The 144,179-nt window shown below is 42.0% G+C and overlaps 1 protein-coding gene across 1 annotated transcript; it reads right to left on the bottom strand.

Moving 5' to 3' along the window:
• Positions 1–86,074: 86,074 nt before the first annotated feature.
• On the bottom strand, positions 86,075–128,342 carry ORC6 (origin recognition complex subunit 6). The gene is made up of 7 exons (XM_053701872.1): positions 128,244–128,342; positions 125,172–125,301; positions 105,347–105,510; positions 105,166–105,255; positions 97,649–97,761; positions 96,116–96,184; positions 86,075–86,276 (listed from the first exon to the last, which is right to left on the bottom strand). Exons 1-7 carry the CDS (start codon positions 128,306–128,308, stop codon positions 86,152–86,154), a joined length of 756 nt encoding a protein of 251 aa, XP_053557847.1. The 5' UTR covers positions 128,309–128,342; the 3' UTR covers positions 86,075–86,151.
• Between the last annotated feature and the right edge of the window lie 15,837 nt (positions 128,343–144,179).

Below are 144,179 nucleotides of genomic sequence, written 5' to 3'. Positions count from 1 at the left end.
CAAAGTAATCAACACTTCTTTTAATAAAGAACACATATACTCTATTTTAAATAAATAAGTAGATTTGTTAGTGTCAATATCTGAGGAAGGATCTTCTGTATCAGATAGATCCTCATCAGAGGATAAATTATTATGTTGTCGGTCATTTGAAATTTCATCAACTGAATGAGAAGTTTTAAAAGACCTTTTACATTTATTAGAAGGTGGGAATGCAGACAAAGCCTTCTGAATAGAATCAGTAACAAATTCTTTAAAATTCATAGGTATATCATGTACATTAGAAGTTGAAGGAACTGTAACTGGCAATGTACTATTACTGATGGACACACTATCTGCATGTAAAAGTTTATCATGACAACTATTACAAATGACATTCGGAGATATAATTTCCACAATCTTACAACAAATGCACTTAGCTTTGGTAGAACCGATGTCAGGCAGCAAAGTTCCAACAGATACTTCTGAGGCAGGATCAGATAGAGACATCTTGCAAAATCTAAAAGAAAAAACAACATATAAAACAAAATGATCAATTTCCTTATATGACAGTTTCAGGAATGGGAAAAAATGCAAATAGCATAGCCCTCTGACATAGAAAAAGGCAAGAGGCAAACTTCAATGGGGTATTAAATTAATGAAAATATTTGGCGCCAAGTATGACACACAACGTAACTCAATTTTTTATGGCACCAACAATAACCGGAAATGACACACTCGCGTCACTAACGACGCAACCGTGTGTAAGGCTTAGGCGTCAAGTACGACATCGGAAATGACGAAATTGCATCACAGACGTACTTTTCGCACCAAAAATGACGCAATAAAGTCTAGCATTTGGCGCACCAGCCCGCAATTTGCAAGAAAAAAGTAGTCAATTAGAAAAAAGACTAAACCCCAGGTAAGAAAAAAATGTCTTAAAATGTTTATTTTCCCCAAATATGAAACGGACAGTCTGCAGAAGGAAATACATGAACCTGACTCATGGCAAATATAAGTACAATACATATATTTAGAACTTTATATAAATGCATAAAGTGCCAAACCATAGCTGGGATGTCTTAAGTAATAAAAAAACATACTTACCGAAAGACACCCATCCACATATAGCAGATAGCCAAACCAGTACTGAAACAGTTATCAGTAGAGGTAATGGTATATGAGAGTATATCGTCGATCAAAAAAGGGAGGTAGGAGATGAATCTCTACGACCGATAACAGAGAACCTATGAAATAGACCCCCGTTAGGGAAGTCATTGCATTCAATAGGTGATACTCCCTTCACATCCCTCTGACATTCGCTGTACTCTGAGAGGAATTGGGCTTCAACATTGCTGAGAAGCGCATGTCAACGTAGAAATCTTAGCACAAACTTACTTTACCACCTCCATAGGAGGCAAAGTTTGTAAAACTGAATTGTGGGTGTGGTGAGGGGTGTATTTATAGGCATTTTGAGGTTTGGGAAACTTTGCCCCTCCTGGTAGGATTGTATATCCCATATGTCACTAGCTCATGGACTCTTGCCATTTACATGAAAGAAAACTAATCTTACCTTTAAAAAATTTTTAAAAATTACATTACAGAAAATAAAAAAAACTAACATTAGAAAAATAAAAAGTCTAAGATTACAGAAAATAAAATAACTAACATTACAGAAAATAAAAAAAAGCAATTACCAAAAAAAAAATATTTACTCCTATTCTAATACCCTCAAAAAACACCCTGACATTAATTAATTAATAGCCCTTAAAAGGGCATTGCCCTAAAGCGATGCACTCTTTTTCTAAAAAAAACACTAACCCCTCTAACATTACAAACCCCTACAAAGCCCTCACTAAAGACCTTTTGTTCAGGAAAGCTTATCACCCGACTCAGTGACAAATGATTTTCACTTACCTAACAGTTGCCCTCCTCTATCTCCTCACTAATATCATTCTCACCTTTGCAGTCCCCACCTCCTGTTTCCCATCCTCCTACCCATCTAGATTGTAAGTTCCCTCGGGAATAGGGCCCTCAATTTCCCCTGTATTTGTCTGTAAAATTTTGTCTTTTATTGTATTGTTTCTCCATTGTACTTTTATCCTTGTACCTATGGGCAGGGCTGCGGAATCTGTTGGTGCTTTATAAATAAATTAAAAGAATTAGCATGATTAAGGGTGAATAACCCAAAACGTTGCTGGTTGCTGTTTTTTGCCATGATGCTGGAATAAAAGACAAAAGGCTAGATTAAGAGTTTTGCGTTATGGCTGCTCGCTAATGACTTCCATTTATAACGTAGGTATTACGAGTCTGAAAACAACCTCGTAATGCGTTGCGGTAACACGACTACCGCGTTTATTTAATAAGCGTAATTACGAGTGCTTTAAACATTCTCCCATAGAGATCAATGCTAAATGAACTAAGCACAGATTTTTCATCTAACACTCGATATCGCAAGAAATACACACTGCTCTGTCATATTACGTATACGGAATAATGCACAACAAAAACACAGATCAAATGTAAAAACAACAATCGCTCACGCAACATAGCACATACGCATTACACATTTACAATCAGAAACAAAAAATAATGTACAACATTTACACTATACAAGGAATCCATAAATACGTTCAGATCTTGCAACACGGAACAAAACAACATGAAAAAAGAATTGCACACTGATACACAAACAAAAAATTACGTAACATTAGTAGAAATAAACATTTACTCCACTTGACAAATACGAGACCATTACAAATCAGCATTTACATTTACAGATACTACTTTTGGACAATGTTATGCAAAACGATCACTATGACATCATCGCATTATACACATTACACAAATAAAAAGTCAATATGAGCATGCGCAAATTCAAACAACTAATACACATTGCACACATAATAAATACTAAGAAAGCACACCTGAACCTCCTTTACTTTGCAAACCGGTACATCATTAAACATTTACATAGGGTATATAAGCACGCTCGAAGCATGGCTTCTTTGACAGTATTGCTTTTTTGAGTTAGATGTAGGTCTAGGCGTTGGAGGGTTTGGTGAGATTTGAGAGATTTGAGAGTAGAGAGATTTAGTGTGAGTTAGTGTGAGTTAGTGAGAGTTAGTGAGAGTTAGTGTGAGTTAGTGATCAAGAGTTTGTTTGGGAGAGTGTGCAAGTGTTTTGTTCATACATTTATTATATAAACACATTTACACGCAAACACATTTAATACATACATACACTTATTACTAACACTACATACACTCCATACCCCATTCCCTCTCATACTACACTCCATACCCCATTCCCTTTAAGCCCATACAACATTCCCTTTAAGCCCTTAGCTTTTTGTTTTATTAAACTTGTTGTTTACATATCCTCAATTTAGTCTTTTTAATATCCTTTACCCTCCTTTATTTATATCCCATTCTCACTTTCAGCACTTTTTTACTTTTTGTTCATTATTTTGACCCCCTTTTATTTGGGCACCTTCACATTTTGTTTGAGTATGTCGGGAGAGGGGGATAGAGGGCAGATTAGCCCGCAGCTATTAGAGCTCATTAGGCAGGAGGCTAGGGCTGAGTTCAGGGATGAGCTTGTAGAGGAGGCAAGGCAGGAGGTTAGGCTGGAGAAAGGGAGGGGGAGAAGAAGAGGAAGGGGAGAGGAACGGGACAGGAAGGGGGAGAGGAAGGGGTGGGTGGACCCAGCCACATTGTTGAAGATGAACAAGTGGCTGGGCCCAGTGGTGTGCAGCGTAGACAGGGAGCTTCCCAGTCCGGGGAACAGAGGCTCACATCGCAAGGGAAGCCCAGGCAGAGGGAGGAGAGATATGGAAGCTTATATGGAAAAGGCTAGGAGGCTGCAGGCACAGAAGGCCACCCCTAAATATAAGAGGAAGTGGTGGAACGAGATCAGGGATGCCGTAAATGCAGTGGGGGTTTATAACAGGGATGTGAAGTCTATTTAGCATCGTTACTGGGACTGCAGAGCTGAATTGAAAAGAAAGCTCACAAGGGAGAGGGAATACCTATCTGGGACCGGTGGCGGTCCGGAAATAATCTTTAAATATTCCCGCTGGGAGGAAATGCTGCGTCCCAACATCTCCGAGGTGGCCATAGTCGGTATTGGAGGAGTTGATACCGGGAACCTGCCCTTCTCATCTGCTGGTAAGCTCATTTACTAATCTCTTTACACCAACCTCATAACCCATTCACACACAAAAATTCTTTAAGGATAAGACTAATGCAATTACGCTTTTTTATAAATTACGTAAACGCATTCACAATTACCTTGCGAAAGTTGCATTTCAAGAAAGATATCACATTAGTATCTAGTCTACAGGTTAGGTGTGCATTAAAAATGATTTAAGACAAATGGAAAAAGACATTCAGATTGACCATATACAGTAGATATCAGAAAGACGGGTTTGCAAATGCTGAAATCGTATTGATTGCTTTTGCTTACAATAGAATTATGAAGGCAGACTCATTAATACATTTTTAAATAGAACATTTACATCTTGATTTGTAACTGTGCTAATATCTCGATTTCTTTATTTTTACAATATACAGAGTCTAAACCCGGGGAGGAGGCAGCACAGCACCCACAGGCTTCTCCTTCACCCAGGCATGAGAGTGGTGCAGATGACTCGCCACCTCGGGGAGACATGGAAGACATCCCTTTACCATCATCCCCTGAAGAAGCCCCCAATGCAGAAGAAGTCCCCGCTGCAGAAGAGATCCCTGCAGCAGCCCCTCGTGCACCAGCAGCCCCTCGTGCACCAGCTCCTCAGGAGAACATACCCCCAGAGATAGCAGAGGTGCAGATCTTGACTGATTTCCTCGAGGAGATGCATGCCTCCCAGGTGGGAACAGGCGGAAAGCAGAGTGTACCTGACGAGAGTACTGAATGATATTCGCGAAGACCAAAGAGAGATTTTGAATACTCTTAAGGATATGTTGCAGGTCCTCCGGGAGGCGCAAAACGCACCATCTGCTCCTGGGCCATCTACTCCTGGGCCTCCTCCATCTTCTCCTCTGCCTCAATCTCCTCATCAGCCTGGTGATCCCTTAACCACTCACAGTACTCCTCCACCCCCTCTTCCCCAAACATCTCCAATGAGAACTCGTCGGAGGGGGCAGTTGCCCCCCCAGAGCCTCAGTCTCGTGGAAAGAGGGGAAGGAAGAGGAAGTAATTATTTTATATATGTTTATTTATTTAATGTGTAAAGGATAGGTATGTGATGATGTGGTCTTCTTACACTTGTGGAGCACACTCTGTATTTAATAGGCTTCTATGGGACCGGGTCCATGGAGGCATATTGTTTGCAGAGTGTGTTTTACAAGTGTGTGGAGACCACATCATCACATACTGTCCTTGTTGATTACATTGGTTGGTTTTTGCAATGTGATGTCCAAACTGTTCTCCTAATCTCAAACAAAATGACCATTACAATTATACATTATGGCATATCACTGTTTTGATGCCAACAACACGGCTTAAAGGGACAGTCATAACATGAATTATTGTTGGTTACAAAAAAAACACTTTATTACGCAATATCAAGTTTGGAATAACAAGACAGATAGAAATACAATAGTGGTAAGGAGCAATAGTTATTTTAACTATTGTATTCAAAAGTTAAAATAAAGGGTTACAATACCCTAGGTAAAACCTCTATAACAAGAGGCAAAAATTAGAATAATGGCTGACATTTTTCGGCTCTTGGCTGTACTCGTAGCCCCTGTGTAAAAATTTCACACACATACCTTTAAAAACATTTGCTGCCTTCTGATAAGGGTAGAGGTACATACCTTTTAACAGAAACCTCTATCAGGTCATCCCGTATAACGAAAGTCCTCTCCCCCATTAGCCCTACGTAGTTGGATAGCACTTGTATGCACACGCCTCCTCCCCATGCTCCAGCATCGCTGTCACAGAGTTAATAATAATTCCAGTAATAACTTCTAATTGACAGGAGGGATGCGTGAGCATACAGTTCCACAAGTCCTATTATAGCTCCCCCCATCCTATCTGGGGACATGCAATTTGTCCCATGTTGGGTTATCACTATTTTTATAACCATAACCATAGGGTATAGAACCTATTAAAAGCTGGTCACCATAAGGGTGTGCATACTGCAGTACTTAAATACAAGGGAAACTATTACACTAGTTATAAACAGCATAAAAGCTCTTATCTAAAACATAGAAAAATTAACTCCCTTCACATCTAAATGTAGCTAATGCACTAATGTACTGGAATCTATGAGCATTGCTACCATGTACACTATTAGTATCTTTGGACCTAACAATTCCTAACTTAAGATGAACTCCACCCAAGAACAAGAATAGTCCACTAGAGGGCATTAACCCAGCCACCCCATCCTGAAAGCAGGAAGGAGTGCCTTTGTTGAAATGGTCCAATATAAACTGGCCAAATCTGCAACCCACTGTCTGGTGCAGACTTGGCCAGTAATTTCAAGCTATATGAGCTAAATTACTCTATATGCTTTTAGGTGAGAACCCTCACTATGAACATCTAATATTACCAAAAGTTTATGAGGTCATATTCAGAGTTCAGGCCCTCTGGAATTTTAGTTCTCAATTTGAATATCCAGAAGGCCTCCCTTTCTGCCAATTTCCTTGATCTACTGACACCTGACTTCACCTTGAGGACCCTTTCAATAAGGTTCCACTTGAAGCAAGTCACATCCTTTTCGTGGAACCTAGCAAAATGATTCACAAGTGGAGTGGTGAGGGTACCTGCTCTGATATCCACTAGGTGCTCCTTAATCCTAACCCATGCTTCTCGGGTGGATAGAACCACATATTGAAGGCCACACTGAATACAGGAGATAACATATACAATGAAAGTGGAGCGGCAATTGAGGCAGGTTTTGATATGGAATATTTCCCCTATAACCAATTATTTAAAACTGCTGCCAATAAGTGCCTTTCCACAGGCTACACAGGTCATATTGTTACAGCGGTACATTCCATTCATTCTGAGTCAGGATTAACTATCCTCAACAGTATCCTTAAGCCTCGTGGGTGCCACAATATTTCCAATGGTCAAACCCTTTCTATAGGCGAATCTGACTCCACCTGCTGCTGCCCCCTGTAGACCATCATCCGCTGCAATCAAAGGAAAGTGCTTCCTCACAATTCCACAAATCTGGGAATATTGTCGGGAATATTCTGTAATAAACAAAACCTTACTGTTAGACCTGTCTGTTTCATTGCTTTGCTTTCATTTGGACCTATTGAGGAGGGTATCTCTGTCTAATGTATTGACTAATCTCCTCGCCTTCTGAATGGAAGAGTGCTTATACCCTCTCTCCTTTAGTCTTACTGCTAAGTCATTAACCTGTCTCTCATACTCTGCATTATCTGTACAATTCCTTTTGGGCGTATGATTTGGCCTTTTGCCACTCCATCAAATACTCTCCGGGGTTGACAACTTGAGGCGTGAAGGAGGGAATTACCCGATATTGGTTTGCGATAGACCTTGGTCTCTATACCCCTGTCCAGAGTCCCTATGAGAGAGAGATCAAGAAAGTTGGTAGGTAAGAAAATCATGCATACCAGGCTAGGGTTTTTTTTATTTTGGGGGGGCTTTTTTATTTTGATAGGGCTCTTAGATTAGGTGTAATTTGTTTAAAGATCTTGTAATTTGTTTTTTATTTTCTGTAATTTAGTGGGGGGGGGGTTTTGTAATTTAGCTAATTGTATTTAATTTATTTAATTGTATTTAATTTATGTAAGTTATTTAATTGAAGTGTAGTGTTAGGTGTTAGTGTAACTTAGGTTAGGTTTTATTTTACACTTAAATGTGTATTTATTTTAGCTAGGTAGTTATTAAATAGTTAATAACTATTTAGTAACTATTCTACCTAGTTAAAATAAATACAAACTTGCCTGTGAAATAATAATAAACCCTAAGCTAGCTTCAATGTAACTATTAGTTATATTGTAGCTATCTTAGGGTTTATTTTATAGGTAAGTATTTAGTTTTAAATAGGAATAATTTAGGTAATGATAGTAATTTTATTTAGATTTATTTAAATTATATTTAAGTTAGGGGGTGTTAGGGTTAGGGTTAGACTTAGGTTTAGGGGTTAATACATTAAGAATAGTGGCAGCGACATTGGGGACGGCAGATTAGGGGTTAATAAATATAATGTAGGTGTCGGCAATGTTGGGGGCAGCAGATTAGGGGTTCATAAGTATAATGTAGGTGGCGGCGATGTCCGGAGCGGCAGATTAGGGGTTAAAAAGTATAATGTAGGTGGCGTCGATGTTAGGGGCGGCAGATTAGGGGTTAATAATATTTAACTAGTGTTTGCGAGGCGGGAGTGCAGCAGTTCGGGGGTTAATATGTTTATTTTAGTGGCAGCGATGTCCGGAGCTGCAGATTAGGGGTTAATAATTTAATTTTAGTGTTTGCGATGCGGGAGGGCCTCGGTTTAGGGGTTAATAGGTAGCTTATGGGTGTAAGTGTACTTTTTAGCACTTTAGTTATGAGTTTTATGCTACAGCTTTGTAGCGTAAAACTCATAACTACTGACTTTAAAATGCGTTACGAATCTTGGCGGTAGAGGGTGTACCGCTCACTTTTTGGCCTCCCAGGACAAACTCGTAATACCGGTGCTATGGAAGTCCCATAGAAAAAAGCCTTTACGAAATTGGTTGGTTTGCGGTAAGGCCAAAAAAGTGTGCGGTACACCTATACCTGCAAGACTCGTAATAGCAGCGGGCGTAAAAAAGCAGCATTAGGACCTGATAACGCTGCTTTTTTACCTTAGCGCATAACTCGTAATCTAGCCATTTATTTTCTTTGTACACGGGACAAGCCTCATTATTAATCTCATAGTTTCCCCTTAGGCATAGAGGACATTTGGGGCAGCGTTGCAGCAGGCACTGGGGCTTATCGGGCAGTGTTACAGCAAACACTGGGGCTTAATTTTTTAATATCGTGGTTCCACATCTCCCGGCGGGTTTGTAACTTTAGAGCCGACCGGGAGATTTACTTAGCCACGCCCACGATGGGCGTAGAGTAATTACGCGCCCTTTTCACTCCGTTTCAGGGTATCTTGCTTCTATGTATGCGCATATCATTGCTGCGCATATTCTACTAGAGAGACTTACTGCGTAGCTACCCCGGAGATCGTCTGTGCAAAGAATCAAAGTTTCACTCAATTCCTGCTCAGAGGACATAGGCACCTCAGCAGAAGTGCTGCTGAAGTGTAGGAGTGTTTATACGTTCATTTCTAAGCCTATTATTACCTATAATACTCAGACGTTTTTCACAGTAAAAAAGTTAGTTTTATTATTTAAAGAGACTAACGTTTTTAATTTTTTTTCTGCATTTCTAATAAAAAATTATCTTTGGATGATTAAATTGTTTCAGTTTAATGTTAGATAAGGTCTTAGAGGTCTTACAAGTGTCTCTTGCTCAATATGATTTTATACCAATGTGGAACCACCTATTCTTTATGTTCCTCATGTATTGAGGGAATTTTAAGCTACAGGAATAAGTTTTGTTCAGAGCCAGCATTTTCATTAGTATCTAATTGAAATGCTCAATATATAATGCAGCTTTGTTCCTAAACATCTCAGAGTTTACCGCCCTTACATGCAGTGCCCTGAGATTCCTCTCTAGCTCCCGCTGGAGTTACTTTAAAAGAGATTGCTTCTCTCATGTCTTCTGCAGTTCAGATACGTTGTCTACTTTCTCAATGTTGCAGGGAAAACGTAAGAGGAAAAATCAGACATTCAGTAAGTGAGGTTTTTGACGCAGTTGTTGCTATTTCAGATGTCCCCTCACAGAAGCCTGAGGAGGAGGATAACGTAGTAGCATCTGAAGGTGAAATTTCAGATTCCAACAGTGTAATTCCTCTTGCTGATACTGAAGTTGTATCCTTCAGGTTTAAGCTAGAACACCTCCATCTGTCACTTAAGGAGGTTTTAGCTACTCTTGACAACAGCAACTCCACGGTCGTTGTTAACCCCAAGAAATCCAGTAAACTGAACAAATATTTTGAGGTACCTTCCTCGATAGAGGTTTTTCCGGTACCAGACCGAGCTTCTGAGATCATCGCTAAGGAGTGGGAGAGACCGGGTATACTTTTTTCTCCATCTCCTATATTTAAGAAGATGTTTCCCATAGCCGACTCGGTTAAGGAGGCTTGGCAAACAGTTCCCAAGGTGGAAGGAGCTGTTTTCACCTTAGCTAAGAGAACTATACCCATCGAGGATAGTTGTGCTTTTATGATCCTAGGGATAAAAAATTAGAGGGGTTACTTAAACAGATGTATGTACACCAGGGCTTACAATGGCAGCCAGCTGTTTGCATTGCTACCGTCTCTAGTGCGGCGGCATATTGGTTTGATGCGTTGTCTGATGTTATCAGGACAAAAAGTTCCCTGGATGAAATCCAGGAGAGGATAAAGCTATTAAATTAGTTAATTCCTTTATTACGGATGCTACCCTTCAACCTTCAAGTTATCAAACTGGGAGCAAGGATTTCAGGTTTCTCTATTCTAGCTTGCAGAACATTAGGGTTAAAACCTTGGTCTGCGGATGTGTCCTCTAGGTCTATGCTTTTAGCCATTCTTTACAAGGGAAGACCTTGTTTGAACCTGGCTTGACTGAGATTATCTCTGATTTCACAGGAGGTAAGGGTCATCTTCTCCCTCAGGATAAGAGAAACAAACAAAAAGGACGACAGAGTATTTTCATTCCTTTCAAGTTTTCAAGGGAAATTCTTCCTCTTCCGCCTCCAAGCAGGAACAGTCTATACCTTTTTGGAGACCCAATCAGTCTTGGAATAAGGGAAAACAATCCAAGAAGTCTGCTATTGAACCAAAGACAGCATGGAGGGCCTGCCCCCGATCCGGGATCGGATCTTGCAGGGGGCAGACTTTTCTTCTTCGCTCAGGCTTGGGGTCGAGATGTTCATTATCCCCGGGCAGTAGAAATAGTGTCCCAGGGATACAATCTAGAGAAGCATTCTTACACTGTGTAGGAGAACTCTCCGACCTGGGAGTGATGTTTCCTGTTGTTTTACAGGAACAGGGTCTGGATTTTATTCAAATCTATTCATGGTTCCCAAAAAAAGAGGAAACTTTCAGGCCAATTTTAGATCTTAAGAGTCTAAACAAATTTCTTAAAGTACCGTCCTTCATGATGGAGACTTTTCGTTCCATTCTCCCTTTGATCCAAGAGGGTTAGTTTATGACAACAGTGGACTTAAAGGACACGTACCTAAATGTTCCCATTTACAGGGATCATCACTAGTTTCTAAGGTTTGCCTTTCTAGTCAAACACTTCCAATTTGTGGCTCTTCCTTTCGGTCTTGCCACAGCTCATAGGATTTTCACAAAGGTTCTGGGATCGCTGTTAGCGGTGCTTCGGTTACGGGACATTGCAGTGGCGCCCTATCTGGACGACATCCAGTCCAGGCACCATCCTTACAAAAAAATAGATCCACACATGGACATTATGTTATCCTTCCTGCGATCTCACGGGTGGAAGGTAAAATTGGAAAAGAGTTCCTTTGTCCCTAATACAATGAGAATTTTTCTGACAGAAGTCAGGAAATCAAAGATTATCGATACTTGTCTAGCACTTCAGTCCATTACTCAGCCATCGGTGGCCCAGTGCAATGGATTGGAGATTATGCAGATTTGTCTCCTCGAATACTACTGGAGCAGGAGACAAGGGATTCTCTTTAATGGTGGTTGTCTCTGGATCATTTTTCCCAAGAAACCTGGTTTCGAGACCATCTTGGGTGATTGTGACAACAGACGCCAGCCTTCTAGGGTGGGGAGCAGTCTGGGGTTCCCTAAAGGCTCAGGGAGTTTGGACTCACTCAGAGTCTGTTCTTCCTATAAACATCCTGGAGCTGAGAGCGATCTTCAACGCTCTTCCGGTCTGGCCTCAGTTAGCTTCTCCATCCGGAAGTGTTCTCCAGCCTGAGTTTCAAGTGAGGTCAGCCGGAATCAGATCTCATGGCATCTCGACAGAATGCCAAGCTCCCGTGATACGGGTCAAGGTCCATGGACCCCCAGGCGGATCCGATGGATTCTCTGGCAGTTCCTTGGACCTTCAGTCTAGCATACTTCTTTCCTTTGTTTTCTCTTTTTCTTCTTCGGGTTATTGCTCGAATCAAGAAAGGGCATCAGTGACCCTCATTGCACCTGCTTGGCCTTGCAGGAATTGGTATGCAGATCTGGTGGACATGTTATCACTGCCACTTTGGAGACTTCCATTAGGAAAGGACCTTCTAATTCAAGAGCCCTTCCTTCACCCAAATCTAATTTCTCTGAAGCTGACTGCTCGGAGATTGAATGCTTAATTTTATACAAGCGGGGTTTTTCTGACTCGGTCATAGAGTCCATGATTCAGGCTCTTAAATCTGTAACTAGAAGGATTTACCATAAGATAGGGTGTAAATACCTCTATTTGTGTGAATCCAAAGGCTACTCATGGAGTAGTGTTGGGATTCTTAGAATTTTCTTTTTTCTCCAAGTCGGTTTGGAGAAAGGGTTTATCGACACTAAAGGGTCAAATCTCGGCATTATCTTTTTTCTTACACAAACGTCTGGTGGCTGTCCCAGATGTACAATCATTTTGTCAGGCCTTGGTCAGGATCAGGCCTGTGTTCAAACCAGTTACTCTTCCTTGGAGTCTGAATTTAGTTCTTCAAGGGGCTTCATTTCAGCCTATGCATTCCTTAGATATTAAGTTGTTATCTTGGAAAGTTTTATTTTTTGTTACTGTTTCTTCTGCTCATAGAGTGTCAAAGCTCTTGGCATTCTAGTATGAGTCTCCTTACCTTATTTTCCATTCAGATAAGGTAGTTTTACGTACTAAATTAGGATTTCTTCCTAAGATTATTTCCGATCGGAACATTAATCAGGAGATTGTTGTTCTTTCCTTGTGTCCTAATCCTTCTTTTCAGAAGGAACGAATTCTGCACAATTTGGACGTAGTCCTTGTTTTAATGTTTTCTTGCAGGCGACTAAGGAGAGTTACGACTCATTCCACGAGGGCTATTGCTTCCATTCAAGAATGAAGCTTCTGTGGAACAGATTTGCAAGGCTGCAACTTGGTCCTCTCTTCACACTTTTTTCAAAGTTCTACAAGTTTGACACTTTTGTCTCGGCTGAGGCCGTTTTTTGGGAGAAAGGTTCTTCAAGCAGTGGTGCCTTCCGTTTAGGTTCCCTGTCTTGTCCCTCCCGTATCATCTGTGTACTCTAGCTTGGGTATTAAATCCCATTAGTAATTAAGATGATCCGTGGACTCATCGTGTCATAAAAAATAAAATAAAATGTATGCTTACCTGATAAATGTATTTCTTTTTTGACACGATGAGTCCACGGCCCGCCCTGTTCTTGTAAGATAGGTTTTGGGTTATTGTAAACTACAGACACCTCTGCACCTTGGCTTTTCCTTTCTTTCCTTAACTTCGGTCGAATGACTGGAGTGGGAGGGAAGGGAGGAGCTATTTAACAGCTCTGCTGTGGTTAGTGCGCTTGCTGCTGATTAGTGGTCGCACAAGCCTCTTGTCATTGTCTCACCTTGTGTGCTCAGCTAGCTCCCAGTAGTGCATTGCTGCTGCTTCAATGAAGGATACCAAAAGAATGAAGCACATTTCATAATAGAAGTAAATTGGAAAATGTGTATGATTGTATTTTATTTGGGTTCCTTGTCCCTTTAAGGTGAAACCAAATTTACAGGACACTGTCCCTTTACGTCTGTGATCATGTCACATAAACAGCAGCAGCTGAAGGTGCAGAATACACTTACTAAGGTCTTTACTAACAACAAGAATCAGTCACAGATCAGTGGGATAAACGTTCTGATGATAAACAGGTGCAGCTAATAGAATAAAGAAATGTATTATAAAATAACCTCATTAGAAATAAAATAATATGCAGATCACAAGATATTTATGATTAGATCAGTATATGTGATGAGACTGATACAACAGGACCATAAGCTGAGTGATATTTATTACTGAAGCAAATAGCAGCTTCAAAATCATTTTAACCCCTTAATGGCCACAGCATACACTGTATGTCACTGGTCGTTAAGAGATTGTCTGCCTGTAATAGTGTGTGCCACGTGCTGCAAGACCACGCTATTAATCCCTCCCTTCCACCTGCACTCTTGCTAAAATAGTGCAGTTTTCCTACTGGTGGAGAGACCACGCTATTAAGAACCCACCTCATATATAATTCATAGATAACAATATAGCACATGCTAGTTTTTAAAATATAAATACGTTTCTTATTGACATGCAAAGCTGTAAAATGTGTCCTTTGATTGGATGACGTTTTTATGCTATCTCGGATGCGCCTTTGATTGGATGACGTTTTTACGCAAACTCGGATGCGCCATGTTGCTTAAGACGTCACATGCAAATATGTAAAATGCGTCCTTTGATTGGATGACGTTTTTACGCGATCTCGGATGCGCCTTTGATTGGATGATGTTTTTATGCGATCTCGGATGCGCCATGTTGCTTAAGACGTGATAAGCAAATCTGTAAAATGCGTCCTTTGATTGGATGACGTTTTTACGTGATCTCGGATGCGCTTTTGATTGGATTATGTTTTTACGCGATCTCAGATGCGCCATGTTGCTTAAGATGTCACATGCAAATCTGTAAAATGCGTCTTTTGATTGGATGACGTTTTTATGAGATCTCGGATGCGCCTTTGATTGGATGACGTTTTTACGCAATCTTGGATGCGCCATGTTGCTTAAGACATCACATGCCAAGGTGTTAAATCTGTCTGATTGGATTACGTTCTCCCGCAATATTTGATTTTCAACGTAACCCACGTTTGCGAATGAGAACACAAGTTTAAAACCATGACTGTCTTGGATTATGGATTCTGTCAATCATGTACATTGTTGAACCATAGCTGATAAAGAACACAAAAATATCTTTTGATGGGTGTCTCATTGAAGAAACGAATGAAGGCAATATGTTTTTCATGCAGAATACATTTTGAGGCAAGTGCAAATCCATGAATATACTCCATCTTGTTTAATATGTTTGTCAACAATATTTTCATTTTACAATTAAGGCCTTGAGGGTGGCTAATTCTTTTATTTGTGATGCAAATATGCAGAATATTCGCCTGAATGTTAAGATGTCAGGTTTTTCAGTGCTAGCACGTAGGGCACTCTGGCTGAAGTCTTGGTCTGCGGACACGACTTCAAAATCTAGACTTTCTTCCCTGCCATTTAAGGGGAAGATTATTTATGGTCCAGGCCTGGATTCAATCATATCCACATTCACTGGAGGCAAGGGTGCCTTTTTACTGCCAGATTAGAAGAACAAACCTAAGGGACAAGGTCCTAATTTTTGTCCCTTTTGCTCGGATAAATCCCAATGGCAGCAGCTCTCCGCAAAGCCTAATCAGCCCAAGGGAACTTGGAAACCGACTTAGTCCTGGAATAGATCCAAGCAGAACAAGAAGCCCGCCGAGTCAAAGTCGGCATCATGGGGCGGCCCCGATCTGTCCCTGGATTGTGTGGGGGCAGACTATCTCTCTTTTTGGAGGCTTGGCTGGAGAATGTGCAAGACCCTTGGGTCCTGAGGTCATCGCTCAGGGGTACAGGAAAGGTTTCAGATCTCATCCACCCAGAGGCAGATTCCTGTTTTCAAACCTGTCTTCAAGGCCAGAAAAATGAGAGGCCTTTCTAGGGTGCGTGAGGGATCTCTCCGCCCTGGGAGTAATTGTACCTGTACCTCTAGCAGAAAGAGGTCTGGGATACTATTCAAACCTTTTTTTAGTCCCAAAGAAGGAGGGAACTTTCCGCCCGATTCTGGACCTAAAGGGCTTAAACAAGTTCCTGTCGGTCCCATCGTTCAAGATGGAGATGATAAGTTCCATTCTGCCCTTAGTCCAGGAAGGACAGTTCATGACTATGATAGAATTGAAGGATGCTTACCTTCACGTTCCAATTCACAAGGAACACTTCAAGTCCCTGAGATTCGCATTCCTGGACCAGCACTTCCAGTTTGTTGCACTTCCATTTGGTATAGCTACTGCCCCAAGAGTCTTTACAAAGCTTCTGGGGGCTCTGTTCACAGTGGTGAGAACCAGAGGGATAGCAGTGGCGCCATACTTAGATGACATCCTGGTTCAGGCACCATCCTGTCAGCTGGCAGAGGACCATTCAAAAGCTCTCCTATTTCTCCTTCGATCTCATGGATGGAAGATAAACTTAGAAAAGAGTTCTCTTGCTCCCAATACCAGGGTGGAATTCCTGGGTACGATAATAGACTCCATATCCATGAGGATATTTCTTACAGACCAGACATGTTACAAGCTAACTTCCAATTGTCTTGCCCTACAGACTTCCTTAAGGCCCTCTGTGGCCCAGTGTATGGAGGTAATAAGGCTCATGGTGTCCAGCATAGACATCATTCCATTCGCCAGATTCCATCTCAGGCCTCGGCAGCTGTGCATGCTGAGTCAGTGGAATGGCGACCACTCGGATCTGTCACAACAGATTTCTCTGGACAACCGGTCGATAGAATCGCTCTCCTGGTGGCTCTGTCCAGATCACCTGTCCCAAGGAACATCCTTTTTGAGACCATCCTGGGAGATCGTGACTATGGACGCAAGTCTATTAGGATGGGGAGCTGTTTGGGGTGCCAGGAAGGCACAGGGCCTGTGGACTCGAGAGGAATTTCTCCTTCCAATCAACATTTTTGGGCTTCGAGCGATCTTCAATGCTCTGAAGGCTTGGCCTGCCTCTTCTGGGTTCGTCCCAGTTTATCAGATTTCAATCAGACAACAAAACCTTGGTGGCTTACATCAACCATGATGGGGGAACAAGGAGCTCCCTAGCAATGAGGGAAGTATCTCAGATTCTGGAATGGGCGGAGGCCCACAACTGCTCGCTGTCAGCGATCCACATTCCGGGTGTGGACAACTGGGAGGCGGATTTCTTTAGCAGACAATCCTTTCATCTGGGGGAATAGTCTCTCCATCCCGATGTGTTTGCAGAGATTTGCAACAGATGGGGGACGCCAGAGATAGATCTCATGGCGTCCTGACTCAATACCAAGCTACCCAGATAGAGTCACGGTCCAGGGATTCTCAGGCAGAGCTGATAGATGCATTAGCAGTGCCTTGGAGGTTCAGTCTAGTTTACATTTTTCCACCGTTACCACTTCTCCCTCGTGTAGTGGCCTGCATCAAGCAGGAGCAAGCTTCGGCAATACCAATTGCTCCATCGTGGCTGCGAAGGATGTGGTTTGCGGACCTGGTGGGGATGTCTTCATCTCCTCCATGGAGGTTACCTTGTTGCAGGGATCTGCTGGAACAGGGTCTTTTTGTTCATTAAGATCAAGATTCTCTGAGGCTGACTGCATGGAGATTGAATGCTTAGTCCTAGCCAAGAGAGGTTTTTCTGAGAGAGTGATTGATACTCTCATTTAAGCTCAAACGCCGGTCACTCATCGCATCTATCATAGGTGTAGAGGACCTACTTATTCTGGTGTGAAGAGCGTGGATTCCCCTGGCATAAGGTCAAGGTTTCCAGGATTCTTTCCTTTCTCCAGGATTGTATGGAGAAGGGCCTTTCTGCTAGTTCCCTAAAGGGACAGATTTCGGCTCTATCTGTGCTTTTGAGCTCGCTGAGCTTCCTGATGTTCAGTCTTTTGTTCACGCTCTGTCCAGAATCAGGCCTGTGTTTAGACCTGCTGCTCCTCCTTGGAGTTTAAATCTAGTTCTTAAAGTTTTGTAGAGGGCTTCGTTTGAGCCTATGCATTCGGTTGACATTAAATTACTGTCTTGGAAGGTTCTTTTTCTACTGGCTATTGTTTCGGCGTGCAAAGTCTCTGAGATGGCGGCCTTGCAATGTGAGCCTCCTTACCTAGTTTTTCATTCTGATTGTAACGCTCGTGGGATACTCCTCTATCGGCCAGTAGTCTTGTTATCCCTGCGTTGAGCCGGAATGATAGGGAATATCCCAGAGCAGAGAAAGTTAGTGAGATGAGGAAGGTGGCACTCGCCACAGGCAGGACAGTCCCAAGCGGCAACAGCAGAGCAATCCAAGGATGAACCACTAGAATGGTCAGGCAGGCAGGGTTTGGCAACAGTAAAGCACTCCAAGGGCACACCACTAGAATGGTCAGGCAGGCAGGGTTTCGCAACAGTAGAGCAGTCAAGCATTTTAAGGGTTAAGGCAGGTAGAGAAGTCAGAAAGGCAGGTTCAGCAACAGTGATCAATCAAGCAGTTTAAGGGTTAAGGCAGGTAGAGTAGTCAGACAGGCAGGTTCAGCAACAGTGATCAATCCAGCAGTTTAAGGGTTAAGGCAGGTAGAGTAGTCAGGCAGGCAGGTTCAGCAACAATATCAGGCACAAGAAAGAACGATCTGTCACACCCAGGAGCACACAAAGTAGCACCTATACTTGGGCAGTGACAGATCATTCTAAACACATTAAAATAGGCGCAGATTCACGCCACTGAGCTCCGACCGGTATCCGGAGCATGCGGCGATGGCGTCAGCGCTACATGCATCCGGAGCCGACACTTCCCCTGACAATGAGCAGGGAAGGAGACGCCGCGCCTATAGCAACGGCTAGAGTGGCGCGGTGTGACATAGCCTCCCTCTCAAGGGTTCCCTTCAGGAACCAGAGTCAGCCTCAAAGGATAAGCAGCATGGAATCTGGAGACCAGAGATAGAGCATGCACATCACGGGCAGAAACCCAGGAATGATCTGCCAAGGAGTAACCTTTCCAATGTATCAGATACTGCAGTTGTCTGCGCCTGTATCTGGAGTCCAGAATTTTAGCTACTTCATATTTAGGGTCACCACGAACCAAGAGCAGAGGAGGAGGGACTCGGAGCCGGGTATATCTATTCTTGATGTAAGGTTTAAGTAGTGAGATGTGGAAGACTGGAAGTATGCGTAGGGTTTTTGGCAAGGCTACTTTGTAGGCAACAGGAGACAATCTTTTCAGGACCTTGTAAGGGCTGATAAACCTAGGCCCCAATTTGTGACAGGGTTGACGTAAACGAATGTGTCGAGTAGAGATCCAAACACATTTACCCACTGGGATGGCATGTACAGAAGCCCTATGACGATCAGCAAACTTCTTATATCTAGAGACAGCTGAACACAGCTGAACGCAGCGGATACGTTGCCAATGAGTGGTGAGTTTAGTGACGTGTTGGTCTGTGGCAGGGACCCCAGTGTACTGTGCTGAAAGAGGGAAGACACAAGGTTGATACCCTGCTGCAGCTTGAAATGGAGAACATCGAAGAGAAGAGTGCCAATGAGTGTTTCTTGCCAGCTCAGCTAGGGGTCACCAGGCTGAGGAGGAGATTGAGGCAGAGGAGGAGATTGAGGCAGAGGAGGCCCAGGATCAGATGGTCCAGGAGCAGATGGTGCGTTTTGCGCCTCCCTGAGGACCTGCAACATATCCTTAAGAGTATTCAAAATCTCTCTTTGGCCATCGTGAATATCATTCAGTACTCCTATCAGGTACACTTTGCTTTCCGCCTGTTCCCTCCGGGAGGCACGCATCTCCTCGAGGAAATCAGTCAAGATCTGCACCTCTGCTATCTCTGGGGGTATGTTCTCCTGAGGATCTGCTGCATGAGGCTGCCTTTGTAATTCTATTGTAAGCAAAAGCAATCAATACGATTTCCGCATTTACAAACCCGTCTTTCTGATATCTAGATGGTCAATCTGAATGTCTTTTTATGTTTGTCTTAAATCTGTTTAAATGCACACCTAATCTGTAGACTAGATACTAATGTGATGGCTTTTCTTGAAATGCAACTTTCGCAAGGTAATTGTGAATGCGTTAACGTAATGTATAAAAAAGCGTAATTGCGTTAGTCATATCCTTAAATCATTTTTGTGAATGGGTTATGAGGTGGATGTAAAGAGATTAGTAAATGAGCTTACTGGCAGATGAGAGGGGCAGGTTCCCGGTATCAACTCCTCCGATACCGACTATGGCTACCTCAGAGATGTTGGGATGCAGCATTTCCTCCCAGCGGGAATATTCAGAGATGATTTCCGGACCGCCATCGGTCCCAGCTAGGTATTCCCTCTCCCTTGAGAGCTTTCTTTTCAGTTCAGCTCTGCAGTCCCGGTAACGATGCTGGATAGACTTCACATCCCTGTTATAGACCCCCACTGCATTTACGGCATCCCTGATCTCCATCCACAGCTTCCTCTTATCCTTAGGGGTGGCCTTCGGTGCCTGCAGCCTCCTAGCCCTCTCCGTATAAGCCTCTATAAGGACCTCCTCCTCATCCATGGTATATCTCTCCTCCCTCTGCCTGAGCTTCCCATGCAATGTGAGCCTCTGTTCCCCGGACTGGGAAGCTCCCTGTCTACACTGCACACCACTGGGCCCAGAGACTTGTTCATCTTCAACAATGTGGCTGGGTCCACCCACCCCTTCCTCTCCCCCTTCCTGTCCATTCCTCTCCCCCTTCCTCTCCCCCTTCCTCTCCCCCTTCCTCTCTCCTGCCTAACCTCCTGCCTAACCTTCTCTACAAGCTCATCCCTGAACTCAGCCCTAGCCTCCTGCCTAATAAGCTCTAATAGCTCTGGGCTAATCTGCTCCCTATCCCCCTCTCCCGACATACTCAAACAAAATGCGAAGGTGCCCAAATGAAAGGGGTCAAAATAATGAACAAAAAGTTAAAAAAAAAGTGCTGAAAGTGTGATTGTGATATAAATAAAAGAGGGTAAGGGGTATTAAACAGACAAACAAATATGTGGAAAAGGCAAAAATGACGATATGTAAACAATAAGTTTAAGAAAACAAAAACCTATGGGATGAAAGGGAATGGGTATGGGCTTAAAGGGAATGGGGTATGGAGTGTAGTATGAGAGGGAATGGGGTATGGAGTGTATGTAGTGTTAGTGATAAGTGTATGAATGTATTGAATGTGTTTGCATGTAAATGTGTTTATATAATGAATGTAAGAACAAAACACTCGCACACTCACCCACACAAACTCTCACTCACTAACTCACACTAACTCACACTAATAGGTACAAATGATAGTTCCCAGTCAATGCATATCATCTGCTAAAACGGATGTTGTTAAAACTCATGTCTGCAATTCAAAGGTTCAAAAACCAAGAGCCCACTCAGTCCACAGGAATAACGAATGACAGCCATGAAATGTTGAAAAAGCATCTACAATCAACCTCACACAGGGACCCCAATATAGTGTTGTAAAGTTCGGCATCCACTTATAGCGGAATAAGGAGTATAAAACTTACCCTTCTTCCGAGAGCAACAGCCGTAGTTCCACTTCCCCTGTTACAAGTATTCCTAGGAGGTAAGTAGCTGTGGCGTGTGAGATATTCAAATGAAAACAACCAACTCACATAAACCGCCGTTCCATCTCCAATGCTTGTTTTCCGGGTCTGAAGCGTGACGTCAGTGGGGGGGGGGGAAGACGAGTGCCAATTGGCCAACCGGCCTCATCGATCCTTCGAGCACTGCTTCTCTCAGCTGTATTCACGGACTTGGGCTGCAGCGATAATAGAGTGTAGGGGCACACAAGAGGAAAATCTTTAGCTAAAGGGACTCCTTGTAGTCCCAAAAGTACAAAAAAAAGCAAAAAGAGGTGCAAAGATCATCAATAGGTTAAAAAATCCACAAACTTTATTCAATAAAGGATAAAATCCATAGCAACAAAATACAAAACAGATAAAACCGAATGGCTAACTCACACTAACTCACACTAACTCACACTAAATCACTCTCACTAACTAACTCTCACTAACTCACACTAAATCTCTCTACTCTCAAATCTCTCTACTCTCTCAAATCTCACCAAACCCTCCAACGCCTAGACCTGCACCTAACTCGAAAAAGCAATACAGTCAAAGAAGCCATGCTTCGAGCGTGCTTATATACCCTATGTAAATGTTTAATGATGTACCGGTTTCCAAAGTAAAGGAGGTTCAGGTATGCTTTCTTAGTAACCCCTTAATGACCACAATGTACCCTGTATGTCGCTGGTTGTTAAGGTTTTTTTCAGGACATAATAGCACAAGTCTAGCAAGTACACGCTATTAATGCCCTCCCTCCAGCAGGCTTTGTGGAATAGAGCAGTCTCAACGCTGGTGGCAAGACCGCGCTATAAAATAATCAAGTCCCAAAAAAAGGCCAGCGACATACAGGGTACGTCGCTGGTCCTTAAGGGGGTAATTATTATGTGTGCAATGTGTATTAGTTGTTTGAATTTGCGCATGCTCATATTGATTTTGTATTTGTGTAATGTGTATAATGCGATGATGTCATAGTGATTGTTTTGCATAACATTGTCTAAAAGTAGTATCTGTAAATGTAAATGCTGATTTGTGATGGTCTCGAATTTGTCAAGTGGTGTAAACGTTTATTTAGACTAATGTTACGTAATCGGCAATGCAAATGTTTTATTTGTGTATCGGTGTGCAATTCTTTTTCATGTTGTTTTGTTCCGTGTTGCAAGATTGAAACGTATTTATTGATTCCTCGTTTAGTGTAAATGTTGTGCATTATTTTTTTGTTTACGATTGTAAATGTTGAATGCGTATGTGCTATGTTGCATGAGTGATTGTTGTTTGTACATTTGAGCTGTGTTTTTGTTGTGCATTATTCTGTATACGTAATATGACAGAGCAGTGTGTATTTCTCGCGAGATCGAATGTTAGATGAAAAATCCGTGCTTAGTTCATTTAGCATTGATCTCTATGGGACCATCTTTATTGCACCCGTGATTACACTTAATAAATAAACCCGGTAGTCGTGTTACCACAACGCATTACGAGGTTGTTTTCAGACTCGTAATACCTACGTTATAAAAAGATATGCAATGGAAAGAACGTACAAGTCATTAGCGAGCAGCCATAACGCAAAACTCGGAATCTGGCCGTTTGTAATTTGCGCTAAGACTTTGGACCCCTCATTCTAGCGGTGGGCGAAGGTTACATCATTCATCATCATCAATCAATTCCTTAACAGCACCAAGAGTTTACTTGATAGACAACTTAAATTATACACGCTAAGAGCAACTATTTTTAAAGATGGGGAAACAACAGTAGAATATGTCTTAGAAACTGTCGCTAAGACTTTAGGTCCCTTACCATGGTGTTGGGTGAAGAATATCATTTTGGGTAACACGCAGAGCCTGTTGAACTCAAGGTGTGGAAGGCAGCATTTTTTGAAGAGGTAGAGCAGCAGCAGGAGCTTAAAGTCTCAGTAAGAGATCCTTCATCCTGGCAGTGGATATCATATGTTGGCAGGGCCGCCATCAGGGGTTGACAGGGGTGACTCCTGTCAGGGGCCCAATGGGCCAGGGGGTCCCATGAGGCAAGAACTAAAAAAATATATATTTTTTTAAATTTGGCAGCCACCAGTGGGTACTACAGCAGAGTGCTAATTGAGCATGGGAAATGTTATTACAAGGAGTAAAGTATTAGCATTTGAGAGGATTTCTGAGTGTGCACTAAACCACTATGCACAGTGTGAGACAGACTTGGCACTTAGTTTGTACAGTGTGTGCCTGAGTCAGACGGCAGATCACTTTCATTTGCAGAGGAGGTAGGACTTACTTAGCAAATGCATTTTATTTCTTTGTGCAATTTCGGATTGTAACTTCAGTGTGGTAGTTGTTGTATGGTGGGGCCAGGGGTCCATAAAAACACATTTTTTTAGCAGCAGTGTATTTATGATTATTTAACAATGCTGTAGAAATTCTATATTTAAAACCATACAGAAATGTTTCCTCCTCAATACACAAATGGTAGGTGCCCTTTTGGCAGATATGCATTATATATATATATATATATATATATATATATATATATATATATATATATATATATTACATTCCAGTTTACTGCCCCTTTATGCAAGGACTTTCCAGATGCAAGGAGGCATTTTATCTAAGATTTTTACATCTGCATAAAATGTTATACTCTCAGACTAAGATTGTTCAGACAGGTTAACTTAACACTGTTCAGTTTACACTACAGCTGACTTAATTTTGAAATACATACCAACAAGCCGAAATCCTGCATTTAACCTGATCTAATGGTATGAGTACCACAGCTTATGGTTCCACCAAGACCATATAGAGTACAGCATTTTCAAACTCCAATAGTACAGCTGACAGATGGGAACATTTGTACACTATATTTGAAGTGGTGCTCTTGGTTGGGGAAAAAAATGGGGAAAAAAATGGGGAAAAAATAAACAAACATATGTCAACCTTTTAAAAGTACTTTTCTTCATCTAGCCATCTACTCAGATCATTAATGTACAATTTTGAATTCACAGAATTATTTTTGTTTGCACATTTACAAATATGATTCTTTAAAAAGTGATCTCTTGGGGGGGCGGAGCTAGCTCTGAGTCTGGAGGGGCGCACAACACTACAGGGAGTGCAGAATTATTAGGCAAGTTGTATTTTTGAGGATTAATTTTATTATTGAACAACAACCATGTTCTCAATGAACCCAAAAAACTCATTAATATCAAAGCTGAATAGTTTTGGAAGTAGTTTTTAGTTTGTTTTTAGTTATAGCTATTTTAGGGGGATATCTGTGTGTGCAGGTGACTATTACTGTGCATAATTATTAGGCAACTTAACAAAAAACAAATATATACCCATTTCAATTATTTATTTTTACCAGTGAAACCAATATAACATCTCAACATTCACAAATATACATTTCTGACATTCAAAAACAAAACAAAAACAAATCAGTGACCAATATAGCCACCTTTCTTTGCAAGGACACTCAAAAGCCTGCTATCCATGGATTCTGTCAGTGTTTTGATCTGTTCACCATCAACATTGCGTGCAGCAGCAACCACAGCCTCCCAGACACTGTTCAGAGAGGTGTACTGTTTTCCCTCCTTGTAAATCTCACATTTGATGATGGACCACAGGTTCTCAATGGGGTTCAGATCAGGTGAACAAGTTAGATTTTCTTCTTTTATACCCTTTCTTGCCAGCCACGCTGTGGAGTACTTGGACGCGTGTGATGGAGCATTGTCCTGCATGAAAATCATGTTTTTCTTGAAGGATGCAGACTTCTTCCTGTACCACTGCTTGAAGAAGGTGTCTTCCAGAAACTGGCAGTAGGACTGGGAGTTGAGCTTGACTCCATCCTCAACCCGAAAAGGCCCCACAAGCTCATCTTTGATGATACCAGCCCAAACCAGTACTCCACCTCCACCTTGCTGGCGTCTGAGTCGGACTGGAGCTCTCTGCCCTTTACCAATCCAGCCACGGCCCATCCATCTGGCCCATCAAGACTCACTCTCATTTCATCAGTCCATAAAACCTTAGAAAAATCAGTCTTGAGATATTTCTTGGCCCAGTCTTGACGTTTCAGCTTGTGTGTCTTGTTCAGTGGTGGTCGTCTTTCAGCCTTTCTTACCTTGGCCATGTCTCTGAGTATTGCACACCTTGTGCTTTTGGGCACTCCAGTGATGTTGCAGCTCTGAAATATGGCCAAACTGGTGGCAAGTGGCATCTTGGCAGCTGCACGCTTGACTTTTCTCAGTTCATGGGCAGTTATTTTGTGCCTTGGTTTTTCCACACGCTTCTTGCGACCCTGTTGACTATTTTGAATGAAAAACTTGATTATTCGATGATCACGCTTCAGAAGCTTTGCAATTTTAAGAGTGCTGCATCCCTCTGCAAGATATCTCACTATTTTTGACTTTTCTGAGCCTGTCAAGTCCTTCTTTTGACCCATTTTGCCAAAGGAAAGGAAGTTGCCTAATAATTATGCACACCTGATATAGGGTGTTGATGTCATTAGACCACACCCCTTCTCATTACAGAGATGCACATCACCTAATATGCTTAATTGGTAGTAGGCTTTCGAGCCTATACAGCTTGGAGTAAGACAACATGCATAAAGAGGATGATGTGGTCAAAATACTCATTTGCCTAATAATTCTGTACTCCCTGTATAGCTCCGGCTACACTACCACAAATAAATATATTTTTAGCCGTCCAGCTCAGCTGATTTTATTATCACAGGGTCTCTAACTCTGCGCTACACTCCATGGTGAAGTTTGAAGATTGTGGGACAATGCGGAACGACAATAAGCCATGAGATTTTCTGACGATCTTAGCTAGGGCCTATGTGAGCAGCCATTTTACAACCCCGCAAGGGGACTCTCGCAAAAGACACATGAAGAGATCTTCAGAGAGATTATATGCTACTTGTGGTGACAGGGAGTTTTTGCGCTTGGTAATCCGGTACGGCAGATATGTTAACACCTGGCTCCATAAGGATTAAGCCCTTACAATGCTCCTGTTGAACAGCCATACTGGCGCATAGTGAGAGAACGGTAGTTCAACTTCATACAAACTCACAGCTCCCCAGTTAGGGGCCATCAATCCCACAGTCAACCCGACATAGCAGCAAGCTATCCTAATACCGGATACATCGACTTCTATCGAATACCTACTAGAGGGGCAATACCCACAGCCTAAACATGATGACTCCTAGTGAACGCACTTATATGGATTTGAAGGTATGTTTAAAGATACTTGCCGAAGAGGTGCAGGCTTATTTTACCCCTGTATGCGTCTCTCATGGGGCCTTGGATTCAGCGCTCTTAAGCCAGCAGGTTCAGGAGATAGTGTCACCTCCCCAGACGGGCAGACCTGAGCCCCTAAAGACTGAACCTTGCTACTCTCATAGCAATCTCTACGTGGTCTCTTCTAACCTGCCTGTTGAGACCCGTGACATACTCCCGCCCTGGGTTTCTGCTCACTCCACAGATCTAACCGGAGCTAATTCCCCTCATATTTACAGCCTCCGGCGATACCCCGGAACATACCCGACCACTAAGGCGCCTCAGAGGACTTGGACACTTACAGGGTCAATATCGAGTTGGAAAATTGCTTGACCGGGAAGGAGGCGATCAGGCTCACTCACCAACAGTAACACTAATCATCTTTTCTGCAGCCTTCAGCCTCAGCATTAGACCGACAGGACAATCCTATCATAGAAAGCTTACACTTCCTCTCTTTACGCTGAGAACAGGCATTGGCTAGCAAGTTCGCAAACTATCTCCACAGATTCCTGTGTCTGTGCATTATTGTTATATACAAGGCTCCTTTTCTCCTATTACACCGTAGTCCCTTAGTTCTTATGCCAAATGTTATCCTCCACATGTTTGATTGCTACATTTTAGTGTATTACAAGTCTCAGTTTGGCGAATATACATAATTTTAGCTAAGTAACAATAACTGCCAGAATATGTGTTATACCCCTAACAGTCCCACCCTTATCCTGGTTCATATCTCTCAACATGTGAATATTTTGGTGTCTATTGCTTTGTAACCCTTATGTTTTAATAGTATGAGGTAGATTATACTAACAGTTTTATCAGTATGTCCCTTGCTTGGGTAGAATGTAAGTTACCTGATCATTACTATAGATTGTTTATTAGTTCTACAGCTTATGCACACTGAGGCACTATTAACTGAGGGCTATTTACACACCGTTAAAAATAAATCTCATAGTCAGTCTCACCATATCCACATATAAGGTTCCAGAGGGGCAATGGAGGGCTTTATGTCCCGAAGTGCCCACAAACATAGCTTTAGATGTGGGAATTGTAGAGTCTGTGAGCCCCACCTTCCTCTATACTGTACCTCCCCATAACTAAGGTTAACCTACAATGCTATATCTATGCAGCCCCTCCTCCTATAGTTACTTTATTATGATGCCCCTGCTGGTACAGCTCTCCTCCCCCCCCCCCCTTCTCCTCACCCTTTCTCTCTTTTATTTCTCTTTTCTTCTTCTTTCCCCTATACACTGAGCGGCTCTTGCCCGCTGCATTTTCTCTCTCTTCTTTACATAGTCTGGCCTAGTTGTAGCCAGTACAGTATCTAACTCCCCACTTCTAGTTACTATTTATATAGAAAGTTACTGAGTATCCTTCTCATAGGTGTGGGGATCATCCTCTGCTTACTATAAAATAAAATGAAGTTCCGCTCTATATAGCCCCAGCATTGCAGTCCTATCTAACCAGGACATGATGTATCGTCTCCTAATCGTATATTAAGATTTTATGTTCTTGTTTTTACCGATAGGATATCCTTCCAAACATGAGAGTAATGTATATCGTGTCATGTTGTACCTGATCTTAATGGGCGAATCCTGTATGTTATGTTACCTTGAAACTTCAATAAAAATTGTTTTAAAAAAAAAAGTGATCTCTTAATTTCTGCAATTTTTTATCATGCACGTCACACACTGTTGATTTAGGGGATGCAATGCAGAAATGTTACCTCCTGAGTTTCTGTGGGTGTCTGTGTTTATGGCTTTGTGCTTTAGTTTGTGTCTCTATGAGTGTGTATGTCTCTCTGTGAGGGTGGGTGTGTATGTCTTTGTGCATTTTCTGTGGATGTCTGTGAGGGTGTGTGCATATGTCTGAGATTTTTCTATGGGTGTCTCTGTGAGGGTGTGTGTATGTTTGTCTTTGTGTATTTTCTCTGGATGCCTCTGTGAGGGTGGGTGTGTATATCTGTGTTTTCTGTGGATGTCTCTGTGAGGGTGTGTGTATGCATGTTTGTCTGTGTTTTCTGTGGATGTCTCTGTAAGGGTGTGTGTATGTCTTTGTGTGTTTTCTGTGGATGTCTCAGTGAGAGTGTGTGTATGTATGTCTTTCTTTGTTTTATGTGGTTGTCTCTCTGTGTGTGTATGTCTGTGTGTTTTCTGTGGGTGTCTGTGTTTGTCTTTGTGTGTTTTCTGAGTCTGTCTCTGTTGGTGTTTCCTTGGGTGTATGTGCAAGTTTGAGTTTGAGTTTGTGTGTGTGTGTGTGTGTGTGTGTGTGTGTGTCCATTGTCTGTTCCTTTTTTAGGACATTTTGACCTTACTACTGATTATTCACATCTTTCTACAGACTTTGAGACTAACAAGACCTTTCCGGAAGTCACCAATCCACCATTTAACCTTTAAATTATTGTTTAGGCAGTTCAGGGCCCTTCTTTTCAGCCACTGCATGCTGTTGTCATCATTTAGTTGGCATCTTCCTTTACAAAAAGATAATCAGAAATCCATATTTTGTTTTCTAAATCTACTTTTTTTTTTTTACAAAACTATAGTTTACCTCATTACTTGTCAGGTCAATGTAAACAAGTGCTGAGTGTCTGTTTTGGTGTCTGTTTCTGAGTGTGTTTCTTTGTGTGTCTGCTAGAGTGTCTATATGTGAATCCTTATGTGTGAGTGTGTGTTTCAGTGTATGAGTGTGTGTGTGTGTTTCAGTGTATGAGTTTGTCTGTGTATGTTACTACCTTTACAACATTTCCAAGTTTAAATAGACACTTAAGAATAAAGTGCATATATACGTTTTAGTCACTTGGTTAAAAATTGCACATGTTAAAGGAGGGGGGGCTGATCAATGGTTAAGTCAGGGGCCCCAAAATTTCTAGTGGCGGCCCTGTATTTTGGAAACACCAAGAGTGTAGCTGGTTGAATTCAAGGTGTTAGACCAAAAATCCAACACTAAATGATAGATGTTGTTACTGGTGCCTCGTGCAAAGGATATTCAGCCTGGTACAACTGCAACATTGATCCCATGGTGTGTCTGTCCCGTGGACACAGCCGTGTGCTGTTCCCTAAGAATTCACATTGTCAGATTATAAAAGATGGGTTTTTTTTAGAGGAGAAATGCTGCGACCATTCTCCATCAAGCTGTAAGGCAGGGTATACCAGCTCAGGAATGTTAAAAAATTAAAAAGGCCATCATCTCCAAAAGGTGTGGGGGAGAGAAAAGATCTTTGAGGGTTTAGAATGTTGTTCATGACTGAAAATACCCATTCACTTTGGATGTTAGTGGGTGGGCAGGACACAAGCTCCTGGGCAACAACTTAGGGCAGGCCAAATACTCTGATTCCAGCAAATTAAGGGATTAGTATTTGGACCCAGTGTAGGGGGGTCAGACAGATGGTCTTCAACCATTTCAAAAGCAACAATTCTGCCTTTTCCTTGTGGAAAATGTGCTCTCTATTAACCCCAGGTCTGCAGTCCAATATGATGACGCTCGGCGAGCACCATGTCCCATCATCAGCAAACAACCAATCACCGGGTACAGTCTCATGGTGAGTGAGGAATACATTTTGTTCATGTGGTAATTGAAAAGTTCTACCTTGTGAAAACACCCTGTATTAGGTTGTGTTCAGTAGGCCATGCATTTCTTGCTGCTCCCTCAGCGCTTGTATAGCTTTCATGCTACGGTGGAAATGGCCAGCTATCTTTCGGCTACGCTCCAGCAGATTGGAAAGCTGGTTCCCAAAAGTAGTGCTGCCTTATCACCAGGTAAATATAAATCCCCATCTCGCACTGCCTTAAAGGGACACTGTACCCAAAAATTTTCTTTCATGATTCAGATAGAGCATGCAATTTTAAGCAACTTTCTAATTTACTCCTATCATCAAATCTTCTTTATTCTCTTGGTATCTTTATTTGAAATGCAAGAATGTAAGTTTAGATGCCGGCCCATTTTTGGTGAACAACCTAGGTTGTCCTTGCTGATTGTGGTGGACAATTTCATCCACCAATCAAAAACTGCTGTCCAGAGTGCTGAACCAAGAAAAAAGCTTAGATGCCTTCTTTTTCATATAAAGATAGCAAGAGAACAAAGAAAAATTGATAATAGGAGTAAATTAGAAAGTTGCTTAAAATTGCATGCTCTATCTGAATCACAAAATAATTTTTTTGGGTACAGTGTCCCTTTAAACATACTTGCTGCACCATCCATTGCAAGAAACCCCATTGCTAAGGGAGTTCAAGGGGATAACTAAAGGAGGAGACTAAGATAGGAAAATGTTAATGTGACAGACACCGGCTACCCCGACTGGGCAGCTCCGCCAAGAGGGTCCTTCCGATACCTGGAACTTGTAGCTATAGAGTGGAGAGGTGATTATTGCTAGAGCCCATCCAAATAACCAGACAAAACCAGTATTCAGGTGACACATGAACATGCTTTATTGTAAAAAAACACACACTTATATACACCCAGCTCATCATGATAAGGGTCTTATCTGACCCCCAGATCTCCCGCCATTCCCGCCCCTCCAGACTGGTGCCCCTCATAGCATCCATAGTCCCATACAGTCTTCATAACACAGACACTGTGGTTTTCGGGGTGATCCAGAGGGAGTGGCAGTCATCCCCAGGTACCAATGGAGAGCTTCGGCCCCAAGGTGTTCCAGTCCAAAAAGCATACTGATCCGTTGCTGGGGGCCGGAGCAGCAGTTGATCAAATGTACACCAGGTAAGCCAGGGGGAGTAGGGTTGTAGAGGGTGGTCTGAACCCCCAAGTTCCCAGGGGAGATCACCCCACCTCTTGCCCATCCTAGGGGGTACCAATCCCCAAAAGAGCGACGCTCTGGGGCAAAGGGCCGCTGGAGCGACCTAGGGTAAACGACAGTGGGCGTCTTGGATAATCCGGCCGGCCAGTAGTTCTAGGAGCACAGCCGGCTGGTAAGGTATCAGGCGGTAAGTGACCAGCTCTTCCATGAGGAGGTACAAACAGCAAAACAAGAAACAGAAAGAGTTTAGGAGATCCCATAAGCCTTGAAAGGACCAAAACTGATGTAAAAAACAGTGAGCCAGGGAGTAGGGGGGTGGGGGCAGTCTGGTATCCGTGATATAGGCTACGGATTGCTCACGGCCCTCCTAGTCCACCTTGCTTAGTACTGCTCCCAAACCGAACATAGAGGAATCTGTGTGGACACAAAAACGTTTGGATGGGTTAGAAGTGGCCAGGATAGGGGCAGAAGTTAGAGCTTTTTTGAGGCTTTGGAAGGCGGCCTCACATTCGTGGGACCACGGAACTTGTCGGGGTCGCTGTTTTCGGGTCAGGTCGGTCAAGGATTTGGCCAGGGCACTGTAGTTGGGGACAAACTTGCGGGAGTACCCTGCTGTCCCTAGGAAAGTGAAGACCTGGGTTTTGGTATTGGGGGTTGGCCAGTTCACGACTGCCTCAATCTTGGCCGGCTCCAGCCTCTGCTTCCCGCAGCCTACCCGGTGCCCAAGATACTGGACCTCTGAGCGCCCTACCATACACTTATCTGGCTTGAGTGTCCGACCTACGGCCTTGATGCAGTCCAGAATGGTACCTACATGGACTATGTGGTCCTCCCAGGTACCGCTGTAGACTGCGATGTTGTCCAGGTAGACATCAAGGAGGCGATCTACAATTCTCTGGAAAAGCATTCTTCATCCAAAACGGCATGACCTTAAACTGGTATAAGCCGAATGGGGTGATGAATGCCGACTTCGGAATAGATTCCGGTTCCAGGGGGATCTGCCAGTATCCTTTGCAGAGGTCTAGAGTGGTCAGGAAGTTGCCGCGGGTGATGCGGTTTAAGAGGTCATCCACCCGGGGCATGAGGTAGGCATTGTTCGTGGTTCTGTCGTTGAGCCTAAGGTAGTCTACACAAAATCGGGTGGTCCCGTCCCGCTTGGTTACCAGTACAACCGGGGATGCCCAGGGACTGTTGGACGACCCAATAACGCCTGTATCCAGCATCTCCCTGAGCTCGCTACACATAATTTCCCTCATTGAGTCAGGGACCCGGTAAACCGGCTGCCTCAGGGGTGCCTGTTCCGGGGTCTTCACTCGGTGCACCATTACCGTGGTGTACCCAGGGTCAGTGGAGAACATGTCTCGCCGGCTGACACCTGCCTGACTATCTCCCTCTGCACCTAACTGAATGTCCCTTATGCCTGTGGGTGCCCTGCTCCGCTGGGGTAGGTCCAGGATGGGGAGATTCTTGGTGTCCTCCATGGCAGGAGCGCATATGGCGGCTACATCCTCCGGCCTCTGCTGGTAGGCCTTCAGCATGTTCACATGAATGGTCCGGCGGACCAGTTCATCTGAACATTTGGCTACCAGGTAAGTCATATCGCAAAGCTGCTCTACCAGTTGATAGGGTCCCTGCCAGGAACCCTGTAACTTGTCTGTCTTGACAGGCTTCAGGGCCTGGATCTTTTGCCCTACATCTAAGGTTACAAACATTCCGGGTCCTACCACCGCTTCTGCCTACCTTGGGCGATCTGAAGGTTTACCCGTTCTCTAGTGGCAAGGTCCTTCAGTCAGTCCCTGAACTCCAGGACGTACCCCACAATGGAGTGTCCTTCCTCCCCAACTGACCCTTCCCAGTGGGCTCTAAGTAAGTCTAGGGGCCCCCTCACCCTCCGGCTATACACTAATTCAAAGGGAGAGAACTCCCTGTAAGCAAACAGGAGGTGCAGCAGGTATCTTTCCCAATCCTTGTGAGAGGCTGAGAACGTCCTAAGCAGCTGCTTCAGGGTCCCGTTAAACCTCTCACACAACCCGTTGGTCTGGGGGTGGTATGGAGAGCTCGGCAGGGGTCTTATCCCATAAAGCCTCCATAGCTGCTGGGTGAGCTTAGCAGGGACCCACAATGTCAACAGCTACTCTGCTGAAGGGTTCGTCGATAATGGGGAGGGGGTGTAGGGAAGCTTTGGAGTGGTCCCCTGTCTTGCCTACTCTCTGGCAAATGTCACAGGTCCTACAATACTGCCTAACATCCCCTGTGATCCCTGGCCAGAAGAAGCTGACGGGTCCTAGTAATCCCTAGATGTCCTGCCATGGGAATGTCGTGCCCTATGCGCAGCAGGTTGTACCAATAATTTTGTGGTACCACCAGATGGCACTTGGGCATCTGCCTGCCTCCCCCTCTCTGTAACCCTGTATAGGTGCTCTCTGTCTCACTAAAACCGGTCCCCTCCTAGCCCCCCTAGGTTGGTCCCTGCCCTGGCATGGTAGGGAGCTAATGTCGTGTCCCTCAAGGTCTCCTGTACGAAGTTGGGGGACACCCAGGTGGTCGGGTCAGCTGTCGATGTAAGAGTCAGGGAGCAGTGGCTTACCTGGGTCCCCAGATCGTGTGCAGTGGTCTGACGTCCAGCTTGCTGCCGGTGGTAACTGGGTAAGTGCCAGTGGGGCTATCCAATACAATGGAGGAGGCAAGGTGCCCCAAGTCGTTTACCAGTAAGACCTCTGCGGGTAAATGATTCATGACCCCTACTTCCATAGCACGGGAGCTGGCATCCAATCCAGGTGAACCTGTGCTGTAGGGATCCGGAGCACCTTACCCCCAGCCACACAAACTGTAATGAACTTCCGTGTTCGGTCCGAATTGGTGACCATGTGTGGCTGGACAAGGGTAAAAGTTGCTCCACTGTCCTGCAGTCCCTGTGCCTGCTGTTGATCCAGGCGACCTGGCAGTGGTGCAGGCAGTTGTCGCCTGTTGCTGCTTGTATGGGGTCCACCTCACATAGGACCCCAAACTCTTCCTCTGTCCAAGCTGCATGATCAGTGGGGCTCTCCACCTCCAAGCAATGAGCAGAAAGCCCTGGAACCCACAGCGGGTGCTATTATCCATTGGCCCGGGGGTGGATTGCTTGTTCTTTCCACCACCAGACAGTTGGCTCGGACATGTCCCATCTGATTGCATTCGTAGCACCGGATTCCCGTCTTCCAGGGAGGACTGGGCCCAGAGGAGTGGGGTTGTGCTGGCTGGGCTGAGGGCTACCGGGGAGACACTGGTGGGCGAGCCAGAGCTGCAGACTGTCTCAGGCTTCCGATCCCGGACCCACTCTCGTATCGCCGGCGGGGAGTGATCGTAGAAGTGTTAGAGAAGAATGAGCTAGGAGACTTCGGCCAGGGTAGTTACCTGGCAGCCTGAGAACCAGTACTCCAGGGAGTGGGTGAACTGGTGCGCCCAACTCTGTGAAAGGCTGCGACTCTTGCTTCCTTAGTCTTCAAAACTTCAGCTGGTGAGCCTTCGGTATGATGGCATATCGGCCTTGGATGCACTCCGTCACCTGGTCATAGTTGCTCATCCACTGAGGGGATAGCTTTGAAGGCATCCAAAGCTCTCCCTGATTCCCAATCAGGAAGGTGACTTGGTCGGCACTGGCCTGTATTTTACATTGTGTCTCAAACACTTGGAGGTACCTGTCTATCTCCTCATCTCTGTCTTTAAAGGCACAGAAAGCCTCATGAGGTAGCTTGTTCGGAGGAGTAGGGGGTCCCAGAGTGACCGGCACAGCTCCACCCAGACTTTTGGGCCTCCAATATCCTGAGGGGGTAGCGTCAGCTATTATCGGAGTGATAATCTCCTGTGATGGGGTGGTCTTATAGAGGACCAGTCACCACTGGACCTCCCCCTTGATCTCTGACATTTCATTCCCCCTGTCGATGCCTCGCTAGGCCGGTCACTGCCCCAACTGCTGCTGGGCTCACCAGCTCTATCGCCTTCCATTAGCTCGGTGATGATTGTTGCCTTCGACTTGTTGCCGGCCACTTGCCCACGAGCTTCCAGCATGTCTTTAATAGTACTCTTTCTGAGCTCCAAGTACAGCTGCTCCATCCGAAGAGGGCTTAGTTGGTGGTTTGGATGTCCCAGGTAGAAGGAAGCATCCCACTACTGCCAACCAGTTGTGATGGACACTGGCTACCACCGACTGGGTAGCTACGCCAAGAGGGTCCTTCCGATACCTGGAACTTGTAACTATAGAGTGGAGAGAAGTGATTATAGCTATAGCCCACCCAAATAACCAGACAAAACCAGTATGCAGGTGAAACACGAACAGGCTTTATTGTAAAACACACACACACTTATATACACCCAGCTCATCATGATAAGGGTCTTATCTGACCCCCAGATCTCCCGCCATTCCCACCCCTTCAGACCGGCTGGTGCCCCCCATAGCATCCATAGTCCCATACAGTCTCAACAACAAAGAGGCAGTGGTTTTCGGGGTAATCCCGATGGAGCAGGGTTGTAGAGGGGAGTACGAAACCCAGGGAAGCTCCCTTCAAGCAATCACCCCACCTCTTGCCCTTCCTAGGGGTACCAATCCCCAAAAGAGCGGAGCTCTGGGGCAAAGGGCCGCTGGAGGGACCTGAGGTAAAGGTCAGCGGGCGTCCAGGATAATCCGGCCAGCCAGTAGTTCCAGGAGCCCGGCCGGCCAGAAAGGTATCAGGCAGTAAGCGACCAGCTTTTCCATGAGAAGGTACAAACAGCAAAACAAGAAATAGGAAGAGTTTGTGAGATCCTGTAAGCCTTGAAAGGGACAAAATGATGTAAAAAACAGTGAGCCAGGGAGTAGGGGTAGCCTTGGCAGCCTGGTATCAGTGACAGTTAGTGTATATTATATGCATCCCTAAACAGTAGAGAGTCTTTAAGGAGCGCTTGAAAATTTGAAAACTAGGGTCAGAGTCGTGTAGAGGGGGGGGGGCTGGGAGACAGGGTTATTGGGCTGCTTCTGTCCTTGTTCATTTCTATTTATTTTATTTTGTATATAAAGGAAAAAGCTTACTGCAAGTGTATAAAACTACTTTTTGTTGCATCAAAGTGTATTGTTTATTGTGCAATACTTTGATGAAATATACTAATACAAGAACAAATTGTTTTACTACTTGTATTAAGGACAGTCAGGTAAAGTATAACTGCACTACAAGTTTTCTTATGAAAAATAAATTAAAGCTATGGAGTTCTAGGCCTAAAATAAAACTCCATGAACACGGTCTTGCAGCTCAGTGTATTTAAAGGTGTGTTTTAGAAATACGAATAATTTTTTTAAATAATACTTAGCTGCTGCTAGGTAATAATTTGAAAATAAACTTGCAAATGCAAAATATGATGGCCCTTGAAGATAACTTGCCTTTAATTTAAACTGCTGCCTTCTTCCTTACTTACTTACTGCAGCAGATGCAATTTATCTTTACTTTTAAATTAAATACAATTCAAAAGAACACACTTTAGCTGTCTGTCTCATCTTGACCTTTTATGTCGTCAAGTTATGGCCCTTACACACAAAAACACATGAATACTATTTTGCAAATAACCCAAACCCATAAATAAAGATATCAGACTTAGCGTTGGTGCAAATTGGCCGCAGCTCCTTTATTCAATAAATAACTTTTAGAAAAAACTTTAATAACTCAATAAATAACAGTGCGAATAATTGTAATCACATTACACATAAAACAGCGGTGCTAGTCCACCCTAATTGCTTTGTATATCTGGCCGTCACTCCATCCACTGAACCCAACCGTACAAGTAATTTAGCCCGTCAGCGATAATCAACATAAGTCTCTAAGGAATCCCTTGCCCTTAGAGACCCCCATTTTGAATTCCCCCCATGGGAATGCAAAATACCATCACACTAACAATTGGCCATAATCTCCTGTAATTGTAAGGGCTAGCACACCCGCCACAGACTGGCCTGAAACCTCAGCCCAGTCCCGCCAACCCAGCAACTGCACACACCGCCTAAAGTCGAGGATAAACAACTGCAGCCCAAAGTCATTTAAATGCAACCCATCCAGGAAATAAAATTCACCCTGTCCCATCTCCGCTAAGTCCGGATGATGGACCACTGAACCACCAAGCCTCCTGACAAATGACCCCATAAGCTTATTAACCTTTCGCCTGCTTTTGTCTAAACCACCCTCCAAACTATCCTGGGCAAAATGTCAGACCATACAATCCTCAGTGTAGGGAATAAATCTACCAACCTCCCAATGTCCCTTTTCATGCTTCTCACCAACTCCCTCTGGGGCATAAAACCAAGATCATTGCCCCCAGCGTGGATCAACAACACAGTCGGGGGCTGAAAACATCTGCAGTAATCCACCACCAGCGGCAACAACCTGTCCCAACGAAGCCCCCTGACACTGAACCATTTAATATCACATCGGGAATTGGGGATACCCAACTGTAATCCATCCACTTTCACCGAAGCCGCTCTCCAAGCCCAATAAATAGAAGAGTGGCCGACCAACCACAAATGCTCCACACCTAGAACACAGAAAATAAAATAACAACACCACCACATTATACACCCAACTCCGGACGGACATACAGGCCGAACCGATCAATGCCTTTAACCACCGAATCAGACAAACCCCTCACTGAAGCCTCAGTTGCCGCCCCTATGCGGAAGGAATGGGACCCAAAATCTCCGGTACTGAAACCCAAATGACTCAACGACTTGTTAAGAACTGCCCTAAACTGGAACTGCGACAAAGGCCATCTCAGTGGACCAACAACGAACCCCCCATCACAGGGCGAACACCCAAATAATCCCAAAAACAAAAGGCAAGGACAAAACTCTGAACCACTGGAAAAAATGACAACCATCTTACCCTTTCCAACCTGATCCGTTTTATTCCTCCTCAAAAATATTTTAACCTTGGAATCTGACAAGGACACATCCGAGAAAACCAAACCACCCATGGAAGCTAAATTTTTACTGACCAGCTCCAAAATTCGAAATGCCCCGAAAAAGGATAAAACAAAAGCCAAACGGAACAAACAAACCTCAAAGTCTGACAAGTATACTACCTCTAAAACCCTATACATATTTTGCAGCAGCGAGAAAGTAATAGGGCTCCTATGATCAGGAGGGGACCCAACCGAACCCCTCTTCAAGCCTTTTAAAACTTGCCGAACACAAAAGCCTTTTGTAATATCTCGCAAACTCAATAGCTTAAAACAGAAAGCTAACGCCACCAAACGCCTATCCATTGCGGAAGGTGACAAGTGTGCGGTCCCACATCCATTCCAACAACAAACCCGTACGGTCAGATTCCCCCTCATGAACCTCTTTGGAATACAACCTGTATTCCCACTCCCACCATACCCGAGAGTAAGCTGCCCAGGTACCTGGCGCCAGTGAAATTTTTACCAGTCCAGCCAGTCCTCCACTCCAAGCTGCCACAAATAATTTGGGCACGGGCAACCTTCCACGTCTGCGTGAGGGGCCAATTCCCGGAACAGCTGCCACTGAAAGCGAGAGAGGGAGTCTGCTATAGAATTACAAACACCAGGAATATGTTTGGCCTTAATGCAAACATTCTTCCGCAAACATTTCAGTACAAGCAAACGCAACAATCTCAACACAGCAAAGACGTAGCCGTCTATGTATTCAAGGCATACACGACTCCCATATTATCCGTAGAAAATACCACTGACTGATTACACAAATCAACCTCCCAGACAAACAGGGCCACCTTAATCGGAAACAACTCCAAGAACACCAGGTTCTTAACCAAACTAAAAGTAGACCATTCAGCCGGCCACTCAGCAGCACACCATCGGCCCATGAAATATGCCCCGAAACCACAACCACCTGCCGAATCAGTCACAAGCGCCAGTTCCTCATTAGACACCCACACAGCCTGAATCAACGTTGAGCCATTAAAGCCCAACAAAAACCGCCTCCAAACCCTCAAATCATCTTTTAGCTCCTTGGAGAGCCGTACAAAATGGTGCGGCTTTACAATCCCAGCAGTAGCCAACGATAACCTCCTGCAAAAAACCCTCCCAATCGGGATGATTCTGCACGTAAAATTAAACTTGCCCACCAAGGATTGTAGCTCCCGTAGCGTAACCTTCTTTGCCAACAAGGAGCGATTGATAACCTCCAAGAGATCAGAGACCTTGTCACTGGGAAGTCTACATTCCATGTTAACCGAATCGATTGTAATGCCCAAGAAATCGAGCGACGTAACTGGTCTCTCAGATTTATCAAGTGCAATGGGCACAACAAAATCAGCCGCCACCTGATAGCAAATATCCTTCAAAAGCTTGCAAGCCCCCGAACCAGCCAAACCCACAAACAAAAAATCGTCAAGGTAATGGACCAATGACGAAAGACCAAACCGTTCCACGACCACCCATTCAAGAAATGTGCTAAAATGTTCAAAAAGCAAACATGAGATGGAACATCCCATGAGCAAGCACAGTCCAACATAGCCATCGACACAACAACCCAACAGATGTTGCGACGTCGGGTGCACTGCTAACAGTCTAAAAGCCGCCTCAATGTCAATTTTTGCTAGCAAAGCCGCAGGACCAGCCTCCCTCACTAAACTAACCGCCTGATCAAAAGACACATATTTGACGGACGACAACTCCTGAGGAATACCATCATTAACCGATCCCCCTTTAGGAAACGATAAATGATGTATTAGCCTGAACTTTCCAGGCTCCCTTTTTGGAACCACCCCAAGTGGTGAGATCCTCAAATCCGCAATGGGAGGACAATCAAATGGGCCAGCCATTCGCCCCAAAGACACCTCCTTCTGTAGCTTGTCAAAGACCACCCCCGGCCACAAGCCAGCCGACTTTAAATTAATTCAAAAAACCCTGCAACCCCCTTGGGACGGGATCACGAAACCAAACTGAAAACCATAAAATAATAAAGCCGCCTTCTTAAAACAACCCCAACGCCTAGCGTAAAGGGCGAGCCCCCTTTGTCAGGCACATCACCGACTCTGCCCGGTTTGCGTGTTTAAACTTGCACACTGCTCCCTACTTACAAAATTTTTCGTTATATGCAAAGCAGTACCCTTTCTTAACCGATGCCGTCGACCCACTCCATGAGGAGCCCCTCGGCACCCGACCGAAAGGACTGGGAAGCTCTCAAAGGTGTCATTATTTTGAGCCACAACCCCATATCACTGTCACCCCACTTCATATATGGTTTAACCGACAGCCGCTGCCTAAACTGCTCATCGTATGACCACCAGGCCATGCCCCCATACGTCCGCTGAGCAGCTGCAACCTCATCCAGGTAACAAAACAATGCCCCACCCTGTTCCGGAAACCTACTGGTAAACACACTCGCATATATTACAAAGGCCTGGAACCAATTGGTAAATGTTTTGGGCAACTTTCTATATAGTTTTTTCCGCTCTTCTTCCTCCTTCTTGGCTACGTCCTTCTTAGAGTCCTCAGCGATCTCAAAAGACTGCTCAAACAGAAGAAGGGAGAACAATTCAATAAATTCCCTCTTATATATTTTGTCCCTCACCTCCAAATTCAAATGCATCCCCAAAGGCCCGATGGAGCAGAGGCAGGACCGAGACATTGCTGTGTCAGCCACCATTAATGCAGCCCCCTCACCCTGCTTTGGGCTGCCACTAGGAGGCACCCCTGATGGCCCCGAGTTCTGGACCACAACAGGGACACCACCTTCCTTGACTACGCGGACCGCATCACTGCGGACTTCAACCCTCCCCAATACTAGAACGCCCGTCGCCCCGACAACCGGAACCCACGCCCTCTCCACAGATGCTCCTGGAGCGGGCACGACTCCTTCCAACTTTGAGAGTAACTCCCTCAAACCAGCCACTACTCTACCAGTCACAGAATCACTTTCAACCCCCTAACACAACTATCTACTAGATCCCTCCCCCGCACATTTAACATCCCTATCTCACCTGCTGAAGTTTACTCCGAACGCTGACCACCTGCGGAACCGTCGAACGCCACCTGGAGCCCGCCTATGCGTTGCTCAGTACTCTTTTGGGCACCTTCCTGCATCGTGGCAGCCATCCGTCCATGCTGATCCGGCTGCCGTGATTGTTCCTGAAAAACAGTAGCACGTGAACACATATCCAGGGGAAGAAAAACTCTGCCTCCCTGTCCCCCCCTACACAGGCTAGTACCCCTAGCCGTAAAAACTCCCCTCCCCCTCTTGGGAGCACCACCCCCATCACCTCCGGACCAGGCAGCTTCCGTCACCAGCCGTCGACTAGATCTACCACTAGTCACACCCACGTATCCACCAGGCCTACCCGGATCGTTCCAGCCCCACTAACTAAAGATGATTGAGTAGGGGCCCACACACCCTCCCCCTCACTACCACTATCATCAACCACCCCCCAAAGGAAAAAGGAGGCCCACCAGGACTATCATAAATACCCTGCCCTGAAGACCCCTCCGGACCATGAGCCACCTTACCCCTACCTCCTTCTGACGTGGTGGATGGGCCAGCAAAGGCCCTCTGCTCTGGATCCCTGCCACTCCCCCTAACTGATGACGTCACCGCTGCGGGTCTTGCAGGAGCTGAAGAAACCTCCACCACCTCCAGATCTGCTCTCCTCCTACTGGCACCCGAACCGGACTTTCTTCCTCCAACAGACCGCCGGCTCACCTCAGGGCCTAGCCTTGATGGAGGCCTAAAACGCCTCGTGGACTTCTTCCTGGCGACCGACTGCGCCTCCACCAGATCCGACATGGGAGCCCCCAGCAAAGATTGTACCTGCACCTCCAACCAGATAGGTCCTTTTTCTTTTGCAGCCTCATGGAGCCTTTTCAGGAGCTCCTCAACGGCAGCCATGACACAGGCTGAACAGGAAAGCCACGCAGCTAGAGATGCTTCTACAATTTTTTTGTAAACAACTGCTGGCTTTCCCGCTCAGTCCCCATGATAAATAACCTCCCCCATTCCTCCTATCCTCTCCCAGGTCTCTTCCTCCGCGGTCAAAGCTCCCTCCAGCTAGGCTTTGCACCGCCTACAGGAATCACTTTTTCAGCACTTGTTACAGCTGTAATAATGCACACACAAAACAAAAAAAGAAAATTTAGGAAATAAAATTAAGCATTTACCTTCAGCAACAAGTCACAGCCATCAAAGTTTTTAAAATTAAAATACTTTTAAAAGAAAATTATTTTTAGATCTTCAGCAATAATAGTGCAGCTGCCACTACTTTTGCACAGCTTGAAAGAAAAAAAACTGAATAGAAACAAGTTTTTAAAAATATAAAGTTAAGGAAATAAAGGAAATCAGTGGGGAGAATATGAAAGGCTGCAATATTCTCCCTTGAAGAATAATATATTCTTTCTGCAACTCCTCTGTAACTCAGTGTATGCAACAGCAAGATCTGTTTTTCTCACTGACACAGAGCTAGAATCAGTTGCTATATGCTAGCATTATTTATTCATTCCATAGTCCACCAAACAAGAACTCAGGATTGGTAAAAAAAAAAAAACAACAAATCACAGGCTGACAGTGACATCAACCAAAATCACTAACTTCATGATCTCTTTCTATTGGCTTTCAAAAGAACAAATTAAAGAAATTATTATTTTATAAATTTATGAATATTATTCGTTAATTTATTAAAGGGAAAGTTTGTTATTTGTATTAGTTTAACTTTTTCATTAAAAATAGCATCCGTTTAATAACTTATATACAAGTCTATTGAACACAAAGCACTTAAATCAATTTTTTAATGTAATTTTTATTAAAAAAAAATAATTTTTTAAAAATATCCACAAACATATTGCAATAGAATCTTAAAGGAACAGTAAAGTCATAGACATTCAGGATTCAGATAGAACATACAATTTATAACTTTCCAATTTACTTCTATTTAATTTATTTATTAAATGTATTTAATTTGCTTCCTCTTGTTATCCTTTGGTGAAAGGTTTATCTAGGCAGGGCATATGAATAGACCGGTCCGGTTGCCAATGGCGAGTAAAAATTCTTGCGGGCAAGGAAAATTTTTAATTTACCAGCCCGGCTGGCGATCTCACCATGGTAGCTTTGCATCATTTTTGGGGGCATAATATTGTGTCCTAGCTTTTCTTTGCAAGCTTAATACTGCAGCCACACTATTTTTTTACAGCGGCCCCTTAAAGAAACACTGAACCCAATTTTTTTTCCTTTCATGATTCAGATAGAGCATGCAATTTTAAGCAACTTTCTAATTTACTCCTATTATCAAATTTTCTTCATTCTCTTGGTATCTTTAATTGAGAAGCAAGAATGTAAGTTTAGATGTTGGCCCATTTTTGGTGAACAACCTGGGTTGTTCTTGCCGATTGGTGGATAAATTCACCCACCAATAAACCAGTCCAGTGTATCAAAATTTGTCTGGCTCCTTAGCTTAGATGCCTTCTTTTTCAAATAAAGACAGCAAGAAAACGAAGAAAATTGATGATAGGAGTAAATCAGAAAGTTGCTTAAAATTGCATGCTCTACCTGAATCATGAAAGAAAAAATTTGGGTTCAGTGTCCCTTTAATACTAGCTTGTGGTCCGGTTTTAGTGATGTCACGGCAAGGCGCACTATATTTTTTGGGAGCATACACACTTTTATTTGGGAGCATTGATACAAGCTTGTATTCCAGGTCGGATTGATGTCACAGCAACGACCCTCGTTAATGGCAGACGCTTTATGTTTTGTGGGGCACAATACTAAGTACATTGTTAGCAATGTTGCAGCTGATGCACAATTTTGTATAGACTACAATACAAGCAGAAATAATGAAAGAAAGTGCTGTTCAGGCTTGCATTACTCTATATTTTTCTGACATACCAACCATGCTTCTGGAAGTTACCTTAGCGATGTCACAGCATACGCACCAATTTTTTGGGAGCAGACACTGCTGCTAAGGTTTACATAAAAGGGACACTGAACCCAAATTTTTTCTTTGATGATTCAGATCGAGCATGCAATTTTAAGCAACTTTCTAATTTACTCCTATTATGACATTTTCTTCATTCTCTTGGTATCTTTATTTGAAAATCAAGAATATAAGTTTAGAAGCCGGCCCATTTTTGTTGAACAACCTGGGTTGTTCTTGCTGATTGGTGGATAAATTCACCCAATAAACAAGTGCTGTCCAGAGTCTGACCCAAAAATTGGCTGGCTCCTTAGCTTAGATGCCTTCCTTTTCAAATAAAGATAGCAAGAGAACAAAGACAAATTGATATTAAAATTGCATGCCCTGTCTGAATCACGAAACGAAAAATTTGGGTTCAGTATTCCTTTAATCTATATTTTGCAGACTTACTGATAATTTCTGTTCAATTTCAAAGTGATGGTTATATGATGTGGCGCTATCTTAATAATTTCAGTGAACCGTCAAAGAAGAAGTTAGATGATGCAGAAAAGAGAGAAAGGGGCAGACAATATGAAAAGGAAAAGAGAGAGACACTTCAAAGACAGCTGGATGATTAATGATAAGGGGGAAAAGAGAGAGTGGCTTGTGTACAACAGCTCAAAACAGGTTATGCTATGTAGTGTATGCCAGGCATTTTCAAACAAACGGAATGCATTTGTTGAAGGTACCAGCACAATGAAACTTGAAAGTATTCGATTACACGAGCTTTCATCAGGGCATCTGTGGAGTGTCCAGTGTGAGACAAACCAGAAATTAAAGCAGACTGAAAGACCTTGTGGACAGGCAATCGCTACCATGACAAAGGCACAGAGAGAGAAACTTAAACTACTGTTTCGCAACGCTCATCTCCTTGCCATTAAATCAAGACCTTTCTCTGACTTTCCAGATTTGTGCAAGTAAATGTATGCTTTTATTGTATAAAGTGTATTTGGCTTTTCCCTGTCTGCTTAGTTTATAATACTTTCTGTCCAAAAACAGAATTTATGCTTACCTGATAAATTACTTTCTCTTGCGGTGTATCCAGTCCACGGATTCATCCTTTACTTGTGGGATACTCTCCTTCCCTACATGAAGTGGCAAAGAGAGCACACAGCAGAGCTGTCCATATAGCTCCCCCTCTAGCTCCACCCCCCAGTCATTCGACCAAAGGTTAGGAAGAAAAAGGAGAAAAAAAAAAGGAGAAACCATAGGGTGCAGTGGTGACTGTAGTTTAAACAAAAATTTTTACCCGACTTAAATGCCAGGGCGGGCCGTGGACTGGATACACCGCAAGAGAAAGTAATTTTTCAGGTAAGCATAAATTCTGTTTTCTCTTGCAAGGTGTATCCAGTCCACGGATTCATCCTTTACTTGTGGGATACCAATACCAAAGTTTTAGGACACGGATGAAGGGAGGGAACAAGACAGGTACCTTAAATGGAAGGCACCACTGCTTGCAAAACCTTTCTCCCAAAAAATAGCCTCCGAAGAAGCAAAAGTATCGAATTTGTAAAATTTGGAAAAAGTATGCAGTGAAGACCAAGTCGCTGCCTTACAAATCTGTTCAACAGAAGCCTCATTTTTGAAAGCCCATGTGGAAGCCACTGCTCTAGTAGAATGAGCAGTAATTGTTTCAGGAGGCTGCTGGCCAGCAGTCTCATATGCCAAACGGATGATGCTTTTCAGCCAAAAGGAGAGGTAGCAGTCGCTTTCTGACCTCTCCTCTTACCAGAATAGATGACAAACAAGGAGGATTTTTGTCTGAAATCCTTAGTTGCTTGTAAATAGAACTTTAAAGCACGAACTACATCCAGATTGTGTAACAGACGTTCCTTCTTCGAAGAAGGATTAGGACACAGAGAAGGAACAACTATTTCCTGGTTAATATTATTGTTAGAAACAACTTTAGGAAGAAAACCAGGCTTGGTACGCAAAACTACCTTATCTGCGTGGAACACTAGGTAAGGTGAATCACACTGTAAGGCAGATAATTCTGAAACTCTTTGAGCAGAAGAGATAGCTACCAAAAACAAAACTTTCCAAGATAACAACTTAATATCTATGGAATGTAAAGGTTCAAACGGAACCCCTTGAAGAACTGAAAGAATTAGATTTAGACTCCATGGCGGAGCCACAGGTTTATAGACAGGCTTGATTCTGACTAAAGCCTGAACAAACGCTTGAACATCTGGTACCTCTGCCAGACGCTTGTGTAAAAGGATAGACAGAGCAGATATCTGTCCCTTTAAGGAACTAGCTGACAATCCTTTCTCCAATCCTTCTTGGAGGAAAGACAATATCCTGGGAATCCTAATCTTACTCCATGAGTAACCCTTGGATTCACACCAACCCAGATATTTCCGCCATATCGTATGGTAGATTTTCCTGGTGACAGGCTTTCTAGCCTGAATCAGAGTATCTATAACCGACTCAGAGAAACCACGCTTTGATAGTGTTACGGTTACCCTTAGTCTCGCTGAGAGATGGACCGCTTAGTAGCCTGGATCCCTATTGCTAAAGAGGGGAGAAGCTGCTTTCCATAGTATTCTATATGAGTCTCGCAAATATAGAATAATCTCCCTTAGCTGCAGTACAGCTAGGATACCCTTCTGCCCACAAAAACGAGTCAACGCTGCGATTGAGGGTCAAACAAGAACTCAGGACTGGGATGCCCAGCCTGCTTTTTATTAAGGTTACATGCACACAGGGCACTCCCAGGGGGAGAGGGGGGGGAAGCACAAAATCCCCCATCAGACATTTAGATAGAGAGCACTGTCCTTTGACAGGCCACAATTGGATTACAGTACTTAAGATAACAAGTTTACAAGTTCATCTTATCAATTAGCAGTCTGGCTCCAGAGGTGATTAGACAATGGGATTGGTTATCACTAAACTTAGAGCTGAGGCCAGCAAACGTGCATTTAGGCAATAGTTTCTAAAAGCTAAAAAAAAAGTTAACTCTTTATGAAATGATACTTGTTACGGTTTTCTTGGAGCCCTTCTTAGGCACTGGCTTGCTGGTTCAGGCATTGCTGCTGGGAAATAAGCTCTTCACAACAAAATAACTAATGCTTCTGTAACAGTGCTCCCTTTCTGTGGAACACTCTGGCAGACACGGTCTGACCCCTTTTCGGGGCAGACTAAGGCTGTCCAGACCGCTGGTTATGCGGGGCTGAGGTCGGTTTGTCTGGACAACCCGTCGGCGTTGCCATTCTGTTTCCCAGGTCTGTAAGTAATGGTGAAATTGAAGGGTTGCAACGATAAGCTCCAACGTAATAGCCTGCCGTTATCTCCAGAGACCCGGTTCAGCCACACCAACGGGTTATGGTCGGTGACCAGAGTGAACTCCTGACCATATAAATAGGGAGTCAATTTCTTTAATGCCCACACCAAAGCCAAACACTCCTTTTCGACCGCTGCATAGCTGACTTTGCGGGGCAGGAGCTTCCGGCTGATGTAGGCAACTGGATGCTCCCCTCCATCTTCGCCTACTTGGCTGAGGACGGCTCCCAGCCCGAACATGGAAGCATCTGTATGGACGATAAAACGTTTGTTAAGGGCTGGGGTCGCCAAGACAGGAGCGTTAATTAGAGAATTTTTGAGAGCCTGGAAAGCCGTTTCACAGTGGGGAGACCACAGGACCTGTCGAGGTAAGTTCTTCTTGGTCAAGTCAGTCAGGGGTTTGGCAAGTGTGCTGTAGTCTGGTACGAACCGTCTATTGTACCCTGCCGTGCCCAGGAAGGCTAGGACCTGAGTCTTAGTGATGGGGGTGGGCCAATTGGCGACAGCTTCTATTTTGGCCGGCTCTGGTCGCTGCTTTCCACACCCCACCCGGTGACCTAGGTACTGTACCTCGGCCATCCCAAAGTGGCATTTTTCTGGCTTCAGAGTCAGGCCAGCAGCCCGGATCTGATCCAGAACCATTCCCACATGAGCTAAGTGGTCCTCCCAGGACTCACTGTGGATCGCTATGTCGTCCAGGTAGGCGCAAGCAAAACTCTGGAAGCCATCCAGGAGCCTATCCACCAAGCGCTGGAATGTAGCTGGGGCATTCTTCATCCCAAACGGCATTACCCTAAACTGATATAAGCCGAATGGGGTGACGAATGCCGACTTGGGGATAGCCTCCGGGGCCAGGGGAATCTGCCAGTAACCTTTGCAGAGGTCAATAGTGGTCAGGTAATTTCCCCTGGCTATACGATCGAGTAGCTCGTCTACCCTGGGCATAGGGTAAGCGTCCGTCACGGTATTTTCATTGAGCCTCCGATAGTCTACGCAGAACCGGGTGGTCCCATCTTTCTTGGGCACCAAGACAACTGGGGAGGCCCAGGGACTATCGGAGGGCTCAATTACCCTGAGCTGGAGCATCTCATCAATCTCCTTCTTCATTCCTGTCCTAACTGCTTCGGGGATTCGGTACGGAGCCTGGCGCAAGGGAGCTTGTCCCGGAGTATCTACCTGGTGGGTGGTTAAAGTAGTGTACCCTGGCTTCGGGGAGAAGGTGAGGTGTTTGGACTGGAGGAGTTGGTTGAGCTGCTCCCTTTCAGTGGGGCTAAGTCGGTCCCCTATCTGAACCTGCGCCACTATACCTGTGGGGAGACTCTTTTCTAATAGGTCTGGAATGGGTAAACTGTCGGGGTCTTCCTGAGGGGAACAACATATGGCCGTCACGTTCTCTGGTCGCTCAAAATATTCCTTGAGCATGTTTACATGGAATGTCTTTCTAAGATTGTTGTCATGGCAGCTAGCTATCACATAAGTGGTGTCTCCCCTTTTCTCTACGATCTGGTAGGGACCCTGCCAGGACGCCTGCAATTTGTCTGTCTTCACCGGCTTAAGTACTAACACCTTTTGTCCTATGGTGAAGATTTTCTTTCGGGCCCCCCGATCGTACCATACTTTCTGTCTTCTCTGGGCCAACTGGAGATTAGCCCGCACGGATTTGGCTAATTGCTCCATTCGGTCCCTGAGTTCCAGCACGTATGGCACAATGGGGACACCGTCAGCCTCCATCTCTCCCTCCCAGTGCTCCCGGATCAGGTTTAGGGGTCCCCGTACCTTTCTTCCGTAGAGCAACTCGAAGGGAGAGAACCCTGTCGTTTCCTGGGGCACCTCCCGATAAGCAAATAGGAGGTGCGGCAGGAAGCGTTCCCAGTCTCGGTATTCCTGAGTGAACGTCTTGAGCATTTGCTTGAGGGTCCCATTGAACCTCTCACACAGCCCGTTCGTCTGGGGGTGGTATGGGGAGCTCAGGAGGGACTTAATTTTGCAAACCTGCCAGAGTTGTTGGGTCAATTCAGCCGTAAATTGGGTGCCTCGGTCGGATAGGATTTCTTTTGGAAATCCTACCCGGGAGAACACCTGTACTAGTGCATTCGCTACCGTATCCGCTTGTATGTTGGATAGGGCGACAGCCTCTGGGTACCTGGTAGCGTAGTCCACTACGGTAAGAATGTATCGCTTACCGGAGGGACTAGGGGTAGCCAGTGGTCCCACTAGGTCAATAGCAACCCGGCTGAAGGGTTCCTCTACAATGGGCATATTTACTAGCTGGGCTTTAGGGTGATCGCCTCGCCTTCCTACTCGTTGACACACATCGCAGGTGTTACAGTAAGTTCTAACGTCAGCGTGCACCCCTGGCCAAAAGAACGTGTGAGTAATGCGGTGTAGGGTACGGGTTACGGCTAGGTGGCCTGCTAAGGGGATGTCGTGGCCTATTTTGAGGATTTCTTGACGGTATTTGTGGGGCACTACCAGCTGTCGCCTACGCTGTCCCCTTTTCTCTGTCCAGCGGTATAGTTTCCCTTTTTCCCATAAGAATGTTTCGTTATCTGCCCAGCCCCCTCCGGTCTCTGCTCGTTCCCGGTACTTTTGTAAGGTCGGGTCAGTCTTAGACTCTGCCTCGAAAGCATCTGGGGTGTCCCAGGGTATGGGGCCTAACCTGTCAGGCAAGGTCGGGGTAGGTCTTACCTGTGTCTCCCGCACTGGTGAGAGCTCTCGCTCCGTCCGGGCTTGGGCCCGTGTAGTCACTGGGTCCGCCTCGTTGTTGCATACTGGAGCATAGGCAGAAGTCATGGGGCCCAAATCGTTGCTTTACTTCGGCAGGTAAATTATCCATTAGGCCCACGTTCACAGCCCCCTTTCCCGCTCCCCAATCAAGATGCACTTTAGCTGTTGGAATTTTGTACACATCCCCCCCCGCCACTCTAACGGCCACAGTCTGTCCGGATCGCTTGTGCTCTGGCACCAAATGACTCTGTACCAGCGTGATAGTAGCCCCTGTGTCTCGCAATCCCTCGGTAGATCGCCCCTCGAGCCATACCCTCTGCCAATGGTGCTGGCGGTTATCTGAGGCAGCATATACAGGGTCTGCCTCGTGAAGCGGCCCCACATATCCCTCCATAGGGGCCTCTTGGTTAACACAGAGGGCCCGGGCCGGACGATAGGACCCAGAGGGGTAATTGTAATTCCTGGGTGTCTGGTGCGTATTAAGGGGGCAGCTAGCCATGAAATGCCCTGGTTGCTTGCATCGGTGGCAAGTCGGTCTGGGACGCTCAGAGCTGTTATTGGGTGGTCCTGAGTGTCGGACGGGCCCTGTGGGCACCGGGGCTCGGAATTCAGCACGAGGGGGTGCACGGTAAACCTCTCTGGGTTCGACCCGTGCTGGAGCTCGGTAGTTCATGGGTTCGTGAAGACGGGAGTCATAATGTTCATCGGCCAATTTGGCTGCTTCTTCTAAGGTAGAAGGCCGCCTGTCTCGCAGCCATTCCTTCCCTTGCTGTTCCATGCCATTATAAAAATGTTCTAAGAGAAACAATTGTAAAATTTCCTCCCCAGTCACCGCTTTACTTCCGCTAAGCCAGTGATTTGCCGCTCTCCGCATTCGGTGTGCCCATTCCATATGGGTATCGTTAGGCTTCTTTTCCGTGCCCAGAAACTGTCGGCGATACGTGTCCGGAGTTACAGCGTACCGTCGCAACAGTGTCTCCTTAACTAGCTCATACTGTGTCACTTCCTCAGCACCCAGAGTACGAAAGGCTTCCAGGGCTCGCCCGGATAGTTTCCCAGACAATATCGTGGGCCACTCTCTGTTGGGAATCTGGTGCAGGGCACATTGCCTTTCGAAGTCCGCCAAATATTCATCAATCCCTGTCTCGCTCTCTAGGAAGGGTCGAAATGCCGCATAGGGTACCTTGGGCCTCCCAGCATTTTCGACAGGGATGATTACCTGCGGGGCTTCAGCATTGCGGTGTGCGTTCGCTAGGTTGAGTTCGTGGGCTCGAGTCTCTCGTATATCCTCGTCCGCCTCCGCCATCAACTGCTGTACCAATTCCATGGAGGGGTTCGGCCCGTATAATGAGAGCCTTTCCCGAACAATCCTGGTTTTTTCGTCACTAATCGTGGTCGGTGTTTCCGCCATTGTGAAGCTCTGATCCAGTTCGGTCAATTCTGCGATCAGCTCTCTCCTCGTAAGCGCTCTCCATCCGTTCTGTACCTCTCCTAGGAAATCCAGGAAAATCCCGCCGCTGCCGCCAAATGTTACGGTTACCCTTAGTCTCGCTGAGAGATGGACCGCTTAGTAGCCTGGATCCCTATTGCTAAAGAGGGGAGAAGCTGCTTTCCATAGTATTCTATATGAGTCTCGCAAATATAGAATAATCTCCCTTAGCTGCAGTACAGCTAGGATACCCTTCTGCCCACAAAAACGAGTCAACGCTGCGATTGAGGGTCAAACAAGAACTCAGGACTGGGATGCCCAGCCTGCTTTTTATTAAGGTTACATGCACACAGGGCACTCCCAGGGGGAGAGGGGGGGGAAGCACAAAATCCCCCATCACACATTTAGATAGAGAGCACTGTCCTTTGACAGGCCACAATAGGATTACAGTACTTAAGATAACAAGTTCATCTTATCAATTAGCAGTCTGGCTCCAGAGGTGATTAGACAATGGGATTGGTTATCACTAAACTTAGAGCTGAGGCCAGCAAACGTGCATTTAGGCAATAGTTTCTAAAAGCTGAAAAAAAAAGTTAACTCTTTATGAAATGATACTTGTTACGGTTTTCTTGGAGCCCTTCTTAGGCACTGGCTTGCTGGTTCAGGCATTGCTGCTGGGAAATAAGCTCTTCACAACAAAATAACTAATGCTTCTGTAACAGATAGAATTAAGCGTTCAATCTCCAAGCAGTCAGACGTAGAGAAACTAAATTTGGATGCTTGAACGGACCCTGTATTAGAAGATCCTGCCTCATTGGCAGTGTCCATGGTGGGACAGATGACATGTCCACTAGGTCTACATACCAAGTCCTGCGTGGCCACGCAGGTGCTATCAGAATCACTGAAGCCTTCTCCTGCTTGATTCTGGCGACCAGACGAGGGAGAAGGGGAAACGGTGGAAAAACATAAGCCAGATTGAAGGACCAAGGCGCTGCTAGAGCATCTATCAATAACACCTTGGGGTTCCGGGACCTGGACCCGTAGAGAGGAATTTTGGTGTTCTGACGGGATGCCATCAGAGCCAACTCTGGAGTGCCCCATAGCTGAGTCAGCTGGGCAAACACCTCCGGGTGGAGTTCCCACTCCCCCGGGTGAAAAGTCTGACGACTTAGGAAATACGCCTCCCAGTTGTCTACTCCTGGGATGTGAAATGCTGAGAGCTGGCAGGAGTGATCCTCCGCCCACCTTATTATTTTGGTTACTTCCGTCATCGCTAGGGAACTCTTTGTTCCCCCCTGATGATTGACGTAAGCTACAGTCGTGATGTTGTCCGACTGAAATCTGATTAATTTGGCCGCAACTAGTTGAGGCCCTGCCTGAAGAGCGTTGAATATCGCCCTCAGTTCCAGAAAGTTTATCGGGAGAAGCTTTTCTTCCCGAGACCATAAGCCCTGAGCTTTCAGGGAGTCCCAGACCGCACCCCAGCCTAACAGACTGGCGTCGGTCGTTACAATGATCCACTCTGGTCTGCGGAAACATATTTCCTGAGACAACCACCAGAGAAGAGAATCTCTGGTCTCCTGGTCCAACTGAATTTGAGGAGACAAATCTGCATAATCCCCATTCCACTGTTTGAGCATGCATAGTTGCAGTGGTCTGAGGTGTATCCGAGCAAAAGGGACTATATGTCCATTGCCGCTACCATTAATCCGATTGTCTCCATGCACTGAGCCACAGATGGCCGGGGAATGGAATGAAGAACTCAGCAAGTAGTTAAGAGTTTTAATTTTCTGACCTCCGTCAGAAATATTTTCATTTCTACCGAGTCTATTAGAGTTCCTAGGAAGGGAAAACTTGTGAGAGGCGAAAGAGAACTCTTTTTGATGTTCACCTTCCACCCGTGAGACCTCAGAAAGGTCAATACCTTGGAGGAAAACCCTTGAATTCTAGAAGATATCCCTGGGATACAATATCTAACGCCCAAGGATCGTGTACATCTCTTGCCCAGGCCTGAGCGAAGAGAGAGAGTCTGCCCCCTACTAGATCCGGTCCCAGATCGGGGGCTACCCTTCATGCTGTCTTGGTGGCAGCTGCAGGCTTTTTGGCCTGTTTCCCCTTATTCCAGCCCTGGTAAGGTTTCCAGGTTGCCTTGGGCTGTGAAGCGTTACCCTCTCTAGTGCTTAGAGCTGGCAGAGAATGACTGGGGGGTGGAGCTAGAGGGGGAGCTATATGGACAGCTCTGCTGTGTGCTCTCTTTGCCACTTCCTGTAGGGTAGGAGAATATCCCACAAGTAAAGGATGAATCCGTGGACTGGATACACCTTGCAAGAGAAATAGTAATTTTTATCTCTTTTTTTTTTTCTTTTACAGACTTGACAAAATGAAGGGTTTGGATGTGGGAGATACCTATCTTAATGCCATATCAGCGCGGTCATTTGTACACTTTATTGCACAGGAAGAAAGAAAACATACACAAACAAAATATGGAGCTGCAAAGTTGCTTGCAGTCTTGTGTGTTCAGTTGATAGTGCAGTGGTGGAGGAAGAAATTATTTATGCCAGATTTGCAGTAGAAGGCAAGGTACACACAAGATTTGTGGCTTTGCAGTCAGTTGAAAAGGCTGATGCTGAAACAATTTCTCAGGCAGTAAATGCAGCAGTTACACAACACCTTGACCAGTCGTGGAAGGAGAAACTAGTTGCAATAGGCACTGATGGAGCAGCAGGGATGCTGGGGAAAAATGGAGGAGTTGTGCAACAATTTAAAGGACAGAGAAAGCATGTAGTTGCAACTCACTGCATGAGTCCCCGCTTGGAGCTCAGTGTCAGGGACACAGCAGCCAATAATGAGAGGCATGAGAAGTTAAAGGATCTTCTAGGGTTTTTATTTTATCACAAGTTGGCACTCAACCGTGCAAATCTTAAGAACAGCTATGCTTCTTTGAAAATGAAGACACTATTGCCTACAAGAGCAGATGGGACACGAGGAGTAGGCCACTTCTGGCATGCACTTGACCATTTTCTCAAAGGTTACAAAGCAATCAAACAACATCTTGATTAGGTGTGTAGACCTCTGCCCCCTCTCGCCAGCCTTCCCTTTCTCCCCATGTCTCTCAAGCCCCTTTTCTCTCCCTCCATTTCACCCTCCCCACTCCTGTTCCTCCCTCTCTGTCCCTTTCCCCCTAACTCCTTTTATCTCTCCCACCCTCTCTCTCTCAAAATTGAGAAAACAAAATATCCCAGAGAGAAAGAATAAAAAAAGGAGATAAGCAGGGCAATTATGTATACTTTGTTTATTTCTAGGTCCAATCTCCTGCTGCAAAAGGTGTGAGAGGGGAACAGCAAGCAAAGGCCAGATGCTTTTACAGAGCTGCTACAAGTCTGTCAATGGTCCAGTATGCTTGCTTCATGTATAATGTGCTTTTATAGCTATGCAACTTGTCCAACACTCTTCAGAACCAAAATGCAAGTGTTGCAGATGTCCACAACAGTTTCGAAGAGACAAAAACAAATATACTGATCGCTCTGAAAGAGAGGTATGTACTTTTTTTGTGTGTTTTATAAGAGGTTTTGATCTTATGTCCATAAATGGTCCAGGCCTGTACCTGGGTCACTTCTTCATTCTATTCAGTATGACAAAGGCACAGCTATGTTTGAAGGAGTTGAGTTGAAAGGAAAGAATGATGCCTTCAAGAGTAAAAAAAAAAAAAAAGGTTCTGGAAGCAATACAGTCCAGCTTTTAAGAAAGATTTCTTTAGGCAACATCGGTGACATCCTTCAAAACATGGTCTGCTAAAGAAAACTCAGAAGGTATTTCTACATTTAAAATTTAATTAGAGATTTTCTCAAAATGTAAAATACTATTAGGACATATTAAACAAAAACATTATTGGATTACATATTTTGTTTAATATGTCATAATTAGTATAGTTTTAGCAGAACAAAAAAAATATATACATCAAACGTGTTTGCAATGAATGTTTTCTTTCTTCCAGACTTTGATCAGAGTTCCAATGTCTTCATTGCCAGTCAGTTTCAACCAGTACTAGAGGCACAGGGTGATAATTGTAGGAAAATAGAATATGAATGGACAGTTCTTAAGACTAGTTTATATAACAAGAATGACTGGACGAAGCTGAAAACTGTCACCTGGCCTGAATTCAGGGATAAATGTGGCCATCTTCTGAGTTTGATGGACTTGATCCTAACTTTGCCAGTCCACACATCAAAATGTGAAAGAGGCTTTACCAAAATGAAGCTGATCAAAAGTGACTAGAGCTCCTCCATCATAACTTTAACTTTGTCAGATTTAATGATTGTAAACCTTCATTCTGCACCAGTAGATCAATTTGATCCAAGCAACACAGTAAGGCATTAGGCAACAGCGTGGCCACGAAAGAGAAATGTCCCATACAAAAGGTCTACAAATGAAACCTCAAATTTATTAATTGCTGAGGTTGCAGAGGCTCCAATCCCTTTTGATCATCTTGAAAATGATGAGGAGCAAGCAGAAGAGTTTGAGGTATCAAGACTTAATGACTCAGAGGGACAGCTGTTAACACTTTCAACAATGTTTCATGTGCAGAATAGATCAAGTACTTTCTGTATTGACTTCAATACAATGACTAAGGCTCAGTTACTAATTTTATTTTCAATATTTCCTTAAAATATATCAATACTAGTTCACTAAACTCTAATTTTGCACTATTCCATCGTTCAATGATTGTAGTATTGGACCAGTCAGGAATGTATATAAAAAAAAAAAGGTATGCTTACCTGATAAATTTATTTCTTCCAGATATAGTGAGTCCACAGATTCATCTAATTACTGTTGGGAATACCACTCCTGGCCAGCAGGAGGAGGCAAAGAGCCCCACAGTAAAACTTAAGTATCACTCCCTTACCCAAAACCCCATCATTCAACCATAAGGAAATGGAGAAAAAGGAGTAACACAAGTTGCGGAGATGTCTGAGATTTAGTCAAAACTGTCTTTAAAACCAAAGGGCGGGTGGACTCACCATATCTGGAAGAAATAAATTTATCAGGTAATCATAAATTTTGTTTTCTTCCTAAGATACGGTGAGCCTACGGGTTAATCTAATTACTGTTTGGAACCAATACCCAAGTTAGAGGACACAGATGAGTAGGGAGGGACAAGAGAAGCAGGCCTAAACAGAAGGCACCACCGCTTGAAGAACCATTTTCCCAAATGCAGCATCAGCTAAAATATAACATTTGGAAAAAGTATGCAAAGACCACCAAGTTGCAGTCTTGCAAATTTGTTCCATGGAAGCTTAATTTTTAAAGGCCCAAGAAGAGGCCTCTCTGGTGAAATGAGCCGTAATTCTCTCAGGATGTTGCTTACCAGCAGTCTCATAAGCGAGACGAATAATACGCCACCACAAGGAAACAGTAAAAGCAGTAGCTTTCTGACCTTTACATTTTCCAGAGAAACAGACAAAAAGAGCAGAAGATTAGCGAAAATCCTTAGTTACCTAAGCACGCACCACATCCAAATTGTGCAAGACGTTCTTTGTAAGAAGAAGGCTTAAGACAGAGATGGAACAACAATCTGCTGATTAATACTTAGAAACAACCTTAGGAAGAAAACCTAACTTCGTACGAAGAACCGCCTTATCAACATGAAAAATAAGATAAGGCGAATCATACTGCAAAGCTGAGAGCTCAGAGACTCTCAGAGCAGAAGAAATATCCAAAAGAAATAAAACCTTACAAGATTACATCTTAATATCTAAGGAATGTAGTGGTTCAAACGGAGACTGTTGAAGAACCCTAAGAACAAGATTAAGGCTCAAAAGGAGGAGCAACAGGCTTAAAAACAGACCTGATTCTGACCAATGCCTGACAAAAGGATTAGACGTCTGGCACATCCGCCAAACGCTTATGTAACAAAACAGATAAGGCATAAAATTGACCCTTCAGGGTACCAACTGATAAACCTCTCTCTAGAACTTCCTGAAGAAAAAATAAAAAAACAATCCTAGGAATCTTAACACTACTCCAAGAGAAACCCTTACGCCATATCTTATATTAAATCTTCCTAGTAACAGGCTTGCGAGCCTGAACCACGGTTTCCACGACCGACTCACAAAACCCATGCTTAGATAGAATCAAGTGTTCAATCTCCAAGAGAAACGAAATTTGGATGAAGGAAGAGACCATGAATCAGAAGATCCTCCCTTAGAGGAAGCCTCCAAGGTGGGAGAGATGACATATCCACCAGATACGCGTACCAGATCCTGCGAGGCCATGCAGGAGCTATTAGAAACACTGACGCTTTCTCCTGTTTTATACAAGCAATGACTCGTGGAAGCAGAGCAAACTGAGGAAACAGGTAAGCTAGCCTGAAATCCCAAGGAACCGCTAGAGCATCTATCAAAGCGGCCTGAGAATCTCTTGACCTTGTACTGTACCTTGGAAGCTTGGTGTTTTGACAAGACCATCAGATCTAACTCCAGCGTCCCCCCAACGGAGGTTTAAGCTGGAGAAAAACTTCCATATGAAGTTCCCACTCCCCTGGATGGAATGTTTGTCTGCTCAGGAAATCCGCTTCCCAGTTGTCCACTCCTGGAATGTGGATGGCAGGTAGAAAACAATTGTGAGCTTCCTCTTTCATGGCTAAGGAACTCAGAGTTCCTCCCTGGTGATTGATGCAAGTCACAGAGGTTATGTCGTCTGACAGGAATCTGACAAACTGAGCAAAAGACAGCTGAGGCCAAGCCATAAGAGCATTGCAAAATCGCTCTCAACTCTAAGATGTTGATGCGGAGAACAGACTCCTCCCGAGTCCAAAGTCCATGTGCCTTTAACGAGTCCTAGACTGCTCCCCAGCACAGAAGGTTGGCATCCGTTGTCACAATCACCCAGGAAGGTCTCCAGAAGCAAGTGCCCCGAGACAGATGCTCCTGAGAGATCCACCACAGAAGAGTCATCTACTGATCTAGATCTATCCTCTCAGACAGATCTGCATAATCCCTGTTCCATTGTCTGGGAATGACAAAGGGCTGATTGTCTGAAACGTTGCTGCTGTTTTTTGGACCCTGTATGCACAAATAAAGGTTACTGTTTGTACTTTGATTCTACTGGGTCTGGTTAACCCTCTTCCATCCGTGAGAACGAAGAAAAAAAACAGCGCCTGAACCAAGATGTTGTCCAGATAGGGAGCCACAGCAATTCCCGAAGACCGGATCACTGCCAAGAGAGCCCCCAGAACCTTTGAAATTATTCTGGGAGGGCCACAAACTGAAAATGTTTGCCTAGGAATGCAAATCTCAGAAATTTGTGATGGTCCCTGTGAATGGAAACGTGAAAGGTACGCATCCTTTAGATCTATGGTCGTCATGAATTGACCCTCTTGCAGTAAAGGAAGAATAGAATGAATAGTCTCCATCTTGAAGGATGGAACTCAGAAATTTGTTTAGACATTTCAGATCTAGAATGGGATGAAAAAGTTCCTTCCTTTGTGGGAACCACAAATAAGTTGGAATAAAATCCTAGACACTGTTCCAGTATTAGAACTGGAACGATTACTCCCAGAGGAGAGAGATCTTGTACACATTTCAAGAATGCCTCTTTATCTGGTCTGCAGATAATCTTGACAGGTGGAACCTGCCCCTGGGTGGAAAGGACTTTAATTCCAACTTGTAACCCTGGAATACTATGTCCACAGCCCAGGGATCTAGGACATCTTATCCAAGCCCGAGAAAACGGAGAAAGTCTGCCCCCACTTGATCCAGATCGGTGGCAAACCCGTCACGCTGATTTAGAGTCAGTCGCAGGCTTCTTAGACGGTTTTCCCTTTCTCCAAGACTGATTTGGCTTCTAGGAAGGCTTGGAATGGTCCTGCTTAGACGAAGAAGAGGCAGGCTTTCCTCTGAAGTTTCAAAAGGAATAAATATTATTACTTTGACGTCCCTTAGGCCTGGTCTTATCTTGAGGCAGAAAAGACCCTTTTCCACCTGTAATCAGAAATGATCTCAGCCAAACCGGGTCCAAACAAGGTCTTCCCTTGTAAGGAAGCGCTAAAAGCTTGACCTTAGAGGAAACATCTGCTGACCAAGACTACAGCCATAATGCCCTTCTGGCTAGGACTGCAAAACTAAAAGCCTTAGCTCCCAGTCTAAGCACCTGCAGAACAGCATCCGCTTTAACGGAATTGGCGAGCTTAAGAGCCTTAATCCTATCCTGAATCTCGTCTAAAGGAGTTTCTACCTGAAGGGAGTCAGACAATGCTTTGAACCAATAGGATGCTGCACTAGTCACCATGGCAATAAACAAACATATATATATAGATATATTGCTGCTATTATTTTGCTGTTGATATATATTTTTCCTGTTTTTATCTACATGATCATATATACAGTGTGTATATATATATATATATATATATATATATATATATATATATATATATATATATATATATCTCTTTTGAGATTTAATCTAAGTGTCAGCTGAAAAGCGCCTTTTTCATTTTTATTTATCCAATTCTCAACTTTATGCTTGTGAGGAGCTTATTGGAAAAGAGGCTAGACACCCCCTGCGCTCTCCCTACCCCCTAATTACCGTGGCAATACACACCACTGGTTGCCATTGGAGACCTAAATGTACATAAATCTTTTTCAAATAAGCCTCCATCTTTTTGTCCATTGGATCCTTGAAAGATCAACTATCCTCAATAGGAATAGTGGTTCTCTTAGCCAGAGTAGAAATAGCCCCTTCAACTTTGGGCACCGTAGACTAGGGATCTTTGATAGACCCCTCCACAGGAAACATCTTCTTAAAAGCAGGAGACCGAGTAAAAGCCAATCCTGGCTTCTCCCATTCTTGGGATATAATCTCTTTAGCATGGTCTGGCACAGGAAAAACTTCCATAGATGAACGAACATCAAAGAAACTATTAAGTTTACTAGATTTCTTAGGAATGATAGCGACAGGAGTCACGGTGTCCTCCAAAGTAGCTAAAACCTCCTGTAACAGTACTCAAAGGTGTTCAAGCTTAAATCTGAAGGATACCACTTCAGAGTCAGTAGGAGGAATAAACGGTCCGAATCTGAAATTTCACCCTCAGAGCGACTCATCCTCTCAGATCTATGAGAAACAGAATTTGGAACAGATGCCTTACTGTCTGAATTCTTAATTTTCCTCTTGCGCTTTCCCCAAATACTGGGAAATTTGACTAGAGCAGCAGATACCGCCGAGGATACCTGCGCAGCAATTTCAGCCTTTAAAAACACTCCACTGGGAGTTAGCAAGGAACTACAGGACACAGCATGTGACACCATTGAGGCTTGGGACGATATAGGAGATGGCCCTGGTAATACCTGAACAACATCCTCATGAGAGACATTCGGCTCAACATTGAAAAAAAAAAAATGTCTTTCCCTTGCAATGTCTGCTTGACACGAGGAACAAAATTGCATGGGAACTGCAATTTGTACATCTAAGCACAACAGACAGAAATTTAGCTGATCTGAATCCTGGTCCATGTCAGACATGTTTGAAAATTAAACAAACTAACTTGATTGTTTAATAATTAAAAACAGATTGTTCCCCTTCACCGAAGGAGACAGAAGAAAAATACTTTGATAAAAAAACGTGCTGCAATTTAATCTGAGCTCTACCGCTCCTAATACCTCTGCTCACTGAGGCGTCAACCTTACCATCACCACACAGCCAGAAGAACCTTCCCTTTCGTTGAACGGAACACAAAGGAAGGAACTCAATCACGTGATCGGAGGGTAGAGAGATGCAAATACCTCCCGCTACGCTCAGTGACAAGGAGAAGTCTAACCCGCAGCTAAGCTCCCACACGCCAGACTGTTAAATAATAAAAAAAAAAAAAAGTGTGAATACGAGCAGATATTGCCTCTGGTAACTCACACCTCCAAAAGCAGCACTCCCCATATGGGGAAAAAGTTAACAGACCATGTTTCCCTAGCAATCCAACACGCTAGAACACTCGTCCCTGATTCCCTCAGTGTCAGAGCCTAACAACATTAACCCTTTCTTGTAGTTACAAAGTGGAGATTAGTCTCTACACATGATCTACTGTGCCTGCAAACATGCATAATAAAGTTAGCAGGGTTTCAGTTAATTTTACCTTAAGTGCACAGATCTCCCACCTAGAAGAAAAGCACTTGCCTGCTGCTGTCAGGCATGTAGACAGTCCCTAGGTATGAGAGATCTCCCTACAGAGACCCAAGACAAAATGGAAATAACCAAATAATAAACTTTGGTATTCCAGACTAGGGCAGCAACTGTTGGCAAAACACAGCAAGCACTGCTTTGAAAGTTTCCAACTGCTTTAAAGCCACCACTGCTCGACTGCAAAGACTAACGTGGAATACGGCTATACCCCACAACTTGCTAGAAGCAAAATTCAATCTTCTTCAGACACCTAAACTTTACTTCCACCATGCACTAAAGGCAAAGCGAATGACTGGGGGTTGTGGGTAAGTGAGTGATACTTAAAGGGACACTGAACCCAAATTTTGTCTTTCGTTATTCAGATAGAGCATGCAATTTTAGGCAACTTTCTAATTTACTCCTAGTATCAATTTTTTTTCCTCTCTTTTGCCATCTTTATTTGAAAAAGAAAGTCCAGTACCCTGGACAGCACTTATTTATTGGTGGATGAATTTATCCACCAATTAGCAAGACCAACCCAGGTTCACCAAAAATCGGCCGGCATCTAAACTTACATTTTTGCTTTTTAAATAAAGATACCAAGAGAATGAACAACATTTGATAATAGGAGAAAATTAGAAAGTTGCTTAAAATTGCATGCTCTGATTTACAAAAGAAAACATTTTGGTTCAGTGTCCCTTTAACAGTTTTACTGTGGTGATCTTTGCCTCCTCCTGCTGGCCAGAAGTGGTATTCCCAACAGTAATTAGATAAACCTGTGGACTCACCAAATCTTAGGAAGAAAAAATACAAGTTTGTGAGATTATAACAAAGGTGTACTTTGTCCTTTTTAATGTACACACATGCAGATATGCACGGGCGAGTAAATTTTCTTGCGGGCTGGTAATTTTTTTTCCAGTTTCTCGTCTGGTGGGAGAGTTCATTTTTTTGTCTAGGTAAGCTCAGGAGCAACAAAGAACCTAGGTTCTAGCTGCCGATCGGTGGCTATATATGTACACACACCGATTGTCATTGGCTCACCCATGTGTTCATTTAGAAGCCAGTAGTGCGTTACTGCTCCTTAAAAAAAAAAAAAAAAAACACAAGATGGGGGAAAAAAAACAAAACAGAATTTATGTTTACCTGATAAATTTCTTTCTCCAACGGTGTGTCCGGTCCACGGCTTCATCCTTACTTGTGGGATATTCTCTTCCCCTACAGGAAATGGCAAAGAGAGCACCCAGCAAGAGCTGTCCATATGGCCCCTCCTCTGGCTCCGCCCCCCCAGTCATTCAACCGACGGTTAGGAGAAAAAGGAGAAACTATAGGGTGCCGTGGTGACTGTAGTGTATAAAGAAAGACATTTTTCAAACCTGATTAAAAACCAGGGCGGGCCGTGGACCGGACACACCGTTGGAGAAAGAAATTTATCAGGTAAACATAAATTCTGTTTTCTCCAACATTGGTGTGTCCGGTCCACGGCTTCATCCTTACTTGTGGGAACCAATACCAAAGCTTTAGGACACGGATGAAGGGAGGGAGCAAACCAGGTTACCTAAACGGAAGGCACCACGGCTTGCAAAACCTGTCTCCCAAAAATAGCCTCCGAAGAAGCATAAGTATCGAATTTGTAAAATTTGGCAAAAGTATGCAGAGAAGACCAAGTCGCTGCCTTACAGATCTGATCAACAGAAGCCTCGTTCTTGAAGGTCCATGTGGAAGCCACAGCTCTAGTAGAATGAGCTGTAATTCGTTCAGGAGGCTGCCGTCGGCCGTCTCATAAGCCAATCGGATGATGCTTTTCAGCCAAAAAGAAAGAGGTAGCAGTAGCTTTCTGATCTCTCCTCTTACCAGAATACACAACAAACAAGGATGATGTCTGTCTGAAATCCTTTAAAGTTCTATTTAGAAGCAACAAAGCACGGACCACATCTAGATTGTGTAACAAACGCTCCTTCTTTGAAACTGGATTCGGACACAGAGAAGGAACAACAATTTCCTGGTTAATATTCCTGTTAGAAACAACTTTTGGAAGAAAACCAGGCTTGGTACGTAAAACTACCTTATCTGAATGGAAAACCAGATAGGGAGAAGAACACTGCAAAGCAGATAATTCAGAAACTCTTCTAGCAGAAGAAATAGCAACCAAAAACAGAACTTTCCAAGATAGTAACTTAATATCTATGGAATGCATGGGTTCAAAAGGAACCCCCTGAAGAACTGAAAGAACCAAGTTTAAACTCCATGGAGGAGTCATAGGTCTATAGACAGGCTTGATCCTGACTAACGCCTGTACAAACGCCTGTATATCTGGCACGGCTGCCAGACGTTTGTGCAACAAAACCGACAGAGCAGATATCTGTCCTTTTAGAGAACTAGCTGACAAACCTTTATCCAAGCCCTCTTGTAGAAAGGAAAGTATCCTTGGAATTTTAATTTTACTCCAAGAGTATCCCTTGGATCTGCACCAACATATATTTTTGCCATATCTTAGGGTAAATTTTCCTAGTCACATGCTTTCTGGCCTGAACCAGAGTATCTATAACCGAGTCAGAAAAACCACGCTTAGATAGAATCAAGCGTTCAATTTCCAAGCAGTCAGTTGGAGAGAGAGACTAGATTTGGATGTTCGAATGGACCTTGTACTAGAAGATCCTGTCTCAAAGGTAGCTTCCATGGTGGAGCCGATGACATTCACCAGGTCTGCATACCAAGTCCTGGGCTATTAGAGTCACCGAGGCCTGCTCCTGTTTGATCCTGGCTACAAGCCTGTGAAGGAGAGGGAACGGTGGAAACACATAAGCTAGGTTGAACGACCAAGGCGCCACTAATGCATCCACCAGTGTCGCCTTGGGATCCCTGGATCTGGACCCGTATCGAGGAACCTTGGCGTTCTGGCGAGACGCCATCAGATCCATATCTGGAATGCCCCATAGTTGAGTTAACTGGGCAAAAACCTCCGGGTGGAGTTCCCACTCCCCCGGATGAAAAGTCTGACGACTCAAATAATCCGCCTCCCAGTTGTCCACTCCTGGGATGTGAATTGCAGATAGGTGGCAGGAGTGATCCTCTGCCCATTTGATGATCTTGGATACCTCTCTCATCGCTAAGGAACTCTTTGTTCCCCCCTGATGATTGATGTACGCTACAGTCGTCATGTTGTCCGACTGGAACCTTATGAATTTGGCCTTTGCTAGGTGAGGCCACGCCAGGAGCGCATTGAATATCGCTCTCAGTTCTAAAATGTTTATCGGAAGAGACTCTTCTCGAGACCATAGACCTTGAGCTTTCAGAGAGTCCGAGACCGCACCCCAGCCTAAGACTGGCGTCGGTCGTGACAATGACCCACTCTGGTCTGCGGAAACTCATTCCCTGAGACAGGTGATCGTGAGACAACCACCAGCGGAGAGAATCCCTGGTTACCTGGTCTACTTGAATCTGGGGAGACAAGTCTGCATAGTCCCCATTCCACTGACTGAGCATGCACAGTTGTAATGGTCTTAATTCCTTTTGCTCGAATTCATCTATGTCCATTGCTGCAACCATTAATCCTACTACTTCCATGCACTGAGCTATGGAAGGCTGAAGAATAGAGTGAAGAACTTGACAAGAGTTTAGAAGCTTTAACTTTCTGACCTCTGTCAGGAAGATCTTCATTTCTACAGAATCTATTATTGTTCCCAAAAAGGAAACTCTTGTTGACGGGGACAGGGAACTCTTTTCTACGTTCATCTTCCACCCGTGAGATCTGAGAAAGGCTAGAACAATGTCTGTATGAGCCCTTGCTTTGGAAAGAGACGACGCTTGGATTAGAATGTCGTCTAGATAAGGTGCTACAGCAATGCCCCTCGGTCTTAGAACCGCTAGAAGGGACCCTAGCACCTTTGTGAAAATTCTGGGAGCAGTGGCTAAACCGAACGGAAGAGCCACGAACTGGTAATGTTTGTCCATAAAGGCGAACCTCAGGAACTGATGATCTTTGTGGATAGGAATATGCAGGTACGCATCCTTTAAGTCCACAGTAGTCATATATTGACCTTTCTGGATTGTTGGTAAAATTGTCCGAATGGTTTCCATTTTGAATGATGGAACTCTGAGGAATTTGTTTAGAATTTTTAGATCCAGAATTGGCCTGAAAGTTCCCTCTTTTTTGGGAACTACAAACAGGTTTGAGTAAAAACCCAGACCTTGTTCCACTGTTGGAACTGGGTTTATCACTCCCATTTTTAATAGGTCTCCTACGCAATGTAAGAATGCCTGTCTCTTTATCTGGTCTGAAGATAAGAGACATGTGGAACCTTCCCCTTGGAGGAAGTTCCTTGAACTCTAGAAGATACCCCTGAGAGACTATTTCTAGTGCCCAGGGATCCGGAACATCTCTTGCCCAAGCCTGAGCGAAGAGAGAAAGTCTGCCCCCTACTAGATCCGGTCCCGGATCGGGGGCTACCCCTTCATGCTGTCTTGGTAGCAGCAGCAGGCTTCTTGGCCTGTTTACCGTTGTTCCAGCCTTGCAATGGTTTCCATGCTGGTTTAGGCTGGGAAGAGTTGCCTTCTTGTCTGGAGGCCGCAGAGTTAGGATTCGGTCCGTTCCTGAAATTGCGAAAGGAACGAAAATTAGATTTGTTCTTAGCCTTGAAAGGCCTATCCTGTGGGAGGGCATGTCCCTTTCCACCAGTAATGTCTGAAATAATCTCTTTCAATTCCAGCCCGAAAAGGGTCTTACCCTTGAAAGGAATATTAAGCAATTTATTCTTGGACGACACATCCGCCGACCAGGATTTTAGCCAAAGCGCTCTGCGCGCCACTATTGCAAAACCTGAATTTTTCGCCGCTAACTTAGCCAATTGGAAAGCAACATCCAAAATAAAGGAATTAGCCAACTTTAGTGCGTGAATTCTGTCCATGACTTCATCATATGGAGTCTCTTTTTGGAGCGAATTTTCTAGTTCCTCGAACCAAAAATGCGCTGCCGTGGTGACAGGAATAATGCACGAGATTGGTTGAAGAAGGAAACCTTGCTGAACAAATATCTTTTTTAGCAATCCTTCCAATTTTTTATCCATAGGATCTTTAAAAGAGCAACTGTCCTCAATAGGAATAGTTGTGCGCTTAGCTAACGTTGACACTGCCCCCTCAACCTTAGGAACCGTTTGCCATGCGTCCCTTCTGGGGTCAACAATGGGGAACATTTTCTTGAATATAGGAGGTGGAACAAAAGGTATACCTGGCTTTTCCCACTCCTTAGTCACTATGTCCGCCACCCGCTTGGGTATCGGAAAAGCATCAGCGTGCACTGGGACCTCTAAGAATTTGTCCATCTTGCACAATTTCTCTGGAATTACCAAAGAATCACAGTCATCAAGAGTAGTTAGGACCTCCTTAAGCAGGGCGCGGAGATGTTCTAACTTAAATTTAAATGTTACGATATCAGTGTCTGCCTGCTGAGAAACTATTCCAGAATCAGAAATTTCCCCCTCAGACAGACCCTCCCTCACTGCCAATTCAGATTTATGTGAGGGTATAACTGATAAATTGTCCTCAGCGCCAACCTGCTCATCTTCTGTATTTAAAACTGAGCTATCACGCTTTCTAGGGTAGGATGGCAGTTTGGATAATAGATTTGCTATAGAATTATCCATTACTGCTGTTAATTGCTGCATAGTAACAAGCATTGGCGCGCTAGATGTACTAGGTATCGCCTGCGCGGGCAAAACTGGTGTTGACACAGAAGGAGAGGATGAGGAACTATCCCCACTACCTTCATTAGAAGAATCATCTTGGGCAATCTTATTCAATGTGGCAGTACTGTCCATACTTTGTTTGGACGCTATGACACAATTTGCGCATACATTAACAGGGGGAACCACCTTGGCTTTCATACACACAGAACATAAGCCATCTGAAGGTATAGACATGTTAGACAGAATTTGGCAGGCTAATAATGCAAGAAAAGCGTTACTGTCCCTTTAAATAATAAACAGGCACACTTTATTTCTGTTATTTTGAAAAACAATGAAGGCAATGTCCGATTTTTACAAAATTTTCACCCCAGAGTCCTAATGCCTTGAAAGTAATGCACAACAAGTTTCAAGACTTTAACCCTTAAAATGAGCAAACCGGAACTATTTGTTCAATTCAACAATTTTAGTACACTACAATCACTGCCCCAGCCTTGCTGCGGCTTTTTACCTTCCCTGAGAGTTATTCAGCACTGAGATAAACCTTCCTGAGTCTGTTTTTGTAGCCACAGGGCCCCTCACATGAAGCTGCATGCACTGCCATGGAAGTAAACTGCGCAATTGAGGCGCGAAAACGGGGCCTCCTTCCTCTGCATAACAGAGTGAAGGGGCCTTTCTGACTGAAATAGTAGTCTAACTAAATGCCAGGCGAATAAAAACGTTCCCAAAAGTGCTTTTAATTACACAAAACACTCTAAAAGCCATCTAAATATGAAATAAATCAATCTATTTAGCCCACAATAGTGTCAACCAGTATAGAGCCCATTAATAAGCCTTAATCTGTTATGAGTCTAAGAAAATGGCTTACTTACCCCTTAAGGGAAAACTGACAGTCTACTAGCATTAACATGTCTTGTTAGAAATATGACTGATCATACCTGAAGCAGATAAGCCTGCAACTGTTCCCCCCAACTGAAGTTCTCTGGTTTCAACAGTCCTGCGTGGGAACAGCAATAGATTTTAGTTACTACTGCTAAAATCATATTCCTCTTTAACAGAAATCTTCATTTTCTGTTGTAGAGTAAATAGTACAAACCGGCACTATTTTAAAATAAACTCTTGATAGAAGAATAAAAAACTACAACCAACACCACATACTCTTTACCATCCCCGTGGAGATGCTACTTGTTCAGAGAGGCAGAGAGAATGACTGGGGGGCGGAGCCAGAGGGGGGGCTATATGGACAGCTCTTGCTGGGTGCTCTCTTTGCCATTTCCTGAGCTAACTTCAAAACAGGTAAAATAGTTACTTGCCGTTAATCACATCAATATCCTCTGAAGTGGTGATATATGAGGACTTGTTTATACCTCTTGGAAGTCAGAGAGTGTGATAGATTGCCTAGCATTAGGCATGAGTATATGGAAAGCTGTATTAATGTTTGCTTATGAAGCGGAGACCGCAATATCAAATAAGCGTATATCGTGGATTACAAATACAACACCTGTGCTGTTGTTCCTTATATGAATTTACCATGTTTGCTTGACAATTATGCAACACATGCTTCTTGTTGAATAGAGTTATATCCTGAAGGTTAAAAACAAAGATAAAGTTTGATCAGGACTTAAATTGCCCAATTTCATTTATGGACATGTGCTATAGCTATGTATTTATTGTCTTATTTCTATGTGCTTTTGCAGCAAACTGATAGATGAGATATGTTGTCAATTGTCGTAAATAAATATATTATATATGCAATGGCTGTGGGTCAACTCTTTAATCCTCTCTCCTTTTGTCAAATGTGGGGAAATATTTATGATAGAGTTAGTCTTGTGCTGGAGAATAGTGGTCTTTCTTCTAGTAAATATATTATACCTTATGAAGCACCAACAAATTCTGCAGCGCTGTCCATGGGTACAATTAATTTAAATACAACAATGATGTAAAATTTGTAAGGAACCAGACAAAATTTGACCAACACATACAGGAGTTGAGGGCCCTATTTCGTGAGAACTTACAATCTAGAAGGAAAGAAGGAGGTGAGGACTGCAAGAGTGAGAAATATGTTAATACAGAGTTAGATGAGGGAATATTAGGGAAGTGGAAGTAATTTATTACCGAGTTGGATGGTAGGCTTCTCTGAAGAAAAAAAAAAAAAAAAAGTCTTCAGGGAGCATTTAAAAGGAGAAAGATTAGGGTAAAGCCTGACAGCACAAGGGAGTGTGTTCCAGAGGGTAGGTGCTGAACGACAGAAGTCCTGCAGTCTAGCATGGGAAGAGGCGATAGTCGAAGATGCAAGGAGCAGGTCACTGTTGGATCTTAGTTGGCAGGCTGGAGAATACTTGTTGATTAAAGAGGATAGGTAGTAGGGAGCAGTGTTTGAGAGCTTTGTATGTAAGGGTGAGAATTTTGAATTTAATTCTGCTGTGAATAGGGAGCCAATGAAGGGACTCGCAGAAAGGTGCAGCAGAGAGCGATGGGAAAGGTGAAGGTGGATTGGCCTGGCAGAGGCATTTAGGATGGATTGAAGGGGGGAGAGGCGGGAAAGAGTAAGGCCAGTAAGTAGGTTATTGCAGTAGTCAATACACTTGTTATTTCCTGACTTATTTGCTTTGTGGTGTTAGCGCTCAGAAAAGGGCAAATCTTGGAAATATTGTGTAGGTGGTTGCAGCAGGATGAAGAAAGTGATTGGATGCAGGATAGATTTAAGTCAAGTGTAAATCGGAGGCAGCGGACTTGGGGCGATGGGGAAATGATGATGCTGTCAACAGGGATAGAAAGTCAGAAGTCGGCAAAGAGCTAGAAGGGGGGGGGGAAGAAATTAAAAGGATTAAATCTTGGACATGTTAATCTTTAGGTGGTGAGAGGCTATCCAGGAAGAAATGCCAGATAAGCAGTCGCTGACTTGAGAAAAGACAGAGGAAGAGAGAGCAGGGGTGGAGAGGTAGATATGGGTTTCATCAGCATAGAGGTGATATTTGAAGTCATAAATGTTGATGAGTTTACCCAGTGAAGTATAAATGGAGAAGAGTAGAGGACCCAGAACAGATCCTTGAGGTACTCCAGACAGAGCATTGGAGAGGAGTCACCAGCAAATGACACAGAAAAAAAACCTGTGAGTAAGAAAATAGTGAATCCAGGAAATAGCAGTGTCACAAAGGCCAAAAGAGCTAAGGGTCTGTAGGAGGAGGGGGTGGTCAACTGTGTCGAAGGCAGCTGAGAGGTCAAGTAAGATAATTAGAGCAGTGGCCATTACTTTTAGCAGAAAGAAAACTGTTCGTAACCTGGGTAAGGGCAGTCTTAGTTGAGCGTTTGGGGCAGAACCTAGATTGTAGGGGTCAAGCAGTTTGTGGACAGGAAGTGGGTTAGGCGGTTGTAATCTAGTTTTGATGTTAGTGGAAGCAGTGAGGGTCAAAGGAGGTTATTATATTTATTTATTTATATAGTTGGTTGGTTTGCAATTAGTTGGTCTGTGCACAACACCAGCTGCTTCACTCCAATGAACTCCTGCATTTGGTATTGTGTTTTATGGTTATGTCCTTAGCCTAAAGGACGTCTACAGACATCTACTTTACACTTTTTCAGGACAGAATCGGTTTACAACTACCCCTGGCTTATGTGCAACCCAGATATAATAGTCATCATTTGGATTGTTTATATTAAATCTGGTTATTTGGAACTATGCTTTTCATGATATAGTGCCAAGCTTGTTGATTACACCTTGCCCCTAGTTTGATGGGAGTTATTTAAATTGATGTGCACTATTATCTGTTTGCACAATTATTAGCGTATTGCTTATTATATGTACTGTATAAATAAATGTGTAAGGCTTTGTCCTGTTATTGATATACAGTCCTTAGCGCTTTTGATTTTTATTGTTTTTTATATTTTTAATAAATTGTGATAATATGTACCAGATTCAACCTTTATAAGTAAATATTCGTTATTTTTAGAGCGGACTTGATATTTCCCCTAACCTTATAGCTGGTTATTTACCATTGCATATAGATATTCAAGATATTTTTATGTTAGAATGAAGTCAAGGGTTACTTTATTGAGAGGCCACTTGCCAAGGTAGAAAACGCATTGGTGAAGAGCTAACAAAGATAAATATCCCACTTTGGTGAAATTGGCAAAACCCTACTTATACACATCAACAGCCTTTTCTCTGCTGCAGGAAATATAGCTGCAAACAGAGAACCAGCCTTAGCCAGAAGCATGTGGACATGTTGAGATTTTTGCATTTCAATGCAAAGTTTCTGAAAGAGTGAATAACAGAATGTTATTAACAATGATAGTCTAACTCTTTCTAGTTCTACCTCTTTTCAAACAGTTTGTGGTTTTGTTTAATTATAAAACTGTGCTCTGCTGCTTAAAAATTGAACAGTTGTGTTAATGTAAAGTTTTAGTCTGAAGTTTATATTTGTAACACTCATTATGTGGATTTTATTTAATACATAGAAAACATAATTTATGCTTACCTGATAAATTTATTTCTCTTGTAGTGTAGTCAGTCCACGGGTCATCCATTACTTATGGGATTATATCTCTTCCCCAACAGGAAGTTGCAAGAGGATCACCCAAGCAGATCTGCTATATAGCTCCTCCCCTCACATGTCATATCCAGTCATTCGACCGAAACAAGACGAGAAAGGAGAAACCATAGGGTGCAGTGGTGACTGAAGTTTAATTAAAATTTAGAACTGCCTTAAAAGACAGGGCGGGCCGTGGACTGACTACACTACAAGAGAAATAAATTTATCAGGTAAGCATAAATTATGTTTTCTCTTGTTAAGTGTAGTCAGTCCACGGGTCATCCATTACTTATGGGATACCAATACCAAAGCTAAAGTACATGGATGAAGGGAGGGACAAGGCAGGAACTTTAAACGGAGGGAACCACTGCCTGAAGTACCTTTCTCCCAAAAATAGCCTCCGAAGAAGCAAAAGTGTCAAATTTGTAAAATTTTGAAAAAGTGTGAAGTGAAGACCAAGTTGCAGCCTTGCAAATCTGTTCAACAGAGGCCTCGTTTTTAAAGGCCCAGGTGGAAGCCACAGCTCTAGTAGAATGAGCTGTAATTCTTTCAGGAGGCTGCTGTCCAGCAGTCTCCTAGGCTAAACGTATTATGCTACAAAGCCAAAAGGAGAGAGAGGTAGCCGAAGCCTTTTGACCTCTCCTCTGTCCAGAGTAAACGACAAACAGGGAAGAAGTTTGACGAAAATCTTTAGTTGCCTGCAAATAGAACTTCAGGGCACGGACTACGTCCAGATTATGTAAAAGTCGTTCCTTCTTTGAAGAAGGGTTAGGACACAAAGATGGAACAACAATCTCTTGATTGATGTTCCTGTTAGAAACTACCTTAGGTAAGAACCCAGGTTTAGTACGCAGAACTACCTTGTCTGAATGAAAAATCAGATAAGGAGAATCACAATGTAAGGCAGATAACTCAGAGACTCTTCGAGCCGAGGAAATAGCCATCAAAAACAGAACTTTCCAAGATAACAGCTTGATATCAATGGAATGAAGGGGTTCAAATGGAACGCCTTGCAGAACGTTAAGAACTAAGTTTAAGCTCCACGGTGGAGCAACAGTTTTAAACACAGGCTTAATCCTAGCCAAAGCCTGACAAAAAGCCTGAACGTCTGGAACTTCTGCCAGACGCTTGTGTAAAAGGACAGAGCAGAAAACTGTCCCTTTAACGAACTAGCGGATAAGCCCTTTTCTAAACCCTCTTGTAGAAAAGACAATATCCTAGGAATCCTAACCTTACTCCATGAGTAACTCTTGGATTCGCACCAATATAAATATTTACGCCATATCTTATGGTAAATTCTTCTGGTAACAGGTTTCCTAGCCTGTATTAAGGTATCAATAACCGACTCCGAGAAGCCACGCTTTGATAGAATCAAGCGTTCAATCTCCATGCAGTCAGCCTCAGAGAAATTAGATTTGGATGGTTGAAAGGACCCTGAATTAGAAGGTCCTGCCTCAGAGGCAGAGACCATGGTGGACAGGACGACATGTCCACTAGGTCTGCATACCAGGTCCTGCGTGGCCACGCAGGCGCTATCAGAATCACTGATGCTCTCTCCTGTTTGATCTTGGCAATCAGTCGAGGAAGCATCGGAAATGGTGGAAACACATAAGCCATGTTGAAGACCCAAGGGGCTGTCAGAGCATCTATCAGCACCGCTCCCGGGTCCCTGGACCCGTAACAAGGAAGCTTGGCGTTCTGGCGAGACGCCATGAGATCCAGATCTGGTTTGCCCCAACGATGAATCAGTTGGGTGAAGACCTCCGGATGAAGTTCCCACTCCCCCGGATGAAAAGTCTGGCGACTTAGAAAATCCGCCTCCCAGTTCTCCACGCCTGGGATGTAGATTGCTGACAGGTGGCAAGAGTGAGACTCTGCCCAGCGAATTATCTTTGAGACTTCCAACATCGCTAGGGAACTCCTGGTTCCCCCTTGATGGTTGATGTATGCCACAGTCGTGATGTTGTCCGACTGAAATCTGATGAACCTCAGTGTTGCTAACTGAGGCCAAGCTAGAAGAGCATTGAATATTGCTCTTAACTCCAGAATATTTATTGGGAGGAGTGTCTCCTCCTGAGCCTTCAGGGAATTCCAGACTGCGCCCCAACCTAGAAGGCTGGCGTCTGTTGTTACAATCGTCCAATCTGGCCTGCGAAAGGTCATCCCCTTGGACAGATGGGGCCGAGAAAGCCACCATAGAAGAGATTCTCTGGTCTCTTGATCCAGATTTAGCCGAGGGGACAAATCTGAGTAATCCCCATTCAACTGACTTAGCATGCACAATTGCAGCGGTCTGAGATGCAGGCGCGCAAATGGTACTATGTCCATTGCCGCTACCATTAAGCCGATTACTTCCATGCACTGAGCTACTGACGGATGTGGAATGGAATGAAGGGCACGGCAAGCATTTAGAAGTTTTGATAACCTGGCCTCCGTCAGGTAAATTCTCATCTGTACAGAATCTATAAGAGTCCCTAGGAAGGGAACCCTTGTAAGTGGTAATAGAGAACTCTTTTCCACGTTCACCTTCCACCCATGCGACCTCAGAAATGCCAGAACTATCTCTGTATGAGACTTGGCAGTTTGAAAACTTGACGCTTGTATCAGAATGTCGTCTAGGTACGGAGCCACCGCTATGCCTCGCGGTCTTAGTACCGCCAGAAGTGAGCCCAGAACCTTTGTTAAGATTCTTGGAGCCGTAGCTAACCCGAAGGGAAGAGCTACAAACTGGTAATGCCTGTCTAGGAAGGCAAATCTTAGGTACCGATAATGATCCTTGTGAATCGGTATGTGAAAGTAGGCATCCTTTAAGTCCACTGTGGTCATGTACTGACCCTCTTGGATCATGGGTAGGATGGTTCGAATAGTTTCCATTTTGAATGATGGAACTCTTAGGAATTTCTTTAGGATCTTTAAGTCCAAGATTGGTCTGAAGGTTCCCTCTTTTTTGGGAACCACAAATAGATTTGAATAGAATCCTTGCCCGTGTTCCGTCCGCGGAACTGGGTGGATCACCCCCATTAGTAAGAGGTCTTGTACACACGTAGAAACGCCTCTTTCTTTATTTGGTTTGCTGATAACCTTGAAAGATGAAATCTCCCTTGTGGAGGAGAAGCTTTGAAGTCCAGAAGATATCCCTGAGATATGATCTCCAACGCCCAGGGATCCTGGACATCTCTTGCCCAAGCCTGGGCAAAGAGAGAAAGTCTGCCCCCCACTAGATCCGTTTCCGGATAGGGGGCCCTCTCTTCATGCTGTCTTAGGGGCAGCAGCAGGTTTTCTGGCCTGCTTGCCCTTGTTCCAGGACTGGTTAGTTTTCCAGCCCTGTCTGTAACGAGCAACAGCTCCTTCCTGCTTTGGAGCGGAGGAAGTTGATGCTGCTCCTGCCTTGAGGTTACGAAAGGCACGAAAATTAGACTGTTTGGCCTTTAATTTGGCCCTGTCCTGAGGCAGAGCATGGCCCTTACTTCCCGTAATGTCAGCGATAATTTCTTTCAAGCCGGGCCCGAATAAGGTCTGCCCTTTGAAAGGAATATTAAGCAATTTAGATGTCACGTCAGCTGACCAGGATTTAAGCCATAGCGCTCTGCGCGCTTGGATGGCGAATCCGGAGTTCTTAGCCGCTCTGCGCGCTTGGATGGCGAATCCGGAGTTCTTAGCCGTAAGTTTGGTTAAATGTACGACGGCATCAGAAACAAATGCGTTAGCTAGCTTAAGTGCTTTAAGCTTGTTCATAATTTCATCCAATGGAGCTGTGCGAATGGCCTCTTCCAGAGACTCAAACCAGAATGCCGCCGCAGCAGTGACAGGCGCAATGCATGCAAGGGGCTGTAAAATAAAACCTTGTTGAACAAACATTTTCTTAAGGTAACCTTCAAATTTTTTATCCATTGGATCTGAAAAGGCACAACTATCCTCCAACGGGATAGTGGTACGCTTAGCCAAAGTAGAAACTGCTCCCTCCACCTTAGGGACCGTCTGCCATAAGTCCTGTGTGGTGGCGTCTATTGGAAACATTTTCCTAAATATAGGAGGGGGGAAAAGGGCACACCGGGTCTATCCCACTCCTTGCTAATAATTTCTGTAAGCCTCTTAGGTATAGGAAAAACGTCAGTACACACCGGTACCGCATAGTATCTATCCAGCCTACATAATTTCTCTGGAATTGCAACCGTGTTACAATCATTCAGAGCCGCTAATACCTCCCCTAGCAATACGCGGAGGTTCTCAAGCTTAAATTTAAAATCTCTGAATCCAGTCTCCCTGGATCAGATCCGTCACTCCGTCCTCATGTTCTGCAAAATGTGACGCAGTATCGGACATGGCTCTCCCATCATCAGCGCGCTCTGTCCTTAACCCAGAGCAATCGCGCTTGCCTCTTAATTCTGGCAATTTAGATAATACTTCTGTCATAACAGTAGCCATGTCTTGCAAAGTGATTTGTATGGGCCTCTCTGATGTACTTGGCGCCACAATATCACGCACCTCCTGAGCGGGAGGCGAAGGTACTGACACGTGAGGAGAGTTAGTCGGCATAACTTCCCCCTCGTTGTCTGGTGATAATTTCTTTACATGTAAAGATTGACTTTTATTTAAAGTGACATCAATGCATTTAGTACACAAATTTCTATGGGTCTCACTCTCCACATAGGCCTTCAAACATAGTGAACAAAGAGATTCATCTGTTTCAGACATGTTTAAACAGACTAGCAATGAGACTAGCAAGCTTGGAAAATACTTTCAACTAAATTTACAAGCAATATAAAAAACGCTACTGTGCCTTTAAGAAGCACAAAAAGCTGTCACAGTTGAAATAACAATGAACCAAATTAGTTATAGCAACCAAAATTTCACAGTAAATGTATTAAGTTAGCAAAGGATTGCACCCACCAGCAAATGGATGATTAACCCCTTAATACCCAAAAACGGATAACAATTTAATAATTAACGTTTTTATCAGTCAAACACACTGTCACAGGTCTGCTGTGACAGATTACCTCCCTCAAAATGAATTTTGAAGACCCCTGAGCTCTCTAGAGACGTCCTGGATCATGAAGTAGGAAGATTGTGACTGAAATTTTACTGCGCAAAAAAGCGCTAAAATAGGCCCCTCCCACTCATATTACAACAGTGGGGAAGCTCAGTTAACTGTTTCTATGCAGAAACAAAAAAGTTAGCCATGTGGTAAAAATCATGCCCCAATAAGTTTTATCACCAAGTACCTCACAAAAAACTATTGACATGCCAGTAAACGTTTTGAACATACATTTTAAAAGTTATGAAGTGTTATTAATAAGCCTGCTACCAGTCGCTGTTACTGCAGTTAAGGCTCGTACATTACTTCAGTATTAACAGTATTTTCTGAGTCAAATTCCATTCCCTAGAAAAATACTTCAGTGTATACACACTCATCAGCCTAATACCAGTCGCTACCACTGCATTTAAGGCTGAACTTACATTACATTGGTATCAGCAGTATTTTCTCAGTCAATTCCATTGCTTAGAAAAATAATTTACTGCACATACCTCGTTTGCAGGGGGGCCCTGCATGCTATTCCCCTTTTCTGAAGTTGCCTCACTCCTCAGAATGTGCGAGAACAGCCAGTGGATCTTAGTTACGTCTGCCAAGATCATAGAAAACACAGGCAGATTCTTCTTCTTCTAATGCTGCCTGAGAAACAAACAGCACACTCCGGTGCCATTTAAAATAACAAACTTTTGATTGAAGAAATAAACTAAGTTTAAAAACACCACAGACCTCTCACAACGACCTATCTTTAGTTAGGTTGCAAGAGAATGACTGGGTATGACATGTGAGGGGAGGAGCTATATGGCAGATCTGCCTGGGTGATCCTCTTGCAACTTCCTGTTGGGGAAGAGATATAATCCCATAAGTAATGGATGACCCGTGGACTGACTACACTTAACAAGAGAAAACTATTATTGAATCTCTTTTTATCCGATTAGTCCATTAATCGAAAAAATAATCGGCCGATTAATCGATTATGAAAATAGTCGTTAGTTGCAGTATATATATATATATATACATATACATATACATATACATATATATATATATATATATATATATATATATATATACACAAACTTCTGTCTCAGTGGCTGGGTGGAAGATGCAGAGGGAGTAACTGGGCCTGTTGGAAGATTGCAGGTTGGGATGTTGCTTCGGATAGTACGCGTTTTGTTAAAAAAAAAAAAAAAAAAAAAAGTCTAAAGCCTGCCAGGTCTTGAACACTAAAGACAGACCGGGGGAGGGGGGGGGAGAAGAGACAGGTGGGTAGATGAGTTAAAATAGTGGAAAAAAGTTATTTAGGATTCGAGGAAAGAGTAGATGAGAGAAGAGAAGTAGGTTTGCTTGACTAAGTGAAGGGCAGAAGTGTATGAACGAAGAATAAACTTAGTGGATAAAATCAGGTTCAAATTAGGAAAGTTGTTAAATTCTTTATTCTACCCAAGTCAAATATTTTGTTTAGGGTTTTTATGTCCCTTTAATATAGGCATGAAAGTGGAAACTAAAATGCATCCACCATTAGTGCTGTCCAGGGATCTGAATAAAAAATTGTCTGGCTCATTAGCTTAGATGCCTTTTTCAAATAAAGATAGCAAGAGAATGAAGAAAAATAGGAGTAAATTAGAAAGTTACTTAAAATTGCATGCTCTATCTAAATTATGAAAAGAAAAAATAAAATTGGGTTTGGTGTCCCTTTAAGGACTTAACGGTCCTTTTAAGTCAGTTTATTTTGGCTTGAGTAAAGATATGAATGAATGTTTTTAGTATATGTTGTACCTAAGAAATTATTTTCCTGCAAATTTGTTATATTAACAGCTATAGGCTTCACAAACTAAGTGTTTGATAACCGGTGTCAAATCTTGTTAAACAAAATGGTTAGAGAGGAAATGTTAACACAATGTTGAGCAAGGCCAAGTTTTGTAACCAACTCATTTAATACATTCTACCTCCTTTGACAAACCACATTACATGATAAAACAGACAATTTAAAGAGTACAGATATTCAGTTAAAATGCAAATATAAAAATTACCAAGGAAAACAGTCTAAAGTGGAGATAAAATGCTCAATTGCTGGTCTTAAATCTACAAATGTATATAATCTGTATAAATACGTAGTCACTGACTTCCTATAAATTAATAGGTTATAAAATCAGAAGGGTATTACTGAAAACCCAATAAAAACAAATATTTCTTTCATGTAATTAACAAGAGTCCATGAGCTAGTGACGTATGGGATATACATTCCTACCAGGAGGGGCAAAGTTTCCCAAACCTTAAAATGCCTATAAATACACCCCTCACCACACCCACAAATCAGTTTTTACAAACTTTGCCTCCAAGGGAGGTGGTGAAGTAAGTTTGTGCTAGATTCTACGTTGATATGCGCTCCGCAGCAAGTTGGAGCCCGGTTTTCCTCTCAGCGTGCAGTGAATGTCAGAGGGATGTGAGGAGAGTATTGCCTATTGAATGCAGTGATCTCCTTCTACGGGGTCTATTTCATAAGGTTCTCTGTTATCGGTCGTAGAGATTCATCTCTTACCTCCCTTTTCAGATCGACGATATACTCTTATATTTACCATTTCCTCTACTGATTCTCGTTTCAGTACTGGTTTGGCTTTCTACAAACATGTAGATGAGTGTCCTGGGGTAAGTAAGTCTTATTTTCTGTGACACTCTAAGCTATGGTTGGGCACTTTATTTATAAAGTTCTAAATATATGTATTCAAACATTTATTTGCCTTGACTCAGAATGTTCAACTTTCCTTATTTCCAGACAGTCAGTTTCATATTTGGGATTATGCTTTAAATTATCAATCATTTTATTGCGTCATTTTTGGCGCGGATTTTTTTGGCGCAAAAATTCATTTCCGTTTCCGGCGTCATACGTGTCGCCGGAAGTTGCGTCATTTTTTGACGTTATTTTGCGCCAAAAATGTCGGCGTTCCGGATGTGGCGTCATTTTTGGCGCCAAAAAATATGGGCGTCGCTTTTGTCTCCACATTATTTCAGTCTCATTTTCATTTGCTTCTGGTTGCTAGAAGCATGATGTTTGGCATTTTTTTCCCATTCCTGAAACTGTCTTATAAGGAATTTGATTTATTTTGCTTTATATGTTGTTTTTTCTCTTACATATTGCAAGATGTCTCACGTTGCATCTGAGCCAGAAGATACTACAGGAAAACCACTGCCTGCTGGATCTACCAAAGCTAAGTGTATCTGCTGTAAACTTTTGGTAGCTATTTCTCCAGCTGTTGTTTGTATTAATTGTCATGACAAACTTGTTAAAGCAGATAATATTTCCTTTAGTGATGTACCATTGCCTGTTGCAGTTCCCTCAACATCTAAGGTGCAGAATGTTCCTGATAACATAAGAGATTTTGTTTCTGAATCCATAAAGAAGGCTTTGTCTGTTATTTCTCCTTCTAGTAAACGTAAAAAGTCTTTTAAATCTTCTCTCTCTACAGATGAATTTTTAAATGAACACCATCATTCTGATTCTTTGGACTCTTCTAGTTCAGAGGATTCTGTCTCAGAGATTGATGCTGATAAATCTTCATATTTATTTAAGATGGAATTTATTCGCTCTTTACTTAAAGAAGTACTAATTGCTTTAGAAATAGAGGATTCTAGTCCTCTTGATACTAATTCTATACGTTTGGATAAGGTTTTTAAAGCTCCTGCGGTTATTCCAGAAGTCTTTCCTGTTCCTAATGCTATTTCTGCAGTAATTGCTAAGGAATGGGATAAATTGGGTAATTCATTTACTCCTTCTAAACGTTTTAAGCAATTATATCCTGTTCCGCCTGACAGGTTAGAATTTTGGGACAAAATCCCTAAAGTTGATGGGGCTATTTCTACCCTTGCTAAACGTACTACCATTCCTACGTCAGATGGTACCTCGTTTAAGGATCCTTTAGATAGAAAAATTGAATCTTTTCTAAGAAAAGCTTATCTATGTTCAGGTAATCTTCTTAGACCTGCTATATCATTGGCTGATGTTGCTGCAGCTTCAACTTTTTGGTTGGAAACTCTAGCGCAACAAGTAACAAATCGTGATTCTCATGATATTATTATTCTTCTCCAGCATGCTAATAATTTCATCTGTGATGCCATTTTTGATATTATTAGAGTTGATGTTAGATTTATGTCTCTGGCTATCTTAGCCAGAAGAGCTTTATGGCTTAAGACTTGGAATGCTGATATGGCTTCTAAATCAACTCTACTTTCTATTTCTTTCCAGGGAAACAAATTATTTGGTTCTCAGTTGGATTCTATTATTTCAACTGTTACTGGTGGGAAAGGAACTTTTTTACCACAGGATAAAAAATCTAAAGGTAAAAACAGGGCTAACAATCGTTTTCGTTCCTTTCGTTTCAACAAAGAACAAAAGCCTGATCCTTCGTCCTCAGGAGCAGTTTCAGTTTGGAAACCATCTCCAGTCTGGAATAAATCCAAGCCTGCTAGAAAGGCAAAGCCTGCTTCTAAGTTCACATGAAGGTACGGCCCTCATTCCAGTTCAGCTGGTAGGGGGCAGGTTACGTTTTTTCAAAGAAATTTGGATCAAATCTGTTCACAATCTTTGGATTCAGAACATTGTTTCAGAAGGGTACAGAATTGGTTTCAAGATGAGACCTCCTGCAAAGAGATTTTTTCTTTCCCATGTCCCAGTAAATCCAGTGAAAGCTCAAGCATTTCTGAATTGTGTTTCAGATCTAGAGTTGGCTGGAGTAATTATGCCAGTTCCAGTTCCGGAACAGGGGATGGGGTTTTATTCAAATCTCTTCATTGTACCAAAGAAGGAGAATTCCTTCAGACCAGTTCTGGATCTAAAATTATTGAATCGTTATGTAAGGATACCAACGTTCAAGATGGTAACTGTAAGGACTATATTGCCTTTTGTTCAGCAAGGGAATTATATGTCCACAATAGATTTACAGGATGCATATCTGCATATTCCGATTCATCCAGATCATTATCAGTTCCTGAGATTCTCTTTTCTAGACAAGCATTACCAATTTGTGGCTCTACCGTTTGGCCTTGCTACAGCTCCAAGAATTTTCACAAAGATTCTCGGTGCCCTTCTGTCTGTAATCAGAGAACAGGGTATTGTGGTATTTCCTTATTTGGACGATATCTTGGTACTTGCTCCGTCTTTACATTTAGCAGAGTCTCATACGAATCGACTTGTGTTGTTTCTTCAAGATCATGGTTGGAGGATCAATTTACCAAAAAGTTCTTTGATTCCTCAAACAAGGGTAACCTTTCTGGGTTTCCAGATAGATTCAGTGTCCATGACTCTGTCTTTAACAGACAAGAGACGTCTAAAATTGATTACAGCTTGTCGAAACCTTCAGTCACAATCATTCCCTTCGGTAGCCTTATGCATGGAAATTCTAGGTCTTATGACTGCTGCATCGGACGCGATCCCCTTTGCTCGTTTTCACATGCGACCTCTTCAGCTCTGTATGCTGAACCAATGGTGCAGGGATTACACGAAGATATCTCAATTAATATCTTTAAAACCGATTGTTCGACACTCTCTAACGTGGTGGACAAATCACCATCGTTTAATTCAGGGGGCTTCTTTTGTTCTTCCGACCTGGACTGTAATTTCAACAGATGCAAGTCTCACAGGTTGGGGAGCTGTGTGGGGATCTCTGACGGCACAAGGAGTTTGGGAATCTCAGGAGGTGAGATTACCAATCAATATTTTGGAACTCCGTGCAATTTTCAGAGCTCTTCAGTTTTGGCCTCTTCTGAAGAGAGAATCGTTCATTTGTTTTCAGACAGACAATGTCACAACTGTGGCATACATCAATCATCAAGGAGGGACTCACAGTCCTCTGGCTATGAAAGAAGTATCTCGAATTTTGGTTTGGGCGGAATCCAGCTCCTGTCTAATCTCTGCGGTTCATATCCCAGGTGTAGACAATTGGGAAGCGGATTATCTCAGTCGCCAAACGTTGCATCCGGGCGAATGGTCTCTTCACCCAGAGGTATTTCTTCAGATTGTTCAATTGTGGGGGCTCCCAGAGATAGATCTGATGGCCTCTCATCTAAACAAGAAACTTCCCAGGTATCTGTCCAGATCCCGGGATCCTCAGGCGGAGGCAGTGGATGCATTATCACTTCCTTGGAAGTATCATCCTGCCTATATCTTTCCGCCTCTAGTTCTTCTTCCAAGAGTAATCTCCAAGATTCTGAGGGAATGCTCGTTTGTTCTGCTAATAGCTCCGGCATGGCCTCACAGGTTTTGGTATGCGGATCTTGTCCGGATGGCATCTTGCCAGCCATGGACTCTTCCGTTAAGACCAGACCTTCTGTCACAAGGTCCTTTTTTCCATCCGGATCTGAAATCCTTAAATTTAAAGGTATGGAGATTGAACGCTTGATTCTTGGTCATAGAGGTTTCTCTGACTCCGTGATTAATACTATGTTACAGGCTCGTAAATCTGTATCTCGAGAGATATATTAGAGTGTCTGGAAGACTTATATTTCATGGTGTCTTTCTCATCATTTTTCTTGGCATTCTTTTAGAATACCGAGAATTTTACAATTTCTTCAGGATGGTTTGGATAAGGGTTTGTCCGCAAGTTCTTTGAAAGGACAAATCTCTGCTCTTTCTGTTCTTTTTCACAGAAAGATTGCTATTCTTCCTGATATTCATTGTTTTGTACAAGCTTTGGTACGTATAAAACCTGTCATTAAGTCAATTTCTCCTCCTTGGAGTTTGAATTTGGTTCTGGGAGCTCTTCAAGCTCCTCCGTTTGAACCTATGCATTCATTGGACATTAAATTACTTTCTTGGAAAGTTTTGTTCCTTTTGGCCATCTCTTCTGCTAGAAGAGTTTCTGAATTATCTGCTCTTTCGTGTGAGTCTCCTTTTCTGATTTTTCATCAGGATAAGGCGGTGTTGCGAACTTCTTTTGAATTTTTACCTAAAGTTGTGAATTCCAACAACATTAGTAGAGAAATTGTGGTTCCTTCATTATGTTCTAATCCTAAGAATTCTAAGGAGAAATCATTGCATTCTTTGGATGTTGTTAGAGCTTTGAAATATTATGTTGAAGCTACGAAATCTTTCCGTAAGACTTCTAGTCTATTTGTTATCTTTTCCGGTTCTAGGAAAGGCCAGAAAGCTTCTGCCATTTCTTTGGCATCTTGGTTGAAATCTTTAATTCATCTTGCCTATGTTGAGTCGGGTAAAACTCCGCCTCAAAGAATTACAGCTCATTCTACTAGGTCAGTATCTACTTCCTGGGCGTTTAGGAATGAAGCTTCGGTTGACCAGATCTGCAAAGCAGCAACTTGGTCCTCTTTGCATACTTTTACTAAATTCTACCATTTTGATGTATTTTCTTCTTCTGAAGCAGTTTTTGGTAGAAAAGTTCTTCAGGCAGCGGTTTCAGTTTGAATCTTCTGCTTATGTTTTTTGTTAAACTTTATTTTGGGTGTGGATTATTTTCAGCAGGAATTGGCTGTCTTTATTTTATCCCTCCCTCTCTAGTGACTCTTGTGTGGAAAGATCCACATCTTGGGTAGTCATTATCCCATACGTCACTAGCTCATGGACTCTTGTTAATTACATGAAAGAAAACATAATTTATGTAAGAACTTACCTGATAAATTCATTTCTTTCATATTAACAAGAGTCCATGAGGCCCACCCTTTTTTGTGGTGGTTATGATTTTTTTGTATAAAGCACAATTATTCCAATTCCTTATTTTATATGCTTCGCACTTTTTCTTATCACCCCACTTCTTGGCTATTCGTTAAACTGATTTGTGGGTGTGGTGAGGGGTGTATTTATAGGCATTTTAAGGTTTGGGAAACTTTGCCCCTCCTGGTAGGAATGTATATCCCATACGTCACTAGCTCATGGACTCTTGTTAATATGAAAGAAATGAATTTATCAGGTAAGTTCTTACATAAATTATGTTATTTATAATTAGCAACTAATCTGATCAACTTTCATCTCAGAGCCAAGTTAAGGATGGTTTACGATAAATAAAATGATCTATACAAACACTGACATTGTATTATATGTTTTTTTTTAAGTTAAGAATACCTTCTAATTCCTCCATTGCAAATTGTAAACGTATTAAGTGCCATGAGTCAATAGCATATAATCAAGTTTGAGTTATTTAGTTCTAAGGAAGATAAACTTAGAAGTTTGCTTTCAGATTTAATTGTTACCCAAGTAGATAGATCTAAAGAAAGTTCAGTGAAAAATATGGATTTTCATTCCTTTTGTATATTGAAAAAAAACCTTGATTTGTAACATGCATTAAAGTCATGTTACATACAAACACATTAACTTACATCATGTCAGTGTTCATTGAAAGTTATTAGTATGCGCTACAGGACAAGGAACTCCAAATGTACATCCCCCCCCCCCCCGGAAACTGGTTATTTACAAACATTAACTGGATGTGTAATTGTATGTTTCTTTAGCTGCGGAACCTTGCGGCATTTTGCTCTTTTCGGAATTTCTTCATGTGAAAGAGCAACAGAACTACAATGTGGATCTACAAAGAGTGTGTTGCACCATCCCAAATTTTTTTTTTTTTTTTTTAAATCTGGCTCCGGGGGAAAAAAAAAAAAAAAAAGCCAAATGTCTCAAGCAGCCGCCTTCGGTAGCTAACAAAACTGAAATGCACATCCCTATGAGTTCTTTTTAGGAACTCCATTAGTAATAGACCAACATAATTAACAGAGCCAGATTTTCCAATCCGATCAATTCCATAATTCAAAATTCTTGTTTGGGTACTTTACTAGCTATGGGACCAAAAACACAGGAAAAAAAAAATGCTTAGAAACATTTACGGTTTGTGTTTTGTCCCCCCCCCGCCACCCCCCGGATAATTGTATAACCGTGTCTGAGCATTTTTTTTTTGTACACCAATTCAGTTACATAATTGACCAATATGTACATAGTGAACTTGCAAGATCCATACATTTCATTATTTAAAAAAAAAAAAAAAAAAAAAAAAAAAAAAAAAGTTTAAAGTCCGTTTAAGAATAAAGCTTACTAAAAACCCTGAGCTCTTATCACCTGCAGGGTGCAAGTCATAAAATATTAATTTTCCTTTGCTGCTTTAGCTGCATTCTCTAATATTTTCCTCTTCCATTCTTGATACTCTTGTTCGTTGACAGATGATGTACAAGGCTTCTTTTGTGGTACTTCCTCCCCCTCCTCAACTTCTGCAAAGAGACCAGGATTATAAAAAGATATAGAAGTTTAATTAAAACTATATTGCTGCTTACCAGAGGAAAGAGTCAGGCTAAGAAGCATGTTGCAGTTAGAGATGCTCAAATAAATTAACATTGTGCTCACTCCTGTGATCTGTATGGCACACATGAACTAGCATTGTTGATAAAAGTAAAAAGGAAAGTTGTTTAAAATTGCATGCCCTATCTGAATCATTAAGTTTAATTTTGACTAGACTGTCTCTTTAAATAATTTTATACCTACTTATTTTCTGCATAAGTTTCCAAAATGCTGCAAATCAAAATACTATACAAAACTGATTTCTTATAGGAGTGATTTAATCCAATTGACATTGATGAGTCAGCTTGGGCAGGGATAGAAGCATAGTATCAAACAAAAAGCACACACAAAAAAATAAGCCATAACCCCCATAATAGGAAATGCTTTGAGACGTGTAATCTTTAAAGGGACACTAAACCCAATTTTTTTCCCTTCATGATTCAGATAGAGCATGCGATTTTAAGCAACTTTCTAATTTACTCCTATTAATTTTTCTTCGTTCTCTTGCTTTCTTTATTTGAAAAAGGCATTTAAGCTAAATAGCCAGCCAATTTTTGGCTCAGTACAATGGACAGCACTTGTTTATTGGTGATCTCCAATCAGCAAGGACAACCCAGGTTGTGAACCAAGTATATTGGATACTTGCATATTTTATTTTAACTCTTTAGCCCAGCGCGCCACTCCTAACTTTTCTCGTTTATCTAATAATTTCTAACTGTGTTTGAGGGATCACAGTATACATTGGAGTTGGCCTCGAGTTATTTGAGGTATTAGTCCAGACCCATCTACTGTTTTTTATCTAGGTTGTGAACCAAAAATGTTCCGGCTTCTAAACTTACATTCTTGCTTTTCAAATAAAGATAGCAAAAGAATGAAGAAAAAATAGGAGTAAATTAGAAAGTTGCTTTAAATTGCATGCTCTATCTGAATCATGGAAAAAAAAAATTGGTTTCAGTATCCCTTTAAGACAATCACCAAGCAGCTGGATACAGGATCACTCATTTAAAGTAGGATTGTTGCATTCAAATAAGGGTTCTTCAGCTTTTCAATGTATTTGAGAAAGGGCAACATAGCTCAGACAAATGGGCATGTGACCATCTTATTTGAAAAAAGTATGTTCTAGGAGGAGAAGAAATCCCTCCTCATTTCAAAGGACAAAGAGAAAGTGAGATGGCATTCCCCCCTAAGTGCTGCTGCAAGTTACGGATGTTTTTACATCAGTCGCTTGCACCTTACATGAGCATATGAAAGGCTTTTATATGAGTTTCATGTCTTTCAAGTGATCTGTGGGCTGAAACAAGGGACTCTGCTACTGCAGGGTCTTCTAAAGAAATATTAAGTCCATTTCTCAGCACGAGTGCACCTGGGATTGATGAATATGTACAGGTTATACAAAAGCTATATAAATAAGAAGATGCTGAAGCAACCACACTCCCACACTGGGACAAGCTAAAATGACCATTTTCCATTGTTCTAAGTATTGGATTCAAATAGAGATAAGGAAGATTGTGTGTAAATATACATAGATAAGCTAATGAGGTCTACTCTCCATGCAAGCTCAGTCCATTTAATTAGGCTGTGGTTCAGCAGAGAAAGCTATTGCCATACAGAAAAATAAAACTTAAGGAACAATTTCCTATATAAATCTGCATTTGGTATAACAAGTTATTCTAAACAGGTTAAGGGAAAACAAAAATACAGTACACTTCCATTACCATTAAATTAGCTCATAGGCGTGAATAAAAATACCAATTCCATTACTTGTGGATATATAATAGAACCATATAACAATCTGCTCATGCACTATCTAAAAAGGTCAAAGGTCACAATTTGTTATTATAAATAACTGTAGGTACTTACATTTTCTAATTTCTTCACACCCATTAATAGCTTAGCCCTGCCTGGGGAGCAGTGCTCTGGCATGAGGAAAACCCCGATTAAAAGCAATACAGGAAGCAAACAATGTGAGGTAGTGTGGAGCTCATTTGCATATCCTTGCCCATAACTCCCAGCTCTAGTGGAAACACTGATGTTTCTATGAAAAAAGCGCTATACAGCTTTTACCTTAAAGGGCCATAATACCCAAATGTTTAAACATTTGGAAGTTATGTAGTATAGCTGTAAAAAGATGACTAGAAGATATCACCTGAACATCTCTATGTAAAAAAGAAAGATATTTTACCTCAAAAGTTTCTCAGTAGCCACATCCTATTGAAAAGGACTTCTAAGCAGCATATCAGTATGTCTGTCCCAGGACAGCGGAAGGAGCGAGCTTACGTGCACTCATCTTATTTCCCTATTCAGCTTAAGGAAGTTTACTATAAAACCTCGTGAGAGTTAAGTCAAATCTCATGAGATCACAGTAAAAGAGTTCATGACCTCAGCACTGTTGATGCCTATTGGCTGCTGTTCATTTCTTCATTTATTTTTTACCTGCAGCTGAGCAGCAGTCGAGTATAACTTTTTACACAGAACTTACTCTGCTGAGCTGAGGAGATTGTGAGGTAAAATATCTTCCTTTTTTACATAGAGATGCTCAGGTGATATTTTCCTGTCAGTTTTTTACAGTTATACTGCATCAGTTTCAAGTGATTTAGCATATGAGTATTATGTCCCTTTAAGGTGCAGAGAGATGTAAATGCCTTAAATGGCCAGTTTGGGGGAAAAGACTGAAGCTTTAACTAATTAAAGACAGTTTACGTTAACGTTTTCAACCCTTTAATTTGTTCCCAATAATCCAGTTTACCTTCTGGAGTAAACGTAAAAGTTTATATCGGCATTCATTTGAAATAGTCTATTTTGCCTGTGGTATCCATACCAGGGACGTGCAGTCATAGGAGGCAGGGGAGGCACTGCTTCCCCTGCCATATGGGGCCAAAGTGTAGTTAAATTTTAATTAAGAAAAAATTGTAAAAAAAAAAAAATCATTTTTTTCCACCCATGTAATGCTATGGAGAGGCATCATACAGGACTGCATCTCTTCATAGCAAAACATGGATACATTTCTTCAATAGCAGCAGCGCCACCCACTGGTGGTAACTTAAAACTACCTGAAGCAAAAATAATGACCAATAGGAGGCATCCCTCATGATGCCTCTTAGGGAGAGAGCCAATCAGAGAAGTAAAACTCTTCTTGGCATTATTAGTTATGCAGGGCTGGCCCTGTCTGATGTTCACTGACTTCCTGTTACTGTGATCCAGTCTGGGACCCTCCCACTAGCACAGGCTTCACTAGAAACAAGACAAGAGGGGAGAATAAGGACTGCAGGAAGAAGTGCACAGTAAGGGATAAGGTTCATAGCTTTCCTCATTCTGTTAAATCAGTGCTTTCCAAACTGTGTGTCGGGACACACTAGTGTGTCGGCAGCAGTGTGTAGGTGTGTCCCTGCTTCAGCACCAATTTCTTTTTAATTTTTTTTTTTTTGGTTTCTGACTTTCCGCCTGCCTGCTACGCATATCACATGGTTGACACGTGATTGATACCTAGGGGGATACAGATCATCTTAACCTATTGGCGCAGCTCAGTGGGAACTGAAACTATTCCCATTGGCAGCACATTGGCTCCTGACTGCACATGTAGTCTCCTTAATTGGCTCATGACTGCATGTGTAGTCTCCTTAATTGGCTCATGACTGCATGTGTAGTCAGTGAGTGGGACAGCAGTGTGTTTGCAGCGTGGGCAGTAGTCAATCGGACTCACCGAACTCTGAGGGCGGCAGCTTAAATGCTGAGCTGAAGTCAGTGGGTTTTTTGGCAACTAGCTCCCAGTAGTGCATTGCTTCTCCTGCTCTTGATATATGGATAGGAAGTGGAAGCTTAAAAATGCTTGATGATGAAATGTGAGTGTCTTTATCTAATATTCCACTAAATATTCAGAAATTGTGTTCATCCCATCAACCTCATACATCCCATTAAAATAGTAAGTAGCTATTTGTTTTATTAAACTTGTTTTTATTCTTGCAGATACTTACTGTTACTTGTAAATACATTACGTTATTATATCATTTATGTATGTGTCCGTATCTCTTAACACAAGTTAGTTTAACCTCCTTTTTGCTAGTACAACTGAATTAATGTGTCGCGAAATGATGTAGGTCTAAAAAGTGTGTCACCAACATAACAAGTTTGGAAAGCTCTGTGTTAAATGATAGTGTTAATATTAATGCTTTTATTGTGCTCTGTAAGCTTTCTACCTATTAACCCCTTAGTGACCAGAGCACTTTTCCATTTTCTGTCCGTTTGGGACCAAGGCTATTTTTACATTTCTGCGGTGTTTGTGTTTAGCTGAAATTTTCCTCTTACTCATTTACTGTACCCAAACATATTATATACCGTTTTTCTCGCCATTAAATGGACTTTCTAAAAATACCATTATTTTCATCATATCTTATTTACTATAAAAAAAATTATAAAATATGAGGAAAAATGGAAAAAAAAACACACTTTTTCTAACTTTGAACCCCAAAATCTGTTACATATCTACAACCACCAAAAAACACCCATGCTAAATTGTTTCTAAATTTTGTCCTGAGTTTAGAAATACCCAATGTTTACATCTTCTTTGCTTTTTTTGTAACTTATAGGGCCATAAATACAAGTAGCACTTTGCTATTTTCAAACCATTTTTTTTCAAAATTAACGCTAGTTACATTAGAACACTAATATCTTTCAGGAATCCCTGAATATCCATTGACATGTATATATTTTTTTTTAGAAGACATCCCAAATTATTGATCTAGGCCCATTTTGGTATATTTCATGCCACCATTTCACCGCCAAATGCGATCAAATACAAAAAATTGTTCACTTTTTCACAAATTTTTTCACAAACTTTCAGTTTCTCACTGAAATTATTTACAAACTGCTTGTGCAATTATGGCATAAATGGTTGTAAATTCTTCTCTGGGATCCCCTTTGTTCAGAAATAGCAGACATATATGGCTTTGGCATTGCTTTTTGGTAATTAGAAGGCCGCTAAATGCCACTGTGCACCACACATGTATTATGCCCAGCAGTGAAGGGGTTAATTAGGGAGCATGTAAGGAGCTTTTTGGGGTAATTTTAGCTTTAGTGTAGTGTAGTAGACAACCCCAAGTATTGATCTAGGCCCATTTTGGTATATTTCATGCCACCATTTCACCGCCAAATGCGATCAAATTAAAAAAAAAAACGTAAAATTTTTCACAATTTTAGGTTTCTCACTGAAATAATTTACAAACAGCTTGTGCAATTATGGCACAAATGGTTGTAAATGCTTCTCTGGGATCCCCTTTGTTCAGAAATAGCAGACATATGACTTTGGAGTTGCTTTTTGGTAATTAGAATGCTGCTAAATGGCGCTGCGCATCACACGTGTATTATGGCTAGCAGTGAAGGGGTTAATTAGGTAGCTTGTAGGGAGCTTGCAGGGTTAATTTTAGCTTTAGTGTAAAGATCAGCCTCCCACCTGAAACATCAGACCCCCTGATCCCTCCCAAACATCTCTCTTCCCTCCCCTACCCCACAAATGTCCCCGCCATCTTAAGTACTGGCAGAAACTCTGCCAGTACTAACATAAAAGGTATATTTGGGCTTTTTTGTGCATTTTTTGTTAGCATATTTACATATGCTTCTGTGTAGGGATCCCCCTTAGCCCCCAACCTCACTGATCCCCCACTAAACAGCTCTCTAACCCTCCCCCTCTGACTTAATGTGCGCCATCTTGGGTACTGGCAGCTGTCTGCCAGTACCCAGTTTAGTGAAAAAAATGCTTTTTTTAAATAAAAAATGTCCCTTTTCTGTAGTGTAGCTTTCCCCCCCCCCCCAAGACCAACCCCCCACCCCTTCCAGATCCCTTAGATGGTGAAAAAAAAAACACGTTTATTTAATGTTTTTTTTACTTTTCTTTCACTTTTTTTCTGTAGTGTAGCGGTTCCCACCCGCTCCCGCCCCGTGCACGCGCCCGCCACCCCCCGTGCACGCGCCCGTGCGCGCCCCCGTCGGCTCCGCTTCCGATCCCGCCCCCCTCCACCTTACGCATCTCACCGATGGCCGCCCACCCGCCTCCCAAGTCAGCTCCCACCCACCAACGATACCGGCCATCGATGTCCGGTGCAGAGAGGGCCACAGAGTGGCTCTCTCTGCATCGGATGGCCAGACAGTGTTATTGCAGGATGCCTCGATATCGAGGCATCGCTGCAATAACCGGAAAGCAGCTGGAAGCGAGCAGGATCGCTTCCAACTGCTTTCCAAACCGAGGACGTGCAGGGTACGTTCTCAGGCATTAACTGCCTTTTTTTTTTTTTGAGGACGTACCCTGCACGTCCTCGGTCATTAAGGGGTTAACAATGTTGTCTGTTGTGACTGAGGAGTGCTGGTAATGATAATAGCTTCCCACATTTTGCTGGCAGTTTATTTTAACTTTTTATTGTGAATATGTGTTTTTAATGTCATCTGGCAATTTGCTGCTTTTTAACCAGTTAACAACATTGACTGCAGAGCCTGCTTTATTACTACAGCTCTCAGTAAGTATTGTGTTGTCACTAGCTGGTGCCCTTGTGCAAAAAAGGAAAAGCTAGTGCCTTTTTTATGCAGGAACCTCTCCTTGTCTGTATAATAAATGCTTTATTACTACAGCTCTCAGTAAGTATTGTGTTGTCACTAGCTGGTGCCCTTGTGCAAAAAAGGAAAAGCTAGTGCCTTTTTTATGCAGGAACCTCTCCTGGTCTGTATAATAAATGATGCTTTATTACTACAGCTCTCAGTAAGTATTGTGTTGTCACTAGCTGGTGCCCTTGTGCAAAAAAAGTAAATGCTAGTGCCTTTTTTATGCAGGAACCTCTTCTGGTCTGTATAATAAATTATGCTTTATTACTACAGCTCTCAGTAAGTATTGTGTTGTCACTAGCTGGTGCCCTTGTGCAAAAAAGGAAATGCTAGTGCCTTTTTATGCAGGAACCTCTTCTGGTCTGTATAATAAACAATGTACATTCCCTCCTGTAAAACAGTCACTGCCGAGTACACTCCTATGTCACCCAAGATATAAGGTGAGATCTACTGGGTCTAGACACTTCTGAGTATCTTAGTTATGTGCACTGAAAACTAAAGAGAACAAAACTGTGCTGGTTTTGTTTCTATGTATGTGGATTAGATAGACTGATTGATTTAAGGTCAGTACTTCACTCTGTCATCCTAATGTTGTTTTCCTTCAATGAATAAACTTTTTTTTACTGCAGTTTCCCATGCTTTTGGGTTTTCCTGTTTATAACACATCACTTTTTATTGTCTTTCTGTAATATGATGATCTGTCTGTCATTTATTAAAAAGCATAGTTTTTATATTTTTAGTATTAAAAAATTATTTTATATGATATATTATTATTAGTGGTTTTCATATTAAATCCTCAAGTGAGCTGTGATATCTCTCAGTGAATGTATGGGGGCATGGAGTCTTGCATCTTGCCTGGTATATTGTGTCATTTAGCTGGCATTCATGTGAGTAGGGGAACTGATTGGCAGATTTAATATGGTATATGATGAGTGGCATAAATGAGGGAAGGGAGTCATGTGGCAGAAAACTGTAATAAGTGGTTGTAAAAGGCCCTTAATCTTAATCAAATGTAGTGTATTACTGGCACACAGTAAGTAGGAGCAGGGGGGCACTCCATCTTGTCAAGTACAACTGGCATATAATATTAATAAAACATTTTATTCAACTATTATATATTTAACTCATGTAAAAGTCACGTGGAAGTGTGTATGTGTGTGTATCTGAGTGTGTGTGTGCTTGTCTGTATATATTTGTGGTTTATCCAGCCTCTTAGTGTGTATTCCTGTGGGTGCTTGTGTATGTGTGAGTGATGATGTATGTGGCTTCTTGTCTGTGCTTTTTGGGTGCCTGTTTGTGTGCATGTGGTGCCTGGTTTTGTGTATGTTGGTTCCTATGTGTATATGGTATCTGATGGTGCTTGCGTGTCTGTGTGTGTCTGTGTGAGTCTTCTTGTATATCTGAGTGCATATTTCTGTGTGTGATTCTGTATGTGTCTGTTTCTGTGTGTGTCACTGTGTGTGTCTGTATGTGTTAATGCCTCTGTATGTCCTAGTGTGTTTCTGTGTGTATGTGAATCTATGTATGTGTGGGGGCCCTGATTAATGGTTTTGTAAGGGGCTGTACAAGGATGTCAGTAGTATGTTAGGACTGTACATGGATGTCAGCAGTTTTCTGGAAATGTACATGATGTCAGCAGTATGCTAAGGCTATACATTGATGTTAGAAAAAATATATATGTTTTTTTCCATTGAAATTCTGTTTTTATAGCCTTATTTCTATCATTTCTTAGGTGCTTTACTTTCCTTGTAATTTAACTATTAGATATAGAATTTCATAGTGGGCAGGGTTTCAGTACTTGGGCCACTGAATTGTACTCGCCCCCTGGTTCCAAAATTGCCAGTCATCCCCTGCATTTTTATGCATTAGTTGCATTAGGGAGTTTCTGGTTTTAACATGTGGTCAGATTGTTTGGAAGCCTTGTTTGTGTGCTTGTATTTCATCCTGCCTGGGTCAGAATTCAGTCTACACCAAAATCGCTATTTGAAAAGATAGATAACGCCTTTATTACCCATGCCCCAGCTTTGCACAATTAACATTGTTATATTAATATACTTTATAACCGTTTAATCTCTAAATTTCTGACTGTTTAAGCCACTACAGACAGCCTCTTAGACTGCTAATTTATGTGTGTATTATAGATAACATTGTTGTCTCTCCTGTGGGGTTGTGCAGGACACAGCACTAACTGGCTAAAATGCAAGTCAATAGATAATAAATAAATAGCCCTGAGATAAGGGGACTGTCTGCAGAGGCTTAAATACAAGATATTAGATACTATTCTAATCGTCATTGTGTAACCGGCTAATTTAATCGTAAATTTAAGTTACCTCTATTAGGTTCATATATGTGCTTCTCAGGCCTATCATAGCCACTGCCTCACTAGCCTCTGAGCTCACTGCACGTCACTGATCCATACCTATACTGAAGTATTGGCTATAGAAGAGTTGTGTAAAAATATAAATTTAAAGGGACAGTCTAGTCAAAATTAAACTTTCACGATTTAGATAGGGCATATAATTTTAAGCAACTTTCCAATTTACTTTTATTTTCAATTTTGCTTTGCTATCTTGGTATTCTTAGTTGAAAGCTAGAACTAGGTAGGTCATAAGCTATTTTTTTAGCCCTTGAAGGCCATCTTATCTGAATGCATTTGAGAATTTTTCACAGCTAGAGGGTGTTAGTTCATGCACGCAGTTACCTAGGAGTCGGCACTGATTGGCTAAAATGCATGTCTGTCAAAATAACTAAAATAGGGGGCAGTCTGCAGAGGCTTATATACAAGGTAATCAAAAGGTAAAAAGTATATTAATAGAACTGTTTTGGTTATGCAAAACCTGGGAATGGGTAATAAAAAGATTCTCTCTTTAAACAATACAAATTCTGGTGTAGACTGTCCCTTTAAGTAAATTAGAAAGTAGTTTAAAAATCACACTATGGAAAAAAAAAAAAAAAAAGGTTTCATTATACTGTAACGTATATTTCTGGGAGAAAAATTGCCTGTTTTACACAAGCTAAGAATTATGTTATGAAATATTTAGCCATGTTCATATCAAACATATTTGTTATTTAGGAGCGATATTCTTTTAACCTGTTACACAATCATTGTGGGCAGTATCCGGTCATGCTCTCTGCAAAACACAAAGTTTACCATGAGAGAGAGAAAAAAATAAAAATAGTATCATACCTGAATCTTTTTCTATACAGTCCATCAGGGTCTTTTTACGCGGCTTTTCAGTCATCTCAGCATTCTCAACTGTGTTAGAGAAACAATGGAGATCAGAGCAGTAGAGTAGACACTTTCTCACGCTTAGTTAGCTGGAACCATATTTTATGAGCTAAACAATTTAAAATGGCAAAAAAAAAAAAAAAAGCCTCTATAAACACACACAGTCATCTTGTGTTTTATACTTCTGCAGAGAATTTCACGTTTTATATAAATAAGAAAATCGTTGACTAGGATGTTAATAACCAGAAACCAGCTTTGTTAACAAGTATTGATCTAGGCCCATTTTGGTATATTTCATGCCACCATTTCACTGCCAAATGCGATGAAATAAAAAAAAAAAAATTGTTACCTTTTTCACAAACTTTAGGTTTCTCACTGAAATTTACAAACAGCTTGTGCAATTATGGCACAAAATGGTTGTAAATGCTTCTCTGGGATCCCCTTTGTTCAGAAATAGCAGACATATATGGCTTTGCTTTTTGGTAAACACACGTGTATGTATTAAGCCCAGCAGTGAAGGAGTTAATTAGGGAGCTTTTAGGGTTAATTTTAGCTTTAGTGTAGAGATCAACCTCCCACCCTCCTGATCCCTCCAAAACAGCTATCTTCCCTCCCCCACCCCACAATTGTCCACCATCTTAAGTACTGGCAGAAAGTCTGCCAGTACTAAAAGAAAGAATTTTTTTTTTTTTTTTTTTTAAATAACAGCTTTCTAACCCTCCCCCCCCCCCCCCAATTTTTATTTTTTATTTTTATTTCTGTAGTGTAGCTGCCCACCCCCCCCATACCCCCTTCCTCTCCCCCTCCCAGATCCTTTGATAATTTTTTCCCCAGGATCGCTTCCACTGCTTAAAACCCCAGACGTGCCAGGAACGCCCTTGGTCACGAAGGGTATTTTTTTGTAGGACGTTCCTGGCACATCCTCATACATGAAGGGGTTAAAGGACATTGACCCCAAGAGGGATTGAATGATGTGTTCAGAGCAAAGATTAGCCTGACAATTTCTTCATGCATTTTTAAAAATATTAGCTGTTTAAATATTGAAAAAATAGTAAAGTTAATGTCCATAAAGCAGTGGGTTCCACCTTATTGTAACTTAGTTTACCTTTTCTGTTGAGGCCAATTAGGAATGGTTATAAACGGCTTACTAGAGTTTGCAAACAATGACAATGTGTAATATAGCCGTGTCTGTATGTCTATGTATTGTATGGACTTTAAAAATTGCATGCTCTATCGAAATCATGAAAGTTTAAATTTGAAATTTACCATCCATTAAAAGAAATAAGTTTGTCACACAAACAAACAAAAATATAAAAAAATTATATATATATATATATATATATATATATATATATATATATATATATATATATATATATATATTTTTTTTTTTATTTTTTTTTAAAAAGGGACTACTAAATGCCACTGCCCTAACCAAATGACTAATCAAAGTATGCAAATCTTTAGGTACATAAGAGAACAGTAACTCACCTATGATCTGTGAGCCTAGCCTTTCCAGCTGAATGCAGAGACGGTCAAATATTCCTTTTTTCACCCCAGAGGCAGCTATGAACTTATTCTTTTCAGCTTTTAACTTGAGGCATCTAAAAAAAAAAAAAAAAAAAAAAATATATATATATAAAATGTGTATTTGTAAACAAATATTACTATTAAAAGGGACAGAGTAAGTGCTGACAGGGGATGCATACGTAAAAACAAAGATATGAAACAATGCTCCTTTAGTAAAAAAGCAAAAACATGTTGAATCCAAGTAAACATAAAAAACAGATTGTGTTAAACAACTTTTAAAAGTAAAATACTTTTAAAATGGTGAATACATACTGCAATGATTTCTATTATGTAGTGTTTAGTTTTTTTTTTTTTTATCAATGAAAAAAAAGACTGTTTTGTATCCCAAAATTGTAAACCATGTGGGTGCATATTATTGAACAGAAGCATTTTTGTAATATGTGTATTAGCAGAAATGTTTCTAAAAAAACGCTATAGCCGTTTCAAAGGTGTATTTAAGTATGCACCGTGCACCAGCATTTTAAACACCGCACTTGCTCAGAGAGCCTAAGGTGCTTGTACCATCTAGTAATGGACTCAGTTGCCGACATGATACAAGCCCCACTGGTGCTCAGAGCAGCTACACTAAAACAGTGTACCGTAGATACTCTAGTAGAACGCAAGATCTTTGAGACATAAAATAAGATACAAAGTGGAGGGGTCGCGGTATATTTGAGAGTTTATCCGATTTGATGCTGCCTTTAAGATGTGCACTAAACATGTCCCAAACATTATCAAACCAGAATTTCACTCAGTCTTTGTCCATCCAGCCTTTTGGTTGAACTCTCAACGATGATGGAAATTTCGCATGTGTGCGGCAGAGTTTTTAACTTAAAAATAACCAGTGTTTTCAGTTTTGTGCCAGCCATACAGGACAGAATGACTGAAGCGAGTTCTCATGACCCGTATTCTGCTGAAGCTATAAAATTCAAACACCAACCTCACCAGCTCGTCATACAATGCTTCATTTAAGCTAGATGTTAGAAGTGTCCGTATCAAGCAATAATTCAGCTACTGCTTGTCAGTTTGGTATAGCAGAGAGTACAGTTCGTTACTAGCGTAAAAAGAAAGCAGAACTAGAAATGATGCCGCAGACGGATATCATCTGCATATCCAAAACTGAAATCAACTTTATATGATTGAGTCATGGAGCACAGAAATAACGGCTATGCCATTTCACGAACCGCTATACATCTCCAAGCATTAAAACTCAAGAAGTCTGGTGAGGTTGGTGTTAATACGAATTTCGTAGCTTCAGCAGGATGGCGTACACGCTTTATGGAAAGGCAAAATTTAACGTTACGCCAAAGAACAAAGCTATCTCATAAACTGCCAAAGGATCTCTAAGCAAAGATTGACAGCTTTCACATATTTGTTCCTAAACTTCATTAACACCACAACTATGAGCCTGGTCAGATTGGCAACTTGGATGCAACACCCATGACGTTTGATTTGATGGAAACCGTTCTGTTCATACCAAAAGGAGAGAACACTGTTCTCGTGAAGACAACCGGTCACGAGAAAACTCACTTCAGTGTCGTTCTATCCTGCATGGCTGATGGCACAAAACTGAAACCACTGATTTTTAAAGGGAAAAACTCTGCCAATAAAATGCGAAATTCCCATCTGGTGTCCTTGTTCGAGCTCAACAAAAAGGCTGGTTGGACGAAAACAGAGTGAAATTCTGGCTTGATAATGTTTGGTGCTGTCGAACTGGCAATCTGCGCTGCAAAAGAGCATTACTGGTGTGGGACATGTTTAGTGCTCATCTTAAAGACAGCATTCAAATCAGCAATAAGTGCACTGACATTGCCGTTATTCCAGGTGGATTGACATCACAACTTCAACCGCTCAACGTTTGTCCAAACAAGCGATTTAAAGACAGACTTTGCCAGATGTGGGCCGATTGGAATGCACTGATGCGGTAACAACCACCACCAAGTCTGGCCTGCCTCAGATATCACTGTTTGTCGTTGGGTTAAAAAACCTGGGAATCAATGCCGCCAGAAATTCAGAAATCCTTCCGTAAAAAAGTGGCATAAGCAATGCCATGGATGGGAACGAAGATGATGCCATCTACGAAGATAAAGAAAATTTGGAGGATGAGACCAAGGATACTGTTGATCCTTATCTGGATACTGCAGAATCTCAAGATGACATAATTTCACTGTTTGCAGAAGAGGATTTAGACACCGATTTAGGATTTTAATATTCAGTACCGGAAGGCCTGTACTCAGTAGTTTACTATATTCCTTTGTTACTGTTTACCGTATGTTACAATTACGGTATGTACCGTAAAATTTTGTTTTCATTTTTTGATATTAAAATGTATACTTTTATGCTCCGTAAAATAGGTTTTTTTTTTTTTTATTATTTATACTTTTTTGCTCCTTGTGTCTTGAACTTTTCTCCCATTTCCAGATTATAGCTATCCCGTTGCATTATACACGAGTGGCGTTATACTAGAGTATCTACAATACATGTACAGTGTATATTGCAAATGTGTTTCTACTTGATGTTATTCATCTATGTGCATTTCAATTTTGACCGGAATATACCTTTAACTGCTTTTCTTCTACAAGCTTAAATGGAAAGGAAAGTCAAAATTAAACTTGCATGATTCAAATAGAGAATGTCATTTTAAGACACTTAAATTCACTTCTATTTTCAAATGTGCTTTGTTCTTAGTATCCCTTGTTAAAAAATGAATATGCACATTTACACTAATGGGAGCTGCTGCCAATTGGTGCCTGCAGACATTTGTCTCTTATAATTGGCTAAATAGATATTTTCAGTTTCCTATCAGTAGTGCAATGCTGTCCCTTCAGAAATGGATAACAAGAATGAAGCAAATTTGATAATCGAATTAAATTGGAAAGTTGTTTAAAATTTTATGTTCTATCTGAATCAAAAGAAAATTTTGGGGTTTACTATTCCTTTAATAGAAATTTGACTTTAGTACTACTTTACTGCTGTTCCCATCTGATGTAATAATGTATACAAACCTATAACATTGAGATCTGACTAATAAAAAAAATAACATTTGTAGCAATGTTATACATTGTTGTAAACACTTGCCATATAATGCTAAAGCCTTTTGCACACTCCCGAGACCTTATGAGCCTACCTAGATTCACTCTCCGAACAAGAGATCAAGAGAAGATAATTTTGAAAAGTTGTTACAAATTACAGACTGTATTGCGAATCTGAAAAACCTGAGTAGATTCAGTAGAGGTGGTGTACCTGTTCAAGGGGATTGCACTATTTCTTCCTTCAATTCGAGGTGTTTAATTCAAGACAAAGAAAAGTTTTGGACAGCGTATACTCCCATTGTGATATTATATCGCTATTTTGTTTTTGGTTTATATACCACTTTATATTATTTGTGATATTTGATTTGTCACACTTAACACTGTATTCTGTTGCAGTTTCGCATAAAGCACAATTTTTTCATTGTACCCGATTAAAGAGGATGTAGTTAAGATGAATTTGTTCTGTGGCTCATCAAGCATAGAAATTGTACACTCGTTTTAACGGGCAGTAAACTATTTTTATAATGCCTATGAACACCTCAAGCATACAGTATATTGGGGGAGGGGGGGGGAGATGTTTGCAGTACAGGAACATTTTACAAAAAACGCAAAATAATTGGAGTCTAAGCCGTATGTGTTCTACAATCTTTCTCCCCGATTTGTCAAGGACTTGGTAACAAGTATTTTCTCAGAATTTCTTGCCTCCCCCCCTTTTTTAAAAATTATACCAAGTATCCTCGGCCAAACAGCAGACATTTTTTCCACTTTCTGCGATGAGATTTTTTAGTAAAAAAAATAAAAATATTCTGCAGGTCATTTTGAAATGTAATTGCAATAACTATGAATTTCAAATAAAGATTTTTTTTCCAGACAAATTTATTTTTCATCTATTTACTGCCCCCCTGGTTCAAGTGTTCACAGGTACACATATGGCTTAGCAAGAGCTGGTGCCCCAGAAAGCGTATAGAATTAAAAAAAAAAATGCAACAGATAATAAAAGCAAGATTAGAAAATCTCTTAAAACTGCCTGCTCTGATTCGTTCAATTTAAAGGGACGCTAAAGTCAAAATTAAACAGAGATATAGATATAGATATAGATAGATATAGATATAGATAGATATAGATATAGATAGATATAGATATAGATAGATATAGATATAGATAGATATAGATATAGATAGATATAGATATAGATAGATATAGATATAGATAGATATAGATATAGATAGATAGATATAGATAGATAGATATAGATAGATAGATAGATAGATATAGATAGATAGATATAGATAGATAGATATAGATAGATAGATATAGATAGATAGATAGATAGATATAGATAGATAGATATAGATAGATAGATATAGATAGATAGATATAGATAGATAGATATAGATAGATAGATATAGATAGATAGATATAGATAGATAGATATAGATAGATAGATATAGATAGATAGATATAGATAGATATAGATAGATAGATATAGATAGATAGATATAGATAGATAGATATAGATAGATAGATATAGATAGATAGATAGATATAGATAGATAGATAGATATAGATATAGATATAGATATAGATATAGATATAGATATAGATATAGATAGATATAGATAGATATAGATATAGATATTTTTAAATGTAATATTATGTACGTTAAGAAAAAAAAGTTAAAATCAGATCATTGTAATTAAAATACAAATAAGAGCAGACTTCTGCTAAAGTTACACTTCAATGACTAATGGACCATTTAACCATAAAGCACCTAGCTACAGCCTCTCCATCATAACCTATTGCCCCTGGTAGCTAGAATTTGGAAAACAGTTAACCCTGTGATTGCCAGGAAGGGCTACAATACAATAGCAGTCCTCTCTGGCAGCCAGCATTAAAAAGTATCTCTGGAAGTTTTGTTTTTTGGTCACTCCAGCAGACTGAGCCTGCCGAGGTGAAGATAAACAGCAGACAGAAGTGGGAGAGGATCATTTTGAAATTCTGCTGTGCACACTGCTAGAGAACAAGAGCAGCTTTCCTCTGACTGTCAGAGGCTCAGAGCACATGGAGACCAGACATCCAGCAATAAAGGCAAACAGCACTGACACTAAGGCCTCGATGCAAAAAGCAGCATTAGCTGCTCCGGAGCCAATGAGGGCAGACTCGCATATGTGAACCTGCTTCCCATAACTCAAGAAGCAGTAGAGATTAGACCGCTGCTTCTTACACTTGCACATCAAAACTGGCAAAGAAAAATCACCTCAAACTCACTCAGGGTGATTGACAAGCCCTTCTCTCACAGGATTGGTCCCACAAGGGAAAGGGCAGGCTTTTCACGCTCACTATAGTGTGTAATGATATATAAGGGCAGCAGAAAAACCATGATGATTCATTGCCGGTATGCTGCGAAGGTGAGCAGACAACTTCTCAAGTTAAGGATCTTGTCTGCTCAACTTATAATACACGGAGCTACGTAGCACCAGCAGATAATTAAACAGGACATGATCATAGTCCTAGGACACAACGGTTGTAAACAGCAATAAAGTTCTCTCATATACATTAAAGGGACACTGAACACAAATTTTTTCTTTTGTGATTCATATAGAGAAAGCAATTTTAAGCAACTTTCTAATTTACTCCTATTATCAATTTTTCTTCGTTCTCTTGCTTTCTTTATTTGAAAAAGACATCTAAGCTAAGGAGCCAGTCAATTTGTGGTTCAGAACCATGGACAACACTTGTTTATTGGTGCTGTCCAATCAGCAAGGACAACCCAGGTTGTTCACCAAAAATGGGCCGGCATCTAAACTTAAATTCTTGCTTTTCAAATAAAAATACCAAGTGAATAAAGAAAATTTGACAATAGGAGTAAATTAGAAAGATTCTTAAAATTGCATGCTCTATCTGAATCATGAAAGAAAAGTACAGTGTCCCTTTAAGTATGAGGGAGATTACAGTTTCAATGGTAATTATTAACAAGAGAAACAGCATTCCCACTTTTGTACACAGCTCTGTATGTACTGCCCCAGGTTATGAAGCCTTCCTTAGCAGGTGATTAAAGGAACAGTAAAGTTCAAATTTAACTTTCATAATTCAGATAGGGCATGTCATTTTATACAATTTTTCCTTATACTGCTATTATCAAATTTGTTCTCTTGGTATTAGTTGAAAGCTAAACCTAGGTAGGCTCATGTGCCAATTTCAAAGCCCTTGAAGGCCGCCTCTTATATCAAGATATTTTACAGTTTTTCACAGCTAGAGGGCATTTGTGCCATATAGATAACATTGTGCTCACGCCCGTGGAGTAACTTATGGGGCACTTATTGGCTAAAATGCAAGTCTGTCAAGAACTGAAATAAGGGGGAAGTTTGCAGAGGCTAAGATACAAGGTAATTACAGGTAAAAAGTAATATAACTGTTGGTTATGCAAAATTGGGGGAAGGGTAATAAAGGGATTATCTATATTTTTAAACAATGAAAATTCTGGAGTAGACTGTCCCTTTAAAGGCTAATTTCTAAAACCAAGCCACATCCTCTCTCAGTTTGGCTGTGAATAGATAACAACATTTAATGTTTGTTCATGGGTGCCATATAGATAACATTGTGCTCACCCTAGTGGAGTTAAAGTCAGCACTAATTGTGTGAAATGCAAGTCTGTTAGAAGATCCGAGATAAGGAGTCTGTATGCAGAAGCTTAGATAAAGGGTATTCAGAGGTAAAAAGTACATTAATATAACCGTGTTGGTTATGCAAAACTGGGTAAATAAAAGGGGATATCTAAAAACATTTTTTTGTTGTTAATGTCCCTTTAACAATAAGGCTGGAGTTGACACTGATCAGAAGGGGAATGGCCCTGGGAGAATGAAATCTTGTTGGCCTCCGAACAAAGCCTAGAGTGGGCTAGAGATTAAGGGGAACTCACGGATGAGCTTTGACATTAGACACGGAATAGGTCTTGAGGACAAGAACCACTGAGAATTCTGATGGATGACATGGTGGTAACACTGATCCTATTTCTGACCAGGTCTCTTGTAGCAGCGAAGCTCAAATAAAGTGCATAGCCAGAAAGGGGACAACTGGCCTATTACTAAGCCTGTGCTACCGCCATGCTCCAGATAATTGTAAATTGAGGAAAGAAACTTTCCCTGTCAGGTATTTTGCTGCCTGGAGAGAAAGTTATTTGGCAACCCAGTTTAGCTGGACCCAAGCCCACAATTACTAGTGAAGCAGCTATTCAATATTATAAACCCTATCCCAAATATAACCAATAAGTATTACATAAGCATTATGTACTAGGAATCCATCACCTGGATGTATAAAGAACAAAAAAAAAAAACACAAACACTAAACCTATTCAATGTAAAATATTTATAATTTTTCTTCCATAGCATGTGCAGTATTAAGCGGTACCTGCAAGCAGAATAAAGTGCAGCAGTGGTGAATAGTGGTTTGGATAAATCAAGGTCTTCCTGTTGAGCTAGAGGCAGGGTTGACTCATATCTGTAAAACAAAAAGGTATATAAGATTTTGTACAAGTAATCCATGCTATGAAAGGTATATACTTATAATGAAACAGGGTGAATATGCAGACCGGTTGAGAATTTTCGATGCAGTATTCACAGCCTCCATGCAGCCATGTTGAACAGCTAGGTCTCGAATACCCAATTTGGAATCCAGACCTAGCAAGCACTCAAAGGATCTGAGACAGCTCTGGTACACTTGTTTATTCAGGCCAGATAACCTGACTAGGTAACCCTACAGGGGGAGGAAAGAAATTAAAAAGGTTTTATTTACTTTTAGTTACCTGTTTCATGAAGAAAACAATGGTAATATCCATTGGTTATTTAAAATGCATTAGTTGTAAAACAGCATTGATAATAGGGCTTATTTCACTTTGCTCTTTTAACGTGAAGGTCAATTTCGATGAATTAGTGCCCAGTTTTTAATAATCATATTTAATAAAAACAAGGGCACTTCAATTCACCAAAATTGACATTTCACTTGTTTTCTTCAAAAACTTACCTTTTAATCCCGACAGCCGCTGCAGCGCTTCCTCCGCCTGTCGCAACCCCTCTTCGCGGGTCCAAAATGACAAATCCGGCTTCCTCCAATCACAGGGTTGCCTGAGGCCATGATTCCCCCAGGGGGGGGAGCCGTGATTGGAGGAAGTCGGATTCGTCATTTCCGACGTATGAATAGGCTTCTGTCGGCTGGGGGGGGGGGGGGAATTGCTGGACAGGCTTAAGGATTAAAAAGGTACGTTTTTGGGAAAAAAAAAAAAAAAAAAAAAAAAGTGAAATGTCAATTTTGATGAATTAAAGTGCCCTTGTTTTTTTATAGGATTTTTAAAACCCGGGCACTAATTAATCGAAATTGATCTTCACTTTAACTAGTTGCAGATATACAGTAATATCACAGAAGCTTAAAAAGGGACACTAAACCCAATTTTTTTCTTTCACGATTCAGATAGAGCATGCAATTTTAACCCCTTGAGTGCTAATGACCTTGACTCATAAGCACTCAACTACCTTTTTTGCAATCTGGGGACCCCCACCCGCTACTTCCCGTTACGTGCAATGACGTCACTGCACAACTTTATTTCAAATTGTCAATACAAAGTATAGGCAAAGGGGGCATGCTGCTTAGAAACCTGTAGCTCAGGGATCTAAGCAGCTACAGACCCCCAAGACCCATCATTGGAAAGGTAATCGCCTAACCTTTCCAATGGTACACGCCTTGGGGATCTGGGGGGGTAGTAAAAAAAAAAAAAAAAAAAAAAAAAAAAGTTTCTTGAAAGTAGTAAAAAACAGAATATTAAATTCCGCTTAGCACTCAAAGGGTTAAGCAACTTTCTAATTTACTCCTGTGACAGACCCTTCTGTCAGGACTGAAGGAGTTAACTGTGTTTAGCTTTAAGAAGCTAATTTCTAAAGACAGGTTTGCTGGCCTCAGCTATTGTGTGCTATAATTACGTTTAAGTAATAAACATTCCATTGTTTAATCACATCTAGAGAGCAGACGCCTCAGTGATAAGAGAAGCCAAGTGTGTGTCTTGTGTTCAAGTTGTTATCAGCTTGAGCAAGGTATTCTATTGTATCATGTCAAAGGGCGTGTTCCCTCCATCTAATGTACAACAGTCTTTCAACCCCCCCATCTGGGGTCAAACCTGTATAAATACTAGGCATCTAGCCTTTAATAAAATGTCATTCTGTTGTAAACCTGATGTGAAGCCTGGTCTCATGTTTGAGGGGAAAAACTGGCTGGGTTGTGAGTTGCTGATTCCCTATGCAGGACATTGTTCATCTGGTGTTAACCCTTGGTATCCTGTTGGTACCGTAACAATTGGTGGCAAGCGACGGAATGAACCTTATCGCCCAGAAGAGCAACTACACAAGCCAGTAACCTCAGGAAGAGGGGAATTATTACAATACTGACTAAGATGGAAAGAGTACCAGGGACAGAAGGAACCAATGGGCCCAGCATATCAGACAGAACTCCTGAAGAAGCAAGCTTTGATCGGACGGTTAAATTAAGACTGGCATATTATGGCCCCAACCTATTTCGCCAAAGCGGCGCTGCAGCAAACCCAGTGGAAAAGAGAAAAGTAAGTTTTGCAGCTTTTAAAAACTTCCTGGAAACAGAAGGAGAGATTGATGGGTACCTTGCGGATTTTGAGAGGCAATGTGCACTACACAAGGTACCCGCAGAGGACTGGGTCACGATATTATCTGGAAAATTATCCGTGAGGCTTTTCGGGCCATTCCAGATGAGGAAGTCGGGGATTATAATACGGTAAAAGAGGCTCTGCTCTCCAGGTATGCGGTTACACCGGAGGCGGTTCAGAGACACTTAAATTAGCTGGAGATTCCTACCTTGAGTGGGCATGTAAGGTGCACTGCACAGCAGCTCACTGGATAGCGGGGTGCCAAGCCGTATCTGGGGAAGAGGTGCTGCAGCTATTCCTGTTGGAACATTGCTTCGACAAGTTACCCGCAGGAGTTCGAGAGTGGGTGCGGGACCGTAAACCCTCCACCCTGCAGGAAGCGGCTCGCTTGGCAGATGAGTATACGGATGCCCGCAAACTGGACACTGCTACCACTAAGCCCCCTGCTAGAGTGGAGTACAGACCCCCAGTAGCTGCCAGTTACCAAACCCCGGCGCACCGCTATACCACACGGCCTCCGGCCACGAACTACCCTCAGAGAGCCCGGTTCAATTCGCGGTGCTACTCACAACCTATTCGGTGCTTTAGATGTAAGCAACTAGGGCACAAAAGACCAGAGTGTCCCCTAAACGCAGCGAACCAAGCGCAGTCCTGGAGAAGACCCGCCGGCGGAATCCCACGTAATCCTCAGCCTGCGGCCCGCTACGTAGAGGTGCAAGAATGCTGGGGCATCCTACATGAGGCAGACCTTGTGCAAGCTGCCCACCGGAATAACCGGCAACTGGTTAAAGTGAATGGGAAGGAGGTCAGTGGTCTACGGGATACTGGTGCTACCATGACCTTGCTTCAAAAGAACTTGGTGTCTGAGAAACAGCACACTGGAGACACTGTGGCTGTGAGGATAGCAGGGGGCGATGTGTTCCGCCTACCTGTTGCCAGGGTACATTTGGATTGGGGAGTGGGCGCTAGACCTGTGAATGTGGGGGTCAAGAAGGACTTACCTGCTGATGTTCTTCTTGGAAATGACTTGGCCCCCCTTGTTTCTGCCTATGCTCCCATGGGTCCCGCTGATGTTAACCCTGTGACTACCCGTGCCCAGACCCGTGCCACCGAGACCGACCCACCTGCTGCTGAGACCCAGGTAAGACTCGCTCCCCCGACTTGTACCCTAGACCAGATCCCATTAAGCTGGGATACCCCAGAGACGTACGGGAGGGAAATCCGGGAGGATCCGACCCTTCAGAAATACAGGGCTAGGGCAGATGCTGGAGAAGAGGGGGTAGATGGGGAACGTTATGAGTGGGTGGGGGATCGGCTATATAGAATCCCCAAACCTGCCCAGAAAAGTACTGCCCCTCCACAGAATCGGCAGCTGGTGGTGCCTGCGAAATACCGGCAAGAGATTCTGCGGATTGGGCACGATGTACCATTAGCTGGACATCTAGGGTCCCGCCGCACCGCTCATAGGATCACCCAGAATTTCTTCTGGCCCAATTTTAACCGAGATGTGCGGGTATATTGTAGTACTTGTGACACCTGTCAACGGGTGGGTAAGCCCGATTCCTGCCTCATCTGCTATTTGCGTACAGAGAGGTGCCCCAGGAATCTACTGGGTTCTCTCCCTTTGAGTTACTCTATGGGAGAAGGGTCCGCGGCCCCCTGGATCTCATTAGAGGACACTGGGAGGGAGAGATAGAGCAGGAGGGAACCCCCATCGTGTCATATGTTCTGGAACTCCGGGACCGCATGGAGAAACTGTCTCTGATGGTAAGAGAGAATCTCCAGGTGGCCCAGGGGAGACAGAAGGGGTGGTACGATCAGGGTGCCCGGCAGCGGGTCTTCCAGGTTGGACAGAAGGTTTTGGTGCTCAAGCCTGTGAAGACCAACAAGATGCAAGCATCTTGGCAGGGCCCGTATAAGGTGTTCTCAGGTGTGTGATACTACCTATATTATAGCCAGCTGTGCAGATGAGAGGATCCAGCGATCCTTTAATGTGAACATGCTGAAGGAGTATCAGGAGAGGCCAGAGGATGTGCCCCTGCTGCAGACGACCCAGAGAATTTACCCCTAGCCGACTTATTAGAGAAGGACCCCCAGACTGACCTCACTAGTCTTGTGCAGCTAGGGGACCGGTTAAACCCTACCGAGAGGGTACAGGCAAGACAGCTCCTGTGGGAGAAGCAGGTGACGTTCTCCCAAGAGCCCGGCTGCACTACTCTAGCTGTACATAAGGTAGAGACACCTGGACAGAATCCCCTGCGACAGCCTCCCTACCGTATACCCGAAGCAGTCCGAGAAGGAATGCGGAAGGAGATACAGGAGATGGCTCAGATGGGAGTGATCGAGCACTCCGATAGTCCTTGGGCTTCACCTGTAGTCCTGGTACCTAAGAAAGATGGAACCACCCGGTTCTGTGTGGACTACAGGCGGCTCAACGAGAGGACCACCACTGAAGCTTACCCGATGCCCCGGGTAGACTAATTACTAGACCGTATTGCTAGGGGACGCTATCTGACAACCATAGACCTGTGTAAAGGCTATTGGCAGATTCCCCTGGCCGAGGATGCTATCCCCAAGTCGGCATTCGTCACCCCATTCGGCCTGTACCAGTTTAAGGTCATGCCCTTTGGGATGAGGAATGCTCCGGCTACCTTCCAGCGTATGGTGGATTGACTCCTCGATGGCTTCCAGGAATTTGCTTGTGCATACCTGGACGACATTGCGGTTTACAGTGAGTCCTGGGAAGAACACCTTACCCATGTAGGGGTGGTTCTGGACAAGATTCGGGCCGCTGGCCTGACCTTGAAACCAGACAAGTGCCATCTAGGTATGGCTGAAGTACAGTACTTGGGTCACCGAGTGGGGTGTGGGACACAGAGACCGGAGCCAGCCAAGGTAGAGGCTGTGGCTAACTGGCCCACACCTATCACTAAGACCCAAGTGCTAGCCTTCCTGGGGACGGCCGGGTATTACCGACGTTTTGTCCCAGACTACAGTACTATCACCAAGCCCCTGACTGACCTGACTAAAAAGAACCTCCCCAAACAGGTCCTGTGGTCTCCAGCTTGTGAAGCCGCGTTTCAGGCACTGAAGCAGGCCCTTGTGAATGCCCCTGTCTTGGCTGCCCCAGTCCCTAACAAACGTTTTCTCATTCATACAAATGCTTCCATGTATAGACTGGGGGCTGTACTGAGTCAAGTCGGGGAGGATGGAGGAGAGCACCCTGTCACATACCTAAGCAGAAAGTTGTTACCTCGGGAAGTGAGTTATGCGGCAGTAGAGAAGGAATGTTTAGCCCTGGTCTGGGCACTGAAGAAGTTGAACCCTTATCTATACGGACAGGAATTTTCCCTCATAACGGACCACAATCCCTTAGTCTGGCTTAACCGGGTCTCAGGAGACAATGGTAGATTGCTGAGGTGGAGTTTAGCCCTCCAGCCCTATAACTTCACCATCAGCTACCGGCCCGGTAAGCTAAACGGGAATGCAGATGGATTGTCCCGGCAAACTGACATGCCTACCACCTCCTAGTCCGGTCATCCCCAGGTTCCACAAGGGGGGAGCTATGTGACAGACCCTTCTGTCAGGACTGAAGGAGTTAACTGTGTTTAGCTTTAAGAAGCTAATTTCTAAAGACAGGTTTGCTGGCCTCAGCTATTGTGTGCTATAATTACGTTTAAGTAATAAACATTCCATTGTTTAATCACATCTAGAGAGCAGACGCCTCAGTGATAAGAGAAGCCAAGTGTGTGTCTTGTGTTCAAGTTGTTATCAGCTTGAGCAAGGTATTCTATTGTATCATGTCAAAGGGCGTGTTCCCTCCATCTAATGTACAACAGTCTTTCAACCCCCCCCATCTGGGGTCAAACCTGTATAAATACTAGGCATCTAGCCTTTAATAAATGTCATTTTGTTGTAAACCTGATGTGAAGCCTGGTCTCATGTTTGAGGGGAAAAACTGGCTGGGTTGTGAGTTGCTGATTCCCTATGCAGGACATTGTTCATCTGGTGTTAACCCTTGGTATCCTGTTGGTACCGTAACAACTCCTATTATCAATTTTTCTTCATTCTCTTGCCATCTATTTGAAAAAGGCATCTAAGCTAAGGAGCCAGCCAATTTTTGGTTCGGTACACAAGACAGCACTTGTTTATTGGTGCTGTCCAAACTGCAAGGACAACCCAGGTTGTTCACTAAAAATGGGCCAGCATCTAACCTTACATTCTTGCTTTTCAAATAAAGATACCAAGAGAATGAAAAAAAATTGATAAGAGTAAATTAGAAAGCTGCATGCTTTATCTGACTCACGAAAGAAAAAAAAAATGGGTTCAGTGTCCCTTAAAAAAAACAAAAACAAAAAAAAAACAAAAAAAAAAAAAGGACATAACCTGTTAATTTGTGTTGCCTCACATGCCAAAAACAATCTGTAACCTGGGTTTTCAAAATGCTCAAATTTGATTTGCAGCAGCTGTAATTTGCTTTTGTAGCCTTTCTAGGCCAACAAGCTGTTTAATTCCCTTTTAAATTACAAAGCATAAACCTGCCTTTCACTTATCCATATGTAAGTAACTCTTATGCGAACTCATACTAATCTACTATAAACACTTTTCCAACCACCACTAATCAGAAAAAAAAAAAAAAAAATTCCAAAAAATATATATATACTCTATGGAATTAACTATTTGCTACATCCAAGAGAATAATTTAAGATGTAGCTTGAACAATGCATGCTCCTATCAAATAATGGATAGGATAGGGCTATAGAACCCTAGAGAGGTGCAGTCATGAAAACAATAATGATATCCGGAAGTAATGATTCACAAGCATTCAGGGTGGCGCCAGCTCTCCCAATGATATGGTCAGATAGAGATCCTGTAGAACAGTATCATTAGGCAAACAGGAACAGACAATTTGCAACTCACATGAGAAGGGGGCACTCGTAGTGCCATTAACAGCAGGCCAGGACCTCTTAGTCGCCCGAAAGACTAAGCCACGATGTAAGGAATCCAATTACGTGGGAACGTCTCACCGATCAGGTAAAAGCAAGCTCCCAACGCCTTCAGATAGTAGCACTAATCGGCTGGATCAAAAGAGGGTGTGTGTGTGAGGAGCTCTACTGCCACTCGTAGAATTAAAAGTGCTCTAACAGCTCAGCACCACCAGTGAAACTTATTACACAGAGCAAGGGTGTGTATACTAAAACAAGTTTATTTAAAACAAGTTAAAAACAGCAACGCGTTTCTCGGCTACACAGCCATTTTATCAGGCTGTGAAGATTATTAAAACCCCTTGCCCTTTATACCTCCCTCTACCCAATCAGAATACCAAAAACAAACACGCCCTTATCAGAAAGAATTTCATTGGAGATATATACATTCAACATAATCATGCAATACATCAATAGCTTGCAAATTAATACCAAATTGTAACGTTACAGTAGCAAATACACAATATGAAAAAACATTGTGGTTGATACAATAAATGTATCCCCAATATACTAAACATTGATTACGGCACTTTCGCCTCTTAATGACAGAGTGCGTGTATTTAGCTAATCTTATAATTGAATTGCTGACTGCTATTTCCTTACATAGTGTCGCACCAACTCTAAAATCAACGAGTGCGACAAGTGCTATATGGTACGGAGTCTATGTTCTACACTAAGTAATGTCAGAATAGTATACTAATAATACTCAATCTAAAATGTAAACATTATGTTTATTTGTCAGACTAAAAGAAAGTCATTTACCTAGAACCCTAATCTCATCATCTGTGAAAGTATGAGATGATAGATTGAAGATGCCTTTACCTAGTCCCTGTAGTCTTGCCTTTTTGAGGGCTGTACTAAGTCCTGTGCACCTTCGTTTCCGTGGGGCCTTTTTCCCTTGTGGGACGGTGTTCTAGGTAACTGGCTATTGTCTTGTTTCCATGCTTGTTGTCCTAGACGTGATGATGGGTAAGTATTCGTGGCAGTGTGACCCATAAGAGAATTTGATGGCACGTTATAATATTGTTGGGGTTTGGTGTTGTTTAAAACACTATATCTGTTATGAGTATTGATACTTTCACAAGAAGGGGGTGCAGTATCAACAGGGCATGCGTACCTATCCTGAGTATTGGTACTCAACGGTACTCTTACATATGGTTGATTACTAATAGATTTGTGAGGGGTACTAGACCAATAGTTATTATATGATTGCATATATTGGTTACTATGATGTAGTATAGTGTCAAATCTCTGTTAATGGTAACCTATATTTTCTTTTGAGCCCTAACACTATGGGTTATATTAGGTTATACTAACTTCTTATATCTGAATTATTTTTAACATTAGCTCCAATTGAATATGGAGCATTAAGATTATGAGTATTAGTATACTATTCTGACATCACTTAGTGTAGAACATAGACTCTGTACCCTATAGCACTTGTCGCACTAGTTGATCTTAGAGTTGGTGCGACACTATGTAAGGAAATAGCGGTCAGCAATTCAATTATAAGATTAGCTAAATACACGCACTCTGTCATTAGGAGGCGGAAGTGCCGTAATCAATGTTTAGTATATTGGGGATAAATTTATTGCATCAACCATGATGTTTGTAACGTTACAGTAGCAAATACACAATATGAAAATTACAATTTGATGGTATTTATTTGCAAGCTATTTATGTATTGCATGATTATGTTGGATAGATATATAGATATATATCCCAATGAAATGCTCTCTGATAAGGGCGTGTTTGTTTTTGGTATTCTGAAAACCTCAGGATTTAGTTAAGAAGGGGTTAATTCTGTGTAGCTTGAACTCAAAACAGTTATTTGTTTTTCAAGAAGAAGTGTGACTTGTGTTTTCTTTGAAGTGCCAGGAGCCTCCTAAATAGCCCCACCAAATGTTATTGTGTATGCATTGAGTCATAAACCCACTCAAGCTCTTAGTTTCAGAAAATACACAGGAAAGGGTTTATGGCTTAGGCTGTCAATAGAATGCATGATGCAAAACAGGGCCTCCATCACAAAAACTGACCAGGTCACTGAAAGGACATTGGTATATTATGTACATATGTGTGTTAAAACTGTTATAACCTTAAATGAAGGTAAATATGACAACCTATGGCATATTTGATATCAAACCGATTCTCCCAATGAAACTAAGAGGTTCCCGATATGTAAATATAGAAATAGTTACCTAGCAGAAATTATAATGGATTGTATAATTTCAGGCAAGAACTTAGTCTATTGAAGGGCATAAAGACAGGGGGTGGGTTTCTTAGCCCGCCCAGGAGGGTGTGGTCAGGCAACCTGATCTCTGGAAAATGGTATAAGAATCTTATGTTTTTAGAAACATAGAAACATAGATATTGACGGCAGATAAGAGCCATAGGCCCAGCAAGTCTGCCCCACCTTACCTAACAGTATAAACTTATCTAGTTCGTAGGATAGCCCTATGCTTGTCCCATGCATTTTTAAAGTCCCCCACAGTGTTTGTTGCTACTACCTCTTGAGGAAGTTTATTCCATAAATCAATCACTCTTTCTGTAAAGAAGTGCTTCCTCAAATTACTCCTGAATCTACTACCCTTTAGCTTGAGCTCATGACCCCTTGTTCTTGAATTTTCCATTTTATGTAAAATACCCACAGCCTCAGTTTTACTAAACCCTTTAATGTACTTGAAAGTTGCTATCATATCACCTCTTTCCCTTCTCTCCTCTAAGCTATACATATTTAGGTCATTGAGCCTATACTGGTAAGTTTTATTTTTTAGACCATGTACCATTTTGGTAGCCCTCCTTTGCACAGATTCAAGTTTGTTAATATCCTTCTGAAGATATGGCCTCCAGAACTGCACACAATACTCAAGATGAGGCCTAACTAATGATCTATAAAGTGGCATAAGAACCTTACTATTTCTGCTGCAAATACCTCTACCAATACATCCAAGCATTCTGCTAGCCTTACTCGCTGCCTTACTACATTGTTTACTAAGTTTTAAATCATCTGAAATAATAATTCCCAAGTCCTGTTCCTCGTCTGTAACAGTCAGTAAAGTGTCATTGAGTCTGTAATTAACATTTGGATTTTTCTTCCCTAAATGCATTATTTTACACTTTGCTGTGTTAAACTTTAGATCCCAGTCGTTTGTCCAATCCTCCAATTGTTGTATATCACTTCTCATTTTGTCTACCCCCCCCTGGAACATCCACTCTGTTGCAAATTTTTGTATCATCTGCAAAGAGACATACTTTCCCCTGTAGCCCTTTGCTGATATCGCAGATAAATATGTTAAACAAAACAGGCCCCAGAACTGACCCCTGAGGAACACCACTAGTAACAGCCCCCTCTGCTGAATGAACTCCATTTACTAAGACACTTTGTTTTCTGTCCTTAAGCCAGCATTCCACCCAGTTCACAATTTTTGAATCTAGACCAAGGAGATATAGTTTGTGAATAAGTTTATTGTGTGGGACGGTGTCAAATGCTTTGCTGAAATCTAGATATGCTACATCAACCGCTCCTCCCTTGTCTAATACTTTTGTTACATAATCAAAGAAGTCAATTAGATTAGTCTGACATGATCTCCCTGAAGTAAAACCATGCTGATTTTGGTCCTCTAAATTGTTTGTCTTTATGTAAGTCATAATTCTTTCCTTTAAGAGGCTTTCCATTAATTTCCCTACTACTGAAGTTAAACTAACTGGCCTGTAGTTGCCAGATTCTTCTCTACTGCCCTTTTTATGAAGAGGTATTACATTTGCTATTCTCCAATCATCTGGGACAGCTCCTGTTAATAGTGACTGATTAAACAGATCAGTTAATGGGACAGTTAGCACTGAACGAAGTTCTTTTAAAACCCTTGGATGAATATTATCAGGACCCACTGCCTTTGTAACATTTATTTTTGATAATGCTAACAAAACCTCATCCTCTGTAAAAAGATTACTGTTAAGCTTGTTTCTATTTTGCATAGCATCCCTTAATGTAGACATTGTATCTTCACAATCTTTAGTGAAAACTTTTAACAATAAGGTGTTCATTCTTACAAGGGGAGCTGTTTTGCAGAGTAAGGAGCCATCATTTTCATGCCAGCCCCTAGCACAGAGCTTGAATCTAGGAAAGTATTCAATTCTGTTTTTCTCCTTTTTATTTTAAAACACTGTTTGCGTGTGTAATTTTATTTGTAACAACTTTTTATTAATAATGCATTGTGCATAATAAATAATTCCTTTATTAAGTTTGGCCTTTGTCTAATAATTGAACCACGTTACTAAAAGAGACTAGAATATTAGAACTGTATAATTTAGGTTATTTTCTGCAAAATTGTATTTAGAGAGTTAATGTGTAAAGTCTGGGTTTTTTCTTAGGATTTTCCCTTTAATAAATTTTAAGTGGTGGCAGTATTGGAGCTATAGGATTGTTGGTTTAGTGTGGGTGGCATTAAAAGGGAGTTTAGGGCATTTCTCTTGCGTCTAGTACAGACTAGGGAGTGTGGTTAACCCTTGCACCCACTAAACTGAATCACAAGCTTGCCTGGTGTGGCTAGATTGTGACCTATTGGTGACAGTAAAAGGGGGCTGATAACCCTTTCTGTGCCAAATAAGTGACTGGCACAGGGTTGGATAACCTTGGTTCGTCACAGAGGTATAAAGAGCAAGGGGTTTTAATGATCTTCACAGCCTGATGAAACGGCTGTGTAGCCGAGAAATGCATTGCTGTTTTTTAACTTGTTTTAAATAAAAAAAATTTAGTATACACACCCTTGCTCTGTGTAATAAGTTTCACTGGTGGTGCTGAGCTGTTAGAGCACTTAATTCTACGAGTGGCTGCAGAGCCCCTCACACACAACCCCTTCTTTTGATCCAGCCGATTGGTGCTACTATCTGAAGGCGTTGGGAGCTTGCCGTTACCTGATCTGTGAGACGTGCCTACGTGATCTGATTCCGTACCTCGTGGCTTAGTCTGTCGGGCGACTAAGAGGTCCCGGCCTGCTGTTAATGGCACTACGAGTGCCCCTTCTCCTGCGAGTTGAGAATTATCTGTTCCTGTTCTATTTACACGACAATATTGTTCAATGTGGCGCCTCCTTCTCTGCTCCTGTCAAATAAAATCTCATTTTCTTGTCCAAAAGAGCGAGGGGAGTGGTTGTCAGCCAGTGAGCAATCTCATAAGATCAGTAACACACAGATTCATTTCCTGTAAGTTTCGTTATCAATGTAAACAGTTTTACCTGAATGTTGACATTCCAATTTTTAAATAGTGCAGTGGAATATTCAAGAGCTTAGAAATGAAAGAACCTTACCTGCACAATGTATTTTTTTTTTTAATAAAATGTTGAGGAAAAATCTAAGTTTCTATTTAAAAAACATAATTTATGCTTACCTGATAAATTTATTTCTCGTGATGTCCACGGATTCATCCTTACTTGTGGGATATTCTCCTCCCCTACAGGAAGTGGCAAAGAGAGCACCCACAGCAGAGCTGCCTATATGGCTCCCCCCTTAGCTCCACCCCCCAGTCATTCGACCGAAGGCTAGGAAGAAAAAGGAGAAACCATAGAGTGCAGTGGTGACTGAAAGTTTAAAAATAAAAATATATATGCCTGTCTTAATAAACAGGGCAGGCCGTGGACTTGATACATCACAAGAGAAATAAATTTATCAGGTAAGCATAAATTATGTTTTCTCTTGTAAGATGTATCGAGTCCACGGATTCATCCTTACTTGTGGGATACCAATACCAAAGCTTTAGGACACGGATGAAGGGAGGGACAAGACAGGGACCTTAAAAACGGAAGGCACCACTGCTTGAAGAACCCGTCTCCCAAAAATAGCCTCCGAAGAAGCAAAAGTATCGAATTTGTAAAATTTGGAAAAAGTATGAAGCGAAGACCAAGTCGCCGCCTTACAAATCTGTTCAACAGAAGCCTCATTTTTAAAAGCCCATGTGGAAGCCACAGCTCTAGTAAAATGAGCAGTAATTCTTTCAGGAGGCTGCTGTCCAGCAGTCTCATAGGCCAAACGGATGATGCTTTTCAGCCAAAAGGAAAGAGGTAGCCGTAGCCCTTTGACCTCTCCGTTTACCAGAATAAACAACAAACAATGAAGATGTTTGACGGAAATCTTTAGTTGCTTGTAAGTAGAATTTTAAAGCACGAACCCCATCAAGACTGTAACAGACGTTCCTTCTTAGATGAAGAATATTAGGACACAAAGAAGGAACCACAATCTCTTGATTGATATTCTTATTAGAAACAACCTTAGGAAGAAACCCAGGTTTGGTACGTAAAACCACCTTATCTGCATGGAAAACAAGGTAAGGGGAATCACTTTGTAAAGCAGATAGCTCAGAAACTCTTCGAGACGAAGAGAAAGCTACTAAAAACAAAACTTTCCAAGATAGAAGCTTAATATCTATGGAATGCATAGGTTCAAACGGAACCCCTTTAAGAACTAAGTTTAGGCTCCATGGCGGAGCAACAGGTTTAAATACAAGCTTGATTCTGACCAAATGCTTTAACGTCTGGGACATCTGCCAGACATTTGTGAAGTAGAATAGACAAAGCAGATATTTGACCTTTAAGAGAACTAGCACATAATCCCTTCTCCAAACCATCTTGGAGAAAAGACAATATTCTAGGAATCCTAATCTTACTCCACGAGTAACCTTTGGAATCACACCAATAAAGATATTTGCACCAAATCTTATGATAAATCTTCCTGGTGACAGGCTTTCTAGCCTGAATCAGGGTATCAATGACCGATTCAGAGAAACCACGCTTTGATAAAATCATGCGTTCAATGTCCAAGCAGTCAGACGCAGAGAAATTAGATATGGATGCGTGAACGGCCCTTGAATTAGAAGGTCCAGCCTCATTGGCAGAGTCCACGGTGGAACCGAGGACATGTCCACTAGGTCTGCATACCAAGTCCTGCGTGGCCACACAGGAGCTATCAGAATTACCGAAGCTCTCTCCTGCTTGATTCTGTCAACCAGACGTGGGAGGAGAGGAAACGGTGGAAATACATAAGCCAGAATGAAGGACCAAGGCACTGCTAGAGCATCTATCAGTACCGCCTTGGGATCCCGGACTTGGACCCGTAACAAGGAAGTTTGGCATTCTGACGAGACGCCATCAGATACAATTCTGGTGTGCCCCATAGCTGAATCAGCTGGGCGAATACCTCCGGATGGAGTTCCCACTCCCCCCGGATGAAGAGTCTGACGACTTAGAAAATCCACCTCCTAGTTCTCTACTCCTGGGATGTGGATTGCTGAGAGATGGCAAGAATAATCCTCTGCCCACCGGATTATTTTGGTTACCTCCATCGAGAACTCCTTGTTCCTCCTTGATGATTGATATAAGCTACAGTCGTGATGTTGTCCGACTGAAACCTGATGAATTTGGCCGCAGCAAGGTGAGGCCACTTCTGAAGCGCATTGAAAAATCGCTCTCAGTTCTAAAATGTTTATCGGGAGGAGAGCTTCCTCCCGAGACCATAAGCCCTGTGCTTTGAGGGAGTTCCAGACTGCACCCCAGCCTAGCAGGCTGGCATCTGTCGTTACAATCAGCCACTCTGGCCTGCGGAAGCACGTTCCCTGAGACAGGTGGTCGTGAGACAACCACCAGAGAAGAGAATCTCTGGTCTCCTGGTCCAGATGCAGTTGAGATAAATCTGCATAATCCCCATTCCACTGTTTAAGCATGCATAGTTGCAGTGGTCTGAGGTGTAGACGGGCAAAAGGAACTATGTCCATTGCCGCTACCATGAGTCCGATTACCTCCATACACTGAGCCACTGATGGCCGAGGAATGGAATGAAGAACTCGGCAAGTGGATTAGAGTTTTAACTTTCTGACCTCCGTCAGAAATATTTTCATTTCTACCGAGTCTATCAGAGTCCCTAGGAAGGAAACTCTTATAAGAGGGAAGAGAGAACTCTTTTATGTTCACCTTCCACCCGTGAGATGTCAGAAAAGCCAACACGATGTCTGTGTGAGACTTGGCTAGCTGGAAAGTCGACGCCTGAATTAAGATGTCGTCTAGATAAGGCGCCACTGCTATGCCCCGTGGTCGTAGAACCGCCAGAAGGGACCCTAGCACTTTTGTGAATATTCTGGGAGCCGTGGCCAACCCGAAAGGAAGGGCCACAAACTGGTAATGCCTGTTTAGAAAGGCGACTCTGGAATTGATGATGATCTCTGTGAATAGGGATGTGTAGATACGCATCCTTTAAGTCCACGGAAGTCATATATTGACCCTCCTGGATCAGAGGTAGAATAGTCTCCATCTTGAATGATGGAACTTTGAGGAACTTGTTTAGAATTTTGAGATCCAAGATTGGTCTGAAAGTTCCCTCTTTCTTGGGAACCACAAACAGGTTTGAATAAAACCCTAGCCTCTGTTCCTCCTTTGGGACTGGGCGAATCATCCCCCATGGTATGTAGGTCTTCTACACAGCGTAAGAACGCCTCTCTTTGGTTTACAGACAATCGAGAAATGTGAAATCTCCCCCTTGAATTCCAGAAGATATCCCTGGGACACAATTTCTAAAGCCCAGGGATCCTGAACATCTCTCGCCCAAGCGAAGAGAGAGTTTGCCCCCTACTAGATCCAGTCCCGGATCAGGGGTTACCCCTTCATGCTGTCTTAGAGGCAGCTGCAGGCTTCTTGGCCTGTTTACCCTTGTTCCAAGCCTGGTTAGGTTTCCAGACTGTCTTGGATTGGGCAAAATTCCCCTCTTGCTTTGTAGCAGAGGAAGCTGAAGCGGGACCACTCTTAAAGTTCCGAAAGGAACGAAAATTTTGTTTGGCCCTCATCTTAATTTGATCTATCCTGAGGGAGGGCATGACCTTTCCCTTCAGTAATGCCTGAAATAATCTCCTTCAGTTCAGGCCAGAATAGGGTCTTACCTTTGAAAGGAATGTTCAAAAGTTTAGATTTAGATGACACATCAGCCGACCAGGACTTAAGCCATAACACCCTGCGTGCTAAAATGGCAAAACCTGAATTCTTTGCCGCTAATTTAGCCAGTTGAAAAGCGGCATCTGTAATAAAAGAATTAGCCAACTTAAGGGCCTTAATTCTGTTCATAATTTCCTCTAATGGAGTCTCCATTTGAAGAGCCTCTTCTAGAGCCTCAAACCAGAAAGCAGCTGCAGTCGTTACAGGAACAACGCACGCAATAGGTTGAAGAAAACCTTGAACAAAAATTTTCTTCAGGAGACGCTCTAATTTTTTATCCATAGGATCTTTGAAAGCACAACTGTCCTCGATAGGTATAGTTGTACGCTTAGAGTAGAAATAGCTCCCTCCACCTTAGGAACTGTCTGCCATGAGTCCCTTATGGTGTCAGATATGGGAAACATTTTCTTAAAAACAGGAGGGGGAGTGAACGGAATACCTGGTCTATCCCACTCCTTAGCAATAATATTCACAATCCTCTTAGGGACTGGAAAAACATCAGTGTAAACAGGAACCTCTAAGTATCTATCCATTTTACACAATTTCTCTGGGACCACTATAGGGTCACAATCATCTAGAGTTGCTAATACATCCCTAAGCAATAAGCGGAGGTGTTCAAGCTTAAAATTTAAAGGCCGTCATATCAGAATCTGTCTGAGGAAGCGTCTTTCCTGAATCAGAAATTTCTCCCTAGGATAACAAATCCCTCACCCCTTCAAAGCATTGTGAGGGCATATCAGAAACGGCTATTAAAGCGTGAGACAGCTTAGCATTTTTCCTTAACCCAGAGCCAAGTGGCCATGTCTTGTAAAGTAAATGAATGTGACGCACTAGAGGTACTTGGCGTCACTTGTTGTGACACTTCGGGAGAGCTAGATGGCGAACCCTCATTTACTTCTGACTGAGAATCATCTATTGCTCTATTTTTAAGTGCTAATATATGTTCTTTATAATTTATAGACATATCAGTACATTTGGGACACATTCTAAGAGGGGGTTCCACAATGGCTTCCAAACATATTGAACAAGGATTTTCCTTGGTATCAGACATGTTAAACAGGCTAGTAATGTAACAAGCAAGCTTGGAAAACACTGTAATCAAAGTAAATAACACTTAGAAATAAAAACGGTACTGTGCCTTTAAGAGAAAAAAAGCTGCACAAGTTCTGCAAAACAGTGTAAAAAAGTAGTAAACTTAACGAAATTTTTACAGTATTATCTTACAGCCTTAGTAACTTTGCACAACTATGCAAATAAACAATTAACCCCTTAATAGCAAAACCGGATTGAAAAAAAAAAAAAAAAAAGACTTACAGCTCTGCTGTGGCGCCTACCTGCCCTTAAGAACGATTTGTGGGGAAAAAACTCCTTTACAGCCCTCAAACACAGCAGGAACCTCTAGAAAAGCAGTTGAATGACTCTTGGTAAAGAAACTGCGCAACTGAGGCGCGAAAATAGGCTCTTCCCACCTCACTCGATGTTTTGAGGCCTATTAGAAAAACACCCGAGTGTCTCTTAATTAACCATGTGGGTTAAAAAACTAACACAAACCACAATGACCCCTTCAGTCCCTTTCAAAAAACGTTATAATTGCATCATTTACTGAACAAACAAAAAACGTTTTTTCCTAACAGTGTCACCAGTAACAAATGAGCCCTTCAAGCAAGCTGAAATTCCTATCCAAGTGTCTGAATACAGCTTACCCTTTCCCCATAGGGATATTGCCAGCCTTTTCTAGAATAAACACAGTCTGTCTAGAAAAACAGACTGAACATACCTTAATGCAGTTTAGCCTGCAAACCGTTCCCCCAACTGAAGTTTTCCTGTACTCTTCAGCCCTTGTGAGAACAGCAGTGGATCTTAGTTACAAAGTGCTAAGATCATAATCCTCTTTGCAGAAATCTTCATCTCTTTCTCTGCCAAAGAGTAAACAGTACACACCGGCACCATTTAAAATAAACTTTTGCTTAAGATACTAAAAAACTAACATTTTTGTCACCACACTCGCTCTGCACTTCCTAGTTACTTAGAGTAGGCAAAGAGAATGACTGGGGGGTGGAGCTATATAGGCAGCTCTGCTGTGGGTGCTCTCTGCCACTTCCTGTAAGGGAGGAGAATATCCCACAAGTAAGGATGAATCCGTGGACTCGATACATCTTACAAGAGAAAACATTTTAGTCTAAGCGTTATTTATCCTGAAATATAGACTAGTTTTGAATTATACAGCAAGATGCTGTATATTCATGGCTGCATTGTATTTTTTTTTGGTATTAAATTAATTTAATCCATTTATGTCATGCTCTCCCAGTTTGTTAGATTATGTTGGGCAAAATTGCTATCTTGAAGATATCACATATTAAGGATTTCGTAGGTCTCAAAACTGAATTTGTGCCTGCAAAAACAACATGCCCCTTTCTTCACAGCACTATTTTTTTTTTTAAATAAACAGTTGAAATATAGACCTTAAAAAGGGACATAATGAAAGAAAACTTGGGTTTCATATAGAGCATACAGTTTTCAGATTTACTTCTATTATCAAATTTGCTTACTCTCCCGGTATCCTTTGTTGAAGGACAACTGGCACTGTCATTGGGTGAGACAGAGACAAGCAGCTAGTTCACAGTAGTGCTTTGCTTCTGAGGCTATGTATGCTTTTCAACAATGGATATCAAAAGAATGAAGCAAATTAGAATTTAAAAATTGTTCTCTCAATCATGAGTTTAAAATTTTGACTTTACTGTCCCTTTAAGGCCATTGCTCCACTGCAAATCAACCCATACTAAGTTTCGAGTAGCTTTGGAGTGGTATAGATCTACACAAGGACAAGTGTGAGGAGGGAGAGGGCAAGCATTAAAATAACGAATTTGTTAAGGTAATTTTTTTACTTCCAATAAAGTAGAACTGAAAAGTTTATGAAATATGAATGATTACCCTATTAAACTGGAGATAGTTTACCTCCCAATAATTTCAATTATCTATATCTATGCATACCTAATGATAAATAACCAAATGAGTAATGGTCTGATATAACTGGAAAAATAATCTGAAGAGTTATTCTAAAAATTAAAACCATTCGGACAAATCCACCCTTGATTATTTCTTAGATTGTCTTTTGTTAAAACATTAACAGAACATGAAACACAATCTTTCCCTCTTTCATGATATAAAAAGAGCATGCAATTTTAAAACAACTTTTCAAATTTTCTTTTATTATCTAATATGTTTAATTCTCTTGATATCCTTTGTTGAAAAGCATATCTAAATAGGTTCAGCAGCTGCTGGCTCACCCATGTGCATTACTATTTCTTCAACAAAGGACATCTAAAGAACGACACAAATTAGATAATAGAAGTAAACTGGAATGTCACTTTAAAAAGAAAAAAAAGAAAAAAAAGTTTAACACCATCTGAAACCAGATTTACAATGCCATTTTTATAGGGTTTGGTATTTTAATTCTTACTTTCGGCATAAAGTTAATGGCAGCAAAACTATACATACATAAGGTTGGTGTTTTTAGAAGGTAAAAAAAAGGAAAAAAAAAAAGAAGAAAAAAAGTCCAATTTGGAACCATAAAGTGAAATAAGAAATTGATAACTACAATGCAGTTTACAATCGTTTTGTTCCATAAAAGTGCCATTTTGTCATTTGTGTGTACATCAGCAAAGTGTGCAGCAATAAAATCGACATCAGTAAACAGGCGATACATTTCTCATTAGAAGGCGATTACCGTATATACATCGGAAACCAAGAGGGAAAAAAATACATTGGGCACAAACCATATGTAATGTGAGATTTTACCTTGTCGACTGGGTGCTTTAGTGATGTGGCAGCCAGCTGCAGACAAATCGCTGCATTACTAGTTGCTGTTGTTCTCCCAGAGAGTCCACTGCATTTCACCTGAGCAAGCCGTAAATATTCTTCAGCTTTTCTATAAAATATATAAATATATTATATACACACACATATGCTGAAAAATATTACTATAGTTTACTAGTCAGGAGTTAATAGCACAGAGAGAAAAAGTTGCGTTTTATTCGTAGCTCCTCTCCCAGAGGCGCGATCCAGGCTCACTTCCATGTGAGATAGGGGGGAGGTGGGATGTGTGCAAAGTGTATCCTGAATAAGCTCTAGTAAGCTAAAAAGGGGGACATGAAAGAGGACTCGTCCACATTCCTAAAATCAGGCATCACCAAGTTAAACAAAGTCTGTTCCTTATATTAAAATGTATTCAGGTTTTATTAAGTACAGTTTAAAAAAAAAAAAAAAAAATCTTTTAAGGAAACAGCAGAAAAAGCCATGGTGCACAAAGGCAGCAGCGGAAACGCGTTTGATGTAAGGAATACCAGTACGGTGTACCATGGCTTTGTTATCTTATGCCGTTTCCATCAAGATTTCAGTTTTTAAACTGTACTTAATAAAACTGACACTTTTTAATATAAGGAACGGATTCTTTGTTTAACTTGTTAAAAGGGACACTCAGGTTTTATTACATTTTCATGATTCAGATACAGCATGTAATTTTAAACAACTTTCCAATTTACTTCCATTAAAAAAAGTGCAGTCTTTTATATTTGCACTTTTTTGAGTCACCAGCTCCTACTGAGCATGTGCAAGAACTCAGACTATACGTATATGCATTTGTGGTTGGCTGATTGATATCACATGGTACAGGGGGAGTGGAAATATACATAACTTTGAAATGTGTTAGAAAAGAATCTACTACTCATTTGAAATTCAGAGTAAATGCTATTGTATTGTCTTGTTATCTTGCATTTGTTGATTATGCAAATCTACTGTGTTTAATGGTCCTTTAAGTGTTTTATACATCCTGGACTATAAATTGTGTGTATATATAGTTTCTTAGGTTGCTACTAGTGTGAACATATAACTGCTTTTAACATTGTGAATAAACTTTTTGGAATACTTTCAAAAAGTAAAGCGGTCAGTGAAAAGAACAGTGTGCTGTAATTGTTTTCCTCCCCTTTAGTGTGTTCCTAAATCTATTTTACTTACTGTAGTATATAACATTGTTTAAAAATAGCTCATTTTCATTTATCGTGATAGAGACATACATATACACACCACAAGGCAGAGATGGCCAACTGGAAGCTCATGGCCCACATGCAGCCCTCCATGTTTTTGTGACCCATGGGGAAGAGTGGGAATTATAAAGAACAATCAAACAAGTTGGCCACAACTCAAAAAAGCTCTTTGGAGAAAGAGTGTATCCTACAACTTTATCTAAATCCAACTGTGTCTCTGGACATTTTTAGGAAACATGATGTGTGTGTTTAACATACATATGCGGCACTTAAAAGGGACAGTCTACAATAGAATTTGTATGGTTTTAAAAAAAAAAAAAAAAAAAATAGATATTTCCTTTATTACCCATTTCCCTGTTTTGCATAACCAACACAGTTTTAATATACTTTTTACCTCTGTGATTACCTTGTAACTAAGCATTTTCTGAAAGCCCCTTGATCACATTACTTTATTATCTATTTACTTGCATTTAGTGCTAAATCTTAAATAACTCCTTGGGCACGAACACAATGTTATCTATATGGCCCACATGAACAAGCAGTCTCCTGTTTTGAAAAGCAAATAACAAAAGCATGTGATAAGAGGCTGTCTATAGTGGCTTAGAAACAGGAAGAAATTTAGAGGTTTAAATGTTATAAAGTATATTAAAGTGAATCTAAAGTTGAATGAATAAGTGCCCGGTTTCTAAAAATACTATTAAAAACAGGGGCCCTTTCATTCATTAAACTTTAAATCGCAGCGTTGTTTTTAAATACTTACCTTTATCCCTTAGCAAACCAAGACCGGCGATCCTCCACCCGCAGCCCCTCTGTACTTACCTCAGCAATGACAAAACCAACTTCCTCCAATCATGGCTTGCACCCCAGGGAGTCCATCTCAAGAAGCCATGCAACGATTGGAGGAAGCCGATTTCATCATTGCTGTGGTAAGTACAGAGGAGCTGCAGGCAGAGTATCGCCGGTCTTTGTTTCCTAAGGAAAAAGGCAAGTATTAAAAGAATGCTGCAATGTAAAGTTTCATGAATGAAAGTGCCCCTGTTTTTAATAGTATTTTTAAAAACCGAGCACTCAGTCATTCAACTTTACATTAACTTTTTAATATAGCAATGTTGGTTGTGCAAAGCTGGGGAATGGGTAGTAAAGGCATTATCTATCTTTTTAAACAATTTTAGTGTAGACTGTCCCTTTAATGCTCCAAAATTATTGATAAGCTGCCCTATGTTTAATGGAGTTGGCTATCACAGCCATAAAGTATTTAAAGGGACATGAAACCCAATTTTTTTTCTTTAATGATTCATAGAGAATACAATTTTAAACATTCCAATTTACTTCTATTATATAATTTGCTTCATTCTTGAGATATCCTTTGTCAAAGAAATAGAAATGCACATGGGTGAGCCAATCACATGAGGAATCTATGTGCAGCCAACAATCAGCAGCTACTGTGCCTATTTATAAATGCTTTTCAACAAAGGATATCAAACAATAGATTGCGTGCTCTTACTAAATAATGAAAGGGAAAAAAAAAAGTTTCATGTCCTTTTAAAATAATAGTAAAAAAATAAAAATCACCGTGGGCTTCTAAATGTTATGCATGATCAATATATCACAGTTAATACAATCTCAACTACATACATGGTAGCGCCTTATTACAGGGTACAATTACGTGAAAAACAACAAAAAGACGGACATTTTAAAATGATTGCTGCATTAGTTGAGGTTTTGCCCTTTAACAATTGTCCCCACTGGAAAAGATACTCCAGCACAACTAATTCAGTCCTGTAAAGTCACGCTTACATTACACCCCACTGTAACAACGGACACTCACAATAAAACTCTATCAGAAGTAATCCCTAATTTAGGAGCCAGTCTCTTCAGAGTCTCGTAATCCATAACCTGTGACAGCAAAACTCGACAGATCACTCGCAATAACTTTCGCGGGAAATTAGAAGTAATATGCACTGCAATTGGTTAGCGTTAGTACCGGATATGAAAGATCCGATTGGTGCGTTCCTGTCATGTGTTCTTCTGTATACGTATTTTTAATCCGTGACGTAAACCTTCTAGGCAAAGTTCTCTGAAGATGTTTAGAATCTTAACCATTTGGCTGCTTGTCCCTGAGAGAGAGTAATTAGGGGGAATATCGCGCTTGTGACGACTAATGGGTACAAATCATGCAACGAGGGTGTTGAAATGGTTATATCTACGATTAAAGGGACACACAAGTTAAAAAAAAAAAAGTTTCACTGTGTGCTGCCTGAACGCATCTGATCTGATAAGCAAATGTGCAGTCATCATCAATTTTCTCCCAGTGGTGCATTGCTGCTTCTGAGCCTACCTATAGGGAATGGTTCAAAAAGGATACTACTAAGTGAACGAAAACAGTTTTATAAAAGAAGTAAATTGAAAAGTCTCAAAATGGTATGTTCTATCTGAACCATGAAAGTTGGTGAAAACAGTTTGCAATGTAAAACACTTAAAAGGACATGAACCCAATTTTTTTCTTTCATGATTTAGAAAGAGCATGCGATTTTAAACAACGTTATAATTTACTTTTGATATCCTTTGCAGAAAAGCATATCCAGATAGGCTCAGTAGCTGCTGATTGGTGGCTGCACATAGATATCTCATGTAATTGGCTCACCAATGTGTATTTATATTTCTTCAACAAAGGATATCTAAATAATGAAGCAAATTAGATTATAGAGTTAATTGTAATGTTTAAAATTGTATTCTCTATCTGAATCATGAAAGAAATAAATTGGGTTTAATGTCCCTTTAAACCCCCCCCCAAAAAAAAAAAAACAAGAACATATGACGTAATATTATTGTGCAACACAATTTTTTAATGTATGGCAAAGGGGCATTATAGTGTAAAAATAAAATGCATAAAATGACAAGGAAGTTGGTTTCTTATTCAAGCTGTTTCTTATTCATGATATTCTGTTTTTTATTCATGGAAGTTGGTTTCTTATTCAAAAATGGTGGCCCAATGGTTATTAACCCTTTGAAAATATCAGTTACTTATTCAAAAATGGTAATTACAGCACCTATGCTAGTGTTGGTATCAATTTCTGTGCCCAAAACTCCATTGGGCCAGGCTAAAAACAATTTCATCTCATGAAGGGGGATCTACCGTGTGTATATTCATAGTGAAATCATTGGCCCAATGGTTAATAACCCTTTGAAAATATCAGTTACTTATTCAAAAACATAAATTATGCTTACCAGATCATTCCCTTTCCTTCTGTATGAGGAGAGTCCACGGCTTCATTCCTTACTTGTGGGAATACAGAACCTGGCCACCAGGAGGAGGCAAAGACACCCCAGCCGAAGGCTTAAATACCTCCCCCACTTCCCTCATATCCCAGTCATTCTGCCACGGGTACAAGGAACAGTAGGAGAAATATCAGGGTATAAAGGGTGCCAGAAGAATAAACAAAAATTTAGGTCCGCTCAACGGAAAAAAAACGGCCGGGGGCTGTGGACTCTCTTCATACAGAAGGAAAGAAAATGATCTGGTAAGCATAATTAATGTTTTCCTTCTTAATATGAGGAGAGTCCACGGCTTCATTCCTTACTTGTGGGAAACGTATACCCAAGCTCTAGAGGACACTGAATGAAAACGGTAGGGTAAAAGAGAGGCGGACCCTATTCTGAGGGCACCACAGCCTGCAAAACCTTTCTCCCAAAAGCTTCTTCAGCCGAAGCAAAAACGTAAAATTTGTAAAATTTGAAAAGGTATGTAAGAAGGACCAGGTAGTCGCCCTACAAAAATGCTCCATAGAGGCCTCATACTTAAAGGCCCAAGATGAAGCCACAGCTCTAGTTGAATGAGCCGTAATCCTCTGAGGAGGCTTATGTCCCGCTATCTCATATGCTAAGCGAATAATACTCCTCAACCAAAAAGATAAGGAAGTGGAAGAGGCCTTCTGCCCTCTAGGCTTCCCAGAATAGACAACAAACAAGGAAGAAATCTGTCTAAAATCCTTCATAGCTTGAAGATAGAATTTCAAAGCCCGAACCACATCCAAATTATGAAATAACCATTCCTTCGAAGAAGAAGGATTAGGACACAAGGAAGGAACCACAATCTCCTGATTGATGTTAGGATCAGAAACCACCTTAGGAAGAAAACCCAACCCAGTATGAAGAACAGCCTTATCAGCATGAAAAACTAGGTAAGGAGGCTCACATTGCAAGGCCGCCATCTCAGAGACTCTGCGCGCCTAAGCAATAGCCAGTAGAAAAAGAACCTTCCAAGACAGTAATTTAATGTCAAACGAATGCATAGGCTCAAATGGAGCCCTCTGCAAAACTTTAAGAACTAGATTTAAACTCCAAGGAGGAGCGGCAGGTCTAAACACAGGCCTGATTCTAAACAGAGCCTGAACAAAAGACTGAACATCAGGAAGCACAGTGAGCCTCTTGTGCAAAAACACAGATAGAGCCGAAATCTGTCCCTTTAGGGAACTAGCAGAAAGGCCCTTCTCCATACCATCCTGGATAAGGCCCTTCTCCATACCATCCTGGATAAAGGAAAGAATCCTTGACCTTATGCCAGGAGAATCCATGCTCTTCACACTAGAATAAGTAGGTCCTCCACACCTTATGATAGATGCGACGAGTGACAGGCTTTCAAGCTTAAATGAGAGTATCAATCACTCTCTCAGAAAAACCTCTCTTTACTAGGACTAAGTGTTCAATCTCCATGCAGTCAGCCTCAGAGTATCTAGATCTTGATGAACAAAAGGACCCTGTTCCAGCAGTTCCCTGCAACAAGGTAAGACATCCCCACCAGGTCCGCGAACAACATCCTTCGTGGCCACGATGGAGAAATTAGTAACGGGGGAGAAGTGGTAACGGTGGAAAAATGTAAGCTAGACTGAACCTCCAAGGCACTACTAATGCATCTATCAGCTCTGCCTGAGGATCCCTGGACCGCGACCTGTATCTGGGTAGCTTGGTATTGAGTTGGGACGCCATGAGATCTATCTCCGGCGTCCCCCATCTGTTGCAAATCTCCGCAATCACCTCGGGATGGAGAGACCATTCCCCCGGATGAAAGGATTGTCTGCTGAAGAAATCCGCCTCAGAGTTGTCCACACCCGGAATGTGGATCGCTGACAGCAAGTAGTTGTGGGCCTCCGCCTATTCCAGAATCTGAGATACTTCCTTTTATTGCTAGGGAGCTCCTCGTTCCCCCCTGATGGTTGATGTAAGCCACCAAGGTTATGTTGTCTGATTGGAATCTGATAAACTGTGACGAACCCAGAAGATGCCAAGCCTTTAGAGCATTGAAGATCGCTCGAAGTTCCAAAATGATGATCGGAAGGAGAAAGTCCTCTCGAGTCCACAGGCCCTGTGCCTCCCTGGCAATTACCTCCATACACCGGGCCACAGAGGGCCTTAAGGAGGGCTGTAGGGCCAGACAATTGGAAGTTAGCTTGTAACATCTCTGGTCTGTAAGAAATATCCTCATGGATATAGAGTCTATTATTGTATCCAGGAATTCCACCCTGGTATTGGGAACAAGAGAACTCTTTTCTAAGTTTATCTTCCATCCATGAGATTGAAGAAGAAATAGAAGAGCTTTTTAATGGTCCTCTGCCAGCTGACAGGATGGTGCCTGAACCAGGATGTCGTCTAAGTATGGCGCCACTGCTATCCCTCTGGTTCTCGCCACTGCGAGCAGAGCCCCCAGAACCCTTGTAAAGACTCTTGGGGCAGTAGCTAGACCAAATGGAAGTGCAACAAACTGGAAGTGCTGGTTCAGGAACGCGAATCTCAGGAACTTGAAGTATTCCTTGTGGATTGAAACATGAAGGTAAGCATCCTTCAAGTCTATCATAGTCATGAACTGTCCTTCCTGGACTAAGGGCAGAATGGACCTTATCTTGAACGATGGGACCGACAGGAACTTGTTTAAGCCCTTTAGGTCCAGAATCAGGCAAAAAGTTCCCTCCTTCTTTGGGACCACAAAAAGGTTTGAGTAGTATCCCAGACCTCTTTCTGCTAGAGGTACCGGTACAATTACTCCCAGGGAGGAGAGATCCCTCACGCACCCTAGAAAGGCCTCTTGTTTTTCTGGACTTGAAGACAGGTTTGACAAGAGGAATCTGCCTCTGGGTAGATGAGATCTGAAACCTATCCTGTACCCCTGAGCGATGACCTCAGGACCGAAGGGTCTTGCACATTCCCCAGCCAAGCCTCCAAAAAGAGAGATAGTTTGCCCCCCACAATTCAGGGACGGATCGGGGCCCGCCCCATCATGCTGACTTTGACTCAGCGGGCTTCTTGTTCTGCTTGGATCTATTCCAAGACTGAGTCATTTTCCAAGTTCCCTTGGGCTGATTAGGCTTCGCGGAGGGCTGCTGCAGTTGGGATTTATCTGAACGAAAGGGACAAGAATTAGGACCTTGTCCCTTAGATTTGTTCTTCTAATCCTGCGGTAAAAAGGCACCCTTGCCTCCAGTGAACGTGGATATGATTGAATCCAGGCCTGGACCAAAAATAATTTTCCCCTTAAATGGCAGGGAAAGAAGTCTAGATTTTGAAGTCATGTCTGCAGACCAAGACTTCAGCCAGAGTGCCCTACTTGCTAGCACTGAAAAACCTGACGTCTTAGCATTCAGGTGAATATTCTGCATATTTGCATCACAAATAAAATAATTAGCCACCCTCAAGGCCTTAGTTCTTTCCTGTATTGTGTCAAGGGGACCCTCCATCTTGATCACCTCAGATAAAGAGTCGCACCAATAGATAGCGGATCCAGCCACCACAGCAACCGCCGCTGCCGGTTTAAACAAATATCCTGTGTGCTGAAACATCTTTCTCAACAGAGTTTCTAGCATCTTATCCATGGGCTCTTTAAACGAGGAACTATTCCCAAGCGGGATAGTTGTGCGTTTAGCAAGCATAGAGATAGCGCCATCCACCTTAGGGACGGAGCCCCACAACTCTAATTGAGAGTCCAGAACCGGGAATAACTTCTTAAAGGAAGAAGAAGGGGAAAAGGAAGAACCAAGTCTTTCCCATTCATTCTTAATAATATTTGCCATCTTTACGGGAACCGGGAAAGTTTGTGATACAACCCTGTCCTCATAGACCTTATCTAGTTTAGGAATACAGGGTTCCTCAGGTAATTTTGGTTCTGGAACCTCTAAAGTAGCCAAAACTTCCTTTAATAGAAAGCGTAAATGTTCAATCCTAAATCCGCAGCTGGAGGCTTAGAGGCAGCAGATTCCGACCCAAAAAGAGCATCCTCTGAAGTATCAGAGGCGTCTTCATCATCGGATAATCTTGTATCAGATAAATCCAATAAGTTAGTAGATGACCCCTGGGAAGGATAGCAATATTTCACCTTTCTCTTGCGCTTAGCGGGGCGAGGTAAAGCTGTGCAATGGGAAACTGCATGTGTAATAGGAGATGATAGCAGGGAACGCACCTCACGGGACGGAGACTCCTCAGAGGTGGACGGCTCAGTGGTACTAAACATATTGGCTTTCTTAGATAAAATTACTTTATCAAGGCATGTGGAACATAATTGGGCAGGCGCATATACCATAGTCTCCTCACAATATAGACAGGTATTAGATTTAGGTAAAGAGGGAGTATCCTCCAACGTATCAGAGTCCTCCATAGCTTGCGCTTGAAAATGGACTATGGAAAAATAAATGGCACCTTTATACCCCCAATGGATGGGGCACTCACCACCTCCTATGACCCAGGCCCCACAGAGAAACCACTTTGTCTCCGGTAAACCGCACGATCAGGAAAAGAGGAAATCAGTGTGGCCACACCCGGTCTCGTGGTGCGCCATGCAGGACCGCCCCTGCTACAGGAAAAAGCGTGCCAAGCCTAACAGGCTGCACAGCTAACGAAAAACGAAAATAAAACCTGTACGTTCCAACATCCAAGAAAGACCAGCACTTGAACCAGGTGTACTGACACGTCTGTGAGCCACTGTCAAGCCCACTATCCAAATAGATAAACACAGCAATGAAGTGTCAGCATAAAAATCCCTTTATTATCCAAACATGGGGATCAGTACAGAACACAACGTTTCGGGGCGGTCCCCTTAGTCATGTGATATCATTGTGAGACTCAAAGCCTTAATTTATAACACTCTCAATTATTATTAAGTCACTTATTCAATTTACAGAATGTGCACAGGCTAAGAGTATATACATATCAAGCAAACCACATTGTTATGTACAAATAAAAATATAGTAACTATCTCTCTGTGTAATTACAACACTGCAACCAGGTTAATGTGTCTAAACATTTCACAACAACCTTAAAGGGACACTGAACCCAATTTTTTTCTTTTGTAATTCAGAAAGAGCATGCAATTTTAAGCAACTTTCTAATTTACTCCTATTATCAATTTTTCTTCGTTCTCTTGCTATCATTATTTGAAAAAGAAGGACTCTAAGCTTTTTTTTTGGTTTCAGTACTCAGTCTGGACAGCACTTTTTTATTGGTGGATGAATTTATCCACCAATCAGCAAGGACAACCCAGGTTGTTCACCAAAAATGGTCCGGCATCTAAACTTACATTCTTCCATTTCAAATAAAGATACCAAGAGAATGAAGAAAATTTGATAATAGGAGTAAATTAGAAATTTGCTTAAAATTTCATGCTCAATCTGAATCACGAAAGAAATTTTTTGGGTACAGTGTCCCTTTAAACAATCTATACATCTATTATATAGTATCAACTTGGATTTTTTTAGTATCAACATAGGTTTTTTGGTCAGGAAATACAATAAACCAATTTCTAAACAACCATAGAATTAAAAATGTACTAATAGAAAATGGACCAATCAATTTCCCTATTTAACCCTCTTGGTTCTAAAGTGTCTAACTTAAATATCCAAAAAACTTCACGTTTTTCAAGAGCAAATCCCTATTGCTTCTCGTCTTGGAGTCTCTATTTTTTCAATTACTTGAAAACGTAATTGATTTATCTGATAGCCAAATTCCAAAAAATGTGCCGCTACAGGTGCTGTCACAATCTCACATCTTATGTTGCTCTTATGTTCATTAATACGATTCTAAATACGTCTGGTGGTCTCCCCGACGTAACCACGCCCACAAGGGCATTTAATAAGATAAACAACATAAGTTGTGAGACATGTGTAATGTGCATTATGTTTGAATTTATGCCCAGTCAATGGATGTGTAAAATAGGGCCCTTTGATCACTGAACCACAGTTAATACTCCGAGGCAGGGGTAACAACCTACTTTTTCTTCTGTAATATATGATTGTTTTAAAGTTTTCTTGAAACCAATGGGGCCCATTTATCAAAGGGCTTGCGGACCTGATCCGACACTGTGGATCAGGTCCGCAAGACCTCGCTAAATGCGGAGAGCAATACGCTCTCCGCATTTAACATTGCACCAGCAGCTCACAAGAGCTGCTGGTGCAACGCCGCCCCCTGCTGACTCGCGGCCAATCGGCCGCCAGCAGGGAGGTGTCAATCAACCCGATCGTATTTGATCGGGTTGATTTCCGGCGATTCCTGTCCGCCTGCTCAGAGCAGGCGGACAGGGTTATGAAGCAGCGGTCTTTAGACCCCTGCTTCATAACTTGTGTTTCTGGCGAGTCTGAAGACTCGCCAGAAACACGGCCCTTCAAGCTCCGTACGGAGCTTGATAAATGGGCCTGAATGTCTGCTCTTATCAGTGTATCCCTCAAATTCTTATTTCTCTTAAAGGCTGGCATAGGTGGTAAAATAAATTCCTCTATATCTGCCATACACTCACCCAACAAATACCAATGTTTGTGTATTATCTTACGCCTAGATTTAGAGTTTTGTCGGTAAAGACCGGCGTAGCTAACGCAGCTTTTTTTCCTACTGCTGCTCCCAAACAACGCTGGTATTTAGAGTTGTCTAAAGGGCTGCATTAGGCTCCAAAAAGGGTGCGTTGAGCCGAATTTACTGCCACTTCAACCCTCAATACCAGCGTTGCTTACGGTAGCGGTAAGCTGGCAAAACGTGCTCGTGCACGATTCCCCCATAGGAAACAATGGGGCAGTTTGGGCTTAAAAAAAACCTAACACCTGCAAAAAAGCAGCGTTAAGCTCCCAACGCAGCCCCATTGTTTCCTATGGGGAAACACTTTCTAACAGGCCCATTTATCAAGCTCCGTATGGAGCTTGAAGGGCCGTGTTTCTGGCGAGTCTTCAGACTCGCCAGAAACACAAGTTATGAAGCAGCGGTCTAAAGACCGCTGCTCCATAACCCTGTCCGCCTGCTCTGAACAGGCGGACAGGAATCGCCGGACATCAACCCGATCGAATACGATCGGGTTGATTGACAGCTCCCTGCTGGCGGCCGATTGGCCGCGAGTCAGCAGGGGGCGGCGTTGCACCAGCAGCTCTTGTGAGCTGCTGGTGCAATGTTAAATGCGGAAAGCGTATTGCTCTCCGCATTTAGCGAGGTCTTGCGGACCTGATCCGCAGTGTCGGATCAGGTCCACAAGCCCTTTGATAAATGGGCCTGTCAGTCTGCACCTAACACCCTAACATGTACCCCGAGTCTAAACACCCCTAATCTGACACTTATTAACCCCTAATCTGCCGCCCCCGCTATCGCTGACCCCTGCATTACACAATTAACCCCTAATCTGCCGCTCCGGACACCGCCGCAACCTACATTATCCCTATGAACCCCTAATCTGCTGCCCCCAACATCGCCGACACCTATATTATATTTATTACCCCCTAATCTGCCCCCCCCAACGTCGCCGCCACCTAACTACACTTATTAACCCCTAATCTGCCGACCGGACCTCGTCGCTACTATAATAAAGTTATTAACCCCTAAACCGCCGCACTCCCACCTCGCAAACCCTATAATAAATAGTATTAACCCCTAATCTACCCCCCCAACGTCGCCGCCACCTAACTTCAAGTATTAACCCCTAATCTGCCGACCGGACCTCGCCGCTACTCTAATAAATGTATTGACCCCTAAAGCTAAGTCTAACCCTAACCCTAACACCCCCCTAAGTTAAATATAATTTTAATCTAACGAAATAAATTAAATCTTATTAACTAAAGTATTCCTATTTAAAACTAAATACTTACCTGTAAAATAAACCCTAAACTAGCTACAATATAACGAATAATTATATTGTATCTATTTTAGGATTTATATTTATTTTACAGGCAACTTTGTATTTATTTTAACTAGGTACAATAGCTATTAAATAGTTATTTACTATTTAATAGCTACCTAGTTAAAATATTTATAAAATTACCTGTAAAATAAATCCTAACCTAAGTTACAATTAAACCTAACACTACACTATCAATAAATTAATTAAATAAATTACCTACAATTAAATAAACTAAACTAAATTACAAAAACAAACAAACACTAAATTACAGAAAATAAAAAAATATTACAAGAATTTTAAACTAATTACACCTACTCTAAGCCCCCTAATAAAATAATAAAAAAAAAATAATAATAAAGGTCCCTACCCTATTCTAAATTAAAAAGTAATCAGCTCTTTTACCAGCCCTTAAAAAGGCTTTTTGCGGGGCATGACCCAAAGTAATCAGCTCTTTTGCCTGTAAAAAAAAATACAACCCCCCCCAACATTAAAACCCACCCACCCAAACCCCCCTTAAATAAACCTAACACTACCCCCCTGAAGATCTCCCTACCCTGAGTCGTCTTCACCCAGCTGGGACGAAGTCATCATCTGATGGGGCAGAAGAGGACATCCATACCGGCAGAAGTCTTCATCCTATTCGGGCAGAAGAGGACATCCGGACCAGCAGAGATCTTCATCCAAGCGGCATCTTCTATCTTCATCTATCTGGCGCGGAGCGGAGCCATCTTCTTCCAGCCGACATGGATCCATCCTCTTCAACCGACGCCTACTCGCCGAAGGTTCCTTTAAATGACGTCATCCAAGATGGCGTCCCTCGAATTCCGATTGGCTGATAGGATTCTATCAGCCAATCGGAATTAAGGTAGGAAAATTCTGATTGGTTGATTAAATCAGATTCAAGTTCAATCCCATTGGCTGATCCAATCAGCCAATCAGATTGATCTCGCATTCTATTGGCTGTTCCGATCAGCCAATAGAATGTGAGCTCAATCTGATTGGCTGATTTAATCAGCCAATCAGATTTTTCCTACCTTAATTCCGATTGGCTGATAGAATCCTATCAGCCAATCGGAATTCGAGGGACGCCATCTTGGATGATGTCATTTAAAGGAACCTTCATTCCGCGAGTAGACGTCGGTTGAAGAGGATGGATCCGCGTCGGCTGGAAGAAGATGGCTCCCCTCCGGATGGATGAAGATAGAAGATGCCGCTTGGATGAAGATGTCTGCCGGTCCGGATGTCCTCTTCTGCCTGGGTAGGATGAAGACTTCTGCCGGTCTGGATGTCCTCTTCTGCCCCATCGGATGATGACTTCGGCCCGGCTGGGTGAAGATGACTCAAGGTAGGGAGATCTTCAGGGGTGTAGTGTTAGGTTTATTTAAGGGGGGTTTGGGTGGGTTAGAGTAGAGGTATGTGGGTGGTGGGTTTTAATGTTGGGGGGGGTTGTATTTTTTTTTTACAGGCAAAAGAGCTGATTACTTTGGGGCATGCCCCGCAAAAAGCCCTTTTAAGGGCTGGTAAAAGAGCTGATTGCTTTTTAATTTAGAATAGGGTAGGGACCTTTATTATTTTTTTATTTTATTTTATTAGGGGGCTTAGAGTAGGTGTAATTAGTTTAAAATTCTTGTAATATTTTTTTATTTTCTGTAATTTAGTGTTTTTTTTTGTTATTTAGTTTAGTTTATTTAATTGTAGGTAATTGTAGGTAATTTATTTAATTAATTTATTGATAGTGTAGTGTTAGGTTTAATTGTAACTTAGGTTAGGATTTATTTTACAGGTAATTTTGTAATTATTTTAACTAGGTAGCTATTAAATAGTAAATAACTATTTAATAGTTATTGTACCTAGTTAAAATAAATACAAAGTTGCCTGTAAAATAAATATAAATCCTAAAATAGATACAATATAATTATTCGTTATATTGTAGCTAGTTTAGGGTTTATTTTACAGGTAAGTATTTAGTTTTAAATAGGAATACTTTAGTTAATAAGATTTAATTTATTTCGTTAGATTAAAATTATATTTAATTTAGGGGGGGTGTTAGGGATAGGGTTAGACTTAGCTTTAGGGGTTAATACATTTATTAGAGTAGCGGCGAGGTCCGGTCGGCAGATTAGGGGTTAATACTTGAAGTTAGGTGGCAGCAACGTTGGGGGGGGCAGATTAGGGGTTAATACTATTTATTCTAGGGTTTGCGAGGCGGGAGTGCGGCGGTTTAGGGGTTAATAACTTTATTATAATAGCGGCGAGGTCCGGTCGGCAGATTAGGGGTTAATACTTGTAGTTAGGTGGCGGCGACGTTGGGGGGGGCAGATTAGGGGTTAATAAATATTATGTAGGTGTTAGCGATGTTAGGGGCAGCAGATTAGGGGTTCATAGGGATAATGTAGGTGGCGGCGATGTGCGGTCGGCAGATTAGGGGTTACAAATATTTATTATAGTGGCGGCGATGTGGGGGGACATCGGTTTAGGGGTACATAGGTAGTTTATGGGTGTTAGTGTACTTTAGAGCACTGTAGTTAAAAAACGTTATAAACCGGCGTTAGCCCATGAAGCTCTTAACTACAGCCTTTCCATGGGCAGTAGGAGTCTTGTCAGTAGAGGGTGTACCGCTCACTTCAGCCAAGACTCTAAATACCAGCGTTAGGAAGATCCCATTGAAAAGGATATGCAATTGGCGTAAGGGGATCTGCGGTATGGAAAAGTCGCGGCTTGAAAGTGAGCGTTAGACCCTTTCCTGCCTGACTCAAAATACCAGCGGGCAGCCAAAAGCAGCGTTAGGACCCCTTAACGCTGCTTTTGACAGCTAACGCAGAACTCTAAATCTAGGCGTTAGTGATTTGATTACTCTCCTGGCAGTACTCAGAGACAAAAGTAAGTCTCTTATCTTTTACCCTACCAACCTTATTGGTGATTAATTCCTCCCTAGGGATAGATGAAACCTCTGTAATAACCTGATCAACCAAATTCTTAGGGTATCCTCGGGTCAGGAACTTATCCCCCATCTCCTTTAACCTTAAAGGGACAATTTTATAGTCAGATACAATCTTTCTTACCCTTAGTAATTGACTACGGGGAAGAGATTTTATGAGAGATTGTTGATGAGCACTATCATATTTCAATAGGCTATTATGGTTCATTTCTTTACAATAAATATCCGTACTGAAACCATTTCCTTGCTTAATCACTGATACATCAAGGAAATCTATCTTGGTCTCAGACCATGTCAGCTTGAACTTAATGTAGTTGGTTAACCTGTTAAGTTCATTAACAAACAACTCCAGGGCTCCAATGTCGCCAACCCAAACACCAAAAATATCGTCAATGTAGCGCCACCAGGTGGCGCCACATTGACGAAACAGTTCATTTTCGAACACAACTTTTTCCTCAAAGGAATTCATAAAAATATTGGCATAATTGGGTGCGACGTTGGAGCCCATGGCCGTGCCCTGTAATTGCAGAAAAAAGGAGTCCTCAAAAAGGAAATAGTTATTATACAGCACAATCTCCAATAGTTGTAAAAGGAAATGAATTTGACCATCATTATATAAGCCACAGGAGTGTAATACCAACCTCAGAACCTCATCTCACACATGTCGCAGCATAAAACATAATAAACTAATTAACCCTTGATTCCATACAGATAAAAGGAGTCACACTGTGATCCTATCTTCTTGTGTTATCATATGTGTATAAAAAAATGAAATGATCATACCGGAATCTCTGCCATGGACCCCCATCTCATCGCAGAAAATGTACCGTTTCTGCAGTTTTTTTTGCCTGCACTTTTAACTTCTGCCTGCAGGTGTCACTGTTCCATTCTCTCAATGTAAATATTTACTACGTTCCTCTCTCTTCAATTTCCTTCCCCTTCCTGAATTCCAGTGAGGTACAGGGTAACAGCACATTGCAGAAAAGGTAAGTCAGGGCTTAACAAATGTATTCTAGGAGCCAACCAAAATTCTAAGGAGCCAGATTTTTTGTGTGTTCTTTAATGTGTGTGTGTGTGTGTGTATGTATCTGTGTGTGTGTGTATCTCTCTTTGTGTGTGTGTGTATTTGTGTATGTATCTGTGTGTGTATGTATGTGTGTGTGTATTTGTGTATGTGTGTGTGTGTGTATGTATTTGTGTGTGTGTGTGTGTGTGTGTATGTGTGTATGTATGTACGTATGTATCTCTGTGTGTGTATTTGTTTATGTATCTGTGTGTGTATGTATCTCTGTGCGTGTATGTATCTCTGTGTGTGTGTGTATGCATCTCTGTGTGTGTGTGTATGTATGTATGTATCTCTGTGTGTGTATGTATGTGTGTGTGTGTATGTATGTATCTGTGTGTGTGTATGTATCTGTGTGTATGTGCCTGTGTGTGTATGTGTGTCAATTTCCTCCCCCTTCATGAACTCCAGTGTGGTACAGGGTAATAGCACATTGCAGAAAAGGTAAGTCAGGGCTTCATTTATTTTAAGTCTAGGAGCCAACCAAAATACTTTTAGGAGCCAGATTTTTTTTTTCTTTAATAAATGTGTGTTTGTATATATGTATGTGTGTGTGTATGTGTGTGTTTGTGTATATTGTATGTGTGTCTGTGTATATATATGTGTGTATGTATGTATGTGTTTTTGTGTATATGTGTGTTTGTGTGTGTATATTATATTTGTGTGTATATGTGTTTGTGTGTATGTGTGTGTATATATGTGTGTGTATATGCGTATATATATATTGTATGTGTGTCTGTGTATATATATGTGTGTATGTATGTATGTGTTTTTGTGTATATGTGTGTTTGTGTGTGTATATGTGTGTGTATATTATATTTGTGTGTATATGTGTTTGTGTGTATATATGTGTATATGTGTGTGTTTTTATATATATATTTATATATATATATATATATATATATATATATGTGTGTGTGTGTGCAGTGAGACACTGCAGAAAATTTTTCACTAAAAAAATCTCATCGAAGAAAATAAAAAAAAGTTCTGCCTCTGGGCTGTGGAACAGACACACAGCCTCTCAAGTTTGACAGTCTTGTAGCATTGCTCCTGACATGGACTTGAGTGATAGAAGCAGGCAGTGAAACTTATCAACTCTGATTGCTTAGGAGCTGTTAATACGAGTCTGGATGGATTTCAGAAAGACTCTCCCTGCATCCTAAGACCCCAACATTCTTCAATGCTCTCACTGAGAGGCTGATAAGACTACTTAAAACCCCAGTCCCATTCCGAAGGGTACTACCCTCCATAAGGAACTACTCCATATCTTCTGACACTTGTCTGCCAACCTCCTGTGACGAAACGCAAAGAATGACTGGGATATGAGGGAAGTGGGGGAGGTATTTAAGCCTTTGGCGGGGGGTGTCTTTGCCTCCTCCTCGTGGCCAGGTTCTGTATTCCCACAAGTAAGGAATGAAGCAGTAAACTCTCCTCATATTAAGAAGGAAACGGAAATTACAGGATCTATGCCAGGATTGGCATTCATTTCTGGGCCCAAAACACCATTGGGCCAGGCTAAACATAATTGCATGTCATGGAGGGTGATCTACCCTACATATATTAACAGTAAAAACAGTGGCACAATGGTCATTAACCCTTTGAAAATATCAGTTACTTATTCAAAAATGGGAATTGTAGTACCTATGCAAGGGTTGACATCAATTGCTGTGCCCAAAACACCATTGGGCCAGGCTAAAAACAATTGCATGTCATGGAGGGGAATCTAGGACAATAAATGTGTATAATCCCTAAGTGTATAAAAAGATTACGAAAATAACTCACTCACCCCTGAAGTGGCGTATACCAACTCTGTCACCAACGAGATATCTGTAGTATCATCCAGTACTCCCGGGAGTACTGGATGATACTACAGATATCTCGTTGGTGACAGAGTTGGTATACGCCACTTCAGGGGTGAGTGAGTTCTTTTTTTAAGCCCGGACACAGGAACGGTGAGCAATCTTGTTATACACTTAGGGATTATCCATTTAGGGATTATACACATTTATTGTCCTTTTTCTCCTATTTGGGTATCAACTGGTGATACCTGGATAATGGATATCCCTTTGAACTGCTTGCTTCGCTTTTGGAGGAACTTTACACACATAACAGAATACATTATGGAGGGTCCAGTGCAACAGTTCTTTTCCTTTATGTCTGCTACAGCATGTACCAACCCTGGATTAGATTGTGAGAAAATATTCTCGGATGATAAAGGGACTTTGTCATTGAGCACTTTGATTCAATGGAGAACACATTATTTAAAGAAATAAAGGCATGGACATTTGGACATTCCAATCATATATAAAAGTGAAAATGATCCCAAGAGGATTAAGAATTTACAAATTTCCCACTTTTGAGGTAGATGTTAATGATAAAGATTTTCTTAATTCTTGGAATAATGTTTTATCCGAATGTTCCTCTCAACTTATGCTGTTACTTATTCAATATAGAACACAACACCTTAATGAGATTAAATCTGAGATAAATGCACTCCAATCTGAATTAAACAAGCATAGTTTAGATCCTGATTTTGCAAAATTCGACAATATCTTACAAGATTATTTAGCCCAAGGTAAATTGCTTATTATGGAAAATAAACATCTGAAATTTATCAGAGATAAAACTGATT

The sequence above is a fragment of the Bombina bombina genome, chromosome 1, assembly GCF_027579735.1.
Source record: "Bombina bombina isolate aBomBom1 chromosome 1, aBomBom1.pri, whole genome shotgun sequence".
NCBI classification, from domain to species: Eukaryota; Metazoa; Chordata; class Amphibia; order Anura; family Bombinatoridae; genus Bombina; species Bombina bombina.
This window is presented reverse-complemented; position numbering and strand designations above follow the sequence as displayed.

Coding starts and splice junctions, on each gene's coding strand:
- ORC6 (XM_053701872.1), bottom strand. CDS start 128,308: ATGGATTACGAGACTCTGAAGAGACTGGCTCCTAAATTAGGGATTACT. Junction 97,762..105,165: donor GCACTTTATTCTGCTTGCAG/GTACCGCTTAAT, acceptor TTTTTTTTTTAG/ATGCCTCAAGTTAAAAGCTG. Junction 96,185..97,648: donor GCTAGGCTCACAGATCATAG/GTGAGTTACTGT, acceptor TCTCTAACACAG/TTGAGAATGCTGAGATGACT.